The sequence below is a fragment of the Dendrobates tinctorius genome, unplaced genomic scaffold (genome assembly GCF_039654945.1).
Source record: "Dendrobates tinctorius isolate UK_male_01 unplaced genomic scaffold, ASM3965494v1 ptg000014l, whole genome shotgun sequence".
NCBI classification, from domain to species: Eukaryota; Metazoa; Chordata; class Amphibia; order Anura; family Dendrobatidae; genus Dendrobates; species Dendrobates tinctorius.
In genome coordinates this window covers 15977130-16121308 of record NW_027361682.1, presented here as the reverse complement: position 1 = coordinate 16121308, position 144179 = coordinate 15977130, and the positions used below count along the sequence as shown (strand labels likewise).

Here is a 144179-nt window from a genome sequence, read left to right as displayed (position 1 = left end):
GGAACATTAAAGGGGTTGTCCAGGTTTGTACGGAGTCTGCAGACATTCTATGTGACTGCAGACTTCTGAATTCTCACAGTGCTCACTGAACGCTGTCAGGATTCTCTCGTGCCGGTAATTTACATACATGCGGTCACATGCTGACTAGACATGTGTGGCCTCACTCAATGAAAGTGAACGGAGCGAGGCCGGGCACGTCTAGTTGGAATGTGGCCAGAAGTATATAAATCACATACTTGTGCTGTGCTGACTGTACATCGGCAAGGGAGAATCCTAAAAGTGTGCAGTGCATTCGCTGTGAGAATTCAGAAGCCTGTAATGTCAGGATTCAGCTCTGCAGGTTCCAGTAGTCATCACACGGACACTTCACTCATATGCAATTTTCATACTTGACAACGAGCTTCTCTTCCTGCTTTCAGTTTTTTAATGAACATTGAGAGCATTAGGGAGAGCAGCTTGTGGGTACATGGCTAAGTGTGGAAGTCGCATATGTACTTGGGGGGGGGGGGGGGCACCGAACCAAATTCTTGCCCTGGGTGCCAGGAAGCCTAGATACGCCTCTAGGTGGGGGCGCAGTGTCTGTGCTGATGTTAATACCAGAGGAGGTCTGGGACTCTGCAGTTATGGAGTCAGCAGAGTGTTGGTGACTTTTCTACCCTCTGCTCCTCAGCACTCATCCCCCCACTCTGTAACATTACAAGGTCTCCACTTCAGTTAGTAAGGTAAGGGAGAGATAGATAAAGTCAGCTCACCAGTCTTCATTATATTCCAAGGTCCATCCACACACGGAGCCACCCTGATCAAAGGCGTAGTCAAATTGCAAGGCAGAAAAAAGGGGGTTGTCTCCAGCGCAGAAATTCATATAATAAAACTTCACTTTTATTTAGAACACTCTTAAAAACATGGTCTCAGGATTGTACATCTTGTAGGGTCCCTGGTAATTTACCAACACGTTTCGACCTATTAGGTAAGGTGAGGTCTCTACTTCATCGTCAAATTGCTGCAGTTCCTTTCACCTCTCAATAATAGCACTCACAGGTGATGGGGGAAGATTAGGAGGAAGAAATGTCATAAATGGACTTGTTACCCCGGTGGCTCCTATTACAAGACCGCAGTGGTATTAGTGAGGGCAGATGGCAAGTCAAGAGCCATAAAATAAACAATTTATCGTGTGGTCTCCATGCTTTGTGTTTAGTACTGATGGACATTATCTGATTGCTGCAGTCAATCACTGGTGACAGTGGTCATATGTTTATACAGTCTGTTCTGTCTGGATGGAGATTGGCAGCGGACTCTGGAAAAGCTAGAAAGAGAGTAGCAGGGGTCCAGTAACCATTGCAGTGGTCATATGCCTATCCAAATGGGAAAAATAAGCACAGAGGCCACTGGGGAAGCATTGGAAGAAGTGCCACAGATGATCAATTTTGGGTGTTTATTTAAAAAAAAAGCGTATAAAGTTGGGTGCAGGAGGAGGCTAAAAACCCACAGGATGGTGACAACAGGTCTAGAAGCATCTATGTAGGTGTGGTCGGAAATTTGGGCTAAAGGAAGTTGACACAAGAATAATAATGAAAATAGTAATAGATAAATGAATCTAAAGTCTATACGTACATGCCGAGAATAATGTATATTACCATCCATAAGTGACCCACACACGATAGGTGTTTTCCCATAAACGAGAACACATCGTCTGTAGCGGTTTCTGGTATTGCTACTACTCGGCCAAAGGACAAGGATAGTAGAACTCCTTAGGCCACGTTCACATGTTAAGTATTTGGTGAGTATTTTACATCAGAATTTGTAAGCCAAAATCAGGAGGATAAGTATAATAGAAACAAGTGCGCCACTTCTGCATTTTTCACCCACTCCTGGTTTTGGCTTCCAAATACTTATTTAAAATTCTGACCAAATACTGAACATGTGAATGTGGCCTTAAAGTAAGAGTTTTCTGAAGAAGCCTTAACATGGGCGGACATACCGCCGATTCAACGGGTGCGGCCACATCGAGGCCCAGAGGCTCCAGGGGGCCCCAGCAGGGCGGCTAATAATGAGGGCAATCTGTCCGGCTTCTCCGGGCCCGAGGCTCCGGGGGTCCCTGGCCAGATTACCCTCATATGTGGTGGGCAGGAAGCGATCCCAGCAGCTCTGCTGTCTGCAAGAGAAAATAGCAGGAGCGGAGCTGCAAGGATCCGTCCTGCTTCCTGCCCATGCTTCCTGTCTCTGACACAGAGAGCAGCGCCGCTGGATGATGTCATCATTCAGTGGCCTCTGTGCCAGAGCGAGGAAGCGTGGGCGCCGGTGATGCTGCGGACAGGTGAGAGGTGCTGTGTGTATTTTGATTGTGTGTGTGTTTTGTATGTGTGTGTGCATGTGTGTGGAGATGAGTGGTGGTGTGTGTGCGTGATTACATGTGTAGCACTGCGGGAGAATATGCAGAGAGATCAGTGGTGCTTTGTATGTGTGTAGATGGAAGAGAGGGAATGATGGGGGTGATGAGGAGAAGGTAATGATGGGGGTGATGGGGAGAAGGCAATGATGGGGTGATGGAAAAGGCAATGATGGGAGTGATGGAGAAGGCAGTGATGGTGTTGATGGGAAGAAAGCAATGATGGGAGTGATGGGGAGAAGGCAATGATGGGGTGATGGAGAAGGCAATGATGGGAGTGATGGAGAAGGTAATGATGGGAGTGATGGGGAGAAGGCAATGATGGGGGTGATGTAGAAGGCAGTGATGGGAGAAGGCAATGATGGGAGTGATGGGGAGAAGGCAGTGATGGGGTGATGGAGAAGGCAATGATGGGGATGATGGGGAGAAGGCAATGATGGGAGTGATGGGGAGAAGGCAATGACGGGAGTGATGGGGAGAAGGCAGTGATGGGGAGAAGGCAATGATGGGGGTGATGGAGATGGCAATGATGGGAGTGATTGGGAGAAGGCAATGATGGAGGTGGTGGGAAGGGCAATGATGGGGTGGTGGGGGAAAAGAAATGAGGATGGGGTGGTGGGAGAGCATGCAATAATGGTGGTGGAAAGGACAATACTGGCAATAATGGGGGTGGTGGGGGAGGAGGAAATGATGGAGGTAGTGGAAAGGGCAATAATGGGAGTGGTGGGGAAGAAAGCAAAGATAGTGGTGGGGGAGAAGGCAATGATGGAGGTGGTGAAGAGGGTAATGATGGGGTAGGGGAGAGGGCAATAATGGGATGTAGGGGGAGGAGAACAATGAGGGATGTGGGGGATTGGGATGGCAGGAAGGGGGACTTATAATGGCCTTAGGAAGAGGGGGAGGTGGAGGAAGACATTATTGCTTATTATATCTAACACAGTCCCTTAGTATATAGTGTACTCACTTATTATGTCTAACACAGTCCCTTAGTATATAGTTTATTCACTATATCTAACACAGTCCTTTAGCATATAGTATACGTACTTATTATGTATAACACAGTCCCTTAGCATATAGTGTACTCACTAATTCTGTATAACACAATCCTTAGTTACATAGTTTCTTCTTTTATTATGTATAACACCGTCCCTTATTACATACCATCCTTTCTAATTATATAAGATGCCGTCCCTTATTATATAGCTTCCTCTGCTGTTATGTATAGTGCTGTCTCTTACATAGTGTATTCTTGTTAATTTTGTTATTCACAGCGCCCTCTTTTATTACATAGTCCCCTTTCTTTTTAGATAGAAAATGACTGCTGATCGAGGAGCCGGTGACCAGACTACCAGTCCATCAGCTCCTCCATTAGAAAGGAAGCTTTCCCATGCTCCATCAGCCATCATTCATTATACAGCTAACAAGACAAGACAGTATATAATAAAAAACAGGGCTCTATATAATCCAATATGTAAGGGACGGTACTGTACATAACAAGAGGGCACTATAAAAGAGATAGCAATATACATTATAAAGGAGATTATGTAACATATATACATGTATGTGTGTGTGGCTATATATATATATATATATGTATGTGTATATATATAGTACAGATCAAAAGTTTGGACACACCTTCTCATTCAAAGAGTTTTCTTTATTTTCATGACTATGAAAATTGTAGATTCACTCTGAAGGCATCAAAACTATGAATTAACACATGTGGAATTATATAATTAACAATAATGTGTAAAACAACTGAAAATGTTTTATATTCTAGGTTCTTCAAAGTAGCCACCTTTTGCTTTGATTACTGCTTTGCACACTCTTAGCATTCTCTTGATGAGCTTCAAGAGGTAGTCACCGGAAATGGTTTTCACTTCACAGGTGTGCTCTGTCAGGTTTAATAAGTGGGATTTCTTGCCTTATAAATGGGGTTGGGACCATCAGTTGTGTTGTGCAGAAGTCTGGTGGATACACAGCTGATAGTCCTACTGAATAGACTGTTAGAATTTGTATTATGGCAAGAAAAAAGCAGCTAAGTAAAGAAAAACGAGTGACCATCATTACTTTAAGAAATGAAGGTCAGTCAGTCCGAAAAATTGGGAAAGTGCAGTGGCAAAAACCATCAAGCGCTACAAAGAAACTGGCTCACATGAGGACCGCCCCAAGAAAGGAAGACCAAGAGTCACCTCTGCTGTGGAGGATAAGTTCATCCGAGTCACCAGCCTCAGAAATCGCAGGTTAACAGCAGCTCAGATTAGAGACCAGCTCAATGCCACACAGAGTTCTAGCAGCAGACACATCTCTACAACAACTGTTAAGAGGAGACTTTGTGCAGCAGGCCTTCATGGTATAATAGCTGCTAGGAAACCACTGCTAAGGACAGGCAACAAGCAGAAGAGACTTGTTTGGGCTAAAGAGCACAAGGAATGGACATTAGACCAGTGGAAATCTGTGCTTTGGTCTGATGAGTCCAAATTTGAGATCTTTGGTTCCAACCACCGTGTCTTTGTGCGACGCAGAAAAGGTGAACGGATGGACTCTACATGCCTGGTTCCCACCGTGAAGCATGGAGGAGGAGGTGTGATGGTGTGGGGGTGCTTTGCTGGTGACACTGTTGGGGATTTATTCAAATTTGAAGGCATACTGAACCAGCATGGCTACCACAGCATCTTGCAGCGGCATGCTATTCCATCCGGTTTGTGTTTAGTTGGAACATCATTTATTTTTCAGCAGGACAATGACCCCAAACAAACCTCCAGGCTGTGTAAGGGCCATTTGACCAAGAAGGAGAGTGATGGGGCGCTACGCCAGATGACCTGGCCTCCACAGTCACCAGACCTGAACCCAATCGAGATGGTTTGGGGTGAGCTGGACCGCAGAGTGAAGGCAAAAGGGCCAACAAGTGCTAAGCATCTCTGGGAACTCCTTCAAGACTGTTGGAAGACCATTTCTGGTGACTACCTCTTGAAGCTCATCAAGAGAATGCCAAGAGTGCGCAAAGCAGTAATCAAAGCAAAAGGTGGCTACTTTGAAGAACCTAGAATATAAGACATACCTTCAATTGTTTCACACTTGTTTGTTAATTATATAATTCCACATGTGTTAATTCACAGTCTTGATGCCTTCAGAGTGAATCTACAATTTTCATAGTCATGAAAATAAAGAAAACTCTTTGAATGAGAAGGTGTGTGCAAACTTTTGGTCTGTACTGTATATATATATATATACATATATATATATATGTAGCTTTGTCGCCATAAAAAGAAGGGGGCCCAGACACATTTTTTGCACAGGGGCCCCAAGCTGTCAGTGACCGCTCCCGAGCTTTAAACACTGCAAGGTAGGGAAGTGAAACACTTTTCCACCTATACGTGTTCAGTATTTATCCAGTTCTCCATTGCCTCAAAATTCATGTTTTATTCAAATGCAAATTAGGTTCTCAATGTGCACGGGTGGGCACTGGGCATTTCTGGGTACGTACAGCCCTCGTCTCCTCTCCGCTTCTTCTTGCCTGGAGAACCTTCCATTTCATAGAATGTTATAGTTGGAAGGAACCTCCTGGGTCATCTGGTCCAACCCCCTGCTCAATGCAGGATTTACTAAACCATCTCAGACAGATGTCTGTCCAGCCTCTGAAGACTTCCATTGAGGGAGAAATCACCACCTCTTCTTGATTGTGCAGCTGAGCCTCTTCTGTCTGCTGTTCAAGTCATCTCTGCTTTCTCCTGTCTCTCAAGAAGTCGAGGGAGGAGACCTTTGGATGGAGCAATCCTTTAACTCTCCACAGATATGAAGATCTCAGGACTCCAGCGCTGCAAGGCTTCAGTACTAACCACTGAGCCATCGTGCTGCACGTACATGTGGTTTCTATTTCTTGGTTAATAAACAAATTAAAAAAAAAAAAAATACTTCAATATCTTGCCAAACCAGACAAGGTGATTTTCTGGATTTGTTTTCTCATTTTGACTCTCATAGTTGTGGTCTACCTATGACTAAATACTTTTTTCTCCCACTGTATCGGTGAAGGCAGATGGCATGTCAAGGGGCTAAGGTTATACACAGTATAGGGTAGGAGTGACATTCATGATTAATGTGACTAGTAAGGATTGTCGTGGACTGTGATGGCAGCGCTGTGAGACTACAGTGATCCCTGCTCACTTCAGTAGTATCAGATCTGCATTATCCGGGAACACAATACACGAAACTGCGGTGTCCCAGCACCAGTCAGTGTTTGCTGAAGTTGGAAACAGCTTATGGGTGGGGATGCAGGGAGTTGGACCACCATGGATCTATCATTATTGATCTACCCTAAGAACAGCTCATCAATATCTTAGTAGAGAATTCCTTTTTACCTTCCATTTTTTTGCCCAGAAGAATGGATTTTATTGCTCCCTGTTATCAGCTATTTAATGCTGGTGAAAGGCTGATAGCCATGGAATAAGTAGCAGGAACAAAACCACCCGGCCCCACGATCACTTCATTGTCACGCATCTCCAGTGCGAGGAGCATTTACAACCTCCGCGACATTCAGCCTATCCACTATCACAGCAACACTCATTCAAGCCATATACTTTAGGAAGACGATATTATCGTACTTCTCCTTTATCTCTTGTAGCTAGAACCCCTGACCATAGTACAGATTTTATTTTCCCTAGTGAACATCATCACTGCTGTGAAAGAGACATTAGTTATAAGTAAATGACACACACAAACCATTCCACAATTTATTAATAAACCTTACATCTTTTTTGTACTTTTAAGACACTATCGCTCAGTAATTATGTAGTGCTCACATGCCCATCCCAATGGAAAAAGAAGCACAGAGCCCACCAGGATGTGCGAGAGCAGAGTTTTGCAAAAGCTAAAAGCCACATGTTGGGGGACCACAAATTGAAAAGCAGCACTGTATGTGCACCAGATTTTGGGCTGAGAAAGCTGGCACAAAAATAGTAATGTCTAAATAAATCTAAAAGTATTATACAAGTACATACCCAGCATAAAACCTATTATCATCCATAAATGACCTCACATAAAACTTCCAAAGGCATTGACTGATCTAGTTCTCTGTTTTAATAAAGGATTTGAACATGATTAGACAAATTAGTTTGTAATTTTACATAACCAGCGACACATCATTTATACTTAATTGTGATATTGTCAATCAGCCAACGCACAGAGATCGTAACGTATAAAGGGCAACCGTCAGTAAGACTGTGCCTAAGGAACCTCAGATACTGCAGAAAACACATTTACAATGGTAACTGTGGACGCTGTTTCTACTCTGCAGTCTCTTCAGAACTGAAGAGCATCCGAGGACCCCAATAAGCCCACCAATGCACTTAGGAGACTAAATTGCATGTGAATAAATCATGAACTTTTGCGCATCAACGCCCCGAATAACCATGGAATAGGTATCGCTAGAAATGTGTTTCTCTGCCCTCTCCTGTGGTAACTCATGTTTCTTAGGGACATTTTTACAAAGAGGTTCACTTTTTAAGGATGATAAAAAAAATACATTTGGATGGAGTGATCCTTTGACTCTCTACAGGTTTGAAGGTCCAGTACCAAGATCTTGAATCATAGAGGGTGGAGTGGCACGTAAATATATTACAGAGGCTAAGGAAAATAATGAACCAGGGACATTATACATTTAGGTTGATCTAGCCTTCCTCATATCTAGCTCTTTATTTTGACCCAAGATGACCATACCCAAATTATGACATGTAGAGGCTCCATGAAGGTGGCAGAGAAGGTGTGCAAGTGTCTTGTGGGAGAACCAATCTCATAAAATGACAGCTGCCCGGCCTCATAATCTAGATAGATCCTTAATGTATTTTGTGACGGCTGGCAAGATAACTCTGAAACAGTTTTATCATGCGACACCGAATACTCATTGTCGTACCTTCGTAGACACCAGGACTTCTTATTATCCCCAACAAGTGACTCATGTCCTAGTCTGTCAATACTGGCGTAAGCCATCCCTATCATCCAATTCCCAGTTTCACTGGTTTCCACTTCCCAGAATTGTCTCCCTTTACAAAAGCTTCTAACACTCAACACTTGATTGTATTCAAATCGCTTAAGGTTTTGGGAATAATCTTGGTTGCATCCAGACCAAGATGCCATTTTTAAATCATCGGAAACATTAACACCACTCCCTGCCGTGTTATTATTTAAGGTGATAGCTAAAGCCCCAGGCACATAGATCCCTCCAGTCACGCCATTCACAATGTCTGCTATACCAGTGTGCAAAGTCACGGAGATCAGGTCTTCATCTAGTCCACCAGAAGCTCCATAACCACCATTATACACTTCATCTGTCAAAGACAAGCCATCAAACTCCGCTTGTAAGAGTGTTAAGTGATCTGTCATGTTGCTCAGCTCCTCAAGGTACAACACTTTGCTATACCGATCATCTTTCTTCACATTGAGTTTTTGAAACATAGAGGAGGACACCTGCTCCTCCTGCTTGGAAATCTCACTGTGGATTGTCCTCTCGAGTACAGTCAATTCATCCCTGAACTCCTGAATTAAGACCGTACAACTTTCCTTTATAGTAGACGCTACTTCTTTCATTTTTCTGACATCTTCATGTACACAGTGTGCTTCCCTTTCTTCTTCATCACCTGAGACCAGATGTCCAAGAATGTTCCTCAGAGCCGCTTTCTTCTTTTCACAAGCCACATCTAAGTTAAGTATTTCGTGCCGCTGGTGTTGTACACTCTGACGGCAGACTGTACAGATCCTGGCAGAGTCTTCCCAGCAGTAGTACTCCAAGGGTCTCTTATGCAGGGAACACGTTCCGAGGCGCTCCCCCTGTTGTTGTTCGCAGCGGATCCGCTCCACTATATTAGATAGGTCTGTGTTCTTCTGCACAGCTGGCCGAACATTGAACCGAGTTCTGCACTCAGGGCATGAGTAATCTCCAGTTGTATCTTGGCTGTAGAGCAGATCCAGAAGGCAAATCTGACAAAAACTGTGCCCACAAGTCAGCGTTACAGGATCAGTATACATAGTCAGACAAATAGCGCATTTCAGATCATCCGCCAGATCCACTAATGCCATTGCGACCAAAGCTGAATCAATAATAAGTCTCCCACTGAGCAGAGTATGATGAACCTTACAGTATTTGCATATTCAGAGTTCATGTATTGAACTTTAGACAGAGAGAATTTATAAGTGTGGGCCGAAGAGTTAAGGAAAGAACAGAGAAAAAAAAACACGCATATTTCCTTTCCATTTCATCCCTGACCGGCTTTACAACTTCTCAAACCAAAGAGATTTTCACAGTGATATCAACATACTAAAATCTTAGAATGTTATGAGTTGGAGGGACCTCAAGGGTCATTGTGTTCAACCCCCTTCTCAATGCAGAGCAGGATTTACTAAACCATCTCAAGACAGTCTGTTTCACTCAATGATCACCCTCACTGTCAAAAAGTTTTTTCTAATATCTAATCTGTATCTTCTCCCTTTCAGTTTCATTCCTTTACTTCTTTTGTTTCCATGTGCAAATGAGAATGATGATCCCTCTACACTGTTACATCCCTTTAGAAATTTGTAGACAGCTAAAGTCTCCTCTTAACCTTTTATTGCAAGCTAAACATTCCCAGATCCTTTAACCATTCCTCAGACATACTTTGCAGTCCGTTCACCATCCTGGTAGCTCTTCCATGAGCTTGCTCCAATTTTTCAATGTCTTTTTTAAAATGTGGTGCCCAGAACTGGACCCAGCCTTCCAGATGAGGCCTGACCAAGGAGGAGTAGAGGGAGATAATTGCTTCACGTGATCTAGATTGTATGCTTCTGTTAATACATCCTAGAACTGTGTTTGCCTTTTTTGCTGCTTCATCACACTGTTGACTCATGTGCAGTATGTGATCTATTAGTATAACCAAGGCTTTTTCACACGTGCGGTTGCTTAATTCTATTCCTCCCATTCTGTAAGTGTAATTTTCATTTTTCTTGCCCAGATGTAGAATCTTGCATCTCTCCCTCCCTGTTAAATAGCATTCTATTATTCGCTGCCTATTGTTTAAGCTTATCTAGACCCTTCTGAATCATTTCTCTGTCTTCTCTAGTGTTAACTATCCCTCCTAGCTTTGCATCATCTGCAAATTTGATTAGTTTACCTTCAGTTTCCTTATCTAGATCATTTGTAAAAATGTTGAACACCACTGTGCTCTTGCATCTTGGTGCAAAATCCTATTGCTCCTTATAAACCTATACAACTCCTCCCTTCCATCCAGGGACTTCTCAAGGACCAAAGCTGCACAATTAAGGCTGAAAGGAGTTGTACAGTTTCAAACACCACATTATGGCTATGTGCACACGATGTGGATTGTGTTGCGCTTCCGCAGTATTTTTGTATGCGCGGAATTGCACCAAATCCGCAGTGTAGTGCACAACCAATGCCAATGGAAATTACAGAATTGGTGTGCACATGCTGCGGAAAAATCCACAAGGATTCACATTATGTCAATTCTTTTTGTGGATCTGCAGCATTTCTGCACCCATTGAGTCAAATCCGCAGCAAAACTGCAGGTATAAAAAGGTTTGTGGTTTTGCGTGCCAAAAATGCTGTAGAAAGGCAGGAGGAAGAAGTGTGTGGGTGGAGATTGTGTGAGCAGAGAAGATGTGCGTGTCTGTATCTATAATAATAAATTTTATTTTTATAGCGCCGACATATTCCGCAGCACTTTACATTTCAGAGGGGATTTGTACAGACAGTAGACATTACAGCATAACAATAATCACATACAGTAGATTATAACAAATAACAAGAGGAGTGAGGGCCCTGCTCGCAAGCTTACAGTCTATGAGGAAAGAGGTAGACACGAAAGGTGGGTGGTAACAGTTGCTCTGATTGTATGGACCAGCCATAATGTTAAGTGTGTAACAGTACAGACACAGAGGGCTAATGGATGCATAAAGCATGTGGGAACATGATGCTGGGAACCTGGTTATGATAAAACTTTTGGCTCTGCCACACAGGGATAGGTTAGGTTAATGTGTTGAGGCGATAGGCCAGTCTGAATAAATGCGTTTTCAGGACACGCTTAAAATTGTAGGGATTGGGGACTAATCGTATTGACCTGGGAAGTGCATTCCAAAGAATTGGCGCGGCACGTGTAAAGTCTTGGAGACGGGAGTGGGAGGTTCTGACTATTGAGGATACTAACCTCAGGTCATCAGCAGAACGGAGGGCGCGGGTAGGGTGGTATACTGAAACAAGGGAGGAGATGTAGGGTGGTGCTGAGCCATGGAGGGCTTTGTGGGTGAGGGTAATAAGTTTATACTGAATTCTGGAGTGGATGGGTAGCCAGTGTAATGACTGGCACAAGGTAGAGGCATCGGTGTAACGATTGGTGAGGAATATGATCCTGGCTGTAGCATTCAAGACAGATTGGAGAGGGGAGAGTTTGGTAAGAGGGAGACCGATTAGAAGAGAGTTACAATAGTCGAGACGAGAATGAATAAGAGAAACAGTAAGAGTTTTTGCAGAGTCAAAAGTAAGAAAAGGTCGAATTCTAGAAATGTTTTTGAGGTGCAGATGACAAGAGCCAGCCAGTGATCAAATGTGGGGGGCAAAGGAAAGCTCGGAATCAAGTATGACCCCAAGACAGCGGGCATGTTGCTGGGGAGTAATAGTGGAACCACACACAGAAATAGCAATGTCGGGTATAGGTACATTAGTAGAGGGAGGAAACACCAGGAGTTCAGTCTTTGACAGGTTCAGTTTCAGATATAGTGAGGACATGATATTAGACACAGCGTTTAGACAATCGCCAATGTTTTCTAGAAAGGCTGGCGTGATGTCAGGAGAAGAAGCGTATAATTGGGTGTCATCAGCATAGAGATGGTACTGGAAACCAAATCTACTGATTGTTTGACCAATAGGGGCAGTGTACAAGGAGAAGAGGAGGGGGCCTAGAACCGATCCTTGAGGAACCCCAACAGTAAGGGGAAGGTGAGAGGAGGAGGAACCGGCAAAAGAAACAGTAAAGGAGCGGTCGGAGAGATAGGAGGAGAACCAGGAGAGAACGGTGTCCTTGAGGCCAATGGAATGGAGCATAGTGAGGAGGAGCTGATGATCCACAGTGTCGAATGCTGCAGAGAGATCCAAGAGAATTAGCATGGAGTAATGACCATTTGATTTAGCTGTTAGCAGATCATTAGAGACTTTAGTGAGGGCAGTTTCGGTGGAGTGTAAAGAGCGGAAACCGGATTGGAGAGGGTCGAGAACAGAGTTTTCTGAGAGATAGCGGATAAGACGGGAGTGGACCAGGCGTTCCAGGAGTTTAGAGATGAAGGGAAGATTAGAGACAGGTCTATAGTTAGCGGCACAGTTTTGGTCGAGGGATGGTTTTTTAAGTAGTGGATGTATGATGGCATGCTTAAATGAGGAGGGAAAAATACCAGAAGAGAGAGAGAGGTTAAATATTTTAGTTAGGTGAGGGGTGACAGCAGGGGAAAGGGACTGGAGGAGATGTGACGGAAATGGGTCACTGGTGCAAGTAGTTGGGCGAGAAGATGCAAGGAGCCTGCTTACTTCTTCTTCTGTGACTGGTTCAAAATCAGAGAGTGAGTTAGATGCAGTGGGGGAGGGAGGACAGTGCATGGTATGAGGGGATTTGGAGATGATTTCCTGTCGGATCTGGTCAATTTTTTCTTTGAAGTAATTGGCCAGATCGTCAGCTCGGAGCTCCGTGGTTGGGGCCTGTACTCTTGGATTGAGTAGAGAATGAAAAGTGTCAAAGAGACGTTTCGGGTTGTTGGACAGTGAGGTGATGAGGGTGTTGAAATAGGTTTGTTTGGAGAGGTGAAGGGCAGTGTTGTATGTTCTAAGCATAAACTTAAAATGGATGAAATCTTCGTGTAGATTGGATTTTCTCCACAGACGTTCGGCGCACCTGGAGCACCGCTGCAGGAAACGTGTTTGCACCGTGTGCCAGGGTTGTCGCCGTCTGTGTTGTGGTGTTCTATTTATAGGGGGTGCAAATTCATCCAGGGCACTTTGAAGTGTTTCATTGTAATGCTTCAATGCAGAATCAGGACATGAGAGGGAGGAGATAGGGGCCAATGAAGACTGCAAGTTCTTCAGAAGTTTCTGGGTGTTAATGGCCTGTGTTAATGTATCTGTGTGTGTTCAAACAAAAAAGGAAGCACACTGCAGCGCCATAGCATGAAAACATGAAATATGAATTGCATTACTGCATAAGAAATATGAAAAATTGAGAAAGCTTAGCGCATAAATTGTGAACAGATGCTTAACCTAGAGTCACTAACTCATATACACTCAAACAAAAAAGGAAGCACTCCGTAGTGCCATAGTACTTCCTTTTTTGTTAAGAAAACGAGAAACGCCTTAACGTGGCTTCCAGGTACACATTAATAGCCCATTTTAGGCGCTAAGCTTTCTTAGTTTTCCATATTTCTAATGCAATAATGCAAATCATTTTTCATATTTCAGGTTTGCATGCTATGGCGCTACAGAGTGCTTCCTTTTTTTTGTTTGAGTGTATATGAGTTGGTGACTCTAGGCTTATCACCTGTTCACATTTAGTTTATGCTTGGATGTGACAGTCAGTTTTTTGAAGATTGTATCTGTTTGTGGGTCTGTGTAGCCAGGCATCATCTGATGGAACTACTGCTCCAATCCGGCTATGTCTGCTGTCACATATAACAGTGACAGCATTAGCCGATGATGGAGCAGTAGTCTCATCAGACAATGCCTGTGTTCAATTATAAAAAAAACAAAAAAAAAACCAAACATACAGTACATACTCACCTAACACCTAGTCCCCGACGCTCTCTTACTCCTGTAACAAAAATAATAAACCAACCTATGCTTACCTTTCCGCCGTCATCCATTTAATAACGAGTGTCCCACGACGATCTCCCGTGTAGAGCAGTCAAATCAGCAGATGTCACTGTTCTACAGGGCGTCAGGCGATGCACTGACCGGAGGTAAACCTCCGCGGTGTATACCTCCACCGTCAGGAGAGAAGTCACCCGAGTTCATGTTGTCACCGGCAACGCTGTGCGAGAAAATTCTCATGCAGCTCTGCTGTAAAGTGAGACCACGAACTCCGGTGATCTCTTCAGTGATACACTGCAGAAGCTATTACCTCCTGCCAGTGTATCACCGGAGGCCTGGTAGAGCGGTCACATCTCCCGATGTCGCTGTTCTACATGGGAGATCGTTGTGGGACACTCGTTATTAAATGGATTACATCAGAACAGGGAGTATTTGTGTTGGTTTATTTATTTTTTTTTGCAGGAGGTCAAGGGCTTCGCATGGATTATGTGTATAATAAATATGGGAAACTTGTGTTTTATTTAATTAAAATACTTTATTCTGGCTGTGTCTTTATTTAACATGTAACAACTATTGGATTAGTAATGGATCGGTGTCTTATTGACACCTCTCCATTACTAAGCCTTTGGCTTGATGTCACCTTACAATACAAAGGTGACATTAACCCCACAACTATTACACCACTTTCCACCGCTACAGGGCAAGTGGGAAGAGAAGCTAAGTGCCGGAATTGGCGCATCTTAGAGATGCGCAATTTCTGGGGCGGCTGAGAGCTGTTTGTAGCCGGTGGGGGCCCAATATCTATGGTCCATTCCTAGGCTCTGAATATCAGCCCGCAACTGTCTGCATAGCCTTTTCTGGTAATTAATTATAGGGGGATCCCACATCACTTTTTTGGGGGGCTCCCCTATTTTAATAGCAAGTAAAGGCTAAATATACAGCTGTGAGCTGATATTAATAGCCTGGGAAGATCCATGGGTATTACCCCCTTCCCAGGCTATAGACATCTGCCCCCAGTCGCTGGCTTTCCCTGTTCTGGTTTTGAAAATTGTGTGGGAGCCTGCAATTTTTTTTCCATTTTTTTAATTAAACAGATATTGCATTTAAGGCCGGGGTCACACTTGCGAGAAACTCGCACCTCAATACCCGGCACTGCCGCCGGCACTCGGGACTATAGTGTGCGGCTGCATGTATTTCTATGCAGCTGAACGCTCCGGTCCGCGTTCCAGCGGAAGTGCCGGGTACTGAGGTGCGAGACTCGTGCAAGTTTCTCGCAAGTGTGACCCCGGCCTAACGCCGATTTTGTGTGTGTGTATTTAAATCTTTATGCACCATTTTATTTTTTCTTTCGTCTCATTGGGGGACACAGGACCCGTGGGTGTGTGCTGCTGTCACTAGGAGGTTGACACTATGCATGAAAAAAATGTTAACTCCGACTCCGCAGTATACACCCCTCCGACCGGCTGTAGGACAATCAGTTTTGCTTAGTGTCAGCAGGAGATGGACAGAGGTCTCTCGAAGACCCATGCCTACCTCAATGTGCGTCGTTCCTTTTCAGGTAACCATGGAGGGATGCAGAGTAGATATGCTATATCTGTATTCCCATACCGGGATTATGAGTACGGCGTGTACTGCCACCCCGTATCCTCATGAATCCTGCGGGCTGGACCCTAACCCCTAACACAGGACTCGTGTTCAGGTGGCAGCTCCTGGTCCTGACCTTCGTCTTCCATCACTCGCCCACCAGAGCCTGATGATCGAGAGCGACGCCCTGCAGAAAAGGTTTAGGACAGCAGTCTTTTCATGCAGGTAAACCGACCCGTTATGGGGTGAACTGGAGGTAAGAAGCTGCAGCGTTGTATGATCTGCTCACCAGCCGCTCTGGCTGAATGTGACCGCTATAATCAGCACTCGGGCTTGCAGCCCATTGCTCTATACTTAGTTTAAGAGCCAACACTAACTTTCAAGCACGCGGTGCAGCACGGTTCCAGCCTCCTCCCGTGGCAGCGTTATGGCCCTGGGCTCCAGCAGGAGCCCAGCACAGCCGACGTCAGATTCTGGCTACCGGCAGGCAGGGCTGTGGAGTCGGTAAGCCAAACCTGCGACTCCGACTCCTCAATTTCCCTTACACCGACTCCACGACTCCGACTCCGACTCCCACACATATTGCTTATATTTAAGTGAAAAATTTATTGTAGTACAATGTGAACCTCAGACATTTAATCATTTTTATGATCCAATAATCAAGATATTTAGATAGAACAGAATATATATTGGTGTACTACCCGGTTTTCATTCTTTTTGGTACAGATACGATATGGATAGACAGATATGGATAAATGGATAGATAGAGCAGATTTCTAATCTGCTTTTGCTATTGAGTAACATTATCTATGAGCTCAAAAACCTTTCAGTTGATGCAGTTTTTTAAAAAGATGATCAACTTTTGCAGCTGAAAAACGTATCCTCAAAAAACACAGGAAAAACGCTGTGTGTGAATGTAGCCTTAGATCAGGAATATAACAGCCATTTATAGGACATTTCATAACTTTCCCAAACTCCTATGAAAAAATATTCAGCACATCCTGCATTGAATTACTGTACCCAATTTATTATATATTTTAGGAGTCGGAGTCGGTCCATTTTATACCGACTCCAACTCCGACTCCACCAAAATGAGCACCGACTCCGACTCCACGACTCCGACTCCACAGCCCTGCCGGCAGGCTCCGCCCCTGGCTTCTTCTTCCTGGACCAGCGCCACCTTGGTGCTCCAGGAGGCCATAGCAGGGCCCCGCCCACCACTTCCGGGCAGGGATTTCATAAGGCTTCTAGGCAGCGGCAGGGCTGTTCACCTCGCTCTCTCTCATCAGCCTTCAGGCGGCAGCTGCGGCGGGGACACAGGTCGTGGGTGAGTACTGCACTACAGGTTGCTCCCTCACTCTGCTTTCTACCCCCGATGGTCAGCACCAGGTAAAACCTGTCCGTATGCCCAAGGGAGAGCAGTCCCGCTCCTCCTCATCCGCTTCAGTGACCTTGGTCAAATATTTTTTATGTACCAAATGCAATGTCAGGCTTCCTTCAGGTCAGTCCTCGCCACTCTGCTTAGATTGCAGCAGACCTACGGTGTCACCTACGCTAGAGAGCAGGTGCAGCCCCCCTCTGCTGGTCAGAGCTCCCACATTACCCCTGGAGCAGGAGGAAGCCACTTTGCCTGCCGCCCAGGGGCCATGCATTGCCACGGGAGACATCGAGTGTCCAGGATGGGCCTCTTCCTTATCTAAGTCTGTGGCCGACCTTACCAAGGTATCACAGACCTTGGTAACGGTGCTTAACAGATTGCCACTTCAGACTCCAGTGGACACAGGAGCACCAAAGGAGCCTTCTTTTGGGCCTTCTAGAGGCTGTCAAAGGTTTAGACAGGACCACCAACCCAGGTCCCCTTCTTATTCCATCTCACCACCAGAATTCCTCTGGCCATCTGCCTCCTCCCAGTCCTCATCCCCAGAATCAGGCAAGGCATTATCAGAGACACACTCAGAGGAGGGGTCTGAGTATGGACCAGAACAGTCCCAGGTCAAGGATATGGTTCAGGGCCTCATTGCCGCAGTCAATGAGACTTTTAACATTGGGGACACCACATCAAAGCCTAATGATCAGGTTTTTTCATTTAAGCGTCATAAGTCACCCTCTAGGGTCTTTGCCTCCCACAAGGATTTTGAGGAAGTGTTGGACAGGGAAAGGGAAAACCCAACCAGGCGGTTTCAGAGAGGCAATTGTTTTGGGATTCTATATCCCTTCCCTCCAGATCTCACCGCCAACTGTACCGCCTCCCCTTCGGTGGACCCACCAGTGTCCAGACTTGCTACCAATACAGTCCTCCCACTCGCCAGTGGGGCAGCCCTAAAAGATCCCTATGATAGGATAGAATGCCTGGCAAAATCCGCCTTTGAGGCAGCAGCCGCTACATTGTGTCCAGCCTTCGCCTCAACCTGGGTAGCTAAGTCTGTTACAGAATGGGCCAAACAGCTTAGACTGGGCATATTGGCAGGGGCACCACCAGCGGAACTGGCAGAGTTCGCAGATCAAATCTCTCATGCCGGGAGGTATATGGTATCAGCAGCCCTGGATGCCGTGTCTTGTGCAGCTCAAGCATCCAGTAACATGGTAGCCGTCCGGCGGACGGTCTGGCTAAAGGCTTGGCAGGCTGATTTGTCCTCAAAGAAATCACTGACCAATCTGCCATTTCAGGGCACCCGGCTCTTTGGGTCAATGTTAGATTAAATCATTAAGGATGCAAGGGGGGGTACAAGCTCCCTTCTCCCTCAGGCCAAACTTCGTCTATATCTTTTCAAACGTAGGGTGCAGCCCTTTCGCTGTACCTCAGCGACAGGCACTTATGCTCAGGGCCCGCAGAGGTCGCAAGCACCGAGATATAGGAGGAAGGTATCATTTCGGGCCACCCCGACATGGCATTCCCGCAGTTCCAACAGCAGAGCTACCAGGTCAGGGCCAGGCAGAGCCACTTCAGCCTGACGCCAGCAGTGAGTCCAACTCCCTTCCCAGTACCTCTCCCAGACTAGGAGGCCGCCTTCTCCTCTTCAGAGATGTCTGGCAGAATTCAGTAGAGGATATCTGGGTAAAGGAGGCAGTATCAACAGGATGCAAGGTAGACTTCAACGTGCTTCCGCGAGATCGCTTCTTTCTATCTCAGCCACCAAAAGACGCTGCTATGGCTCTAGGTTTTTTTGCGGCAATCGACTCTCTCCTCAACGCAGGAGTAATCGCCCCCGTTCCCGAGCAGGAACATTTTATCGGCTTTTACGCAAACCTGTTTGTGATACCAAAAAAGGATGGCTCAGTTCGTCCCATACTAGACCTCAAAAGGCTAAACAGATGGGTCCGCTTATGCCATTTCAGGATGGAATCGATTCGGTCGGTAATTACGTCTATGGAGGATCAGGAATTCCTATGTTCCATAGATATCCGGGACGCCTAACTACGCATCCCCATTTTTCAGGGACTTCAGAGGTTTCTGCATTTTGCTGTCCAAAAGCAGCATTTCCAGTTTGTGGCCCTGCCATTTTGGGCTGGCAACAGACCCCAGAATTTTTACAAAGATTATGGCAGCGATTGTAGCTATATTAAGGGTCAGAGGCATTATATTGGTACCATATCTCGACGATATTCTCGTCAAGGCACCCTCCTTCGCTCAGGCCCAGGAAAATCTAGCGGTAGTTTTAAACACGCTATCCCGGTTTGGTTGGATCATGAACAGGGAGAAATCCCACCTAACGCCAACACAACGCCTAGAATTCTTAGGAATGGTAATCGACACCTGCCGCTCAAGGGTTTTTCTCCCAGAAAGAAAGTGGATTACCCTCCAGCAGGGAATTCGCTCTCTGTTGAAATTCAGGCTTCTATCCTTTCGCGCTGCCATGAGAGTCCTGGGAAGAATGGTGGCAGCTTCAGAGGCATTACCCTTTTGCCCTGTTCTGTTCCAGGATACTGCAGAGGAACATCCTCCTTCAGTGGGACAGGTCCATCAATTCGCTGGATCGCCCCTTCCTCCCCTCCATTCAGACCAGGGAGTCCCTCAAGTGGTGGCTGACCTCCCCCTTGTTCATCTGGGATGGCCTTTTCCCCCTGTCCACTGGCAGGTAGTAACTACAGATGCCAGTCTCCTGGGCTGGGGTGCGGTATTCCGCCACCTGACTGTCCAGGGACGATGGTCGAGGCAAGAATCCTCACTATCAATCAACATTCTAGAACTGAGGGCGGTCTTTCTAGCACTTCTACATTGGGAAAGATACCTCAACAACCAGCCAGTCCGGATTCAAACGGACGCCACGGCGGTGGCATACATCAATCACCAAGGGGGAACCAGAAGTCCCCGGGCACTGGCCGAGGTATCCAGAATCTTCAACTGGGCAGAAACCGCAATTCGGCAGTTTACATTCCCGGCGCAGACAACACGGCCACCGACTTCCTCAGTCGGGAGAGGCTCGCGGCAGGGGAATGGTCCTTACACCAGGAAGTGTTCCGTCAGATATGCCAGCTATGGGGGACTCCAGATGTGGACCTCCTGGCATCACGACAGAACAGAAGGGTCCAACATTTTGTCTCAAGTTACCGCGATCCTCTAGCAATAGGGGTCGACACGCTGGTCATTCCCTGGACACAGTTCAGACTCCCTTACCTGTTCCCTCTCCTGGCCAGGCTGCTAAAGATGATCAAGGCGGAAGGGGTGCCGGTCATATTGGTCGCCCCGTACTGGCCCAGGAGGGCCTGGTTCGCAGAAATTATCAATCTTCTCACAGGCACCCCCTGGAGACTCCCCGGCAGAACAAATCTCCTGGCTCAGGGGCCGTGTTACCACCCGAATTCTCGGTTGCTCAATTTGACGGCATGGCCGTTGAAACTACAATACTGAGAGCAGCAGGTTTTTCGGACCGAGTCATTAATACAATGATCCAGGCTAGGAAGCCTTCCTCTTCCAGGGTCTATTATCGAGTCTGGAAGGCCTATTTTGGCTGGTGTGAGTCTAATCACGTCACACTTATGCCCTGTTCCCTGCCATCTATCCTAGCTTTTCTTCAGGCAGGGTTAAATGGCGGTCTGGCCCTAAGTTCCTTGAAAGGCCAGGTATCTGCTCTATTCTTTTTCAAAAGAATTTGGCCTCCCGCTTAGAGGTTAAGACCTTTCTGCAAGGAGTGGCACATGCGGCCTCTCCTTACAGATCCCCTGTGGTTCCATGGGATCTTAACTTGGTCTTGGAAGCCTTGACAGGTTCACCCTTTGAACCCCTACAGGAAGCTCGCATGTCTTTGTTGTCCTGGAAGGTGGTATTTCTCGTAGCCATCACCTCTATTAGGCGGGTTTCAGAATTAGCGGCATTGTCCTGTCGTCCTTCATTCCTAATTATGCACCAGGACAAGGTTGTTTTGCGGCCTCCTCCCAACTTCCTTCCCAAGGTGGTATCGGCCTTCAACCTGAACGAGGATATAATCCTTCCGTCATTTTGTCCCGCTCCAACCCATCCTAGCATTCTTTGAATAAGCTAGACCTGGTCAGGGCGATAAGGGTCTATCTTGGCCAGGACCGCTCCTTTCAGGAAGGCGGACTCGCTCTTTGTTATCCCCAATGGGGTGAGAAGAGGCCTGCCGGCCTCTAAGGCAACAATTGCCTGCTGGATCAGAATGGCAATTCTGGAAGCCTACCGGGTAAAGGACTGTGTCCCCTGCTGGGGTCAAGGCCCATTCAACCCGGGCGGTGGGCGCCTCCTGGGCGGTACACAACAGGGCATCAGCCATGCAGTTGTGCAAGGCTGCCACATGATTGTCCGTGCATACCTTTTCAAGGTTCTATAAGGTCCATACCTATGCTTCAGCGGACGCCAGCCTAGGCAGAAAAATCTTGCAGGTGGCAGTGGTGAGTTCTCCGACCTGAAGGAAGTTGGTCTTTTCCCACCCCAGGGACTGCTTTTGGACATCTCACGGTTCCGGTGTCCCCCAATGAGACGAAAGAGAAAACAGGATTTTGGTTGCTTACCGTAAAATCTTTCTCAGAGTCTTCATTGGGGACAGCGCCTTCCCATGATTTTATTACGTGTAATGAATATATGATGACTTACATGATAATGTCTCCTCCTACTGCTTTTTCAGGTTGTCCTACAGCCGGTCGGAGGGGTGTAAACTGCGGAGGCAACATTTTTTTCATGCATACTGTCAACAGCACACACCCACGGTTCCTGTGTCCCCCAATGAAGACTGAGAAACAGATTTTACGGTAGGCAACCAAAACACCAAGGTTACTTACCGGTAGCCGGTTTTTCCGGAGCCCATGACGGCACACATGAGAGAGGGGATCCGCCCAGTCAGGACAGGAACCCTACTGAAGATAAAAGGGCGGTACCTCTCCCTCGCTTCAGTTGGTTTACAGAGCATGAGAGTCCCCCCGGGTTAGTACACATGGTAAAACTATCACCACATTATATCTAACTAAAAAAACACCCAAACTAAAGTGCACACCAAAGGAGTGAAAAGGGGGGGAATATACAGGTGCCGTCATGGGCTCCGGAAAAACCGGCTACCGGTAAGTAACCTTGGTGTTTTCCCGTCTCCCATGACGGCACACATGAGACTTTTGTAGAATAAGACACCTTAGGGAGGGACCACCGCTTGCAGCATCCTTCTACCAAAGGTTAGGTCAGTAGAGGAAGACAGATCAAGTCGGTAGTGTTTAAAAAAGGTGGAAGGTGAGGACCAAGTAGCGGCTTTACAAATTTGCTCAATCGATACCTCAGCCTTCTCTGCCCAGGAGGCAGCCACGGCTCTGGTGGAGTGAGCCTTGATGCCTTCTGGAACCGGAGCGCCACTTGCGGAGTAGGATAACATAATGGCCTCCCTGATCCATCTGGCAATGGTACTTTTAGCTACCCCGTGCCCCTTTCTACTACCCTGAAAGGCTACAAAAAGGGACTGATCTTTCCTCCACTGACTAGTTATTGACATATATTGTATTATGGCTCTTCTTACATCTAATGTATGGAACTTTTGCTCCCCCGGGTTTCTGGGATTGTTACAGAACGACGGCAAGGAGATCTCCTGAGTCCTATGAAACTTTTGGACTACCTTGGGGAGATAGGCCGGGTCTGGTCTTAGAACCACTCGGTCATCCAAGATCTGTGTATAAGGAGGACATATAGACAGAGCTTGTAGGTCGCTGACTCTTCGGGCTGACGTTAAGGCTACCAGTAAGACCGTTTTAAGTGTAAGTAGCTTTGGTGACAGCTCTAGTAGTGATTCGAAGGGATCTTTGGTTAAAGCCTCCAAAACTAGGTTCAGGTCCCAGGGTGGTATCTTTGGGATAATGACCGGCCTTGACCTGCCACAGGACTTAATGAACCGGGACACCCACCTATTGGCTGCTAAATTGCAGTTATATAGGGCCCCCAAAGCTGAGACTTGAACTTTGAGTGTGTTAGTGGCTAACCCCAGTTGCAGCCCCGACTGTAAGAACTCTAGGATAGGTCCCACTGGAGCTACATCCCCTAAAGGTTCCCCCAGGAAGTCTAGGAACTTTTTCCACGTTCTACCGTAGATTTGGGATGTTATTGGTTTCCTACTTTTCAATAGGGTGGAGACTAACCCTGGAGAGAATCCCTGGCGACTCAGTAGCGCCCTCTCAAATTCCAGGCTGCTAGATGGAAGCCCTTCACCTGAGAGTGAACCACTGGTCCCTGGGAAAGCAGGTCTGGAATCTCTGGTAGTATCCATGGATCTGTCACTGACATGAGCCTCAGAAGGGAGAACCAAGGCCTTCTCGGCCAAAAAGGAGCTATAAGAATTATTCTTGCCCGATCCTCCCTGATTTTCCTGACTACTACTGGGATCATTGTTATCGGGGGAAATGCATAGGCCAGGATGAACTTCCAGGGTATTTGTAGGGCATCTACTGCGAAGGGGTTTTCCCTTGGATTTAGCGAGCAGAACTTCCTGACCTTCCGGTTGTGTGCGGTAGCGAACAGGTCTATTTCTGGTCTGCCCCAGGCCTGAACTATTTGTTGGAAGACTCGGGGGTTTAGGGACCATTCCCCTTGTCTTAGATGCCTGCGACTCAGGAAGTCTGCTTGTATATTTTCTGCCCCCTTTATGTGCAATGCTGTGATGGATAACAGATGTTGTTCTGCTAGCTGGAAGAGTAGATCTGATATTTGCATGAGGCCCCGAGATCTCGTTCCCCCCTGATGATTGATGTAGGCTACTACTGCCTGATTGTCCGTCATGACCCGGGTGTGGCGGCCCTGAAGTAAGGGAAGGAAATGTTTCACGGCTTTTTCCACTGCCCATAGTTCTTTTACATTTGAATTCTGATCGCTTTCTAGTGAGGACCAGGTCCCCTGTATTGTATGGGATCTCAGGTGTGCTCCCCACCCTGTGGCACTCGCGTCTGTCGTAATGATGTCCTCGACTGGTTTTTGCCACGGGACACCAGCTGTTAGATTCTTTTCTACAGTCCACCAGAGCAGGGAATCTCTTACAGCCACTGAGAGACATAGTTTGCCTTCTAAATGCCCTTTTAATTGTTTCTGCGCTGACAGGACTTCCCACTGTAGTTGCCTTAAGTGGTACTGCGCCCATGTTACTGCGGGTATACATGATGTCAGTGAGCCTAAAAGGGACATTGCGTTCCTCAGTGTCATATTTGGTCTTTGTATTGCTGTGCGAGCTAGGCCTCTTATCTTGGTCACTTTCCTCTCTGGTAGGAGGCAGCGTTGTTGCTCGGAGTCCAATATCAACCCTAGGAAGGATTGCTCTTTTACTGGGGTTATCCTTGACTTGGGGATGTTTACTATCCATCCTAGTCCTACTAGAGTTGCTATTACTTCCTTCACTTGAAGTGTGCAGTGGGATTCAGACCTCCCTATTACCAGAAAGTCGTCTAAGTATGGGACGATCACTGTGTCCCTGGATCGCAGAAAAGACATTACTTCGGCCATCACTTTGGTGAATACCCTGGGGGCTGTAGACAGGCCAAACGGAAGGGCTGCGTATTGGTAGTGTCTCACCTGCCCCTGGATATAGAGCGCTACTCTCAAATATCTCTGATACTCCCGATGGATTGGGATGTGATAGTAGGCATCTTTTAAGTCTATCACTGCCATAGGCAATGCTGGAACGGGATCTTTGTGACCGTGTTGATTGACTCCATTTTGAAGGAGCAATTGTCTATCCACTGATTGTCAACCTGAGGAGACTCAATGGTTCTCCAAGAGCCGTCTGGTTTTTGTATTAAGAAGAGGGGGGAGTAGAACCCCCTTCCTTCTTCTTGCGCTGGGACTTCCTGTAGGACTTGTTTTTTCACTAGTCCCAAGACTTCCGTCTCCAGGGCCAGCTGTTGCTCTTGGGCTTTCCTTCTGGGTGTTATTATGAAGGTATGCCTGGGCGGACGGATGAATTTTATTTTTAAGCCGTCCTTGATTATATTTAGGACCCATGTACTGGGGGAGATATTTGCCCAGGTGGAAAGGAAGAGAGAAAGCCTTCCCCCTACCTCCGGCCCAATGTCATTGGGGAGATTTTTTGGAGGAAGTGGAGGGCCCTTTAAACATATAGCCCGATCCTCTTTTTTCTTTAAAGTCCCAGCTTTTTCTATCTCCCGGGGGACGACCCCTGTTAAATCTCCTCCTCCGAAATGGCTGCTTCTTAGGTTCTCCCGGAAATCGGGGAAAGCTTTTCTTCCTATCCCCCGCATGCTCCAAAATCTCTTCGTTTTTTCCCGAAGAGGAATTGGCCATCGCATGGAATGGAACATAACTTGTGCTTAGAGGGTAAATCTCTGGGACACCCTTTAAGCCACAGGGCTCGTCTTGCCGCATTTGACAGGCTTGCTGCTCTAGCTGTCAATCTTGCGGAGTCTGCAGAGGAATCGGCCAGGAAAGCCGCTGCTCCGTGCACCAATGTTAGATTAGCTAGAATTTCGTCTCTAGGAACTCTATCCTTGATCTGGTCCTCTATTTGTTGCAGCCAGACCATGAGGGCACGAGCGGTACAGGTACCGGCTATTGCTGGCTTCAATCCCCCTGCTGAAGCTTCCCAGATGTGCTTCAGAAACCCATCTGCTTTCTTATCAAGCGGGTCTTTCAACACGCCAGAATCTTCTAATGGTAGGGATACCTTTTTTTGAGGATCTGGCTACAGCCCCATCAATTTTTGGGACTTTTTCCCAGGTTTCTGAGTCCTTCTGGTCAAAGGGGTACCTCCTCTTTGATGTGGAAGGTAAGCCCCCTGACCGCTCTGTCTTTTTCCATTCCCTGTCAATTAGCGCTTTTATTTTATCATTTACAGGGAAGGTACGCTTTCGCTTTTCTTCCAGTCCTCCAAACATTACATCCTCTAATGATTTGGGAGTTTTTTCTTCTTTAAGGCCCATTGTAGCTCTAATGGCCTTGACCAGTTTTTCTACGTCCTCCGTTGGGAAACATGGACGGCCGCCTATATCGCTGTCCGAGGAGGATTCTGAGGACTGCATAGAGGAAGAGGAGGTGGAGGGGGACAAAGATCTATCCCGCCCCTTCTGCTTTGGCGAGGCCTCTGAATCGGAGCTCCTTCTATGGTTTCTTTTCTTTTTAAGGGCTGCCTTTAGGGAACCTTTCACCTCCTGATGTATTAACTCCTTCAGACTAGTCACCAAATCAGGGGTCTCCTCCTGTATAGTCCTGTTAATACAGTCAGCGCAGAGCTCTTTCTGCCACTGATCTGCCAGCGGGTTTTTACATAGGGCGCATTCTCTATTTTTGGTTTTGCTGCTGGCCTTCCTCGCCCCCTAGTGGTCAAACAGAAAAAATGGAACCCCATTACCGTAAGGGTGACATTCACGTAGATCACTCACCACCGCTGTCAATCAGGGGTACCGATCTCGGAGGCTCCTCAGATGCACTCGTGACGTTTCTCCTGGACGTCCCAGAGTCATGCCGATTGCGCTTATGACTGCCGCTCCCACCCCTCCGGTTACCCCCACAGCCCCTCCCCCCCGCCATACCGCCGGGATCTCTCCACCGATCGGCGTTCTTCACCATGGGCGCCTCCATCTTGGAATGTCGGCGCCGCCTCCGACGTCACGCGGGCACGCCCCTTCCCCAGCGTGCCCTGCGCGTGACATCAGAGGAGCGCGACCCGGAAGCGGCCGCTCCCTCAACGCTCCTGAGCTGCTCCAGAGTAGGGAATCACCGGCAGAGGGGGAGAGGGCGGCGCGGCAGCCACGGCAGAGCCCCAGGACCCCCGCCGTGCTGTTCCTGCGCGCCGCTCGGACGCTGATCCCCGGAGGACACGCGGACAGCGCTTCCTCCATCCCGACACCCAGCGCTCAGGAGCCCAGCCTGATCTTCTACGCCGGCACGGGAGAGGGGCAGGTAAGTGTGACCTGCTGTCTTCAGCACGGGTCCCTGTCAGGACAGGAAACCCAACTGAAGCGAGGGAGAGGTACCGCCCTTTTATCTTCAGTAGGATTCCTGTCCTGACTGGGCGGATCCCCTCTCTCGTGTGCCGTCATGGGAGACGGGAAAATCCTGTTATGTTCATTACTAAGCATCAGGCTTGGTATTATCTACAGATATATCTTTCTATAGATATTCACTTATATTTGTTTTGGGTGTGTAAACATTCTATGTGAACATGGTATGTAATGATATTATGGTATTCAATGGAGAATGTGAAATTAGAGGTTGGACAAGGAAATTAAATTTTTTTTTTAAATAAACGATCTTTAGCTTACAAAAACACATACAAATCAGCATGACAATCTGCATCAAATCAGTGCAGATTTTCAACTGCATTTTCCGCTAAGAGGAAGAATCTGCACAGAAAATTCCACAGGCAAATCCGCAACGTGCGCACATGCCAAGTGTAAGAAAACCAGCGCTCTCATTCCCAATGACTTCAGATTATTTGGAAGCACAAGACCACAGGGTTCCAACTACACACGATTAGGAAAGGTCCGGCTTTTGTGATCAAAGGTTGCAAGATAAAACCCATGTCTATCAATGCTTGTTAAAATCCATACACATTGCAACATTAAAAGTAGGGGAACCTCCAAAACCAGTGTGTGTTTAGAAAGAAAGACACATTCTTAATTCTGGTAAACCAGTTTTCTGATGAATGATAAGTACGGTAAATTGAGCGAGTCAGCAGAGTAGGGTCTGAATTTTATGATTTTTTTTTTCATATTTTAGCTGTCATTAAAAAAAACAAAAAAAAAAAACATGGCTTCTTTAAAGTCTTGAGTGAGAGGAAGCTTTCTTTCACAGCAAGCTGCCACCCATGAAGTTCTAATGGAGATGGAACAGCAAGAGGAAGCTTTCTGCCGCCGCAAGCTGACGGCCAGCAAAGAACAAGACAAAGAATAAGAAAATCTCATCATACTAGCAATTTCTGCCAACAGTGGCTCTGCAGCCCATCACCAACCACCCAATACTGCACGTGGACGGTACTTAATGTTTTCTGAAATAAGAGGCAGAGGAAGCAAATTCTATAATGAATACGTTTATTGTCATACAAAATTCTTTGTCTAGAAATATGGGATATACACGGGGGTGATGGGGAAAAGGGAGATCCCAGGGGATGGGCAGGTGATTTCGGCAGCTGTTATGTGGTAAAAAAAAAAAATAATATATTTATATATATAACAAGACAGACATTTTATGCGCACACAGAGATAACCTGTATTAACCCTCATAGGTCAAGGAAGAGACAAGACAACACCTCTCTCCTTAATCCTGTAGAGAATGAAGCTTTTAATACAAATAAAAAAAAACCATGATATTTCCAGCACATATTCTGAGTAATACTGACTTCTGAACTGGACTTCCTAGTGATATAATGCACAGTCATGTAATAATCTCATACAATCTGCTGCGAGAAGTGGATATGTATTTTAATATTCTCAATTGACTAAGTGTCTAAGGCACCGTTTATGTCATTAAATAATTTTTTTCAGGTTTTTAAAAATTGCAAGTGGGATCTGAACAAAGTGCTGATTGCTAATTGAAATGCATTTTGGATAGAATTTACCCAGAAGACCAATGTCACAGTGTTGGCATGATGTAGAATAGCTGGTGCCGGGAGCAAAAAACAGACAGTCCGTGCCCGATCCAGGAACCTTCAGTTAATGAAAAATTATAAATCTGGTAAATTCACAGTTTAGTCATGAAACTTCTGTTCTGCAGTCCACCACAGACTGGAAAAGAGAGATACCAGATACAACATGCAAAATGGGGCAGGAATCGCACATCTTCCCTTCACCCCCGTCGTCGCCCATGTGGGGATATGGACCTGTAGTGTAGGCTATTTTTTTTCTTTTTTTTTAGCCACATGATGTTATAAAGAAAAAAGAAAGCAAAAAAAGAAAAGTCTTAAAACAGACACCTTTATAGGAAATGTAGAGTCGGAATAAGTAAATCTTCTCTGATGCCTGCCTTCTGTGTATGGGAGAGAAAGTTTCATCAGTTTCGGCAAAAATAGATAACATTCTGCAGGAAACCGATTCGAAATGGATTTGTGATTTAGCAATAGAGAGACCAAAGCTGGAGAGAAGTGCGATACAGACTCCTCCAGACCGGCTGATCCCTTGGTGCAGTTTCATGTCCCTTCATTCTTGCTCCCTAGGCGGCCCAGATTCGGGCTGAGGAATGTTGGGGAGGGAAGTCACTCGGCTGGGGAAGAAGCTGATGTCTCGTTGACCTCATTGGTTTTACTCTCCGTTTCATCATCTGAAAGATCCAGGGACGCACCTTCTATCTGGAGCTGGCGGCGACCAGAACGGCTTGAAGACGTTGTTGAGGAGAAAGACATGGGACCACCCCTCCTACAAGAGAACATGGTTATGGTATTTACATTTAAAGAGGCTCTACATTTCAAGAAGTCTTGGGACCACCCCTCCTACAAGAGAACATGGTTATGGTATTTACATTTAAAGAGGCTCTACATTTCAGGAAGTCTGTCATGGCCCCCCCTCCCCCAACTCAATATATACTACTTATACTGTTACTGGGCCATATAACTACTTAAACTGTTATTGGGCCATATAAATCTCATACCTGTAAGTATAGAGTTCCCTTTTTTTCTGGAAAAACTAAAGATTTTATTTCATATGCAAGTGATGGCTACTTATGCACCTTTCTGCCCCCTCCATATCGGGCATTTCCCCTTACCCAGTATGAAGTGGTGTCTGAAATGAATCCGCTGCCTTACAGGAGGAGCCCAGTGAGCGCGCACACAGTGTCCGTGCATGTGCACCCTTCATACCTCTCATGTCTGCAGTGGCAGCTTGCTGTCTACAGGCAGGGTCGGTGTTTGGGACAGGCAGACCAGGCAGCTGCCTAGGACCTCCGCTCCTCCAGTGGCATGCCGCTAAATAGCGGCACACCACGCGGCCGTTATGGGGACAGGTGTCACCCAACCCGCATTCAACTTATCGGCATCAAAGACGCAGTTTAAAGCAGTGAATGAGAAGAGAGCGTCAAATGGAGCTTCCTCTCTTATCACTCCCCCTGTGCCTCTGACTCAGTGTGTGCCAGCAGGGGAGCTGATGAGACGCACTGGAGAAGCCAGAGCAGAGGGGGAACAAGGAGAGCCAAGGTGTGTGTGTTGCATTATACTGTTCGTGGGGGAACTGCACTATACTGTGTATGTGGGGGCTGCATTATACTGTGTATGGGGGGAGCTGCACTATACTGTGTTTGTGGGCTGCATTCTACTGTGTGTGTGTGTGTGGGGGGGGCTGCATTATCCTGTATGAGGGGACTGCATTATACTCTATGAGGGGGCTACATTATTCTGTGTGTGGGGCTGCATTATACTGTTTCAAGGAATATCTGACCCTATCATTGCTCCTCAGCCGGAGTAGAGAGGCAGGGAAACAAGCGTTGAACGACTTAAATGAGCGTGATCGACAATATTGAACGACCTGAACTCAGCACATGTAAATACAACAGAAATGTTTCTTTGTGGTGGTGCAATATGTGAGCATTTGGGGCCCTACTGTAAACTTTTGCCCAGGGCCCCACTTTGCCTAAAGCCGGCCCTGCCTACAGGAATGGCATGAGAGCGTGCCCACCACTGACAATATGTGCTCACATTCGTTGGGCTCCTGTCTAGTGCAGAAGTTCAAAGACGGGGATTTAATTCAGGCAGGACCCGTTCCAAGCAACTGGGTGCTGTTATTTAAACTAAAGGGATGCTGATTGAGAGGATGGAATGGTGCAATGAGGAGTCTCAGGCCCCACTAGGGGGTGCACCAAGGAGCCCTAAGCCCCACCAGGGGGGGTGCACAGAGGAGACCTCACTTGTATATAAACAAAAAAAAAAATTCTGAAATCTATACTGCAGGTCTGATTTTTATAAGACCAAGTTTCTTACAGGACTGTTTAGTTTAAAACTGGAGGGGGGACAGACTCCCCATAAGAACACTTATCTACTTCAACAACTGGTTTCCAACAGCCCCTTATCATATTTTTTAAAAACAAATAAGTTCCCCATGAGCCAAAAAGGCGTATTAAATGGGAGAGTTGGGTTGCTTATACTCTGTTTATGGTCACCACAGCACCTATTTTGCAGTCATGGCCTCATCAATATCATAAAGCAGGACAACCCCTTTAGTGAGCCATTTTGCCCACCTGAGCCTGTTCTTCAGGGTGGACACTTCACGGATCAGACCCTCATTGGCCTCTGATGCGTCATCCAGCTCCCGCTGCAACTTTCGCCTTGAGGCATTCGCACGAGTGGCTTCCTCTTCTGCTTCTTCCAGCTGCCTTTTCAGTTGTTTCATGCGCACGTTGGCTTTTTCCATCTATAAGAGAATTAACCAGGGATTTATTTCAGTAGTGCCCTATAGGCATTAAACCTAATAATTGATTAACATCTGGACCCGGACCTGTTCTTTGTACTGGTCTGCATGTCGCCGTTCATCTTCCACTTGCATGAACACTTCCTTTAGCTTCTTCTCTGTCCTGCGCACCAGCTTGTTAGATGCGGCTCGCTCTCTGCAGGGAGAGGCAGAACATAGGTCATATGTTATGGACAAGTAGTCTTTCTTTAGATCGACGCACAACCACATCACTCGGATACTTACTTGGCCTCCTGTTCCAGCTGCTCCTCCAGCTGTGCAATCTTTGATTCAAGGGTGGCAATAGTGGCTTTAAATTTGGACTTCACAGTTCCCTCCAGCTCCTGGAGTTTGGCTTTCAGCTCCTTGTTTTGACGCTCTAGCTGCTGCCGAGCATTTTCACTCTTTTGGGCTGAGCTGCGCTCCCCAGAAAGCTCAGCGTTGAGCGTGTCCACCTAGGAATGGAATTGTTTAGAAAAGAATGTAAAGGAAAATACATCAGCTCACTATGCATTTAATGTGGATGATTGAGGATCTAAGACAGCTGGATTGTTGAGCATTAGCCAATAATGAAGGGGGGGATGTTTATCCAGCTCGGTCCACTTTTTGGGGGAAATAAAGAAAAGTTTTGGTACTCCCTGTAATTTCTCTAATTTAAACATTATAGGTGTCAAAGAAACCATAGGTTATATGCGGACACCTGGAGACTGACACCAAGAATAGATCTCAGAAAATATTTGGCTCCTCCCAAACACTGCACCTTTGGCAGTCGACACACAGCTAATCAGTTAAGGGCAAAAGCAGTATGTTATAGACGTGATTGCAAAACGATAATAAGTTTCATAATTGACAAAGACCTTGCAATCTAACAGGCTACCTTTACATTACCCCTTTGCAGCTGACCCCCTCCTTTGGAACCAGGGTAAGGAAATTCCTAATGGCTAGCAGATGTGAGGCCAATCTTCGCTTGAATGCACAAGAATGTGGCGAAGGGCAGATTTACGACCGGTAGAGGTAAGAGCCCCAGGTAAAAAGAAAACGTAAAATCTTTTATCTAACATCTAGAAATAATGAAGTGAGGTTTTATGTACTGCGTCAATATAGTTAGCAAAGTCATATTTTTGAAAATGCGATAAAAAAAAAAGCTAACACAAAGCATGATTGCTGGGCGATGGCCGGGGTTTCACCAAATGGATATTGACAAGATGGATGACAATATCTATGCCATGTCTCCTATTTATAAACAGATAATTTGTGATAGGAAAGATGACAGTAATATCTCCCTCCAGGGGCAGAGATATTGTAAAATGTTGGTAAGACACCAAATACAGTAGTTCTCGGAAGTCCATCCCTGTTAGGAGTCACCAGATGGGAGGTATGTGGGTGTAAGTTGTGTTAATAGAAAGCCAATACCTATATTGATAGCTTAAAATGTCCCCCTTCCTTTCTCTTTCTATAACTTGATGTTTTATTTGACGTAATACTTATATATTTTTTGATATATTGATGCAGATGTTCTCCTGTTTATTCTATTTTGTATCCTTGTAATTGAAAATGATATAATCCTTCAATAAACATTTTAATTTGAAAGAAAGCCAATGCCAATTATGTTCATTGTTCACTGCCAGGAAGTTACCGTACATTGCTGTGTAGGATTTATCCATGTTTCACTGCAGTTCTTCCTATATAAATCAGACATTTCTCCCATGACCCAGGTTTAGTCATTTTCTTTTGTTGTTCCTTTCTATTTTATGTCATTTTATCTGCTGTACTGTTTTGTCGCCTTTGTGAAATCTTTTGTATATTTTTATAAACTGCCTACTTTTTGGAGTAATTATACAAAAATTTAATAGCTTGATTCCTCTTGCTCCAAAAACTGCATCCCTGAAGTCATACGCTATCTTTAATGGGTGTCCAATTGGCCTGTAAAGCGAGTGGTGGCAGCTAGCAGTTTTCTTACATATATTGAATGAGTTGGAATCGGTGGTGAATCTACTATACAGTCACTGAGTTTCCCAATAATCAGCTTAGTAGTGGACACAGCCGTAGACAAGTCCATCGATCGTTGGTCAAGTGTGTATTGTCCCGATGATTGGAGGTAGTGGAGTGCTTTCCCCAATAAATTGGTGGCAGCGGTTGGATCTGCGCAATTCCCCTCACCCGCCCCCTCAGCTGTGTACCCTTGACAAATTCGTGGCAGCGGTGGGATGCATGTGGTTGTCTGGTGTCATCTGTGACAAAGTGGCAACAGCGGTGGGATCTGCGCGACGCCCTCTGGCTGTGTATCCTTGACACAGTAGGTGAAGCAAAACAAACCACCCAAACCAGGGAAGGTGATGTATCTCCCAATGAAGGAAACGAAATTTTTTTTACAGTGAGTACCAAAAACCCTACTCAGGTGCTTTATCAGGGGGGGGTCACAGAAATTATAGCAGTCCCTGGGTTGGGAAAACTAATAACCATATTGCAGAAAGAGGAATATTAATTCCTGATGTTCCCAACCAAACAACTGACACTTGCAGATCCCTTCTTCCAAAATTTGCGTCCGCTGACGCAAAGCTAAGAGCCTGGCAAAGAGGTGGACTGAAGATGGAGTAAGTGGCCTTACTGAGCAGAAGAATAAAAGCCTGGTGGCGTATGACCCAGGAGACTCCAATCATTCGGGTAGAGTGCGCCATGCCGTGGTCCTGGCTTAGTCCGATGTTCAGGATTAGGAGATCGAATCCAGCATGAAATCGTAGCCCTAGAGGAGACACAGCTTCTTCAAGGGCCCAACAGGATGACAAAGGCAGCATCCGGACATATGAACGGAGCCGTGGGACACGGGAAAAGCTGCACACCTGACCGTGTCACTGAATAGCTGGGTGTCAGAAGGCCAAGTGTAGCCTGCTGGGGAGGGAAGAAGGGGGACGACTTTTTTCTAAGATGTATTCTTATTGTCAGCCTCCAGGTGGCAGCATATTACCCATCGTTTTTGTGTCCCCCCATGGAAGCACCCAAGAAAATGTATTTTATCAACGTGTTTCTAACTCTACACGTCTCCTTAACCCCTAGAGCTCTACTTGCACATGCATCCTTGATCCTAGTGTTGAGAATATTCGCAAGTAATGCTTTGGCCTAGTGCTCAATGAAGACAGTAAGATAAGCACAGATACTTACATGGCCTCTTATTAATTCAAATTGTCTTCTATCCAGGGCAATAAAGTATCATCAAATCATACTATCATCCCCCTGCTATGGCCATCATTTGGGGCCCAAGCTTATACTCCCACCTGGAGAGTGGTTTTGCGGAATCTATCATTTAGAAGCTCCATGTTGCTTTGTTCCTCTTCCAGCTCTTCCTCAAGTTGGGCGATCCTAGCTTCCAAACGTCTCTTCTCATCCAGGAGGGCAGACCTGTCAGTGATAGACAGTTTTATACAAACGAACACTCAGACCTGTAATCACGATCAAGCACCTTGCCATTCTGAAGGATAAACACAAAAAAAAAAAAAAAATTAACGTTAGAAGCACTCACTTTCCTGAGGTGCTGTTTGAGATCTCATCAGCCAGCTCATCCCTCTCCTGTTCAGCGTGACGTCTGGATCGCTCAGAAGCCGCGAGTTCCTGTGGATATTAGTAAGAGCGTGGTTGACCCGTTAACTAATGAAGCACATCTGTAATATGTCCACGCTGTGGTGATGAGTTACCTCTTGGAGTTGGAGAATTTCTGCCTCCAGATTCTTCAACTTCTTCTCGTTCTCCTTTGACTGAGCGAAGATGTCATCTCGAGAAGCTCTCGCCTCTTCAAGTTCCCGCTGGTAATCCTTCATTTGCGCCTAGTGAGATAGAGAAGATAATTAAGGCAACCCTTCATTTCCTAGCCGGGTGTTAGGTCCATATGACTATGCAGCATTACCTGCAGTTTACGCAGCTGTTTAATTGCGTCCTCCCGGCCCTTATTTGCCCCCTCCATTTGTGATTCCAGATCCTTCAAATCCATTTCCAACTTCTTCTTAGCGGCAACAGCAAGAGCTCGCTGCTTGCGTTCATCTTCCAACTCGGCTTCCATTTCTCTCACCTTCGAGATGTAGAAATACATTCATGTATGTCTTGTTCCTGGCAACTACACCAAGTACCAAACCGAACTGCATACCACTCACCTGCTTCACCAACATACGCTTCTTCTCTTCATTCTGCTCATCGCGCGCCTGGAGGTCTCTTTCGAATTGCGCCTTCATGGCCTGCATGTTCACTTCCAACCTGAGTTTGGCATCTTCTGTGCCCTGAAGCTCATCCTCTAGCTCTTCAAGCTGAGTCCTCATCTCCTCCACCTGCTGCTCAAGAGTGCGCTTAGACTTCTCCAGCTCATGGACCTGCAAAAGTGAGCGGTGATGAGATAACAGCTGTAACACTGCAATTAGACTACAAATGTTAAATATGGCTGCAGCCGTGCTCACGTTCTTCCCGACATCATCTTTTGAGCTCATGAGATCTTCCATCTCAGCCCTGAGCTGCTTGTTCAGCCTCTCAAACTCATCACGAGCCTCCAGTGCATCTTCAAGGGATCTTGCCAGAGAGAGGGCCTTGGTCTCTTTCTCTCGAGCATCGGCCTCCGCTCTGTCACGTTCTTCGGCACATCGAGCAGAGATGTTTTTCTCTTCAGCAAGGAGCTAGAAGCGGTGACAAAGGATAAAAACGTCATAGCCTAAAAGGTGAAGGACATCCATCTGCAGGGTTGTGACTGAAGACCCACCTGGTCAAACTTCTTCTGCTTCTTCTCCAGGTTGGACACAATCTGCCTCTGGTGATCCAGGTCCACCATCAGGTCATCCAACTCTTGCTGAAGTCTGTTTTTGGTTTTCTCCAACTTCTCGTAGGCCAGTCCTTTTTCTTCCAAGCGCTGGCCCAACAACTCCATATCTTTCAGCAACTTCTTCTTGACCTCTTCCAGACCCTCTATAGTGCCCACATCGTCTTCCACCTTTTTCTTGGAGTCTGTAAGCTAAGCAAGAGGACGACAGTCAATTACGAGAACTGCAGAAACGGTGAAACAGTGCAAGATCAGACTACAGTATGGCCCATTGATGTCTTACAAGGACTGAGGTACTACCTGCGCCTGGAGGGAGAGGATCTGCTTCTCCAGGGCTTTCCTGGCCTCCTCCTCTTCCTCCTGCTGCTCTTGCAGATTGTTCTTCTCCTCTTCCAGCTGACGGATGCGGCTGCTGAGGTTCAGCTTTTGTCGGGTCTCCTCCTGCAGCAGCTCCTACCGGGAAAAGAAAAAGGTTAAACAACCTGAAGAGCAACTGATGGACAATTAATAGTTAGATTTAACTCTTTCCTGACATATACATCCTAGCTGTCAATGTCCCCCCCTCTCCCCATATGTAAAACCCTAACTTTGTGTTGGCCTGACACTCCGAATGTGACAGTCAGCTAAGTTAAGAGTTTATGGTGTTTAGGTCGTGGAAGCCGAATCTGGGGAGCTTCCCTCCTGTATATGGGCCATTGCCATAGAAACCCACGATGTCATCGTGACATCATGGCCTTCCAAATGTGACACGGAGAGTGGCAGGGTGAGAGGACATAATCTGTGTCATCAAACAATCCTCTGCGTTCAGATCACTGCTAGTAATACTATAAATTGTTTAGATTATTGAAAAAAATATATAATGTGTCATTTTTCCTCTCTATGAAAAATAAGTTGTTTTGGTAAAAACAAAACCCACACAGCTACCTAAAAAGAAAAAAGTATGAAATAAAAAAAAAAATTCTGTCATTCTGAAAGGTGGAACTTGTCTGTGGCCATTTAAGCATCTGAAGGTCCCCGAGTCACATTGTAAATTTCCATATTCCTACCTGTGTGTCCTGCAGCTGTGACTCCAGGCCAGCAACATCCTTCACCAGCTTAATACCCTTCTTCTCAGCATCTTCCAGCAAACTAGAAACATTCTCCAACTCATTCTAAAAAAATAAGGCTAAAAGTATTACTGCTGACATTACAGCAATTATATTATTCTACATAGAGGACAGTATCTTGTACATAGGGGCAGTATTATAGTAGTTATATTCTTGTACATAGGGGCAGTATTATAGTAGCTATATTCTTGTACATAGGGGGCAGTATTATAGTAGTTCTATTCTTGTACATAGAGGGCAGTATTACAGTAGTTCTATTCTTGTACATAGGGGGCAGTATTACAGTAGTTCTATTCTTGTACATAGGGGGCAGTATTATAGTAGTTCTATTCTTGTACATAGGGGGCAGTATTATAGTAGTTCTATTCTTGTACATAGGGGGCAGTATTATAGTAGTTATATTCTTGCACATAGGGGCAGTATTATAGTAGTTATATTCTTGTACATAGGGGGCAGTATTATAGTAGTTATATTCTTGTACATAAGGGGCAGTATTATAGTAGTTATATTCTTGTACATAGGGGGCAGTATTATAGTAGTTATATTCTTGAACATAGGGGGCAGTATTATAGTAGTTATATTCTTGCACATAGGGGGCAGTATTATAGTAGTTATATTCTTGTACATAGGGGCAGTATTATAGTAGTTATATTCTTGTACATAGGGGGCAGTATTATAGTAGTTATATTCTTGTACATAAGGGGCAGTATTATAGTAGTTATATTCTTGTACATAGGGGGCAGTATTATAGTAGTTATATTCTTGAACATAGGGGGCAGTATTATAGTAGTTATATTCTTGCACATAGGGGCAGTATTATAGTAGTTATATTCTTGTACATAGGGGCAGTATTATAGTAGTTATATTCTTGTACATAGGGGGCAGTATTATAGTAGTTATATTCTTGTACATAGGGGGCAGTATTATAGTAGTTATATTCTTGTACATAGGGGGCAGTATTATAGTAGTTATATTCTTGTACATAGGGGCAGTATTATAGTAGTTATATTCTTGAACATAGGGGGCAGTATTATAGTAGTTATATTCTTGTACATAGGGACAGTATTATAGTAGATATATTCTTGTACATAGATTATAGTAGTCATTCTTGTACATAGGGGGATGTACTATAGTAGTTATATTTTTGTACATAGAAGTATTATAGTAGTTATACTCTTGTACATAGGAGCAGTATTATAGTAGTTATATTCTTGTACATAGGGGAAGTATTATAGTAGTTATATTCTTGTACATAGGGGCAGTATTATAGTACTTATATTCTTGTACATAGGGGCAGTATTATAGTACTTATATTCTTGTAAATAGGGGCAGTATTATAGTAGTTATATTCTTGTACATAGGGGCAGTATTATAGTAGTTATATTCTTGTACATAGCGGCAGTATTATAGTAGTTATATTCCTGTACATAGAAACAGTTTTATAGTAGTTATATTCCTGTACATAGAAACAGTTTTATAGTAGTTATATTCCTGTACATAGGGGCAGTATTATAGTAGTTATATTCCTGTACATAGGGGCAGTATTATAGTAGTTATATTCCTGTACATAGGGGCAGTATTATAGTAGTTATATTCTTGTACATAGGGGCAGTATTATAGTAGTTATATTCTTGTACATAGGGGCAGTATTATAGTAGTTATATTCTTATACATAGCAGCAGTATTATAGTAGTTATATTCTTGTACATAGGGGGCAGTATTATAGTAGTTATATTCCTGTACATAGGGGAAGTATAGTAGTAATATTCTTGTACATAGGGCAGTATTATAGTAGTTATTTTCTTGTACATAGGGGGCAGTATTATAGTAGTTACATTCTTGTATATAGGGGCAGTATTATAGTTTTTATATTCTTGTACATAGGAAGCAGTATTGTAGTAATTATATTCTTGTACATAGGAAGCAGTATTATAGTAGTTATATTCTTGCACATATGGGACAGTATAATATATCCTTATACATAGGTGCAGTATTACAGTTTTTTTTTATACTTTTCTCCACTGAACAGAGGCTTACATCCTATAAGCTGAAGACCGTACCTGGAGCTTACTAGTCTTTTCCCCCAGTTCTGCCCGCAGCCTATCCCCTTCTAACACTTTGGCATGCATCTCCTGCACTTGTGCCTCCAGCTTCTTTCTCTTGTGTTCGGACTCCGCTTTCTGCTGCTGCAGGACCTTCACTTCTCCGGCCATCTCCTTGTTATCAGACTCCAGGCTCTGCTTGTTCTTCTCTAGATTCACCTTAAACTGTGGCAAATTACAAGGCAAATAGAGCAATGTAGATTCTACAATCTCAAGGTACATAGAAGACGTTGCTTGGCCAGTTCGCCCGTGGTCACCTCCTCTTACCCTCTTGGCTTGCTCCAGTTGCTCAGACAGCTCCTCTAGGGCGGTGGCCTGCCGCTGCCTCATCTCTTGGATCTGGGCTTCATGATTCTTGGTCTCCTCTTCGATGTTTTTCTTCAGTTCGGCCACTTCTTGCTCACGTTTGGTCCTACAAGTGAAAACACATTTTATTTCAAGTGGCTGATCGGCTGTTGAAAAAGAAAGGAATGCGGCAATTGCATGGGCCCTTCATCTTGTTAATTGGCAGGGGTCCTAAAGGTTAGACCCCCTGCTTATCAAACATTTATGGATCCCACAGAGGTTTGTTCATCATTGTAAAAAGCTCCAGGGAAAATGTAAAGTGTTTTTTTTTTTTTTTTTACTTTTGCACAAATTAAACCTTAAGCATTTTTACAATGACGTTTTCCAAGATCTCAAACAGACTTCATATTGCTGCTCTGTCTTTTAAAGATCTCCGCTTGCTGTCGGTGAATGAAGCAGAGGAGAGACACCAGCACTGACATAAGTCCATCAAGCACAGGTGCGGGTACACTGCCGTCACAAGCCCCAAGGCCCTCTATAATACCGCTGACCCCTCAGACGATGCCTGCATGCCCAGTGATGCTACCTCAGCTCCTGCTGGGCGGCTGTGGTGTCCAGTGTGTCCTCCAGCTCGGTTTTCAGGGCTTCCAGCTCCTCACTTAGGTCTCTCTTCTGTTTCTCAGCCTTGTTTCGGGAAGCCTTTTCTGACTCCAGGTCTTCCTGCAGTTCGGCGATCTGCGCCTGCAACTCACGCACCAACTTCAGAGCGTTGTTCTTCTGAACCACTTCGTCATCACCTCTGAGCAGAGAACGAGTGAAATAAGAGAATTATGAAACATCTCCATGGAGAAGAGATCAAGACCATAGTATGACAGAGTATAGTAGGATATTCTCCTGGTTGTGCGGTATACGTAGTAGATCGCTATCACTTATATCACCTCGCTAATGCAGCCTGCAGCTCCTCCTCTTTTTTGGCCAACTGCAGCTTAAGCTCTTCAATCTGTGCCTGGAGCTCAGCTATTTGGTCCTGTAGGTCGGTGGTCTCGCCATCGAGCTTCCGTTTGGCCTTTTCCAGCTCCTGACGGGTCTTTTCTTCCTTTTTCAACCTTTCTAAAAAAAGGAACAGAGGACGGGACAGTATGGTACGGTACATAAAAATGGAGAGGGTATTCTAATACATGATGGGTCTATGAATCAGAGAAAAATGGTACCTTCCAGGTCAGTGATCATCATCTCCTGCTTGTTCTTCAGCTTGGCCAGGTTCTTGGCTTTCTCCTCCTCCTCAGCAAGCTGCGCTGTGCATTCTGCAATCCTCTCGTCCATTAACTTTTTCTCCTGGATAATAAAAAAAAAAGAAAAAAAAAAAAACCAACAACAACAACTTTCAGCAACTTCATAGTTTTCCTTTGTTTATCTATCTCTGATCTTGAGTAACATGACATTATTCTCTATTCACATCAAAAGCTGCATCCAGAACTCTGCTGACATCCATTTTCATCCCCTGTGTAGTGTCCTCCAATGTAAACTAAACAACGCAAGATTGTGACGGCAGATGCGGATATGAACTGGGTGAACTTTTTAATAACTAGCCAATTTTGGTGTCTTAACTTTTTTTTTTTTTACAGTGTAGATTTCACGTTAGTGTATTGGTAACATAAAGATTAATCTTTTTATATTCATCTTTACCATAACTAGCTTGGCCCGTGCAAAATTTTCGCACATTGGTCGTCGGGGGCACAGGCAATTTCAGAAAAAGCAAGCTGGTCAAATGTAAATGTATATTCATGAGCTGATGAACACAGACAGGTATTTATATATGTAGACTGGTAATACAATAAATTGGTTTGATAAGTAGAGGCCAAAAAATGTTTTCCATTTGAGGTGCCACCTGCAGGTCATTGTGTCTTTCTGCAGGTTTATGAAAATGAATGTTTAAACTGTATTTAGTGATAAAATCGTGAATGTGTGGTAGGTTTGGCTCTTTTCTTGCTGAAGGGAGCAAGTTTACCTTTCAAATGGTGTATCATATGTGTGTGGAGCAGCTTTGTGGTAGTGTGCTTTGGGGTATTGTGGTGCCACCTGCAGGTCATTTTTCCTTACTGCAGGTTTATGAAAATTAATGTTTCAACTGTATTTTGTGATCAAATCATGACTGTGGTTTGTTTGGCTATTTTCTTGCTGAAGGGGGCAAGTTTACCTTTCAGATTGTGTATCATTTGTGTGTGTGGGTGCAGTATGAACGGGGACACAAAGGAATCACTGAAAAACAGTGCTTAGAAATAATAGAATAGATTTAAATTTATTGCCCCTCTAAAAGCTGCAGTCTTGATTGCCTGTTCAAACACCCTAGATGCTGTGGTTACTATTACCCGCATCATCTCGGGGGTTAACATGCCAGGATCAGAGTCACGTCCAATCACTGCAGTTGCAGCAGGAGCACGGAGGTGTATTACTGCTGTGGTCCTGCTGCTAATGCCGGCGCAATAAGACAGTGTGCACACCATCGGATCTCCACAATGGTGCGGTGCTGTTCCTTAAGAGCTTAAGATCAGTATAATAAAAATAAAATAACTTTAGTTTCTCCACCGACACGAACAATTACAGGATCTGAATAATGACCCCTCCATGTAATGCCCCCACCTTTATAAACTTGGAGTTCTGATCCTCCAGCAGCAGAATATCCTCCTCCATCTTCTTTATTTTGGCTTCTGCGGTCACTTTCTCCAGTTGTAGCTTTTGTCGAGCCGCTTCCTCCTCGTCCAACTGTTCCTCTAGATCCTGTAAGAGGGAAACAAGTAGTGCCCAAGTTCCTGATGTGCCCCCAAATGCTAAGTTTGATAAACTAGTGAGCAGGAGAAACATCTCATGTGTGACTGGTTTACCAGCATGAATGACGCGGATCTTAGGGGTTCATACCTGGATGTGGGTTTGCATCTTTTTCTTCTCATTCTGCAGCACCTGGTTCCTCTCCTCTTCTTCCTCCATACGGATTTCTAGATCTCTAAGGATCTCTTCGAGTTCTTGTTTCTTTACAGCGAGACGGGCCCTCATCTCCTCGGCCTCAGCAAACAGCTCCGTCTCAGCTTGAAGCTGCTCCGCGAGAATGTTCTTCTCTTCTACCAACTGAAGAGGACTTTGAATTAACGGAAGGAGACTCCTGCTTCCTAGTGGCCCTATCATAACTGGACCATCATGGGCTTGATTGTGTAATCAGGTGACCGATCTTCACTTACCTGCTGGTGCTTCCTCTCCATCTCCACAAGTTCTCCCTCCACCTTAGATTGCTTCTCCTTGACCTTCAACAGTTCTTCATCTTTGGCCAAAAGTTCTTCCTCCTGTCTGGTCACTTGAAGTAGTGGTTTTACCTACAAGAAGTTGTCCTTGGGTGAATACAAGGTGGTCCTGGAGACCATGTCTGGGAGATCGAATGAACCTCAGTGCAGGACTCACCTTGGTGAACAGTCTCCACCATTGCCAGTGCCGCAGTTTCAGGTAGGCAGCGCAGTTTCTCTGTAGTACCTTGAGGGCGCTAAGCTGCTGCTGCTTCTTGGCAAAGGCCCTATGGCGGAAGGACCCACGTTTTATTAAGACAATATTGAGTAAACATGTGGTCCACATACAGTGGGGGCCAAATGATTTGAGACCGACAAATTCTGGTTTTCACAAAGTTTGCGTCTTAATTTTTTACAGTAGCAATTTGCATTAACTCTAGGCATGGTGATTAGGTGCATTTTAAAGTAATTCCTGGCCATAAAAATTAATTTCATGACAAAAAACATTTCCAGTGAATTTCAGCCAGAAAATGACCTGTTTCTATCACATCAGTGATCTTCTCATTAGCTCAGAAAAAAGTGTGAGCAAGGAAACTGATATCAATCTGTCCTGATGATTGAATTATAAGAGCAGACAGGTGCATTAGAAGGAGGCGAATGATTGAAATTATTGCCTTCTGTTAACCATGTTTACCACCAAGGCTTTACAGGCAAGGACATTGCTGCTTGTAATATTGCCCTTAAATCATCCATTTATTGGATTATCAAAAACTTCAAAGTGAGAGGCTCAGTTACTGAAGAAGGCTTCAGGACGCACAAGAAAGTCCAGAAAGTGCCAGCGCCATCTCCTAAATAGGATTCAGTTACACACCAGTATATAGCCTGCTCAGAGACAGCAGCAGGTGGTGTAAGTGCATCTGAACACACAGTGAATCAAAGAATTTTGGAGGTGGCTTAGTGTCAGGAAGGGCAACAAAGAAGCCACTTCTTTCCAAGAAAAAAGATCAAAGACAGACAGATTCTGTAGAAGTACAGTCACTGGATGGCAGAGGATGAGGGTAAAGTTATTTTGTCTGATGAAGCCCCCTTAAGACCGTTTTGGACATCCAGAAGGATGATTGTGCGGAAAAGAAAAGGCGAGTACTATCATGAGTCTAGCATCTGACAACAGTAAAGCATGCAGAGATCCTTTAGGAGTGGGGGCTTCATCCAACTAAGGCTAGTTTCACACTAGCGTTTATGAGCGCAGCGACGGCCTGCGCACGGCCGCCGCTAAGCCCCGCCCCCTGCCGAGCCTCCGCCGGTAGCTCCGCCCACCGGCGCATGCGCCCCCTATCTTTATCACTGGGGGGCGCAGGCCGTGCGCAGTATGCGTTTGGCGGCGCATGCGTCCTTTTGACGGTGCGCCGACCTGCGCCAAACACAACCTGCTGCAGTTTGGTTGCGTCGGCGCACCGTCAAAAAGGCGCATGCGCCACCAAACGCATACTGCGCACGGCCTGCGCCCACTGTGATAAAGATAGGGGACGCAGGGCGCATGCAGCGTCATGTGCCGGTGGCGCGGCAGGGGGCGGGGCTTAGCAGCGGCCGTGCGCAGGCCGTCGCTGCGCTCAAACGCTAGTGTGAAACTAGCCTAAAAGATCGAAAAACAATCAAGAAGCAAAATGTGAAAATCAAAATTTGTGGCTACGACTTTCAACTTTTTATAGAAGTGGATATGGTAGCTCATCCATTACCGCTTCGCCCACAGTATTAAATCCCCCCCCCCCCCCCCCGATCTTTACTCACTTTCTGGCTATGTAGCCTCTGCACACCGCTTGGAAGTAGATGATAATATCTGTTATCTTCAGGTCCCTCTCCTCCTCCAGGTGCGCCAGCACACCCGCACGGAAAAAGATCTTACTCTGGCCGATACGGAAAAGATTTGGATCCAGCTCCAGAGCCCGGATCTAATGGAAGGAGAACGATCAGGAGTATGGAAGCCTTATGGCTAAAGAGTTATGCTACGGTCACATCTTCCTTACCATCCGCTCACAAGCTTGCTTCCCGTCCATGAATCCTTTAGGGATGGCGTTAGGGGTGAGAATTTCATATCTAGAGAAGCAGAACAAAAATATACCAATTACATCATGAGCTCCCTGCAAGAACCTGGTCCAGCGACTTCACAATACGTCCACGCCGGACTAACACGCAGAGGACTTACAGCTGCAGAATTGCTGGCGGAAAACCTGCTTTGTAGCCAAGATTTTAAGATATTGTTCTGTGGACCTGACGTTTTGCTATTTCCACTAACACAAATCCACCCGATAAGCCCAGTGTGGACGAACCCTTTATAGTGACCGTTTATCCATTACCTTTGTCTGAACTCCTGGAAGACGATGCGGTTGGGGAATCCCTGGCGGCAGATTCGGATACCTTCCAAAACACCATTACATCGGAGCTGGTCGAGCACCAAGTGAGGGTCCAGCTTCCCAGCCTGTGGGAGACAGGAACGGAGTCCGTCACATGCGGCACTCTAAGTTTTCAACATTTTAAGGTCTAGAACTCTAGTGCCACCTATAGGAGGTAACTTTCCTAAAAGTCAATGTCGACCCTTTAACGAGCCTTGTCACATGACTTGGGATAAAAGCCAATCCAGAATCTCAATTTGCAGACACTGTTTCGGGGTACTGCCCCTTGTCAGTGCAAAGTGAGAGATCTGGTTTGGCTGTGTGAGGCGTCTGACCGATATCCAAGTCGTATCATTTAACCTTGTGGAGGTTGACATGCTGAGCATGCCGAGATGAGAAGACTTAAAGCCGCAATGCTCCTCTGGGAAATATGCAAATTGTCTCTTCAGAAAGGAAGAGGACTAGAACTCTAATGCCCAAGTCATGTGACAAGGCTCGGTTGACATTGACTTTTAGGATTGCTACTTCCAATAGGTGGCACTAGAGTTCTAGTCCTCTTCCTCTCTGAAGAAACAATTCGCATATTTCCCAGAGGAGCATTGCGGCTTTAAGTCTCATCTCGGCATGCTTAGCATGTCAATCTCCGCAAGGAGAAACAATACTTCTTGGACAATATTTAAAGGGACACTCTGGACATAACTGATAACACTGTGCCTAGACCTCCACCCCCACAGGCCCTGCACTATGCATAAAATGGTATCAGATCTTGTTGCATTTTCACTTTCAGGAAAGTTTGCCTCAAACTATGGAAAAAAATAAAAAACACAACCCTCAGCAAATACTCATACTCCCTAGGTCCAGTGCCGGCTCCCTGCTGCTGTTTGACGATAGGAGTAACATTAGCGCCATGTGCCACTAATCTCTGTGACCGGCTACAGCGATTACACTCGCGGTTGCTGGAGCAGCAGCAGAGAGCTGGCACTGGACCCAGGGGGATGAGTGCATAATATGGAGGGTTCTATTCCTGAACATGAACAACCGCTTTATGGTATGAAAGTGTCTCAGTTGAGGATGTAGCGCCTCGTGATTGCCCGATGCACACTCACCCGCTTCTCGTGGTTGGGGATGATACAGCGCACAAAGTTGGGGTTGGTATTACGGAGTGTCGCCATGAGTTTGGTCAATGACTCTTTGTACAGCTGCCCCACGGTCCGGAACATGCCTTTCTTGGTTTTGTATGCAGAGCCGAAGGCAGTCTCCGTCATTCCTGCCACCTGGTCAAGGCCAACGATACGATCCACTACAGAAAACAAAAAAGCTACAAATTAAAGGGGTGCCCTACAAGTTTTAAATGGGATTTTTTCACTTCCACATTGGGTAACATACTAACTGTGAACACGCCCATTGACCAATCATCAGAACGGCTCATCTCCCACGCAAAGCGGAAGTGAGAAGTGCTGCAGAACCCTTTTATCTCTTCTTGCCGTCAGTGAATGGAAGTATTCTTTATTTTTAGAAGCTGATAACCTGTTCAGATCTTTTTTGAGACTCGCTAGGAGATGACTCGGTAACTAGCTCTGCAGCTACAGGGTCTTCTCCTCTGAAGGCAAGTAAGAGGACGTCCCACCCATTCACTGACAGCAATGGAGATTGTGAAAACCTGTTAAGAAAAGCAGAGAAGGAACCAATGTCATCAATGAGACTGACACTATTTAGCGGGTTCCCAGCATGCAGCCCAGCCTAAGACTACACATTCACCTCCACATAAGTGGTCATAAAAGGAGGCTTTCAGGACAGTATGTCTAATCGAAAATCACTGAATGTACGTGGACGTGTATCAGGGGCTTATACAGCAACCGCAGGCGAAGACGTACCGTCCTTCCAAAGCTCAGCCACAAACTTGTCTGTGGACTGGTGAAGCAGCGTGGCCACGTTATCGTTCAGGGGATCCATGTTCTTCATTAGCCATTCATCTGCTTTATAATCCACCTGTGGAGTGAGAGCGCTTGGTAAATGGGAAACAGAAGGTGGATCAATGTGCACACAGGTAATAGCTGTAGGTGGGCACTGGGAAAAAAATGAGGGTCTAGTGTGCTTCATTGAAATAGATTAATGGTCACATGTATGCTGCTGCGCCAGTTAAAGCCTGTGGGTCTGACAAAGATGGCTGTATACGGCGATTATTGGGTTCCCACACACTCATTGATTATCCCGTGATTGGGAAACGGCCCCATATGCACATTTGGATTCAATGTCCGCTCCTGAGCTGGTCCACACGGTACAATCACCACAGTGCAGTAAAGGGACTCACCCTGCCAGCATAATGGATGATGCAGAAGTCGGCCTTGTCCTTCAGTTGCCGCGGCTTTTGGAATTTGGAGTGGGTGCCTTGTTCCTGGACCAGTTTGTCCACAAAAGTCTTATCTGTGGCTTTGGGGAACCAGCATTCTTCATCCAGCAGAGCCAGGACCCCAGGAGGGTTAGCCTGCGGAGAACATGCATACATGATATAAGTAGTCAGATTGAGGGTCGGCCGTGCAGGTACATGACAAATCTGGATTCAAGTGGTAGAATAACTTGGAATTTAGATTGTGAATCCTAATTGGGACAGAAAGCGATGTCAATGCATGAAATACAATTAGTGTGTGGTGCAGTTCTACATTTTGCCACCAGATGGCATCAAAGCTGTAAGCAGGACTGCTTGAGTTCACCATCAACTTCTGTGGTGCAGGATCCCTAACAAGGGTGGAGACACCATGACTGGGCGGATTATCAGGATATCTTCACCCCACAAATAGCATCAAATTATCTGATATAAACGCAATAATCCAGGCAGTAGAGCCTGCAGGACTTACCGGCCTCTCAATGAGGTCAATGCAGGGCTGCAAGTCCAGGCCAAAGTCTATGAAGTTCCACTCGATGCCCTCACGCTGGTACTCCTCCTGCTCCAGGATGAACATGGTGTGGTTGAAGAGCTGCTGCAGCTTCTCGTTGGTGTAATTGATGCAGAGCTGCTCGAAAGAGTTCAGCTGAAAAAGAAAAAAAAAAAAAAGTGAGTGGCGCCATTAACAGTACCCATGATTCTGCAGGTCACAGCCCCCCTATAAGTTCAGCCAAGATCCTATATTCCGTACCACATGGAATTCAGGTTACGTGCAGTACAGACACTGTGCCAGCAGGGGAATGTATGCGATTTTATAGTACGAGAACGCAGCTCTGGAAGTGACTAGAGCATATGTCAAGCTACTTGATAAGGAAATATCCTTGCAAATTTACATGTAAATTAAATAAGGACCTGCGTGTAATATCCAGCTCATAATGGAGCTTCATGTTCTGCAGTATATTGGATCATGGGCGATATAACGCATCGAATTATATAATAACGCAGCACTGAGGACACGCGCGTCCCACTGACATAAATTACTAACAGATAACCCACCTCAGGATCAAGATTTATTGGTGCAGATGCAAAATTAAAGGGGAACTCCTTGAACTTAGAATGTAGGATAAGATGACTGTCTGGACTGGTAAACTGGAATCTGTGGTGCTACAACTCCCAACATTTGCCCTGATTTCTATGGATTCTGGTCCCAAAAACCAAACCTCAAAGATCTCAAAACCAGCGATATCCAGGATGCCGATGAAGGAGGCTCCTTGGCGCTTGGTTCGGTCCAAGGCTTTGTTGATCCGATGGACTAGCCAACGGAAGAGTCGCTCGTAGGTCGCCTTGGCCAAAGCTTCTATGGCAAAGTCCGCCTGAAATAGAGAATAAAACAGTCAGCACTGCTATCTAGCTCCGGTCTGTATTAGCACATCCTGCCAGCTTTGATTATAATCTATGGATATCCTGGATATCGTATGGGCAGCACGGTGGCTCAGTGGTTAGCGCTGCAGCCTTGCAGCGCTGGGGTCCTGGGTTCAAATCTCACCAAGGACAACATCTGCAAGGAGTTTGTATGTTCTCCCCGTGTTTGCGTGGGTTTCCTGCGGGTACTCCGGTTTCCTCCCACATTTCAAAGACATACTGATAGGGAATTTAGATTGTGAGCCCCATCGGGGACAGTGATGAAAATGTATGCAAACTGTAAAGCGCTGCGGAATATGTTAGCGCTATATAAAAATAAAGATTTTTATTATAGAAGCATAGATAAAAAAAAAAATTATTAAAATAAATAAAATTCTCATTATCTGCAGTCGCCACCAGGGGGAGATCACTGCACACGAATCTATACAGCTTCCTTTAGGCTCCATATGCAGTAAGCTCCCCCTAGTGGTTGTTGGAGGCAGTGAGAATTCATATTACTACTATTGGTTATTTCAGATTACAATTACAGCAAACATTCCTCATCCCACAATCGTTTTTAAAACTTGTCAAATGCCCGGATCGGAACCTCAGGTACAGGATTTTCGGAGGTTACATACACAGCAGCTTCCTGTGCTGGCGTCATGTCCATGTTGGCCTAGGCTCACCTGCTCCTTGGTCTGTGCCTTCTGCACGTAGTCCCGGCCCACTTTGATGCGAGGAGTGAGGATTGCTCGTGTGAACTCCATGACGTTCATGCCCAGCAGATGGCAGAGTTTCTGCGCGGCTGGGAAGAGAAGGCAGGATGATGCACCTGGTTTATGTCAATCACGCAACTCACCTCCCCGTAACCCCCACAGTCAGAAAACGGCCGGCACTAAGGGGGGGTAAATCGCTATCAGCTGCTGAGGATCGGCCCCTCGCTTTCTGCTTACTAATCGCCTAAAAGAAAAGATCTGGCCCATGTCTCCGAAACGCTGCTCTAACAAGGGCTTGAACTTGGTTACTGCATGAATCTTTACGACACCCAAAAACTGGCTCTAAATCTCTATGAGGTTATGTTACCTACAAGTGCGTCACCAGGCTATCTTGGCTTTGCAGAATGGCCGAGATCAGGGTTCACAGGGTACAAATATCTGCAAAATGTCAGGTCTGTCCATTCTATGTACAGCCCTTTCTAAAATGTCTCAATATAACGTAACATTTTGGATTTGACCACATTGCAACGTTTTTTGGCGAAGCAGAGCCACATCGCTAAAAGGAAAGCATTAATGGTAAAGGCTTCCAGTAGTTTATATAGAGTTTATGTACAACTAGGGGGGCACCGTTATACTCATCGTCTCCCAAAAGAGTCAATAAGGAATTAGCTGATATGCTACCAATGAATCAATACTGTAAGGCATTGAGTCACCAGCCTATCTTGGCTCTGCAGAATGGTTGAGCTGAGGCTGAGAGAGGCCCATCAACGTGCATTAAAGGAAGTCACCCCATTTTTGGCCTATAAGCTGCGGCCACAGCCATCAGTGGCTTATCTACAGCATTCTGTAATGCTGTAGATAAGCCCCCCGATGTAACCTGAAAGATAAGAAGAGAGTTAGGCCCCCGTCACACATAGCGATGCACCAGCGATCCCGACAACGATATGACCTTGTCAGGATCGCTGGTGTGTCGCTACATGATCGCTGGTGAGCTGCCAAACAGGCAGATCTCACCAGCGATCGGGACCAGCTACGACACGGGTAACAAGCGCGTGCATCGCTTAGTTACCCGCTGTGTACCTTAGATACCAGGTCAGATACAGGTCACACACAGCGAGATCACTGGTGAGATCGCTGTTGCGTCAAAAAACTTGTGACTCAGCAGCAATCTCACTGTGTGTGACGGGGGCTTTAGATTATACTCACCCTGGCGTTCAGTCCGGTCCGATGGGTGTCGCCGTCTGGTCCGGCGCCTCCCATCTTCATACAACGATGTCCTCCTCCTTGCTTCTCTCGGCTCCTGCGCAGGCGCACTGCTCTGCCCTGTTGTGGGCAGAGCAGAATACTGCAGTGCGCAGGACCTCTCTGACCTTTCCCGGCGCCTGCGCAGTGCAGTACTTTACTCTGCCCTCAACAGGGCAGATAAAGTACCACTGCGCAGGAGCCAAGGGAGAAGCAAGGAGGAGGACATCATCGCTAGAAGATGGGAGGCGCCGGACCGGACTGCGGCACCTGACTCCGCCCCCCCGGTGAGTATAATCTAATGTGTTTTTCTTATCTTTCAGGTTTTATCGGGGACTTATTTGCAGCAGGGATCCCCAACTCCACTCCTCAAGGCCACCCAACAGATCATGTTTTCAGGATTTCCTAAGTATTGCTCAGGTGATAATTGCTTCACCTGTGCAATACAAAGGAAATCCTGAAAACATGATCTGTTGGTGGGGCTTGAGGAGTGGAGTTGGGGAACCCTGATCTACAGAATTACAGAATGCTGTAGATAAGCTCTTGATGGCAGTGGCTGCAGCTGATAGGGCTAAGGCTACTTTCAGACTTGCGTTATGAGGCGCAGCGCCGTCGCTAAGCTACGCCCCCTGCCGCGCCCCCTCCGGTCAGTTCCTCCTATGGGCGCATGACCCTGCATGCGACCTGCATCCCCTATATTTAGCGTTGTGTACGCAGGCCGTGTGCTGGTATGCTTTTGCGGGCACATGCGCCTTTTTGGCGCTGCTCTGAGCGCACCAAAATGCAACACGGTGCGTTAGGGGCTCGTCTGCGCAGCGCCAAAAGGGCGCATGCGCCCGCAAAAGCATACCAGCGCACAGCCTGCGTACCCAACGCTAAATATAGAGGACGCAGGTCACATGCAGCATCATGCGCCCATAGGAGGAGCTAACCGGAGGGGGCACGGCAGGGGGCGGAACTAAGCGGCAGCCCTACGATGCGCCTCATAACGCAAGTCTGAAAGTAGCCTAAAATGGGGTGACAGATTCCATTTAAGGAGTCCATTTTCATTTTATGTACAGCCACTCAAAAGTTTAAGTTAGGAGTCAGTTAACATCTTGTTACTTAAAAGTCAGTATTCAAAAGGAAGCGTGTCACAAGCCTATTTTGGCTTTGTAGAAAGAGTGCGATGAGGCTGAAAGTGGTACAGATATGTGCAGTTTGGGGCCACTTATTTTATGTGCAGCCCCTTAAAGGGTCGGTTGAAAGACTTATCTAAACGTCAATAAGGATTAAGCAGGCAGCCTATCTTGGCTCTGCAAAATAGCTAAGAGGAGTCTCAGTGGCACAAATATAAGCGTACGGTTGGCCGGAATCATTCTATGAACAACTTATAAAACTGACCCCATGTAACAATTCCTTATGTGCTGCTATTAAGGACTGGGATTGGACCCATGCAGGTTCTCCCCAAAGTTTTCACAAATTTGGGCTGATCATCTAAACGGGTAAATATTACAGGACAGGATTCCTGGGGGAGGGTACCTGCACAACTATGGGGCAGCTGCACCCACAAACCTCCCCCATAAAGTGTGTATTGAGAGGGTCAGTAGACATTCTGGTACTAATAAGTCTATAATGTAAGAAGTGTCACCAGCCTATCTTGGCTCTGCAGAATGGTTGAGATGAGGCTGAGAGGTGCACAGATATGTGGATTAAGGAGCCCATCATTTTATGTGCAGCCCCTTAACAAGGTGGAAATTACGAGTCCGTTAACACCCCCCCCCCTCCCCGTTACCTAAAAGTCAATATTAAAAGGAAATGTGTCACCGGCCTATTTTGGCTCTGCAGGAAGGGTGCGATGAGGCAGAGAGTGGTACAGTTATGTGCAGTATGGAGCCACTTATTTTATGTACAGCCCCTTAGAGGCGTTAAAGGGTCAGTGGACAAACTTATCTCTACATCATTCAGGATTGGGCAACCAGCCTATCTTGGCTCGGTGAAATGGTTCACATGAGGCTCAGAGGGGTACAAGTTATATGTTTTATGGAGCCCTCCTTAACTTATTGCACATACTGAAAAAAAATTGTCCCAGTTTAACCCTTTGTACTTGGCAAACCACACGATGTCCTAACAAAAATTTACCCTGACAGCAAACTTCTCAAAATCTCCACTTGCATCAAGAAGTATACTTTGAAGACGTCAGCTTCTTTCAGCTCTGGTCTGAGCAAGATCTGAAAGTTCTGTGACTTCCGAGTTTGCTATGTGCTTGGAAAGGAAAGTCTCTGGGGAAATCATGCATAGCGCAGGCCTGAAGTAACCGATATTAAATTACTATTTCCACCACGCCAGAAATGAAGGTGGACCTATGCAAGAGTGGAATGAGTACAAGTAGGAGGGGGGGCAGCTGCATCGGGTTGAAAGATCCAGATGGGCTACAGAACTGGACTATCAGATATTCTAGATTATCATTTTGACCCAGGATAATAAAAAAAGTGGTGATCTACAACTTCCAACATGCTGGGAGTTGTAGTTTCACCACAGTTGAACTGCGTAGAACTCATCTATGAGAAGAACTAGAAGGAAGCATTATTGATGAGGGTGGTCGCTGTCTGCAGCGGGGCGATCTGTGACATCTCAACTGCTGGACCTGAGCTTATAATAAATTCCTGTACCGGGGGAAACAATAGGTTAGAGGGTCCAGCGAGCGATTTTCTTTGGCTCACACACATCCCTTGGGGTTTGGCTGCAGATTCTTGGCCTCTGCTCTTTTCTCCACAGTCCGGACCCAATGAAAATAAACACCAAAAACACGCTACGTACGTTCAGCCTCCATCCCCACAACTTCTGGAGACTGATTAGATGCAAATTATGGTCAGGGAGGAATTATGCAAACCGTGAATAATCAACGCTGAGGTGCCGTCAGGGATAATACGAAAAAACGTGAAGTGTTGGACCTGGTGCTCCCTATGACAACACTACCTGGCAGCTGTGGGTTATCATTTAAATGTATCAGGATGCAGCTTTAACAACAATTTTCAAAGCACAGGCAGTGTTGTGATGGGCACACAGGCATGGAAGGTGTTTCTAAGAAAAAGGCGATGAGTGGGCATAGCCACTTGCACCACAGACAGTGGGGGGGGGTCTGCCCAATCAGATGTTGTCACAGACCCCATCAACCAGCGATCTGCTCCTGAATATTGCTAGTGCAGACCTCACCAACCTGTGTTCTCCGGCATTGACGCCTGATCTGTGTTCCTCTCCTTCTTGAAGACGATGTTTCCGAACTGTAGAACTGCAGAGACGACCTTGAGCATCGCTGAGCGAGGAGAGGAGACAGGAAATATGGGGTTGAGACAAGATCTACAGCCAATATATTCCATGGGCCAACAGTCTCCAACCTATGGCTCTTCAGTCGTGGAGACACTACAACTTTCGGCATGCCCTGATGGAAGAATATCAGATCTTACTTACACAGTATCTCATCATGAGAGAAACCCATGATGTGCATGGCCTCCATGGTCTCCTGAAAGTTGTCCTTGTCCTGTTGCCCGGGGATTGGGACGTAGCCATTAGAGACAAATCTGTAGTTGTTGAAGCCTTCCAGCAGCAGATCCGCTATGGACAGAGAAAAAGTCACAGGGTTGCTGATGGCCAGCCACCAAGGTCTTCTCCATCTGCGCCAGTAATGGATGAAGACTTACACTTCAAGTGTTCCCCCGATCCTGCAAGCAGCTGGTAGAAAATATGGAAGGTCCTCTCGTCCTTGGCCTGTCGGATGGCTCGAGACTTTTCCAGCAAGTCTGAAGGACTGGCGTCAAGGAGATTACCACGTGAATAGCGGAGAATCCAAAGCAGGTGTTTTCTGGGAGATCCTGACACAACCGGTAGGTTTGTCCGATGTCCCAATTGGGGCGGCATAATTTCTAATGCTGATGAAATAGACCTAAGTGGTGTTGCTTCTGGAAGAAGGCAGCCATGTTTTTTCTGATTTGGATGCTCCCGTGTAGTGACTTTCTGCAGTGCGGACGCAGCCCCCCCGTTGTGGCTGACGTGCGGACGCAGCCCCCCCGTTGTGGCTGACGTGCGGACGCAGCCCCCCCGTTGTGGCTGACGTGCGGACGCAGCCCCCCCGTTGTGGCTGACGTGCGGACGCAGCCCCCCCGTTGTGGCTGACGTGCGGACGCAGCCCCCCCGTTGTGGCTGACGTGCGGACGCAGCCCCCCCGTTGTGGCTGACGTGCGGACGCAGCCCCCCCGTTGTGGCTGACGTGCGGACGCAGCCCCCCCGTTGTGGCTGACGTGCGGACGCAGCCCCCCCGTTGTGGCTGACGTGCGGACGCAGCCCCCCCGTTGTGGCTGACGTGCGGACGCAGCCCCCCCGTTGTGGCTGACGTGCGGACGCAGCCCCCCCGTTGTGGCTGACGTGCGGACGCAGCCCCCCCGTTGTGGCTGACGTGCGGACGCAGCCCCCCCGTTGTGGCTGACGTGCGGACGCAGCCCCCCCGTTGTGGCTGACGTGCGGACGCAGCCCCCCCGTTGTGGCTGACGTGCGGACGCAGCCCCCCCGTTGTGGCTGACGTGCGGACGCAGCCCCCCCGTTGTGGCTGACGTGCGGACGCAGCCCCCCCGTTGTGGCTGACGTGCGGACGCAGCCCCCCCGTTGTGGCTGACGTGCGGACGCAGCCCCCCCGTTGTGGCTGACGTGCGGACGCAGCCCCCCCGTTGTGGCTGACGTGCGGACGCAGCCCCCCCGTTGTGGCTGACGTGCGGACGCAGCCCCCCCGTTGTGGCTGACGTGCGGACGCAGCCCCCCCGTTGTGGCTGACGTGCGGACGCAGCCCCCCCGTTGTGGCTGACGTGCGGACGCAGCCCCCCCGTTGTGGCTGACGTGCGGACGCAGCCCCCCCGTTGTGGCTGACGTGCGGACGCAGCCCCCCCGTTGTGGCTGACGTGCGGACGCAGCCCCCCCGTTGTGGCTGACGTGCGGACGCAGCCCCCCCGTTGTGGCTGACGTGCGGACGCAGCCCCCCCGTTGTGGCTGACGTGCGGACGCAGCCCCCCCGTTGTGGCTGACGTGCGGACGCAGCCCCCCCGTTGTGGCTGACGTGCGGACGCAGCCCCCCCGTTGTGGCTGACGTGCGGACGCAGCCCCCCCGTTGTGGCTGACGTGCGGACGCAGCCCCCCCGTTGTGGCTGACGTGCGGACGCAGCCCCCCCGTTGTGGCTGACGTGCGGACGCAGCCCCCCCGTTGTGGCTGACGTGCGGACGCAGCCCCCCCGTTGTGGCTGACGTGCGGACGCAGCCCCCCCGTTGTGGCTGACGTGCGGACGCAGCCCCCCCGTTGTGGCTGACGTGCGGACGCAGCCCCCCCGTTGTGGCTGACGTGCGGACGCAGCCCCCCCGTTGTGGCTGACGTGCGGACGCAGCCCCCCCGTTGTGGCTGACGTGCGGACGCAGCCCCCCCGTTGTGGCTGACGTGCGGACGCAGCCCCCCCGTTGTGGCTGACGTGCGGACGCAGCCCCCCCGTTGTGGCTGACGTGCGGACGCAGCCCCCCCGTTGTGGCTGACGTGCGGACGCAGCCCCCCCGTTGTGGCTGACGTGCGGACGCAGCCCCCCCGTTGTGGCTGACGTGCGGACGCAGCCCCCCCGTTGTGGCTGACGTGCGGACGCAGCCCCCCCGTTGTGGCTGACGTGCGGACGCAGCCCCCCCGTTGTGGCTGACGTGCGGACGCAGCCCCCCCGTTGTGGCTGACCGGCGGACGCAGCCCCACGTTGTGGCTGACCGGCGGACGCAGCCCCACGTTGTGGCTGACCGGCGGACGCAGCCCCACGTTGTGGCTGACCGGCGGACGCAGCCCCACGTTGTGGCTGACCGGCGGACGCAGCCCACGTTATGGCTGACCGGCGGACGCAGCCCACGTTATGGCTGACCGGCAGACGCAGCCCCTCGACCTCCCCAAAAGGCCGACCAGCAGACGCAGCCCCCCCCCCCCCCCCAAACTGACCAGTGGCCGCAGTCCAGAGGCAGCTTTGATTCTTTGGGCCCGAGTTAGTGCTGAATGTTACCCCAGCCCACACGGCGGCAGCTATATCCATCCATAGATCAGGTATATACCTGTCTTGCCCCTTCTCATCTCCAGCCCAGCATAGTGTTAAACCCGCACCGGAGAGAAGTGCACTGGTTTTAATTAAGAAAAGCTGAATTTCTCTTAAACTTGGCGCTACGAGGAATCCAAGGAATGGGATTTAATTTCCCTGCTGTAGATAGATTTTTTGCTGAGAAATGCCACAGGTTGGCTCGTGTTCCCACCACGGTGTCCCTACTAATAACAGCCTGTGGCATAACATATAAACACTGAATCCCGGGCGGTAACACGAGATAACGAGCACACGAGATTCCTGCTTTGCATGATCCCTTATCCGAGGACATTTGGGAAGGGGGGCAGTGCTCCTGTAAATGAGGTGAAACTCACAGGGGAAGGCATAGTAGAACAGTAGCAGTCCACTGGTTCAGTCCGATCTGCTTATTGTCTGACCGAAAACCTTATGCTTCTACCAGGAAACCATCAGCAAGCCTGCCGACAGCTCTCATGGTTAGTGTGAACACCCCAATAACATGCGACAAGATTAAACTATGACGTACAAAGGTGGAGTGGTCACCATTGGCGGCATTCTAGGGGTTTCTGTATTATAAGATGAGAACTCCCTCTCTTCGCTGCAGTCACTTCATGGGAGCGAATTTGACTATTTTAGGAAGTTCTCAGTGAAGATCCATAACTTGTGTGATAATGGACATCATAAACTCGCTGTAATGGACTCTTGGCATTTCACGGGGCAGCAAGGCCAGCTGAGAGGGCAGGGCAAGGGTGAAGGAAAAGGATACATGTCTCAATATTGGCACCTACAATGTAACCGGTCACATCAAAGTTTATCCGGATGAATTTGCCCTGGAAAAAAGGGGAGAAAGATGCAGAAATTAAAATCAAAATCCCTCCTGATGATTAAAAGGGGCAATCCAACGCCGCACACTTCCACATCGGGAGGCGAGCAGGACCACGCTCACCTTCGATTGTGGATTACCCCCTTTTAGTCTGCTGAAGACATTTCAGTAGTCAATCACAATTCCTCAGACTCATCAATGAAGCCAGGGGGCAGGAGATGAGTGGGCTCACATTTCTGCCTTCACATTAGGCTTTTATTACAGACAGGCAGCGGGGTCATGTAAGCAGGTGGCGTCAGGACAAGGGAGTCTCTGCAGGCAGGATTACCTAGAAGGAACCGGACACTGCCCGGACTAAGATTCTGCAAGGAGCTTTACAGGGCAGAATCAAGGGCCGCACTGTGTAGATTAGGCCCTTCATTAGCAAAGCAAAAACAGCAGCCCCATCAGGCCAAGTGTCAATCAGGAAGCCTCCTCGACATGAGATCTGTAAGTGCACAGCCTGCCATGACCTAAAACCCCTGCCACTTACAAAGCGGGATGAGTTGTCGTTCTTGACTGTCTTGGCGTTCCCAAAAGACTCTAGGATGGGGTTGGCTTGCAGCAGCTGGCGCTCCAATTCCCCCTAGAAAGAAAATAAAAATTGAATCTCACATTTACATATAGACACAGGTATTCATGAGAACTTGCATCATGAGATCAGGCGGCTGCAGAAAAGCAAGAAAAAGCATAAGACAGCCTTTTCTACATCAATGCTGTGATGCAGTTGTGTGAAGCTACCACTAGAGGGAGGTCTGGACCTAAATAATGAATAAGTCTTCAGTTCGCTCTGGAGTGCCCTCTGGTGGTGGTGGAGGTAGCCAGAATTTTATCATTGAACGTCAATGTTTCAGCCTTTTGATTTGGGGGTTACATTTTTTCGAGATTTACTACTTCTAATTGTTACTGCACTTTTAATTATCTGCTGATCTTTGGTGGTACACCATCTGGTAAGGCCACTACCAAATCATCCATAACCTGGCATCGAAATATACATCCTTGATTCTGTATTCCTGTTTAACTAAGTGAAATTGTAATTCAGGAGTCTGGAAAAGCTTGGTGACAATCATGGTAGTGGCATCCAGCTTTCACAGAAACAGAAATGACTAAACTGAGTAAGAATAGAAGCAAGATGAGTTATTCCCACTGCTGAATCCTGGCCCCCTCCCCCATACAAACCCTCAGTCACGATTAACAAGCCGACAACGGCAGGGCTGCAGTGCCTGTCCTCCCCCACCACAATACCTCTATGTAAGCGACACGGCGCAGAACACGGAGAAACACGACAACTGTCCTTACTGAACGAAAAATCAACCATATCGCTCCCCCTCACACCCACCCCAGCAGACCACCCGGGGCCAAAAGCCTCTGTACATAACAATAGCTGTTATCAAGCCTGCAGGTGAGCACCAGGAATTATGGGAAGAGGCCTGCAGAGCCATAGTACTGAGGGGGTGGACTGCAAAAACACCACCCTGAGAGCTAAATGGCCGAGGGGGAGGGGAGCGAAGAGGAAAAAGCTTCTATACTGTCAACTCCTTACTTTACAGGTTACATATAGTGCTAACCTACACAAAGCCATTGTATCAGTGTGTACATGTTACTGATACCTCCTGTATTATACCCCAGAGCTGCAATAACTATTCTGCTGCTGCAGTCATTGTGTACATACATTACTTATCCTGTACTGATCCTGAGTTACATCCTGTATTATACTCCAGAGCTGCACTCACTATTCTGCTGGTGCAGTCACTGTGCACATACATTACATTACTTATCCTGTACTGATCCTGAGTTACATCCTGTATTATACCCCAGAGCTGCACTCACTATTCTGCTGGTGCAGTCACTGTGCACATACATTACATTACAGATCCTGTACTGATCCTGAGTTACATCCTGTATTATACCCCAGAGCTGCACTCATTATTCTGCTGATGCTGTCACTGTGTACATACATTACTTATCCTGTACTGATCCTGAGTTACATCCTGTATTATACCCCAAAGCTGCACTCACTATTCTGCTGGTGCAGTCACTGTGTACATACATTACTTATCCTGTACTGATCCTGAGTTACATCCTGTATTATACCTCCAAAGCTGCACTCACTATTCTGCTGGTGCAGTCACTGTGTACATACATTACTTATCCTGTACTGATCCTGAGTTAAGGTACTGTCACACTTGGCGATGTACCAGCGATCCTGACCAGCGATATGACGCGGTCAGGATCGCTGGTACATCGCTAAGTGGTCGCTAGTGAGCTGCCACACAGGCAGATCTCACCAGCGACATCGCTGGGGACGGGGGTCGCTACTTACCTGTCACACTAGGCGATCCTGCGTCCTCCCGCCCGGCTCCTCGCTTGTCTCTCCACAGGAAGCGCTGCAGGAAGCTGACGACGAGAAACAGTCCTGGACGTTCTCGCACGATCAGCGATAAGCAGCGGGTCATTGGTAAGTATCAGACACAGCGATATCGCTAGCAATATCGCTATAACGTCACAAGTTATAGCGATATTGCTAGCGATATCGCTTAGTGTGACAGTACCTTTACATCCTGTATTACACCCCAGAGCTGCACTCACTATTCTGCTGGTGCAGTCACTGTGTATATTACATTACTTATCCTGTATTGATTCTGAGTTACATCCTGTATTATACTCCAGAGCTGCACTCACTATTCTGCTGGTGCAGTCACTGTGTATATTACATTACTTATCCTGTATTGATTCTGAGTTACATCCTGTATTATACTCCAGAGCTGCACTCACTATTCTGCTGGTGCAGTCACTGTGTATATTACATTACTTATCCTGTATTGATTCTGAGTTACATCCTGTATTATACTCCAGAGCTGCACTCACTATTCTGCTGGTGCAGTCACTGTGTACATACATTACTTATCCTGTATTGATCCTGAGTTATATCCTGAGTTATATCCTGTATTATACTCCAGAGCTGCACTCACTATTCTGCTGGTGGAGTCACTGTGTACATACATTACATTACTTATCCTGTGCTGATCCTGAGTTACATCCTGTATTATACCCCAGAGCTGCACTCACTATTCTGCTGGTGGAGTCACTGTGTACATATATTACATTACTTATACTGTACTGATCCTGAGTTACATCCTGTATTATACTCCAGAGCTGCACTCACTATTCTGCTGGTGCAGTCACTGTGTACATACATTACATTACTTATCCTGTACTGATCCTGAGTTACACCTGTATTATACTCCAGAGCTGCACTCACTATTCTGCTGGTGCAGTCACTGTGTACATACATTACTTATCCTGCACTGATCCTGAGTTACATCCTGTATTATACTCCAGAGCTGCACTCACTATTCTGCTGGTGCAGTCACTGTGTACATACATTACATTACTTATCCTGTACTGATCCTGAGTTACACCTGTATTATACTCCAGAGCTGCACTCACTATTCTGCTGGTGCAGTCACTGTGTACATACATTACATTACTTATCCTGTACTTACTGATCCTGAGTTACACCTGTATTATACTCCAGAGCTGCACTCACTAGTCTGCTGGTGCAGTCACTGTGTATATTACATTACTGATCCTGTACTGATCCTAAGTTATATCCTGTATTATACTCCAGAGCTGCACTCACTAGTCTGCTGGTGCAGTCACATCTACATACAATACTCATCCTGAGTATTATACTCCTGAGCAGCACTCAAATTCAGCCATTTTTTGAATTTCCATCTGTCCTGATGTAGTAGGGTTTGGGGTCACTTCTTACAGCTAGGTTGGCTTCTATTTAGCGAAGGTAGTGGCCCCCCATTATCTCAGCTTTGACGGTGCACTCTTTCCCCTTTTAGTTTAGGGGGGAAATAACAGAGCCTAAAATCACGAATCTTGGGCTTTCTTCTCACTTTATGCCTGTGGAAAGTTCACCTGCCACTTCTCCCTGGATAAACTGCTCCAGTTCGTACCCTGCAGGTACAAGTGGCCATTTTGGAATAGACCATTGTAAACAGGGGGAGCAACATTATACATTTCACAGCAATTTTTTGAGCAGGTTAGCGACAGAAGGTAAGCACAACCCTAGACCTCAGGATTTACCAACCGGTCGGGGGGAGAGAAGTTAGAAAAAATGTTGGGAAAGGTGCAGTTAGACAGGAGAAAGGCAGAGCTCGGCATGCAGAGCGAGGACGGAGGTGAAATGATAGCGGGATATGAAGTTGGGCAGGGATGCGGGTGTGAATATGGGGGAGGGGAGAAGTGAAAAGAGCGTGATAAATTAAAAATTGGGTGGCGGGTAAGGGTCAGGGAGAGCTACATGCTACTCACATACAACAAGGATCCACTCTGTAGTTTTACAAAATGACAGTGGGGGGAAAAAAAATACATTAATGGTTATGATTTATGCAGCACACCAAATTCAACACAGGGATTAGCGTAATACATCAAGGTTTTCGAGAAGAAACCCCCCCCTCCTCCCACCATGATAGAAGGGTAAGGGTGGCAGGTGCGGTCAAAAGTAAAATGCAAACTCCCCCCCATGTGACAACACCCTATAAGCACCATATGGCTTCCAGAGGGGGTTGTCACCCTGTTCTCACAGTCTATGGAGAGGTGAAACATATGGCTTCCAGAGGGGGTTGTCACCCTGTTCTCACAGTCTATGGAGAGGTGGAACATATCTGGCCAACACCTGCCCGGGCCAGAAGTGGGCACCCCAGAGTGTTAGGATGATGTGAGCACCGAGAACGGAATGGTTATGGAGCTAATGATTCTAGAAGTGAGAAATATGAAGCTGGAAACGTCCTCGTGAGTACAGAGAGAAGTGGGTGGAGATAGAGAAAATGGGGGAACATATGCCACCAGTCTCCTTAAAATGCAGGTGGCCAATTTAGAAGTGGATAACAGACTCCAACAAATTGGCCGCCTGCATGAGACAGAATGGAAGGAATAGAAAAAAAGTACGAGGAAGGGAGGAGACGGGATGAGGAGGAAATGCACTTGCCTGATGTTTGATGGGTTTAGGGGATTCCGTCTGTTACGACAAACAAATAAAACACAAGTTAGTAACGAGGCAGTTAATTATAGACAGGCCGTGCCAAGACAACCCCAAAAACATGACTCATGGAATATACACAATGGTCAATGCCAACCACTGAGCAAGGCAGGGAAAAGAACCACAAAAACTCAACCCAATCCTGAGCCCAAATGTTCTACTCACGAGTGGTCCTTCTCATTGTCACCCCCCCACCCATGGGAATCTCACAAATAAAAGCTTCCCAAATTGTGGCAGCCTGGTCAATCTAGGCCAGCCATGGAAGTACCCTGCGCCCACTTGGCTCTAGTCCCGGAAGCAGAGTAGGATCTGATGCACTTGCTTTCCATCTCCGATAGAGAAAGGTGGGTCTACGAGATATGAGATGTAGGAATGGATCTAACAGGTCTATGCCCAGCCCTAGAGGATACGGCAACTGGCACAGATTGTGGGAGCCCCGCTGGTGAGGAGCAATGCTTGAGCTGAGACTACTACAATTCTGGTCCTGGGCACTCACAGGAATCGTATGGTCCTTCTTTCCCTTATGTGAAGATGCCACATGCGCCAGGTACTGGATGACCTTCTTGGTATTTTCCGTCTTCCCGGCTCCTGATTCTCCTCTAAGAAAACAGAAATAAATCACAAATTACCCAAAGGCCAATGAACATTACACATTAACTCGGCTGCTATACCCATGCTTCACTTTCGTGGCCGTGGACAATCCACAGCCGGTGTTGGGATATTAAGAGGCCGATCTCTGGAACACAGAAGTTCGGACCAGGCGCAGGTAATGATCAAATCTTCCCACTGACGGACACTAATCAGCCTCCGCAGGAGCCCTTCCAGCCCACCTCCTTCCATACCTCACCCCTCGACGTCCATCTTCATCCTCAGGTGGGGGGGCCGAAAAAAAAGTTTAAGGATGTGCAGGCACCCTAGCTCCATCTTCCCTTACAGGGGATGAGGAGAGGGACCGTCCGCCACCTTCCATCACCGCTGTCTGGCATTGGTGATGCAGTGGGGGCCGCACAGACTGTTCGCAGGTCTCTGTACAGCTTAGAGTTTCTCTACCTCAGGGTGGTCAGGGCTCAGTCCGGCATCATGTCCCACGTAGCGGGAAAGGATACGTGGAGGCGACACTCGCACGTGCTCGCCCGTTGTTGGTTTGGGTAAATCGGACCATTTCAATAGGATCCGTTGCCCCTGTCTCATCTTCATGGAAAAAATGACAGTCTTGAAAAAAAGACCAGACGTGTGCCTCCAATGGACACTAAGCAAAAACTGATTCCGCCCGCAACCGGGCGAGGGTGTATACTGCGGAGGAGGAGCTAACCTTTTTTTTTCACTTAGTGTCAGCCTCCAGGCGGCAGAAGCATACACCCCACAGTACCTGTGTCCTCCAATGAGGCGAAGGAGAAATTTAGGATTTTAGGGTCTGATGAGCGAAGACCACCACAAGAAACTTCTCAATTACTTTTGCTGTCTTACAGTCACACCTTATACTCCAACCAAAGCTGTAATCGTAATTCTGTATGCAACACTGGATTTTCAGTAAACCGTGGAGTTATTAGGTCCTGCTTGCCAGGAGTCAACAGGAGACCGATGGAAATTCAGCTCTGGTTATGACTGAAGTGTAACGCACGTTCAGCATGTGATCTCCGCAACAAAGGTCTGATTGTAGCGGGAGGATTCCGCCGCCTGCCAGCCAATAAATTAACAATACCCTGGCATCATCAGTGGATATTGCAATAAAATACTATCAGGCGGCCTACTGGCTCACACCTCCCATGCCCGGCAGGCAGGATACCTTCCTTCTAAGGCTGGACTTGGGTGCAGAAACTTGGACTGACATCTTGGTACTTAAAAAAGGTAGAAAATGTGAGAACCAGCAGCCCATACATCAACCAGGGGGAGATTTCTGGGCAAAGAAATGCTGAAATAATGCAGTAACTGACTTTATACTGGGATGAAATTTATCCTGGGGGAAGATAATGAACTTTATCCAGGCAGCTGCTAATGTGAGAGTACAGCCAGCCTGGAATGTGGGTAACACAGGGGCAAAGCGTGGGCCACATCTGCGCCATGCTGTCAGGCCAGAGGGCTAGCTGCAGAAGACACCGGCACTCACATGATGCTGCACAGACCCCTGCACCATAAGCCCTGAGGGAAGAAACGTCCAGAAGGGTTGTAAGAGGAAGCCATACACCGATGACGAGTATTGTACTTACTGGTACAGAGAGAAGGGCATTACAACCCCTTCTGATCCGGAGCTACAGCCTGTATACTTCAGAGCTGCACTCACTATTCTGCTGGGCAGTCACTGTGTACATACATTACTAATCCTGTACTGATCCTGAGTTACATCCTGTAATTTACTCCAGAGCTGCACTCACTATTCTGCTGGTGCAGTCATACATACATTACGTACCCTGAGAGCTTAATGGCCGAGGGGGAGAGGAGCGAAGAGGAAAAAGCTTCTATACTGTCAACTCCTTACTTTACAGGTTACATATAGTGCTAACCTACACAAAGCCATTGTATCAGTGTGTACATGTTACTGATACCTCCTGTATTATACCCCAGAGCTGCAATCACTATTCTGCTGCTGCAGTCACTGTGTACATACATTACTTATCCTGTACTGATCCTGAGTTACATCCTGTATTATACCCCAAAGCTGCACTCACTATTCTGCTGGGCAGTCACTGTGTACAAACATTACTAATCCTGTACTGATCCTGAGTTACGTCCTGTATTATACTCCAGAGCTGCACACACTATTCTGCTGGTGCAGTCACTGTGTACATATATTACTTATCCTGTACTGATGCTAAGTTACGTCCTGCATTATACCCCAGAGCTGCACTCCCTATTCTGCTGATGCTGTCACTGTGTACATACATTACTTATCCTGTACTGATCCTGAGTTACATCCTGTGTTATACTCCAGAGCTGCACTCACTATTCTGCTGATGCAGTCACTGTGTACGTACATACATAACTTATCCTGTACTGATCCCGAGTTACACCCTGTATTATACTCCAGAGCTGCACTCACTAATCTGCTGGTGCAGTCGCTGTATATATACACATTACTTATCCTGTACTGATCCCGAGTTACATCCTGTATTATACTCCAGAGCTGCACTCACTAGAATCATAGAATCGTAGAGTTGGAAGGGACCTCCTGGGCCATCTATTCTGCTGTACGTTGCATTACATCCCCCCGCACTGAGCCCCACGTTGGTCAGTGTGTCCAAAGTCAGTTTCCCCCTAAAGGATGGTTTGTAGTGGATTATTCTGACTCAAGTAAAGACCCTAGAAAAAAGTTTGTTTTGCGGCTGCAGATCTACAAATCAAGGTAAAAAAAAAATGCCATAAAACCTTTGGCACTTGCTGGAAACATACAGACTATAAAAGCCTAGCAGTGAAACAAAAGGTTACTTGTAGTGATGACAGACCATGTGTCTGCGGAGGGGAGGCCGGAGCTGGTGAGGGGAACACTCCATTACTTCCAACAGCGGATGAGCGTCAGCTGACAGCAGTGCTGCCGAGTGGGGCGATGCCATACTTAAAGGGGAAATCCAGCATAACATTATCTCCCGACATGTCATCAGGGCCCACAGCAAGGAGGATTGGGGGTGTCGGAGAGTCTATACATCAATTGTGAAGGCTTCTTAAAGGGATCTCGTCAGGGGCTGCGGCAAGGCTATTGTGTCTGTTATCTGCCACTTTCCTGCATGTGTCATGTATATGGTTGTTTTCTCTTGCAAGATCCTATCCAGCTCCCCGATTTGTCACAGTACCTGCCCCCAGACAGAAACATGGGGGGAGTTAGCAGAGGAATGTACTTACGTGCAAAGTATCGACTGGTCCTCACGATCTGAAAGACAAAAAAGGTAAAAGAATTAAATTAAAATCCTGATGACTCATCCAATATGGCCTCGCTTAAGGGTCCGCCCCTTTAAATAGTAAAACTGCAATTTAACCAATGCTTCACGTCCTATATTCTGAAGGTTTTCAAGACCACTACTTGCTGTCAGTGAATGTAAATCTCCCATTCCAGACTTGGTGGAAGGCTCTGATACACTAACAACTCTGCTGCTGTGCGCATGTCAGGAAGGGGTTTTAACTTATGCATGTGAACAAGTGAAGAATGTTCTGTATAAAGAAGGCTGTGGGGTCCGCTCCTGTGATATAGGTCAGATTCTGAACCTTCCTGGTGTGGTTACAGCCCTCCGCTTACACATTGTAACAAGCCCTGAACCAAGCTGGATGGATAGAATGTTCCTATTCACTGATAGCAAGCAGACATACTGAAAAACATTACCAAATCTAGACTATGAGCCCCCAGTGAACAGCTGGGGGCAGAACATGGGGCAATAGGTGTACGGCCCCTGTGTAGAAGGGTGACGACGTGGCTTCCTCACCACTCCGTGGACGTCTGCCATTGTATGTACGAGCTAATGACCGATGATGATGATGATGAATGGCGGCCATTCTCTGCACATTACGCCAGACACCATATCCGCCGACTGTTTATCCGGCCATTAATCTCTACGGTGTGATGTCACCGCTACTGCATGTGCCCCCCCGACACTCAGCGCCAAACAGACAAGTCTTATTGTAAGCAAACGCCAAGGATAAGAGGCGGCTGCAGATTTACTGACGTCCCTCAGAGAAGCCGAGAAAACTCACTGCGAATGCAGCAACACAGCGGGCACCAGACCCCAGAACCCCCCATTACAGTCTGCAGACACAGGAGGCAGAGGGGTGCCAGAACCTACATACTGGGGAGAGTGATGTGGGCAGCCATGCCACCCCCCGATGCCCGGGCAGAGGCTGCAGATTATTAGAGGCGGACGCTACCACCAATGCCCACGTCTCATGTCAGATCTGCTCCCCATACACAAGAGATGGGCGCATATCACTGCAATGCCACACTACAAGCCACACCATCACACACCACATCAGCCACACCATCAGACACCACACTGGCCACACTACAATCCACGCTATTCGACAACACATCAGACACCACATGAGCCACACCATCAGACACCACACTGGCCACACTACAATCCACGCTATTCGACAACACATCAGACACCACATGAGCCACACCTTCAGACACCACACTGGCCACACTACAATCCACGCTATTCGACAACACATCAGACACCACATGAGCCACGCCATCAGACACCACATGAGCCACGCCATCAGACACCACATGAGCCACGCCATCAGACACCACATGAGCCACGCCATCAGACAACACATGAGCCACGCCATCAGACAACACATCAGACAACACATGAGCCACGCCATCAGACAACACATGAGCCACGCCATCAGACAACACACTGGCCACACTACAATCCACGCTATTCGACAACACATCAGACACCACATGAGCCACACCATCAGACACCACACTGGCCACACTACAATCCACGCTATTCGACAACACATCAGACACCACATGAGCCACGCCATCAGACACCACATGAGCCACGCCATCAGACACCACACTGGCCACACTACAATCCACGCTATTCGACAACACATCAGACACCACATGAGCCACGCCATCAGACACCACATGAGCCACGCCATCAGACACCACATGAGCCACGCCATCAGACACCACATGAGCCACGCCATCAGACAACACATCAGACAACACATGAGCCACGCCATCAGACACCACATGAGCCACGCCATCAGACAACACATCAGACAACACATGAGCCACGCCATCAGACACCACATGAGTCACACCATCAGACACCACACTGGCCACACTACAATCCACGCTATTCGACAACACATCAGACACCACATGAGCCACACCATCAGACACCACACTGGCCACACTACAATCCACGCTATTCGACAACACATCAGACACCACATGAGCCACACCATCAGACACCACACTGGCCACACTACAATCCACGCTATTCGACAACACATCAGACACCACATGAGCCACACATGAGCCACGCCATCAGACAACACATGAGCCACGCCATCAGACAACACATCAGCCTCACCATCAGACACCACACTGACCACACTACAAGCCACGTCAGACAACACATCAGCCTCACCATCAGACACCACATCAGCCACACCATCAGACAACACATCAGCCACACCATCAGACAACACATCAGCCACACTACAAGCCACGCCAGACAACACATCAGCCTCACCATCAAACACATCAGCCACACCATCAGACAACACATCAGCCACACCATCAGACATAACACTGGCCACACCATCAGACAACACATCAGCCACACCATCAGACAACACATCAGCCACACCATCAGACAACACATGAGCCACACCATCAGACAACACATCAGCCACACCATCAGACAACACATCAGCCACGCCATCAGACAACACATGAGCCACGCCATCAGACAACACATGAGCCACGCCATCAGACAACACATGAGCCACGCCATCAGACAACACATGAGCCACGCCATCAGACAACACATCAGCCACACCATCAGACAACACATCAGCCACACCATCAGACAACACATCAGCCACGCCATCAGACAACACATGAGCCACGCCATCAGACAACACATGAGCCACGCCATCAAACACATGAGCCACGCCATCAGACAACACATGAGCCACGCCATCAGACAACACATGAGCCACGCCATCAGACAACACATGAGTCACACCATCAAACACATCAGCCACACCATCAAACACATCAGACAACACATGAGCCACGCCATCAGACACCACATGAGTCACACCATCAGACACCACACTGGCCACACTACAATCCACGCTATTCGACAACACATCAGACACCACATGAGCCACACCATCAGACACCACACTGGCCACACTACAATCCACGCTATTCGACAACACATCAGACATCACATGAGCCACGCCATCAGACACCACATGAGCCACGCCATCAGACACCACACTGGCCACACTACAATCCACGCTATTCGACAACACATCAGACACCACATGAGCCACGCCATCAGACACCACATGAGCCACGCCATCAGACACCACATGAGCCACGCCATCAGACACCACATGAGCCACGCCATCAGACAACACATCAGACAACACATGAGCCACGCCATCAGACACCACATGAGCCACGCCATCAGACAACACATCAGACAACACATGAGCCACGCCATCAGACACCACATGAGTCACACCATCAGACACCACACTGGCCACACTACAATCCACGCTATTCGACAACACATCAGACACCACATGAGCCACACCATCAGACACCACACTGGCCACACTACAATCCACGCTATTCGACAACACATCAGACACCACATGAGCCACACATGAGCCACGCCATCAGACAACACATGAGCCACACCATCAGACAACACATCAGCCACACCATCAGACAACACATCAGCCACACCATCAGACAACACATCAGCCACACCATCAGACAACACATCAGCCACACCATCAGACAACACATCAGCCACACCATCAGACAACACATCAGCCACACCATCAGACAACACATCAGCCACACCATCAGACAACACATCAGCCACACCATCAGACAACACATCAGCCACACCATCAGACAACACATCAGCCACACCATCAGACAACACATCAGCCACACCATCAGACAACACATCAGCCACACCATCAGACAACACATCAGCCACACCATCAGACAACACATCAGCCACACCATCAGACAACACATCAGCCACACCATCAGACAACACATCAGCCACACCATCAGACAACACATCAGCCACACCATCAGACAACACATCAGCCACACCATCAGACAACACATCAGCCACACCATCAGACAACACATCAGCCACACCATCAGACAACACATCAGCCACACCATCAGACAACACATCAGCCACACTACAAGCCATGCCAGACAACACTACAAGCCACGCCAGACAACACATCAGCCTCACCATCAGACAACACATCAGCCACACCATCAGACATAACACTGGCCACACCATCAGACAACACATCAGCCACACCATCAGACAACACATCAGCCACACCATCAGACACCACATCAGCCACACTACAAGCCACGCCATCAGACACCACACTGGCCACACCATCAGACAACACATCAGCCACACCATCAGACAACACATCAGCCACACCATCAGACAACACATCAGCCACACTACAAGCCACGCCAGACAACACATCAGCCTCACCATCAAACACATGAGCCACACCATCAAACACATCAGCCACACCATCAGACATAACACTGGCCACACCATCAGACAATACATCAGCCACACCATAAGACACCACATCAGCCACACTACAAGCCACGCCATCAGACAACACATCAGCCTCACCATCAGACACCACACTGACCACACTACAAGCCACGTCAGACAACACATCAGCCTCACCATCAGACACCACATCAGCCACACCATCAGACAACACATCAGCCACACCATCAGACAACACATCAGCCACACTACAAGCCACGCCAGACAACACATCAGCCTCACCATCAAACACATCAGCCACACCATCAGACAACACATCAGCCACACCATCAGACATAACACTGGCCACACCATCAGACACCACATCAGCCACACTACAAGCCACGCCATCAGACAACACATCAGCCTCACCATCAGACACCACACTGACCACACTGGCCACACTACAAGCCACGTCAGACAACACATCAGCCTCACCATCAGACACCACACTGACCACACCATCAGACAACACATCAGCCACCATCAGACACCACATCAGCCACACTACAAGCCACGCCATCAGACAACACATCAGCCTCACCATCAGACAACACATCAGCCACACCATCAGACACCACATCAGCCACACCATCAGACACCACATCAGCCACACTACAAGCCACGCCATCAGACAACACATCAGCCTCACCATCAGACACCACACTGACCACACTACAAGCCACGTCAGACAACACATCAGCCTCACCATCAGACACCACACTGACCACACCATCAGACAACACATCAGCCACACCATCAGACACCACACTGGCCACACTACAAGCCACGCCATCAGACACCACATCAGCCACACCAGACACCACACTGGCCACACTACAAGCCACGCCATCAGACACCACATCAGCCACACCAGACACCACACTGGCCACACTACAAGCCACGCCATCAGACACCACACTGGCCACACTAAAAGCCATGCCATTACACACCACACTGGCAACACCATCACACACCACACTGGTCACACTACAACCCACACCATCAGACACCACACTGGCCACAATACAAGCCACGCCATCACATACCACACTGACAATACAAGCCACACCATCAGACACCACAATGGCCACGCTAAAAGCCATGCCATTACACACCACACTGGCCACACTACAAGCCACACCGACACCACAATGGCTACAATACAAGCCACGCCACCACACTGGCCACAATACAATCTACGCCATCTCATACCACACTGGCCACAATACAAGCCATGCCAGTCACAATACAAGCTACATCAGACACCACACTGACAGCACATCTAAATTTGCCTAGTGGTGGCCATCACCATCTACAATAGCACTGTTCAGTCTATATCTCTTAATCTGAAGGGTCCTGGTTCTCACCAATAGGCCATGGGAGTACATGCAAATTAGTTCTCCAGAAGAACTGGGTCTCTCGAGCAAGTGTCAGCAGTGGCCGTATGTAAGAATTTACCTACCCAACTAACAGGTATGTATGCACTTATTAGAGAATCTACTATAATGAACAATCCATCCCATTAACTCCTGCCAGTGATAATCATACCTGGGCTCGGAGGACCCACCAGTGACTTCTCTGCAATCCCCTTCCTATTTTATTCTTACTTAATGTAGCCAACATATCTTCCAGCAATAACACCAAGACCACATGTCTGCCGCTGCCGATTTCTCCTCTCAGGGCCGCAAGGCATGGCCCCTGGATGCGCTACAGACACAGCGACCGACTACTGCTCTGTGCTTGTGTACAACATCTGTTATCACTGCTAGGCTCGGCCGACACCGGACAGAGGCATCGGCTGGGGTCGCGTGCACTCCTGATGGCCCAAACATGGCTAAATGCTCCCAGCACCAGCCGGGAGCATCTGTAGCATCAATTACAGAAAACAAGCTGCACCCCCAGGCTGTCACTGAGCTGTCACAGCACTGACCACGTGTCAGTCTAGTTAAGGTAGCCCACAATCCATCAGCCCTGCACGTCCACACTTGTGCGACCCAGTGAAATAATCTGCCTAGTAATATAGCATCAGTCCCGATACAGTGGCCTCAGTAAGCACAAGGATCTACATAAGGGGATCCTACTACTAAAGGGCGACACCGTGGCATTGACACCACAAACGTGGCCACTAAATGGAGGAAGTCCAGCAAGGCCATTCAGCCTGTACTACGGCTGAACAGTCATACAAAAACAGGAGCGTAGGTCAACGAGACGATATTACTGATAATACTCAGGATCAGCACAGCAACACCACCAGCAGAATAGTGAGTGCAGCTCTGGAGTATAATACAGGATGTAACTCAGGATCAGTACAGGATAAGTAATGTAATGTATGTACACAGTGACTGCACCAGAAGAATAGTGAGTGCAGCTCTGGAGTATAATACAGGATGTAACTCAGGATCAGTACAGGATAAGTAATGTAATGTATGTACACAGTGACTGCACCAGCAGAATAGTGAGTGCAGCTCTGGAGTATAATACAGGATGTAACTCAGGATCAGTATAGGATAAGCAATGTATGTACACAGTGACTGCACCAGCAGAATAGTGAGTGCAGCTCTGGTGTATAATACAGGGTGTAACTCAGGATCAGTACAGGATAAGTAATGTATGTATACAGTGACTGCACCAGCAGAATAGTGAGTGCAGCTCTGGAGTATAATACAGGAGGTAACTCAGGATCAGTACAGGATCAATAATGTAATATATGTACACAGTGACTGCACCAGCAGAATAGTGAGTGCAGCTCTGCAGTATAATGTAGGATAAGTAATGTGAGCTGTAACATGGTGATAAAGATGGAGCAGCCTTTTCAGCTCTGCAGTCTGTGATTAGCCCCATTAATGCCAGATCCAAAAAAAGAGAACACGACTCCAATACAAGACATCTAACATCTGGCATATGTCACGGTCGCCATACAACCATTATACACTAACTGGGGGAAGATCTATGTTTAAACACTCCAGTAAATCACTTCTCTATTAAGAGCTCGGCACATAAAGGCAGCGGCAAGACAGTTGTCTCTAAACAATCCCGGAGAGTGTCCCACAGCTGTTCCCAGATGGGCACAGGGAATCCTGAACACAAGGGTAAAGCAGGCTGATAACTCTGTGGGTGAAATAGCTAGGAGGGCACCGAGGAACCTGGGAGATTTAAAGTGCACACGCACTTGTACGCATCCCAGCTTCTTAAACTCCACCAAGAAGGAGATAGGACAATCCTGGTTGCAAGTGATGCCTCATGGGAGCAAACAAACATTACATGCTTTCAGACACCACTATACAATAGGAGCAGAGCTGCAGTAGCAGGGAGCCGCCACTACACAATGAGTGGCGCTCTTCCCATCCGGTCACCACTGCAAACAGCTGATCGGTGGCAGTGCCGAACATCTGATATAGTTGACAATTATAGGCCATCAATATCCAATAAGTGGACAGCCCTTTTAAGTCTTAGGTGAGATCATACTGTGTGGAGTTGTCGGATACTGGGCGTCCGGACGATGTCAGTTTCCCTGTTCTTGGAATTTCTGACTCATCTGATCTCCTTGATCCAGATTGGTCACAAGGGCCCAGAATAAATCCAGACTGGGTGACGCAAACCTCATGCAATATGAATCTCCCATTTGCAGCAATTACGAGGCGCTCTGATGCACATTCACCATCATTATCTTCTCCAGCCGTGGGTGACAGGAGCACTATGGGAGTCTCTGCTCCAAGGATGGTGGCAGCCATGGAAGATGATGACTTTATTATGAGTGATGAAGCTTAATGAAAACCTGTCACCAGCTCAATAGTAGACAGTTTTTACTTTTCACTTTTTTTTTTTATATAAAATCTGCCATACTGTTCTAAAGATGTGAGCTTCTCTATTCTGTGCTAAATTTTAAAGTATTTTCCAAGTGGGCGTGGCTCACCAAGTAATTACACAAAGAATCTAAAAGCAACACCCCTGAGGAGCCTGTGAGCCTCACCCTCCTCACAAGCACTGTAAAAATTGACATTATATAAAAATGCTCATACCTCTGAAACAATGTTAGATTAAAAAACAAAAAAAAAAAAAAAACACACACCAACAAAAATTACACAGAACAAAGGAGCGGCGCTTAAGAAAAACTGGCCACTTCTGACCTGGTGATGGGTCCTCTTGAAAGCAACTTTTAAGGCCCCGTCACAGTAAGCGAGATCGCTAGCGATATCGCTACATGTGACACTTACCTCCGACCGGCTTCCCCGCTGTCTATCGCTGATGGCGCGAGAACGTCCTGGGCCATTTCTCGTCGGCGGCTTCCTGCTGGGCTTCATGTGGCGCCGACGAGCGAGCCATGGACGCGGGCGGGAGGACGTCTTCATCGCCGCGTCTGACAGGTAAGTAACGACCGCTGCTATGTCGCTGGTGAGATCTGCCTGTTTGGCAGCTCACTAGCGACCATTTAGCGATGCACCAGCGATCCTGACCAGGTCGTATCATTGTCAGGATCACTGGTGCATCGCTAAATGTGACAGGATCCTTACAGTTCAGTACATTCACATTGACCTATGTAGGAAGTAATTGAAGGTCATTATCTAAAATTGCATTAAAGAGTTTCTCCGTCGTTCGGAGTGGTTCTAACCTTCTAATCTGCGAGTGTGAGACTGGAGACCTCTGCCAAATCGAGAACAGGGCTCCGAAATGTGCTACTGGAATCAAACTTTGGTCATGGACCCACGCCACATGTTCTTTATGGAGCAGCCGGAAAAAAGCTGATCGGAATGGTACAGTCCAATGTACAAGTATAGTGACAGGCAAAAAAAAAAAAAAAAAATTGTTTATGATGGCACCATCAAAAGTCATTATCAGTACATAATCTCTCAGACTTCTAGGACAGATCAGCTGATTAGTTACCCATGAACATCTTTTTTTCTTTTATTTCTTTGGACTTGTTCTGCCAAGTAAAACCTGACGTCTTTATATTACAAGTGAGTTTTGCTTATTGCTCTGACATATGGGAACATACAGACACAAGCAGTTACGGTAATATGGTAATGAAGTAGGCATAAGTACTGTATGCATGGGATGGCAGGCGATGTTACTGTCTAATAGTAAGTTAGATATCTGGTATCCAGGAGTCCAGGAATCCTTGTTCCGCACCTGTTGTTCCATCCTGTTTGTTCCAAGTAACATCAGGCACATGTCGGTCATATGAATGCAGTTAATGTAATTGCGTTTAACGCGAACGTGGCTAAAGGCATGTCCTTCTTATTAACCACACACCAGAGAAGTCTCATCACTCACAACGAGTCAAATGGATGAGGATCCCTGGGCAATGACGTTCACGTAGAAGCTTTAGAAATACTTGTCCAACTAGATCTGGTTGAACCATCAGAAAACTCAAGGTCTTCCACATGGTTTGTAGGTGGTCACTGACATAACCACACCATCTGATAAAGGAGATGTGTTGGGTGTAATAATGCCCTCCTAAGCAGTTTTAGTAGGAATGCCTACGTGTAATTCAAGATTTTTCCAATACCTGAGTCAAGATGATGGGATCATTTTTAGTTGAAACCACTTTGGGTGCCAATCAAAAACTGCAGAATGGTCTTCTAGATGGGCGATTTTCTCAAAGAACATGGGCATTATGAATAGGAGATCTGGGAATAGGAAAACCTGTTCTCAAAAATTCTACATGAGGACTGACTGGTCTTTTGAAAAAAGGCCTCTTGGAGAGGTCAACAGTGAAGATCCAAAGATTGAAGATAAAGCTTCATGGGCAGAAGATTATAGAGTGATGTGTCAGCACGAAACCAAATCTCAGGAGATCTCCAACAGATGAGGGTTTCGCTGCAAGTCGCACTTCCCCTGAAAAGGAGGCCCCATCATAAACAGAGCTGGATGTGATTACTCAGCAATTCTTGGAGCTCCCCCAAAGAAATTAAAGGAGATCTGCACATGTGTGAACTGGTCCATCACGGCTCTGATCTGGAGATAGATGTGAGTCCCAGTTGTGAGACATGTAGGGTATATCGACAGGATACACGATTAAATGTGCTATTTATGATAACCCCTCAACTTTCTCAACTTTTCTAAAAGAATTACAACTCATGGGCATGAACACTGCAGGTGAGCAGAGAGTTCTCCATTGCAAGTGGAATAAAAAAAAAGGGGGACAACAAGGAAACCAAAGTGTGTGACGGATACAGTTTTTTTTTTTGTTTTTTTTTAAATACTGGATCCGATACAGATGGATGACAACTGGACATGTGAACAAGAGCCATAGAAATCTTTTAAGTGCTTCCAACCTAGGCTAAAGGCGTTTAATGGGTTGCCAGGTAATTAGGGGAATGGACGCATCGTTGCATTGACTGTTGATGGATGAAGGTTAATGGTCCTTCAACAGCCTGGGAACCAAAGGAAGACCGTGGCAAAAGTCTCAAGCTACACATAATCACAGGAGCTCAGAAGGAACAAATATATAAGCCATGCTCATGACCAAATTTGCCGTATGCATAGATCTAAAACACCCAATTATATGACACCCATGGCGGACAATGCTGATCGACCCATAGAGCACATACCTAGATAAAAGTTTTGCATGGTGCCCAATATGCTTGCCGTTCCAGAATGAGGTCTATGAAACTGCACGGGGGAAACGGCAAGATTACTCCCCCACCCCAAAACTTGCATTACTGTGGTTTAGAGCAGTTCACCACAAAAGGAGAACCTATACCCAACACAACTGGTCTGAGCCTGGTGGTGTCTGGTCTGTACAGCAGGAGTCATGTACCATAAAAATAAACCAACGGGCATAAAACAGAACTAAATTGACTACAGATGGGCCTTACAGATTGCTCAGCTTAAAGAGAACATTAAAATAAATAAGATGCAGATGTAGACGTTGTATCGGACACTCCAAGAGTGTCAGTCTCTGACCAGCCGTCCCGCTCGATCAGCCACTTCTGAGGTTAGAGATCCAGGCCATCCAAAAACCATACGTGTCAAAGTGAATCATCACTTTAAAATAAATTTGCAGGCAACTGCTCTTATCTATTTTAACTCTCCCCGCTAGGGGCTTGAAGTAGAAAAAAGAAAATTCAGACTGCTCCGTTGAATTCGCTGTCCACCTATGAGGGACACATTTTTAATTTTTTTTTTTACTTTAAGTGCATGTAATCAGGGGCAACATTTTTGCAATTGGATTTCATTAAAACTTTTGCACTATTTGTTGGCTATAGCCGCTCTAGTGCCTCGTCTACTGTTGGCTGGAGAAGGAATGATCTGAAAAACCATCAGTAAGCCAGCTATGATGGTCTGACATGGAGTTTATAACTCTTATTTGATTTTCTGCTCTTCTCAAAACAGATTTATAACCACAGGCCACATTAAAGGTGAATGTGCAGGGATAGAACAGATCCTGCAAAAGCCAAGTGGTGCAAGATTTTCAATGGAACCCCCATTGCAAAACATGATTTTTAGCCTCAAATACAAGCATAAAAGTTTAAAAAAAAAAAAAAAAAAAACCCCTTTAAGAAGAATTTCTTAACCAAGCCTGCCCAAAAAAAACAAACACCCAACTAAAAATTTGAAGCATGACAGACAGAAGAGGAGTAGATTTTTTCATTGGCAATCAGATTTGGAAACATGGAAACAACAAAAACTCTCACTGTCGCCCTGATCCACTCCCACCTGGACTACTGTAATGCTCTATTAATTGGCCTCCCTCTCACTCGACTCTCCAGTCTATCCTTAATGCAGCAGCCAGGGTTGTCCATCTGGCTAATCGTTACTCAGACGCGTCCGCTCTTCGACAGTCGTTACACTGGCTGCCAATTCATTACAGGGTACAATTCAAAGTACTTGTTCTCACCCACAAAGCTCTCCACAGTGCGGCACCCCCTTACATTTCCTCCCTCATTTCTGTCTATCGGCCTAACCGACCGCTGCGCTCTGCAAATGACTTTTGACTAACCTCTGTCCTAATCCGTACCTCCCACTCCCGACTCCAAGACTTCTCCCGTGCTGCGCCAATCCTCTGGAATGCTCTACCCCAAGATATTAGGACCATCCACAATTTGCATAGTTTTAGGCGCTCGCTCAAAACACATTTGTTCAGAGCGGCCTATCACATTCACTAATCAAAGTCATGTTTGTGTGTGTGCAGCCCATTCACTATCTCCATCTAACCCCCACCCCCTGAAGATGGCTGGGCCGTCATTGTAAATACAAACCTGTGCTTTGTATCTCCCCCACCTCATTGTAGATTGTAAGCTCCACGAGCAGGGTCGTCTTATTTCGCTTTAATTATTGTATTGTTAACATTGTTACTTATGACTGTTGTGTTTGAAACTGTTCAACTGTAAAGCGCTGCGGAATATGTTGGCGCTATATAAATAAAGATTATTATTATTATTATTATTATTATTATTATTATTATTATTATTATTATTATTATTATTATTATTATTATTATTAGAGATTTACCTTAACCCATCAGGGCAGACAACCTGGTCACCCCAATAGAAAATTTGTTGATAAAAGCGAAATATCACTTTAACAGTAATTTGGAAGCCACTCCCCTGATCAATTTCAACGCCACCCATGAGGAGCAAGTAAAACAAACATTCTAAACGGTTGAATGAAAATTCTAAACCAATAATAATAATTAAAAAAAAAAGGTGGAAAGGTGTAAATACTTAAGTTGAACTTGAGTTTGGTTAATTTTATTTTGCTTCATCCATCTCTTGAGACCCAGTCAGATTAGCTCAGGCTGTAGCCCCCACCATCATCATTATTGTAAGTGCCTCGATATCCCATCTCAAAGGGCATTAACAAATTTTGATATTAGTTCCTTGTTTAAAACCTATGCAAAAGAAGATCACAAGAGGAAATTCCACTCTCCGACTTGAGGAGCTCGAGTTAGTATTACTTCCTTCCTGTATTTTGCATAATGAACATTATGAAGGATATTTTTCTTTTAAAAATCTTTGGCTTCAAGTCAAAATTGGCCTTATAAAAAGCCCATAAAAAATGTAAAACAGATTTATTATATACACAAACGTGCTCCCTGTCTTTATAGCACATTGGGGGTGGGTGAGAGGTCCAAAAACGAGCCTCTATACGATTTAAAGTGTAAAAGTGGAATACCGCAAATATGGAGAAGGACCCTTGAGGAGGTTTATTTTCAGATATTGACAAGCTGATATCACCCTTCTCCATCCTGGCATTTATAGAGTTGCAAGAAAGTGGCAAACACCCAACTTTTCTGGCATAAATAGTCTTCATAAGAAGTCCTAAGCTTTGCATAGCACAGTCAAAAATAAATGGGGGACTTTGTCCACAGGTTTGACATTGGTTACTCTGTTGTGGGGTCGATTGGTTCACATCGTTCAACCTTCTGGATTGTGTCATGACCTAACTATATTAGGACTAAATTTTGGGGGAAAAATTCCAGACATGGTGCTAATAAAATGTCTAGCCTGTATGTTCCACACAACATCACAACTGACTAAGGTGGTGGGGGGAAATCAAGAATTTAAGTCTTGGCAGCCTGCAGCTAAATGAACATCTGGAATACAAAAATATCTATACAACTTAAAAATATGAACCTTAGCATTAAAAATATCCTAAAGTGCAACAGGAAACAGAACAGTCACATGATGGACATGACCCAGAGCCAGACAGGTGTTGCCCACTGTGACGATGTCCAAAGAAAAGTAATATATCAAAAAGCTGGAACATTCCTGCACCTCGGAGGAATGCTATCGCCTAATGGACTCCAAAGACTTCAAAGGACTTTGTGAAAGTCAGTGTTTAGTAAGAGAGCTGCTCAGAGTCCCATTGGACGGGTGTCAAGCAATATGGTCAGGTTTGGTTTTCATTATGCAGACATCAGTATTTTGCAGTCACCCCTATACACGACTCCCACCCCCCATTCACAGCAAATGTGTTCACATGCTGAGAACATGTGAAATTCTTCTTCAGGATTACCTCCCCACATTGCCATCTTAAAGGGAATCTGTCACCTATATTTAGTGATATCATGTAAAGATATCATTAAATTGTGCGTCCCATAAGGATTCTAGTCGGGCCTTTGACTCCCCCCCCCCCCCCCCCACCCACCCCGCACCTTTGAGGCATAAATACCTTTAGCTTGTTGTGGATGCATGCAAATCGCCGCGGTGCGGTCCGATGGGCGTGGCTTAGGAGTCTTCTCCCCCCCACCTCCTCGGCTTGCTTCACATAATCTTTGTCTGTGAATACCACAGACACCGTTGGTTTCCGCGCTTGCGCAATGTAAAGGCCCCCGGCGCCTGCGCAGTATGCTTTGCCCGACTGTGGGCGAAGCATATAAATCGCTACAGCGCAAGCGCCGGTATTTTTCAGTGCGGTCTATTCCCCGGAAGTCTTCACATGCAGGACACTTCCGGGGCATAGACCGCGCTGGATATCACTAAATATAGGTGACAGATTCCCTTTAAGTGCTTCATTTACCCTGATGACATGGACCAACACCAATGACAAATCTGCCCTAGACTGATGCCTCTTTTTGGCTCGCAGTGGCAAATTTTTAAATATGGTTTCCACTTATTAGTCTCATTTGTATTTGTAGAAAGTAGTCAAACTTCAAACTTATATACGCCTAGTTCTTTAGGACGCTATCCGAACGACCACCTTGTAAGGACTTGCAACCAGGTAAGTGGGTAAAAAACAGTCAGTAGCTCAATGACACCCTGTTAGCATCATCAAGCTTCAGCTAAATTACAGTTAGGTCCATATATATTTGGACAGAGACAACATTTTTCTAATTTTGGTTCTAAACATTACCACAATGAATTTTAAACAAAACAATTCAGATGCAGTTGAAGTTCAGACTTTCAGCTTTCATTTGAGGGTATCCACATTAAAATTGGAGTTTCAGCTCCTTAACATGTGCCACCCTGTTTTTAAAGGGACCAAAAGTAATTGGACAATTGACTCCAAGGCTATTTCATGGACAGGTGTGGGCAATCCCTTCATTATGTCATTCTCAATTAAGCAGATTAAAGGCCTGGAGTTGATTGAGGTGTGGTGCTTGCATTTAGAAGGTTTTGCTGTGAAGGAAAAGCGGTCAAAGGAGCTCTCCATGCAGGTGAAACAAGCCATCCTTAAGCTGCAAAAACAGAAAAAAAAAAACATCCGAGAAATTGCTACATTAGGAGTGGCAAAATCTACAGTTTGGTACATCCTGAGAACGAAAGAAAGCACTGGTGAACTCATCAATGCAAAAAGACCTGGGCGCCCACGGAAGACAACAGTGGTGGATGATCGCAGAATAATCTCCATGGTGAAGAGAAACCCCTTCACAACAGCCAACCAAGTGAACAACACTCTCCAGGAGGTAGGTGTATCAATATCCAAATCTACCATAAAGTGAAGACTGCATGAAAGTAAATACAGAGGGTTCACTGCACAGTGCAAGCCACTCATAAGCATCAAGAATCAAAAGGCTAGACTGGACTTTGCTAAAAAACATCTAAAAAAGCCAGCACAGTTCTGGAAGAACATTCTTTGGACAGATGAAACGAAGATCAACCTCTACCAGAATGATGGAAAGAGAAAAGTATGGAGAAGGCGTGGTACAGCTCATGATCCAAAGCATACCACATCATCTGTAGAACACAGCGGAGGCAGTGTGATGGCTTGGGCATGCATGGCTGCCAGTGGCACTGGGCCACTAGTGTTTATTGATGATGTGACACAGGACAGAAGCAGCCGAATGAATTCTGAGGTATTCAGAGCCATACTGTGTGCTCAGATCCAGCCAAATGCAGCCAAACCGATTGGTCGTCGTTTCATACTACAGATGGACAATGACCCAAAACAAAGCCAAAGCAACCCAGGAGTTTATTAAAGCAAAGAAGTGGCATATTCTTGAACGGCCAAGTAAGTCACCTGATCTCAACCCAGTTGAGCATGCATTTCACTTGTTTAAGACTTAAACTTCAGACAGAAAGGCCCACAAACAAACAGCAACTGAAAACCACCACAGTGAAGGCCTGGCAGAGCATCAAAAAGGAGGAAACACAGCGTCTGGTGATGTCCATGAGTTCAAGACTTCAGGCAGTCATTGCCAACAAAGTGTTTTCAACCAAGTACTAGAAATGAACATTTTATTTACAATTATTTAATCTGTCCAATTACTTTTGGTCCCTTTAAAAACAGGGTGGCACATGTTTAAGGAGCTGAAACTCCTAAACCCTTCATCCAATTTTAATGTGGATACCCTCAAATGAAAGCTGAAAGTCTGAACTTCAACTGCATCTGAATTGTTTTGTTTAAAATTCATTGTGGTAATGTCTACAACCAAAATTAGAAAAATGTTGTCTGTCCAAATATATATGGCCCTAACTGTATTTTCCCCACCTATTGGTCATTTACAGTATGGTGTGAATTGTCACCCATCACACTTGCAGGCTGTCCACGACACAGCACATCTGCACATGGAGAGCACTCTGTAGGTGTAAGCTTCTTTCTCGGCAGAAGACTGGAAAGAGACAAGGCCATAAGCAGGAATTACTGAGACTAAGTACCAAAAGTCAGTCTTGAGGTGGCCTTAAAAGAGGATTAAGATCATGCATCCACCTTATATAACAGTGTCCTGGGAGATAGACACCGGCACCGCCTTACCTACTACCTACTATAACACTGTCAATGTACAAGAATATAACTACCACAATACAGCCCTATGTACAAGAATATAAGTACTATAATTCTGCTGCTATGTACATAACTACTAGGTCTCCCCGTGTTTGTGTGGGTTTCCTCCGGGTACTCCGGTTTCCTCCCACATTCCAAAGACATACCGATAGGGAATTTAGATTGTGAGCCCCATCGGGGAACAATACTGCCCCCTATGTATAAGAATATAACTACTATAATACTGCCCTCTATGTACAAGAATATAACTACTATAATACTAGCTTCTATGTACAAGAATATAACTACTCAAAATAAGATTAATTTTATTTCTATAGCGCCAACATATTCCACAGCACTTTACATTATAAAGGCAACTTGTACAGACAATAGACATTACAGCATACCAATAAACACATAGATCAAAACAGATACCAAGAGGAATGAGGGCCCTGCTTGCAAGCTTACAATCTATGAGGAAAAGGTGAAACCCGAAAGATGGATGGTAATTACTTTTATTTTTCAGACCAGCCATAGTGTAAGAATAGGGTGTTCATGTAATGCTGCATGAACCAGTTGACAGTCTAAATATGTAACAGTACAGACACAGAGGGCTATTAAATGCATAAAGCATGTGAGAACATGATGCGAGGAACCTGGTTATGGTAAAAAAAATTTTGAATGATCCACACAGGTATATTTAGGTTAATGAGTTGAGGCGATAGGCCAGTCTGAACAAATGCATTTTTAGGGCACGCTTAAAACTGTGGGGATTGGGGATTAATCGTATTAACCTGGGTAGTGCATTTCAAAGAATTGGTGCGGCACGTGAAAAGTTTGAGACGGGAGTGGCAGGTTCTGATTATTGAGGATGTTAACCTCAGGTCATTAGCAGAACGGAGGGCACGGGTAGGGTGGTAGGCTGAGACGAGGGAGGAGATGTAGGTGGTGCTGAGCCATGGAGTGCTTTGTGGGGGAGGGTAATAAGTTTATACCGAATTCTGGAGTGGATGGGTAACCAGTGTAAGGGTATCGGTATAACGATTGGTGAGGAATATGATCCTAGCTGCAGCATTCAGGACAGATTGGAGAGGGGAGAGTTTGGTAAGCGGGAGACTGATTAGTAGAGAGTTACAATAGTCCAGACGAGAATGAAGAGAACCAGTAAGTTTATACAGAGTCGAAAGTAAGAAAGAGTCGAAGTCTGGAAATGTTTTTGAGGTGCAGATAAGAGCGAGCCAGTGCCCCTATACTGCCACTATGTACAAGAATATAACTACTATAATACTGCTCCCTATGAACAATATAAATACTAAATACTGCCCCCTATGTACAAGAATATAACTATTATAATACTGCCATCTATGTAAAAGAATATAACTACTATAATACTGCCCCTATGTACAAGAATATAACTACTATAATACTGCTGCTATGTACAAGAATATAACTAATATAATACGGATTCTATTTACAAGAATATTTCTACTATAATACAGCCTTCTATGTACAAGAATATCATTACTATAATACTGGTCCTATGTACATAACTACTACGTCTCCCCATATTTGCGTGGGTTTCCTACAGGTACTCCGGTTTCCTCCCACATGCCAAAGACATACCAACAGGGAATTTAGAATGTGAGCCCCATAGGGGAACAGTGCCAATAATGTCTGTAAAGCGCTGTGGAATTAATGGCGCTATATAAATGTGTAAAATAAATACTGCTCCTATGTACAAGACTATAACAATAACACTGTACAAGAATATAACTGCCATAATACAGCCCCATGAACAAGAATATAACTACTATAATCCTGCTCCCTATGTACAAGAATATAACTACTATAATACTGCTGCCTATGTACAAGAATATAACTACTATAATACTGCTCCCTATGTGCAAGAATATAACTACTGTTATACTGCCCCTTACGTACAAGAATATAGCTACTATAACACTGCCCCTTATATACAAGAATATAACTACTATAATACTACCTATATGTACAATATAACTACTATAATACTGCCCCCTATGTACAAGAATATAACTACTATAATACTGCTGCCTATGTACAAGAATATAACTACTATAATACTGCTGCCTATGTACAAGAATATAACTACTATAATACTGCTGCCTATGTACAAGAATATAACTACTATAATACTGCTGCCTATGTACAAGAATATAACTACTATAATACTACCCATAAGTACAAGACTAACTACTATAATACTGCCCCTGGATCTAGATGGGAGAACTAGTTACTAGTGATGAGTCAACGTGCTCGGCCAACATGATGGGGTGTTATCCGAGTATCTCGGGTGTGCTCGGATAATATTTTCTACTCACTGTGGCTGCTTGTTTTGCAACTGTCAAAACAGCCACAACACATGCAGGGATTCCCTAACAGGCAATCCCCTCATGTGTTGCGGTTCTCTAACAGCTGCAAAGCATGCAGCTGCAGGGATTTGAACATATTATCCGAGCACACCCGAGATACTATCACGTTGTCCGAGCACGTTCACTCATCACTACTAGCTACCCTTTTAATAACACTTAGGCAGTTTAATATATATATATATAAAACATTTAATTTTAGCTATAGTAAGTTATTCCCCTAATAGGGTTACCATGAAACTCATGATTGTGTGGCACCAGATGAATCTGTTACAAGCACATGGGTGTCGCGAACAGCGTGCCCCCCCAGCCCATACTCTGCAGACAGCGTGCCCCCCCCGGCTCATACGCCGCAAACAGCGTGCCCCCCCCGGCCCATACGCCACGAACAGCGTGCCCCCCCCCGGCCCATACGCTCATATTCATAACAAGGCACTCATCACTGGGCACTGTTGCCAGCTACACCATGTCCTGCCAGTCCAAGCACACAGCGAGCATTGTTACAGGGGAAAGCACCAGCTTGGGTCGACCAGCTGGCAATTGGCCAGAGCATGCAGACACCAGGACAGGATGCCCGAGCAGAGTCATCCATGTGCCAAGCCTTGGAATGCTGTGGAGAAGAATGGCTGCCGGAAGGAAATCCTGAATGTCAAGCGTCTTTATTACCAGCATTGTGACAGATGCTACGACAGCCAGCATAGGTGGATGAGAATTCTGGGCTGCAGAACGTTTCAGTGTAATTGCACACAAATGATATGCATCTCCTCTTTGAGACCACTGAGTCCCACCACCGGAAATCGGCGGCGGCGCAAACCCACTGTTTAATATTCTCAAATATATTTGGCAGCACTAACCCTTTAAAAAGACAGTGACAACCTTGTTAGCCTAATTTGGGACCTCCGAAGGACTCATTAAGTCCTTTCAATCAGCTGCTTTCAATAATTAGCATGTAATACTCTAATTTTCTTGCAGCTCCCCCACAGGAAAAATGAACACACATTACTTGGTTCCCAGCTGATCAGTAGGGTTCCCAGAGAAGAAACATATGCATTCTCCACTAAATGGCGCTTTTGGGACGAGAGCGACCACTATTTATTTTTTTATAATGTATGTGGTGATTGTGCTAGTACTTTATTATTTGATGCTAAGGGGAAAAAGTTTTTTCCCAAACCAGAATTTCATGTCAGTCGAGGGGTTAACCGTGTCCACATTCTCAAGACAATGACTCCCAAGACTTGCCAGACATTACAAACACTGGGGGAGTCTGGAAGGAAATGGAGGGAGGTACAGCTCAGGGTCTGGCCCCGTGACCTCAAGAGTGCCCGGATCACAGTCTGCTGCGGTTACTGCAGGGTTTATGAGGGAGGAAACAGTCAGCGGCAAAAGCTGTTGGCTTCATGATGAAGCGATGCTGGAGTCGTGCCAAGGGTCGGCTGGACTAATCTTGTTATACGGAAACGGGCAATTTACTCACTGTCACCTGGGGCACTGGCCTGGCACCAGAGGTGGCAATTCTACAGTCACGCTCCCACTGAGGGAAGAAGCCTCTATTAGAGGCAGATGGGGAAAGTTATGGCCCTGGAAAGACCATTAAGGACCTGCCGGCTCAGACATTGCCACCATAAGATCTTTGGATCCTGTCCCTGCTCTTGGTTCCGGAGGACTGTGTTGTGTAATTTAAAGAGATGGGTAAAACAAATACAGACCCTGCAATTCACATAACACTAAGAGAGGTGGAGCATGAGAAAACACACCAAGGAGGGACTGTGGTGCAGTGCTTCGCCCCTGCCATGGACAAAACACTGTCTGCCCCTGGACATAACATTGTACATGCTTAGCTAGCTCCGCCCCTGCCCTGGACACAGCATTGTAGGTGGTTAGCTAGCTTTGCCCCTGCCCTGGACACAGCATTAAATGTGCTTAGCTAGCTCCGCCCCTTCCCTGGACACAGCATTGTATGTGCTTAGCTAGCTTTGCCCCTGCCCTTGACACAGCATTGTATGTGGTTAGCTAGCTTCGCCCCTGCCCTGGACACAGCATTAAATGTGCTTAGCTAGCTCTGCCCCTGCCCTGGACACAGCATTGTATGTGCTTAGCTAGCTCTGCCCTTGACACAGCATTGTATGTGCTTAGCTAGCTCTGCCCCTGCCCTTGACACAGCATTGTATGTGCTTAGCAAGCTTCGCCCCTGCCCTGGACACAGCATTGTATGTGGTTAGCTAGCTTCGCCCCTTCCCTGGACACAGCATTGTATGTGGTTAGGTAGCTTCGCCCCTTCCCTGGACACAGCATTGTATGTGGTTAGCTAGCTTCGCCCCTGCCCTGGACACAGCATTAAATGTGCTTAGCTAGCTCCGCCCCTTCCCTGGACACCGCATTGCATGTGCTTAGCTAGCTAGCTCTGCCCCTGCCCTGGACACAGCATTGTATGTGCTTAGCTAGCTCCGCCCCTGCCCTGGACACAGCATTGTACGTGATTAGCGAGCTTTGCCCATGCACTGGACACAGCATTGTATGTAAAAATAGAAAAATGCAGCCCTCACCGATAAGCTATAATAAAATGAAGTCCTTTATTCAACCATAGAAGGTATTTGGACACAACTGGACCCGTAGAAGCGTCTCCTGATGCGAAACAGCCGTCGTCCGTCTCCTTCCCCGTTATCCTCCTGCACCTGTTTGTCCCATGAATGGTGTCCAAATATCTTGTATGGTTGAATAAACGTCTTCATTTTATTATAACTTATGGGTATGATGCCGTTGTTTTATTGTGGCAAGTTTGAAGGCTGGATCTTAGTAACAAAATACTACAAAAAGTCCAAAGGCGCATGAAAGCCAATTTCAATATCTTGCTATAGCATAGAAACATACAAAAGCACTAACTGTAAGCCTATTGTGCGACGCACTTTAAACAAGCTTTAGAGCTTTTGTGTGTTTCTATGCGATAATTTCAATATCTTATTGCCTTTCAAGTGCCATTGGAATTTTTGTAGTATTTTGACCATTATCATTTTGTGACAATAGGTGGTTATTGTCTTCCTATTTAGGCTGCTGAAAGCCAATACTTCACATATTGAGTATAGCGCCAGTGGATCATTTTTTCTTTCAACAGCATTGTATGTGCTTCGCTAGCTCTGCCCATGCACTGGACATAACATTGTGTCAGTTTAGCTAACTCCGCCCATGCTGCAGACACAACATTGCGTGTTTGGAATGCTCCGCCCTTCCATAGATAACATTACATGTACTTACCGTGGGTGCGGAAAGTATTTAGACCTATACATTTTTCACAACTTTTTTGAATTTACCAAATGGCTGCAATGAAACCGAGTGAAAAATTTAAAGGGGTCAGAATACTTTCCATACCCACTGTAGCTTGCTCCGCCCCTTCTGTACCGATATTTGCCTTGCTCCGCCTCTAGATATAACATTTGTACGTTTAGCTTGTTCCGCTCCTCTCAGATATAACATCTATTTAGCTTGGGAGTGTGCGTTTCAGGGGGTTGTCTCAAACAATTATCACATATCCACAAGTCAGATTAACGCTGGGGGTCTTGCTGTTTAGCCCCCCATCGATCCTGAGGGATTGGGAGGGGGGAGGGAGGCTTACGTACCACAGCATGAGTAACAGTACTGAGCATGTGCAACCTCTGCTCCTTTAACAGGCTACAGGAATGGTGATCAGTAATGCTCACTAGTAGCTCCAAATCATATAGTGGACTTTGGGAACCCCGGTTCTTGCAACCAGTGGGGGTCTCAGCAGTCAGGCCCGCTGTGGGGAGGTGAAATGTTGTTTAGGGTACAACCCCTTTAAGAAACATTTTATGATGTAAAATATCTTCACTGCAGTAATGAGAGGCAACTGATGATGTAGCACAACAACTGGTGCCAAATATACGTCCATTCACAAGCAGCAATCATTAAGTCCCAGAACTTTTCCATATTCACAGCAGCACAAGAGGGGGATGGGCTGTCGATCACTGATTATTTTTTTCCTGATCACTGACATGTTAACACGGGCAATGATGCCCACGATCCTATGAGCTTGATCACCTACTCACCGCTCCATGAAAAGGGCCTTTAACGTATCGCTTCACCAGCAGACTAAAATGGTGCTCAAATACTCTGTGCTGCAGTTAGACAGATCGAGCCTAGTAAAAATGCTACCGATCGCTTTTCCTTCTCTTGACATGTAACATATGACAAGATGACGTGACGCCAACTACACTCACAGACGCTCGCTGTTTATACAGAACGATATACATTAAAATCCCACAAATGTATACACATGTGGTGTGCGAGCGCCAATATATTCCTCCGTGACGGTAAACAGACGTTGGAAAGTTATGTATGTCGGCCTGGACGGGAAACAGATTAATAGATAAATATCTAAAGCCGCTGAGATAAAACGATAGCCTAACAAGACGCATTGATCATGTTCTCCAACAGAGTTGTGCAGAAAGCTTCACGGTATGCAACCTGAGAGCTAACTGGAGGGCAGCAATGCATGAACTAGGGTATAAGGGAAGGTAAAACACTATACCTTTGCTTTGAATAGCAGATTTTAGACCGCGCATCCACATTTAAAGGGCTACGGCTAGTTAAACATCCTTTTAAAGCAATAGGAAGGATGACTCTAAAAACATGGCTGCTTTTGACTGAAAGCAGCACCAACCTTGTTCATGGGTTGTGTCTGGTATTGCAGTTCAGTTATGTTCACGTCAATGGAGCAGATCTGCAATACCACTAACAACCTTTAGACAGGAGTGGCGCTGTTTCTTAATCTCTTTCTACATCTTAGGTACTTTCGATCCTTCGACTAACCTTGTAGCATGCAGCGATAGGCAGACTCTGATATGGCGTAGATGTGCGGCGGCATCTCGTGGCGCTTCTTCCCCCGGTACATCTCAATGATATTTTCTGAATAGATAGGGAGGTTCTTGTAGGGGTTGATCACCACACAGAATAACCCGGAGTAAGTCTAGACGGAGACAGAAAATAACCATAATTAAAAACTCACTTATAGTAAATGACTAATACCCGCGTGTGCGGCATTGACAACACGCCATTAACTCTGTTCAAGTGTATTTAAGATTTCAAACCAGGGAAAAAATATTCTACTGCATTGGAGGAACCATTACGTTCAGGTAATACCCAAAGTGTCCACCAGGTGGCAGAAAACAGATTTGCCCCTCCTCTCTATGCATGTTCTCAGCCATTCAGCAAAGCTGTCAGGAGTCAGGTGATTCCCACAGCCCTAAGAAACAGGAAGGGGAATGAGGGTGGGGCAATTATTTTACACTTTTGAGGATGTGGGTATTCTGCTTTGTCTAAATGCCCTCATCTAGAAAGGGGAGAAGGAACTTTACAAAATAGTCTTGATTAAAGATGTGACTGTTTAGCGTATGCAGCTCCACTGCAAACTTGTGTGACTCTATGGTTGCAGAGTACAAAGTTTCACTAACCTTGTGCAGTCTGATCCCACACACTTTAGTGTATACAGCTCCTAAGCAGACCTGTTATTCATGGCTAGACTCTAATCATCTGTAAGCTCCTCCTCATTGCAGTGTGGGTGGCCCACTGACACTAAGCTCCTCCTCATTGCTGTGTGGTAGCCCAATGAAATTGTAAGCTCCTCCTCAATGCAGTGTGGGTGACCCACTGACACCAAGCTCCTCCCCATTACAGTGTGGGTGGCCCACTGACACTAAGCTCCTCCTCATGGCAGTGTGGGTGGCCCACTGACACTAAGCTCCTCCCCATGGCAGTGTGGGTGGCCCACTGACACTAAGCTCCTCCCCATGGCAGTGTGGTGGCCCACTGACACTAAGCTCCTCCCCATGGCAGTGTGGTGGCCCACTGACACTAAGCTCCTCCCCATGGCAGTGTGGGTGGCCCACTGAGTGTAAGCTCCTCCTCATTGCAATGTGGGTGGCCCACTGACACTGTAAGCTCCTTCATTGCAGGGAGTGGAGGCAAGAGTCTGGGTAGGATTTTTTTTTTCTTTTTTTAAGAAAACGTGCACTTGGTTTAGTAATGAGAAGAGTTTTCATGAAAAAACAAAAGAGCTTGCTTCAACTACTCACACCTCCTTTGTTACTGTACATTGGGGGGGGGGGGGGAGCTGATAAATCCTTCGGCCTCCTCCACGGCATGTGAAGCTCCCACTTCTCCCTTAGCGTTCTTTCACAAGACCAGCACAGTCACTTAAAGGGAAACTTAAAGGGAAAGGTCACCCACAATAAAAAAAAAAAAAAAAAACAGGCCTCTCCCCCTGGTGCATTCTAGGAGAGGAGACCAAGTGACCACAGGTTCGGGATAGCACATTTAGTGCCATTTTATACCAAGTAAAACCACAAATAGTCATGCTTGATTCTGTAAAAATCCTATAACATTATGTCAGTGCCCCCCTCCCACCCCAATAAAGGAATGATGGGGTGTATTCAGCCTCGAATGAAACGACCCCGCAGCTCTGCTGGGAAAACTTGCTGTGATTCCTACGTCTGTTTACTCTGAGAATTCCTTCTCCATCACGACAGGCCCAGCGATGTGTGGGAACGGGCGGCTCGTACCGGGTGACAGCCGGGATGTAACACAGCTGAAGCCATGAGGAACGGCTGTATGGTGCCCAGTCACGCGATCAATGGCCAAATAAAATTCTGCACAGGGGGCAACGGCTCGGTGAATGTGGTACAGGGGTCGTAATCATCTGAAATGGGCATTTATGGCTCCATTAGAGGGGTAACTGTGCGTGGGCATCCGGCAAGGCCTAAGATAGCAGGGCACCACTCTATGCCAGTATAATACTGGTTACTACGGTACTAACTAGGCCTGCTCAATAACCAGTGACAACTTCAGACTCAATTACCATGATAACTACACATCACAATATACGGCTCTGCCACCATGGTGATAATTACCTTCCATCAATAACACCTCATGTACCATACCATGGCAACAATAACCAGAAAAGGCTCATTTACCACGGTGATAACTAGCCACCACTTCGTTACCATGGATATAGCTACCAGCAACTAGTAATGGCTCAGTTACCATGGAGATAACTAACATTACGCAGCAAAATCTCAGTGACCAACCAGCTACTTATGGCTGCATAGCTACCAGGCTGATAACTACAAGCCACCAGCTAGGCCTCAGTTTCCATGGTGATAACTACCAGTGACCAAAGACTCAGTTACCACGGTGATGGCTGTAAGTGACGAGGCAGTTGCCATGGTGATAACGATCAGTGACCAGTAACGGTTTTAATTACCATGTCGATAACTACCAGCGACCAGAAATGACTCAGTTACCACGGTGATGCCTACCCATCACAGGCCCTAATCCTCAATCTCCCGTAAGGCCTTGTTCACACAACTGCAATAAGTGCAATATTAGAAATCCATTGTTTATAACGGAGCAGAAGGATGGATTTTACACTCACGCCATGACAACCACAGAACCCAACTATTGTTTCTTAGCTCAGGTCTCCATTTTCTTTTTAATGCATGCACTGTCTGCAGGGATTTATAGCAGAGTGGCTTCCCCCCGCAGTGGCCGGCCGCCTTGCCATAATTTCCAGGAACGTGGAATGGCGCTGTTTTACAGCAGATTTAATTTGTCCCTCGTTAGTGCCTCGAGTAATGAGTCCTCTTCAGGAGCCCGGGCATCAGGAGGGGATAATTACAGAGGAATTCCTGCTCTATAAACCACGTGTCACCAAAAGTGAAAACATGTGTACGTCTACGATGTAGCAGAGCCCGATGTAGCAGAGCCTGCTGCCCCATCATGGGCCATCTGACAATGGGGGAGGATGTATGGCCAGGTGTGCAGGAAGGGCCATTGTATATGGGCGCACGTGCGGAAGAGACGGAAGAGGGGACAGAACAGAGGGTGGGGGGCACGGCCAGGTGCGCAGTGACTAATTATAGTCTCTGAAATGTGGGGAGGGGGATGGAGAGGATCACGAGACGCAGCAGGACACCAAGCCTATAAAGATCCACAGCAGATGCTTAAAGGGATCCTCTTTACCAATCAATACCATTTCTAGGTCTCCACTTGCTGTCACTGAATGCAAAATTTAAATCAGAACTGAATTATCCCTAGTCTGTACAGTCCTCTACCAGCTAACCGGCAGGAATGTAAGGGAGACAGATCCCATTCACTTACTGCAAGCAGAAGTCTTGAAAAACTGGAAAGAAGTCTAATGAAAAGTTAAAAAACTACATTATACTTCAATGGTCAAGCTTTAATATTGTACTGTCCATGCATGTGACACTGGATTGAGATCCCACCAAAGTAGGTTTGGCCCCCATGATTGCAGCAGGAGGAGGATTACATGGCTCCTTACCGCCATAAGGCGACATACACACAGCACCAAGTAAGAACCGTCAACTTGTCAGGCACAGATTTGGGTTTGACAACTTTTCACACAAATGTGGCTTTAAATGTTCATTCTACTGACCCCCTTTAGGGGTGGTAGCAGCCGCCGAGTGGGCTCCACATCTTCTGCACCCGCCGCCGAGTGGGCTCCACATCTTCTGCACCCGCCGCCCCGCAGTCTTTGTGTTTCCTGACATTCCAGCACAGAAGCATTGAGCTGCAGAGATTATATTCAGGAAGCCCTCTGAAGACTGTCAGCCCTGCTGTTTAACATACCGGCCCCCCGAACACCCTATATTGCAAGACTTGTTGGTTTTGGCACAAAACAGAGTGCTGTGAAATACAGAGAGAGGGGAACTCTTTTTGGAAAAATGTCAATAACCAATCAAGGGACCGAGTCTGATCATTGAAGATGAAAGTCCGAAACTGCCCGTTTAAAGGAGGCCAGGACCTGACAGGACCAGTAATGAGGCCTGTACGGCCATTTATACCCATCCGCTGGGAGATCTGATACAAGACTGTTCCCGTTTGTGGACAGCAGAGATCCCAGTGACTGAGCGGCTGCACGTGTTGCCCTTGCTCTGGAGTAGTTGCGGTGCTGCGGTCACTACATGTTGCCCTAGCCCCGCAGGGAACACCACCGCTGATCACACCGATTCTTAAAGGACAGGAGGCATTATTTGAAGTCACTATTCAGGATGTCTGTGCTTCACAAAAGGAAGTTTACCTGTGGGGGTCTCAGAGGCAGACATTTGGGATCAGAGGAAAGGAAGTAAACGACAAAAAAAAAACCCACTACATTTAAAGGAAACCTACCAGAATAGTAACACCAAATAGAGGAATCTGTAATGCATATCACAAATGTGAAAATAAGATATGACATCAGCTCTAATATGTGAAGTAACAGGAAACGTATATAGATGCAGATCAACAGCCACGTCAATATCTACACCCAGGTGGCAATTAAAGAGGTTGTCCAATTTGTAATTAATATATATAATATATATTTGTGTGTTAAAATAAGCATGACTTCATTTGATCACCCACCACTCCGGTGGTTCCTGCCTGTCCTGCTCCAGCAATGACATCACACCCTATCGGTTACGAGACCACCCCAGCCGATATCCTGGGGTTTTTTTTTTTGTTTTTTTTTTTAAGGAAAATCCTAAACTATCCCATTAAAGTGTTTGTATATTTGTGGATCTTGATGCAGATGGCGATACTTTATGGAGCATGTTTACACGTGGCTGGCCGTTATAGGACGCTATACGTTGGGAGGGGACTGGTCCTTTAAATGGGAATCAATCATCGGAACGTACCCGATCCACAGTGATGAATGGTTTCTGCAGTAAGGGAAATAAACACATATTGAATCAGGAATGTGCAGAGCGAGTGAAGGGAAGCCGTATATCAGCGAGGAATGCTGGAATGTGTCGTACCCTGGCCCCGCGCCAACGACACACTCACATACCACATGGCTCTCGCCCACCGAAGCCCACCACCAGATTGGGAATACTGGATTGATACTTCAACCCGTCTGCCAGTACTGAGCTATGGAAGATTTACTATGTACTTCAGAGCTGGAATCACGCCTGGAACAAAGACGATCATTGGGATTAGACCAATGACACAGACCTGGGATATTAATGGAGGCAGCGCAACTATGGCAGACGGCAAAATGATGGAGCCGAGAATCCGCTATAAATATCCGGCCTTTTATGGTCTATGATGAGAATATGACCCAAAAATCAGACCCCAGGGAGCGATTCACGATGAGGAGATAAGGTTGTCTATGGACTTCTGGAGAAAAAAAAACATCTGCAATTTTCTAATTTACAAAATGTTTTAATACTTCCCATTTTTAACATCACTGATTGCTTTGCATCCCAAGACTTTAAGTTAGGGATTCACCCTTTGCAATTTTTTTTTTTTTTTTTAAACTTTAATTATCTCACACTCCAGTCACATCAAAAGCTGCAGCAAGGGTCCTGGAAGTATCCTGGATTCTGTAAGACAAGTTGAGTGGACAGCTCAGAACTGTGTCAATGGTACCACAACAGGAAAATAAAGGGCCATTGTGAATGCAGCCCTGGATGTGACTAGAGTAGAGACTGACTAAGCAAGATTCATTGTGAGAAGGCCTAAATCGCCGCACATTTGCAGCTTCTAGATAGGACACGAAAGTCTCCCTTCACTGACTGCAATTAGAGCGGTCCAAAATTTTGACAATCACAAGGATTAGATTTGGGGGCTCCTAAGCCAGTCAAAAATCGCGTTCAACAGTGAAACCACCTCCCAGCAATCCACTGGTTGGAGACCACTGTGATAAGATAACTGAAGTGTAAGCTCGCTGGCCGACCTCACAAACGAGAAAATTACAGAAAAAGGCAACTACTCCAGCCCTTTCCCATTATCTGCCCCACAATGTTCAAATCCGTCCCGTGCAGACATAGAAACCAGATCCTGCCGCCACGACAGGGCACCCTGGGGGTGTTCCACAGACTCGTGTCTTAGGAGGAGCCTCTACGCCTTGGTGCCTTTGGAAGGCTGAGGCTCTTTATATGCCCAGATACCAGGACCTCCTCAGACGTTATGTCCAAGGCAGCTTAAAGGAGGTTTGGCCAACGAATCCTCGAAGTCACGGTGACCGTGGGTCCTCTATAAAGTGGTCCTCAGCCAGCGTCACATTTATAAGTGGTGAAAAACATAAATCAGGGCAGAAATGGAGGGATATAGGTGGTTGTGTTAAAGGGGGTTGTGGGAGACCCCCTATTGTGCTGCAGCTGGTGACTGATACACAAGTGTGGATTCCCTCCTTGACAAGAGTCATTCTGTGCCGTCTTCTTGTGACACAGTGATAGGCGTGCAATTCTCAAATCTCTGCAATCAGGAAGTGCCGAACCTCACCCTGACATATCTGTGGCTAAAAAGGGAAGGACTGTGGTTGTGTGCGGAGGACGTCCAGCCGTGCCCCGCAGTATAAGTATAGGGATGGACTACGGTCACTGTGGGCTGAGGCAAGATTCTGCAATTCTCTACTTACTCATTTGGGTAGAGGGGTTAGGAAATTGCATAAAAAGCACTTACAAATATTTTATACTCCAGTTACATCCAAAGTTGCTTTAAGAATCCTGGGGAATCAGACTGTGACCACCCCAAACAATTCCAAATAGCTGACAAAGTTATAAAACCAGATCTGGATGTGACAAAAGCTAACCTGTATCTGGAAAAATTTTTATCAACTAAATGCAAAAAATAAAAAAATAATCCCTTTAAAAAGTGTGTAATACAGCGTCGGAGCATTAGATCATACGTCAACGGCCGCTCTATTAATTTTCTATAGGGCTGTCAAAAAAAAAGCGGAGTGCAGCACTCAGCAGCCCCATAAGGAATGAATGGAGCCATTATGCCTTCAAAAAGATTCCCAAGAGTCGAGACCCCAAAGATCCTAAGGATAGGTGATCATTTATTTTCACCTGAGGACAAGCCCTTTAAGTTACTTTGTTTTTGTTTTATCAGGCTGCATATTTAAGTATTGCAAAATTTTTTCCTTTTTGAAGAAGCAGCTTGTCTACAGTCCAACTTTATGTGATTAGAAGAGCCAAATGCAAATTGCCAAAATTGCAAAACGTAATACAAATAACCGGCGAGGGGGTGCTGCTGTCATATTTAAAACTGCATGCTGGTATATTAATAACATGCCTTTAAGAGAAACAGGATGTAAACCCTTTCTATATGCTGTCAGGATTTGCTAATTAATGCCCTCAGTTGAGATTCACTTGGAACTGGAGGTCTTGACGTTGTGATACTTTTAATGCCCAGCGGGAGTGCTAAAGGAAAACCAAATATTTACACTGTGGTTCCCCACTAAGCAGAAGGGTTCAACATGACAAACCTTTTCTCTGTGTGGGATGTTGCTACCTACTCATGCTGATCAGTTTTTCTAAACTAGATAACTTAATAGCAAAAAAGGGGGCTAAATAGTCTTAATAGAGATATAAAAATGGCTAACATGAAAAAAATCTGAAAGACAAAAAACAAAGCGCCTTTTCTCCAGACCTACAGGAAAGAGTGCTTCCTCACACACCAGATCCTTGATTTCAAGACGAACAACCTGGGAGGATGTTTTTGGTTCCCCCGGAATCTAAAGAAAAAAAAGCCTTCAAAACAAAAAATGTCGAAGGAAGTCAGAAGAACAAACAAAAGAAGCCTTACAAAATCAGGTATTCTAGGTATTCTATTCAGTGCTGCAGTCACAGCCAAGAAATTTCTACAATGTGGACAAAAATTTTTTTTTGCCAAAACATTAGAGTGGCTGTCTTAAAAGATGACGCCTTTGACAATATGGACATCAGCTGCACACAAACCCCTTCTATTGTGGATCTAGCTTGCCAGTGTATTTCAATAGCAGGATGCAATGCTAAATGTCCTCCAGTAGTGGCCACTGTAGCTTTTCCATGATAGCTGGAATGACTGAAGCCACATCCTCAGTGATCAATTGATCAATTTGGATATTAGTTAATTTGATTATAGTAACCCTTTATGAGATCATCTGGGATTTGACTAGACACTAGTTAGTCCCTTCACAAAAAAAAAAAAAAAAAAAAACACTCCACCAGGCCTATGAAGTAACTCAAGGCAGCCCCAGCTACAAAGCATCAAGGTTCTCAGAAACAGAACCCCACAAAAAGGACATTAAACCCAATTTCCTTTACAAACCATGTATGCTAAATACATCCATGTATATAAAAAAAAAAAAAACTAAATGGGGATGCCCTCGAAATGAGACCAAAAGGTGATCCATAAATGAGAACGACCAACTTCATCTGTCCGCCTTCCCGTCAGGTTTATTAGGTCACAGTAAAAAAAATGTTATTTTCAAGGTTGATGCTGCCCCTCCACACGCTGCCACTTATCTTACTGCTGCAGATAAGCGCTCTCCATGGATTCCTCCAGACACAGTCTGAAATAGAAAAGTGACAGACGTCTGCTTTCTATAGCGTTCAGCGTCTCCGCCGGGCGGCTTATCTCCTGGCAAACGCTCGCCATTCCTATGCCCCGATGATTGCTTCCATTCCTTACCTCTGACACAGTGCATTCTCAGGCAGACCACGACCATTCCTTGGCCGAGTCCTTGCTATGTCTTGCCCACAGAAAGCTTGCCATACATCCATAAAAAGGATATGGGGACGGAGGCGCAATGGAGGAAGAGATGGAAGAGACGTATCAATTAGAAGTACATGGAAAAAGAGGAAACCAGATCAATAATGCATGGAGCATTACTACAAATCCACAGAAGGGAGGAGTGGATATCTTAAAGGGTTAGTTAAGTTTAGTAAAAAAAAAAACAAAAAAAAAAAAAAAAAAAAACTTTGTATATCCCAAGCAGTGAATCTGGGGTGATCGGGTAAGGATCCCATCTATTGTCTATAGAGCCTACCTGTCTCTGGAGGAACTGTCATGTGTGTACCTATTGATTTGAATGAGTAGTGTAATACTTTATTTTCCCTGTGGGGGCACTGTAGGGAAACGGAACACTTATTGCCATGTTTAAACACAATTGATCGTTGGCAGTTCCAACAAGGAGACATTTATTAGCGTGGTCTGTGCTTACTAGCCGATTATAAAGATTTCTTTATACAAAGCAGAGAACCTCTTAAAACCATATAAAAGGCTCTCTCATGTAAAGAGGATGGGTCACTTACAAAGGTTGTCCTCTGTATGGTGCCCACAGCTTAAGCTTGTCCCACTAAAACGTCCTTTGAAATCATTCTCATTAAAAGCACCGCTCATCATGTCTAGAGTAAGATGTAAAGTTGTGTAATCTCTCCCTGCTAAAAGTCATGTGACCTCTCCCTGCTAAAAGTCATGTGCTCGCTCCCTGCCTGAAATCATAATGATGACTGTGTTACCAGCCCCATGTGCTCTTTAGTAAACCATTTAATTGGTACACTTATGGGTTTTTAGGTCACATTATGAAGACTAATGTAGTGCACTTCGGAAATAAAAGTCCCATTTCTTTTTGAAGACACGCGATGTCCCTATTTAACTGCATCAAAAGATCACGAAAAGGATGTCACAGCCTGCCCCTTTAAGACACGCATCCTCCAACATATAAATATGCATGTGTGTCATTACCTAATGTGTGGGTATTGATTACAAAGTGCCCTGTTGGGCCCTGCAGATGACGACGGCAAACTCCACTAAGGAATAATGACTAATCTATATGGAAACCGCTCTCGATGCTGACAGTCGCTCGAAATCCGGGGCCGGACGGATGACAAGATTGTTTATGCGGCTGCAGATGAGAACTTGGCTCTGATAGCAACTGGAGAACCCATCAGATCCAAGTGACCCTGGAAATAAGGCAGTCCAGTGGACAAAGTCTGCAGTTCCACAGCTGCCAGTATCTGACAGCCCCCAGACGTGACCCGGATGGTAAATTTTTGGTTTAATTTGAGGCAAGAAATGAAAAGACAACATTTCTGAAAATTCTCGGAAGTGGCGGCTGCAGAGGGATTTAGCTAATATTTGTTGTTATCACCTATGCATATTATAAGACCCCAAGGACCCCCACCGAGAACGAACTTGGAAAAAGAGTGGTGGCTCATCTGGTCATTCCCAAATGGATTACTCGGCTACCTCTAGGAATCCCATAAAAGATAAATGGAGGGGCTGTCGTTCCACTCCAACGGGGTACTTCATTGTCTCGATCTAAGAATCAGTGGGGGGTCCCACTGGAAGGACCCCCACTAATCCAAAAATGACTATCCTTTGGATGGGAGTTACCCTTTAACTAGGATTACTTCAGGCACCAAGATTTCACACCCATATTTTGAACGAGTGTCCCAGCCTGAGTACCACTACAATGCCCCGATATCGAGATAGGAATAGCACCAGACACTTATGGCACAGCCTAACCCTTTAAATTCATGGTGAGGCAAGGACTATTGTGATTAATTTACATAAAAAAAACCAACCATATCCTAAACTCAGAAGAAAGTATTATCAGTTACAAAAAGAGAAAGTTCTGACTTACATAGATGAGTCCCGAGTAATATCTGTCCTTTAGGTTGTGCAGGACGGAGGCCTCGTTGAGGCACGTCAGCTCCGCCATGTCTTCCACCTTGGAAAACTTCGGTGGGTTCATCTTCTGGATGTCATCTTTGTTCACCATGGCCTTCTTGCCATTCTCCGCTAGCTCCACCACCACCTCATCACCCTTCTCCTCCTTGATGCTGGCTGCCTCGAACCCGTGTCGTTCTGACGGAACCCACACCAGCTTCTTGGCCGTCCAGTCAGCCTGTGTGGCTGGATTGTAGACCACATCGCGGTCCACGAAAAGGTATCGCTCGGGGTCATCCTGCCCCACTCTCTGAGACATCATGACTAGGAGTCTCTAGGAATCACCTACGGAGAGAAGACATAAAGCAGAATGTTATCAGTTAAGACGAGCTTAGATACATGGGATCAGCAGAAAGTATCACGCATGATAGGCTTAGATTTACCAAGTCATGCAGACTAGTCGTTCACCAACAGTAAGTATAATGTTTGAGTCCAGAAAACAAAAAAGTAATCACAAAATAATGTATCTAACAATACGCGGTCACCGAAAATTCACCAGACTGAAATGTGACTATTTTCCACCAAATTATTCTGGTAGCAAAATAATCGGAAGATACCCTACTATATGTAGATAAAACCTTTCTATTATCTTGTATACAGAGGCAGTATTATAGTAGTCATTCTTGTACATAGGGGCAGTATTATAGTAGTTATATTCTTGTACATAGGAGCAGTATTATAGTAGTTATATTCTTGTACATAGGGGGCAGTATTATAGTAGTTATATTCTTGTACATAGGGGCAGTATTATAGTAGCTATATTCTTGTACATAGGGAGCAGTATTATAGTTGTTATATTCTTGTACATAGGGGCAGTATTATAGTAGTTATATTCTTGTACATAGGGGCAGTATTATAGTAGTTATATTCTTGTACATAGGGGCAGTATTATAGTAGTTATATTCTTGTACATAGGAGCAGTATTATAGTAGTTATATTCTTGTACATAGGAGCAGCATTATAGTAGTTATATTCTTGTACATAAGGGCAGTATTATAGCAACTATATTCTTGTACATAGGCATAGTATCATAGTAGCTATATTCTTGTACATAGGGGGCAGTATTATAGTAGTTATATTCTTGTATATAGGGAGCAGTATTATAGCAGTTATATTCTTGTATATAGGGAGCAGTATTATAGCAGTTATATTCTTGTACATAGGGACAGTATTATAGTAGTTGTATTCTTCTGTGTGTGTGCGAGGGAAAAACAAAACAGAAGACCAATATTCAGTATGTGATTTAGGAATGAGGACACTACTATCGACTGTGATAGGGATTGCATACAAATTAGCACTTCCCAATCAATACATGCCACGTTTTACCACTTCCCAGGAGACATCCTACTAGTGTCCGGATTTTGCTGTCTCACAGTAGGGGATGTACTTGGTAATCAGACTGGATATAGCCTTCCCATTATTACAGAGCTGGGTGACTAATGACTTCACCTGTTGCTTCTTTCCTGGCACAGCTCGACCCTTGTTAAACTCCAGGAAGCCTATCAGTGTGTGTCATCCAATCCACTACAGAACCATAACGTCATCTCATTGAGCTCCGCAGATCGCTTCTTCGCATCCTCCCTCCCCAGACGCTTCTCCGCATGAATATACCCACTCAAAATTTAGCATTGTCAACCACTGAGCCCACACTTGCCTACTGAAACTCCAAAACATGGCAACTAGTCAACTCTTTGCCTCAAGTTTTTAGAAAAAAGAATTACCAAAAAGTTGAGTCTTAAACAAGTAGTCAAGTTTAAAAACAGACAGTGGTGTTCCGCTGTACCGGAACCTCAGATATTGGAGAGAGTGAAGATCAATTATAGAGAGCATCTCTCTCTCTGGAGGACCCAGTAATACACAGACAACCCATTATTATGAATAAGCGCCATGTAATGCCTTATTTCTCCTGTGGTGGCACTGCAGGGAAACCGTACATGTACTTCCAGGATTCCCCACAGATCACAGCTGATCACTCAGGTCTTGAGCTCAGAATTTTTTTTTTTTTTTAGTAAAGCTAATCAAAAACAGAGCAGCCCATCTAAAAGGGGAGGTTAACTATCTGGCACTGCATTTCCTAGCATGTGAAGTTGGCAGTCTTCCTCAAAATCTCAACACATTAGCATTTTTCTGGACCAGAACTATCCTGACCTCTTATGGCATGCTCTACAACTGTACTGCATAAATTGTGGATAAAGATGAGCAAGACGCTTGAGAAAGTCCTTTCCTTCGAGTTCCAGTGAAAAACGTCCAGTTGGACTGCAAGTAGAGATTTCACATTATGTGCTCTAAAAGCGACAAATGTCAATATTGTTGCAAAAAGAAAAACGTCAGAATCAGGAAGCACAGATATTTTACGAGCTACATGTATTTGATTTTTTTGTTCAAGTGACAGTTTTTAAATTACAGCAGCAGGGTGCCACAAACCACACAGTGAGCCAACAAATATCACCTACGGGATAGGTGATAACATGCTCAAACCGGGATATCCCTAATACTGCCAACTTAAACCTGCTAACACAGTGGGCCATGTTTCATCATTTGAGGTGGTTTTTTAAAGTCACTTTTTAGTTATGTTATGCATTTATTTGCGCAAAATTATTCGAAACATAAGTTTATGAATTTTGCGCAAAATAAAAAAAAAAATGCTCTTTATTTTCGCCTTTAACCTTGCAATAAAAGTGTCAAGTTCTGCTAAAATGAAGCAAAATTTTAGAAAAAAAAAAAGTTAGGCATACATAAAAATCACTCTGCGGGAGAGGGGGTACTGTAGTACATTGGTGCAAAAGTTTCACAACTTTTCTTAAAGTCACAATTGATTAATCGGCCGCAAATGTCTGAAAAGCAAAAACCACCCCTGCATTAAAGAAAAGCCACAAAGATATGAGACTTAAAAAAGAAGCAAATTAAAAGAAAATCTGGTGCAAAATAAAATACAGGCTAAAGGCTCACATCGTATGTAGGGAGGCTTATGTGGGGGAATCATACTGTATATAGGGGAATATGGCGTGGCTTATACTGTATATCGGGAGGCTGTGCATAGGTTTATACTGCATATGGGGAATCTTTACTGTATATAGGGGAGGCAGTGTGTGGGGCCTCGCGCCACATATAGATGGGCTTTGTGGGTGTTCATGCTGCATATAGGGAGGGCGTCAGCATACTTAATTCTGCTCTAAATTAAGAGATACAATATTAATAAAAATTATTTCATTTGTTAATATTTAGCATAATTCATTTCAGTCTATTGGTTCAGCCCTCCACAATAGCCATGGTTTCTCATGAGGCCCATCAGGAAAATTAACTAGCCACCCCTGCTCTGGATCTATTGCTTTATGTGTTGGTTATACCATGCCATCCCCAGATAACTGCCCTTCTCAGGACTGGGCCAGGTTGCGGTCTAAAAATGTGCAGGTGGTGTGTAACGTGCATGTGGCACATCCAGTATGAGGATATGGTAGTTCTGAATCGTGGGGCACCAAAAGGAGTGTTCCTAGGTCCAACTTCTGGGACCCCCCCCTGATCCTCAGAATGAAGGGCAGAACTGGAGTCGTTTTCCAGACACTCACTAAGCAGTGGTACTACAACACGGCCCGTTCATCTCGCGCACCAGTGCCCCGGCCATAAAATGTGGACCACCAGCTCTTGGTCCCCTTTATCAGAATTGTGGGTGGAGGAACCAAAGTGATTGCATATACTAGAGATGGGGAAGACTACAAGCCAGTAGCGCCATATTCAGGGCTGTGGAGTAGGGTGACCGGATCTCATATGGGGGGGAAAAAATGTCAGAATCTTGTTCGTCTGGACCCCACAAAACGATTCCCCTTTCCAGATATTGAGAGAGCCAAAATTTGAGCTCGATCAAACGACGTTAACCCGTGCCGCTCGTCGCTCAAAGTTTGAAAAAAACCAAATTGAGGTATTTTAAGATTTAGGTATTTTGCATAGTCTGTTAGACTATAAAGAATGTGACAACAACATTGCAGAAATAGCCCTGACCAAATTTTCGAACCATTTGTGGTATTTGAATGCAGAGTTGGTGGGATTATCGTTTTTTGATCCCACCATTACAGACAATGAAAAGTTGTTAATGGCTAATAAATTGCTCAGTAGCACAGATGAACCATCAGAGCACGCTAACCTACATGAGTTGATAATTTTACATAGTTATCTAATCTATTCTAGAGCTTTTGTTAAAGTAGTTTTTGAAACGTCAGAATATAATGCTCGGCATTTGCTTACAACTTGCAGGACATATTGCTTTTGTTCTTCATCTTTTGTCAGAAGGTCGTTAAAGTCGGTTACTTCCTACCTCTTAATTTTTCTTTCCTAACTTTTGGATTTACAACCCTAGCGTGCTCTGATGGTTCATCTGTGCTACTGAGCAATTTATTAGCCATTAACAACTTTTCATTGTCTGTAATGGTGGGATCAAAAAACGATAATCCCACCAACTCTGCATTCAAATACCACAAATGGTTCGAAACTTTGGTCATGGCTATTTCTGCAATGTTGTTGTCACATTCTTTATAGTCTAACAGACTATGCAAAATACCTAAATCTTAAAATACCTCAATTTGGATTTTTTCAAACTTTGAGCCACGAGCGGCACGGGTTAACGTCGTTTGATCGAGCTCAAATTTTGGCTCTCTCAATATCTGGAAAGGGGAATCGTTTTGTGGGGTCCAGACGGACAAAATTCCGACATCGATTTTTTGCGGTCACCCTACTGTGGAGTCAGTAAGCCACAACTCCTACTCCTCAATTTCCATGACACCGACTCCACCAAAATGGGCTCCAACGCAGACTCGACAGCCCTGGCCATATACTCAATTATCACCTTCCCACCTTTTCAAAAATGTCAATGTACAAATGCACTACACCTTGTCAACATTGGCACCTCAAACACCCCTCCGCCAGTAATACCACCACCTTATGCCCTGCCAATACCCCCAGTAAAATGCAGCTTAAAAAAAAAGTCAAGAGCGCTGGCATCTCCTGGTGGGTATGAGAAATATGAGACTAATCAGCCCTCGGCCCCCAGCCTTGAAATATGAGAAGAATTTAAAGAGAAAAAAAACTTATTTGAAGAATTCAATCCTTGATTGGAAAATTTGCATAATGACGATTACAAGGTTGGGAAGATTACACGCAGGGCGACGTTACAATAACGCGGGCGTAATACCCGCTACCTAATAATCCGGATACAGATATAGGCGGGTTAATGCGCCTAAGAACGGCCCCCCAGACCCGAAGGTGAACGGGAAGAGTACGGCTGCAGGGGGTGACAGCTGGAGACAGATTTTTGGGGCATAACGGGTAAACGAGGGGCTGGAGAGATGGCTGTATGTTCCTGTAGGAGGTGGGCACAGAGGAGGGGGCTAGACAGAGCAGAGGAGGACTGAGCGCATGGAAGCTGCAAGTCATGATGTAGACAGGCTCTTTGTTCCCCTTGAGCTGCTGCAATAAGAGATCTGAGCAGCCGCCCACCCAGCGCAGGGTAACTGGTCTCCACACTTGATCTTCCAACTTAACCCCTTTCTTGCCATCCCCTCCCCCCCCACCTAAACAAGGTCAAGCTGAAAACAGCTCAAAAGCAAGACCTGGGTGGTGCCCCTGATGTGGAGCGAGATGTTCTGCAGCAGGACAGGCAGCCAGAAGGAGATGGCACCCTCTGCCCAACAGTGTGTGCCACAAGGATACGAAGCAGGACTGAGACACATGGGCACCAGACTGTGGGAGGGGGGGAAGAAAGATCAAGCTGCCCTTGAAGGCAGCCAGAAAGGCAGGAGTAACCCATGTGGCCAATTGGTTAACCCTTCCTCTGCTGCAGCGAGGAAAAACATGGCCGCCTCCACGATCCCTGAATGAATGAATGGGGGGGAGGGGCGGAGGACAGCAGGCAGCACCTTGTCCCTCCAGACAGCCAACTCATCTACCAAAAAACCTTTATTTAGTGATCAAATCAAGGTGGAGACCATTGTCATTCAAAAATGGGGAGGGGAGCGCCTAAAGGAATAATTCAGGGTACAAGGAAGAAGGGGATCAAGTACTAGACCCCACAGTTATCCAAGAGGAATACTTGGGGATTGGTGAAGGGCACACATTCTGGCACTGGCAGAGAAATGCAGCAACCTGGAAACAATCATTTTATTACAGATTGGTATCAAATACTTACTGTTTTTTTTATTGGGAAGGTGCGGCATCATATTAAAAATGGATGTGTATTTGAGTGCTATTGCCCACACCCTGGAATTAGGGAATCCTAGAGGTTGGGGCAGACTCTTAACAAGTGGCTGATCCAGAGCTCAGGGCATGTGTGATGTCTAGGCACAGAGCATGCATGCAAAGAGGGCACTTCAGGGGGCAAAGTAGGAATTGGAGGTTCAGTGGTTAAGACGGGCAAAAAGTTCAGGGCAGAATGTGATGGAGGGAACAATAGCTGGGAAGAGTGTATTAGAGAAGAGCCATAACCTGGCACCGCCTGGGTATGGGATAGTAGAAAAAGGGGCACCGCCTGGGTATGGGAGAGTAGAAAAAGGGGCACCGCCTGGGTATGGGAGAGTAGAAAAAGGGGCACCGCCTGGGTATGGGATAGTAGAAAAAGGGGCACCGCCTGGGTATGGGATAGTAGAAAAAGGGGCACCGCCTGGGTATGGGATAGTAGAAAAAGGGGCACCGCCTGGGTATGGGATAGTAGAAAAAGGGGCACCGCCTGGGTATGGGATAGTAGAAAAAGGGGCACCGCCTGGGTATGGGATAGTAGAAAAAGGGGCACCGCCTGGGTATGGGATAGTAGAAAAAGGGGCACCGCCTGGGTATGGGATAGTAGAAAAAGGGGCACCGCCTGGGTATGGGATAGTAGAAAAAGGGGCACCGCCTGGGTATGGGATAGTAGAAAAAGGGGAACCGCCTGGGTATGGGATAGTAGAAAAAGGGGAACCGCCTGGGTATGGGATAGTAGAAAAAGGGGAACCGCCTGGGTATGGGATAGTAGAAAAAGGGGAACCGCCTGGGTATGGGATAGTAGAAAAAGGGGCACCGCCTGGGTATGGGATAGTAGAAAATGGGGCACCGCCTGGGTATGGGATAGTCAGAGGTTGCGCTACATATTTTTCAGAGGAGTAAAAATACTCCTCCCAATATTTTTGAGGAGTATTTTTCACCACGGAGGAGTACGCACGGCGGGGCCAATCATTTATATACACCTTCCCACCTGCTTGTTTTCCCTCAATCTCCACCCCCTCTTTTTGATTGACAGCTCTGGCTTCACAGAGCCAGAGAAGGGTGGAGATAGATGGAAACCAAGCAGGTGTATATAAATGATTGGCCCCACCGTGATACACCGGGCAGCGTGACTTGGTTTGCACAGTCATTTGCGATGACGTCAGTCGCGCGGGTCACGTGTCCGTACGGCCGCTGCTGCACGCTACCACCCGCTGAGAGACAAGCACAGAGGGCGCGCCGCGATGACGTGAGTCGCTCCGCAACATATGATACTGCCCTTTCCCCAGCTCCGTCCAACTCGCTGCCACTGTAGCTTAGAACGATGTGTCCCGTGGACGATTCGTACTAATCTGAAGGCATTTTTTCGCCTGCCTGGGCGTCATAGACGCCCAGACAGGCGTTAATGCGATCTCTGGGGATAATAGAAAAGGGGGCACCGCCCGGGTATGAGATAATAGAAAAGGGGGCACCGCCCGGGTATGAGATAATAGAAAAGGGGGCACCGCCCGGGTATGAGATAATAGAAAAGGGGGCACCGCCCGGGTATGAGATAATAGAAAAGGGGGCACCGCCCGGGTATGAGATAATAGAAAAGGGGGCACCGCCCGGGTATGAGATAATAGAAAAGGGGGCACCGCCTGGGTATGAGATAATAGAAAAGGGGGCACAGCATGGGTATGAGATAATAGAAAAGGGGCACAGCATTAGTGGGGGGCATCACCCACTGGGGGCACAATGGAGCAGTATTAGTGGGGGCATCACCCACACATGGGGCACAGTGGAGCAGCATTAGTAGGGGCAATACCCACAGAGGGGGCACAATGGAGCAGTATTAGTGGGGGCATCCCCCACACATGGGGCACAGTGGAGCAGCATTAGTAGGGGCAATACCCACAGAGGAGGCACATGGAGCAGTATTAGTGGGGGCATCCCCCACACATGGGGCACAATGGAGCAGTATTAGTGGGGGGCATCACCCATACATGGGGCACAGTGGAGTAGCATTAGTGGGGGGCATCACCCACAGAGTGGGCACAATGGAGCAGTATTAGTGGGGGGCATCAACCACACATGGGGCACAGTGGAGCAGCATTAGTGGGGGGCATCACCCACACATGGGGCATAATGGAGCAGTATTAGGGGGGCATCATCCACACATGGGGCACAGTGGAGCAGTATTAGTGGGGGGCATCACCCACACATGGGGCACAATGGAGCAGTATTAGTGGGGGGCATCCCCCACACATTGGGCACAGTGGAGCAGCATTAGTAGGGGCAATACCCACAGAGGAGGCACATGGAGCAGTATTAGTGGGGGCATCCCCCACACATGGGGCACAATGGAGCAGTATTAGTGGGGGGCATCATCCACACATGGGGCACAGTGGAGTAGCATTAGTGGGGGGCATCACCCACAGAGGGGGCACAATGGAGCAGTATTAGTGGGGGGCATCACCCACACATGGGGCACAGTGGAGCAGTATTAGTGGGGGCATCACCCACACATGGGGCACAGTGGAGCAGTATTAGTGGGGGCATCACCCACACATGGGGCACAGTGGAGCAGTATTAGGGGGGGGCATCACCCACACATGGGGCACAGTGGAGCAGCATTAGTGGGGGGCATCACCCACACATGGGGCACAGCGGAGCAGCATTAGTGGGGGCATCACCCACACATGGGGCACAATGGAGCAGTATTAGTGGGGGCATCACCCACACATGGGGCACAGCGGAGCAGTATTAGTGGGGGCATCACCCACACATGGGGCACAGTGGAGCAGTATTAGTGGGGGCATCACCCACACATGGGGCACAGTGGAGCAGTATTAGTGGGGGCATCACCCACACATGGGGCACAATGGAGCAGTATTAGTGGGGGCATCACCCACACATGGGGCACAATGGAGCAATATTAGTGGGGGCATCACCCACACATGGGGCACAATGGAGCAGTATTAGTGGGGGCATTACCCACAGAGGGGGCACAGTGGAGCAGCATTAGTGGGGGGCATCACCCACACATGGGGCACAGTGGAGCAGCATTAGTGGGGGGCATCACCCACACATGGGGCACAGTGGAGCAGCATTAGTGGGGGGGCATCACCCACATATGGGGCACAGTGGAGCAGCATTAGTGGGGGGCATCACCCACACATGGGGCACAGCGGAGCAGCATTAGTGGGGGGCATCACCCACACATGGGGCACAATGGAGCAGTATTAGTGGGGGCATCATCCACACATGGGGCACAGTGGAGCAGTATTAGTGGGGGCATCACCCACACATGGGGCACAGTGGAGCAGTATTAGTGGGGGCATCACCCACACATGGGGCACAATGGAGCAGTATTAGTGGGGGCATCACCCACACATGGGGCACAATGGAGCAGTATTAGTGGGGGCATCACCCGCACATGGGGCACAGTGGAGCAGCATTAGTGGGGGCATCACCCACACATGGGGCACAATGGAGCAGTATTAGTGGGGGCATTACCCACAGAGGGGGCACAGTGGAGCAGCATTAGTGGGGGGCATCACCCACACATGGGGCACCGTTGAGCAGCATTAGTGGGGGCATCACCCACACATGGGGCATAATGGAGCAATATTAGTGGGGGCATCACCCACACATGGGGCACAATGGAGCAGCTTTAGTGGGGGCATTACCCACAGAGGGGGCACAGTGGAGCAGCATTTGCGTGGGCACCCCCCACCCTTGGGTCATTAGGGGGCTGCACTGATGTGGTATGAGGGGCATCGCCTGGGCACTGGGTTGTCACCAGTGACAGAATCTCCACTCAGGACAATCACTAGGAATTCCCCGTACAGTGCAGCCGGCTGCACTCTGGGGGTTACATACTGCTGAGTATGGGGGGCGGCTCACTAATCCCCCCGGTGGGGTAATAACATTATAATAATCCAATATTACCATTATCACGGAAATCTCCAGTCATGAACCCGCCCCGGCCACCATCCCCCTCTTACCGGCGGCTCCTGGGCTCCCTCTCTGTCTCTGCGCCTCCCGGTAACCACCAGCCCGTCACCTCACCAGGAACGCCCACAGCCACTAGGAGGAGCCTTTCAAACCTTACCACCTACTCTATTGGCCAGCTCGGTCTCTCCTCCGCCACATATATCCGCTGTGATTGGCTATTAGCGCCGTCAATCATTTAGAAACCGTTACTTCGCTCCCACTCCATCATTTTTTTCCCTCAGTTATCCCGCCTTCTCCTGCAGAACATAGGCTGGAGATAGCTTTCAATCATTAATGCTGCATTCCTATTGGGTAATATGGTTTCCATGGAATCAGGCAGTGTAGGCGGCTCTCTTTTGGACCGGATTGTACAAGTTTGATTGACAGCTGAGTGAGCCCCACGTGGGTGTAATGCTGATTAGCAGAGGCCCAGGTAACGATGTGTCTATTATCCCCCAATCTGTCGCGCACCAGTGCCTGGTGATCTGTGGCATAAATTATGAGTTATTTGTCAGGCCACGCCCCTCATGGCTAGCCACACCCATTTTTTTATTTTATTTATTTTTTTCAAAAACTTGCTAGAGAAGCTTTTTTTTTTTGCATCTATTGTGCACCAGAATTCTGCAATTGGTTAACCCCTTAGGGACTGATTATGATTCTGTAGGCCTTTACGATTCTGGGGATGCCAAATGTACAGTTTTTTACTTAACCCCTTCACGACATCGCTCCGTGCATGTCGAAAGCAGGTGTATAAAAGGGGGCTTCCGCAGAGAGCCCACCCCATGCCCGGCAGGCAATGGCTGAGTATTACAGCCAGGACCTGCCGCTAATAATCGCAGGAGGAACGCCTCGATTGTTAACCTGTTAAATGACGCTGGCAATCTCTGACAGCTGCATTTAACACGCGCCGGCATGCCCGTACGCCATTCTCTCCGTCCACTGGCGCACCCGTGACGTGGCTTGCCGATGGGTTGTCATGTCAGCCAGGAGGTCATTAACCCACCGCCGATACGCCTTTTAACGGCGGTATTTAAGTGTACTGAAACCACAGCACCGCTAATTCACGACACTGGAGAAAGTAGCCGGGGGTAGCTGAGACCCCAGAGAACATGAATCGGTCGGTTTTTACCGACCCCGCTTTTGCGATCGCTGTTATTAACCCTATAACGGCGACCGCAAAAAAAAGCCGCGATTGTGCAATAAATTTCTCTTTCCTCTGATGTGATTGCACATCAGAGGAGAGAGAAATAGGGTCCCCGATCCCCCCCCGATACCTCTCCGTGGTCCAGGGTCCCCTCCCGGTGGTCCCGCGTCCCGCCGGCGTCCTCCGGTGGGCGCCACCATCTTGGATCCGGAGAAAATGGCGGGCGCATGCGCAGTGCGCCCGCCGGGAATCTGCAGGCTCCGGCTGGCAGATTCCATTCATTCATTTTGATCACGATGATAAACTATCATCGTGATCAAAATAAACAAAATAGTACATAATCCCCCCGTTTATCACCCCCTTAGTTAGGCCAACATAACGAAATAAAGAAAATATTTTTTTTTTCAGTTTTGCATTAGGGCTAGGGTTAGGGTTGGACTAGAGCTAGGGTTAGGGCTCGGGTTAGAATTAGGGTTAGGGCGAACTAGGATTAGGGTTAGGATTAGGATTAGGGTTGGGGTTAGGGGTGTGTTAGGGTTGGAGCAAGAATTTACCAACTTTGGGGGTCTAAAAATTGGGTCTAAAAAAATCACTTTTGTGGAAATAAAAAAGACTTTATTTTCACAGCTCTGCGTTTATAAACTTCTGTGAAGCGCTTGGGGGTTCAAAGTGCTCACCACACATCTAGATAAGTTCCTTAGGGGGTCTAATTTCCAAAATGGGGTCACTTGTGGGTTTCCACTGTTTAGGCCCATCAGGGACTCTGCAAACGCAACATGACGCCCGCAGTCCATTCCATCAAAGTCTGCATTCCAAAATGGCGCTCCTTCCCTTCCGAGCCCCGACGTGTGCCCAAACAGTGGTTCCCCCCCACATATCGGGTATCGGCGTACTCAGGACAAATCGCACAACAACTGTGGGAGTATGATTTCTCCTGTTACCCTTGTAAAAATAAAAATTTTGGGGCGAAAAGATCATTTTTGTGGAAAAAAAAAGGATTTTTTATTTTCACGGCTCTACGTTATAAACTTCTGTGAAGCACTTGAAGGTTCAAAGTGCTCACCACACATCTTGATAAGTTCCTTAAGGGGTCTAGTTTCCAAAATGGGGTCACTTGTTGGGGGTTTCCACTGTTTAGGCACATTAAGGGCTCTCCGAACGCAACATCGCATCCAATCTCAATTCCAGCCAATTCTGCGTTGAAAACGTGAAACGGCGCTCCATCCCTTGCGAGCTCTGCCGTGTGCTGAAAAAGTGGTTTACCCCCACATATGGGGTATCGGCGTATTCAGGAGAAATTGTACAACAAATTATGTGGTTCATTTTCTCTTTTAACACTTGCGAAAATAAAAAAATTGGTTCTGAAGTAAATTTTTTGCAAAAAAAAGGTAAATGTTAATTTTTTCCTTCCACGTTGCTTTAGTTCCTGTGAAGCACTTAAAGGGTTAAAAAACTTCTTGAATGTGGTTTTGAGCACCTTGAGGGGTCTAGTTTTTAGAATGGTGCCACTTTTGGGTATTTTCTGTCATGTACACCCCTCAAAATGACTTTAAATATGATGTGGTCCCTAAAAAAAATGGTTTTGTAAATTTTGTTGTAAAAATGAGAAATCGCTGGTCAACTTTTAACTCTTATAACTTCCTAAGAAAAAAAAATTTTGCTTCCAAAATTGTGGTGATGTAAAGTAGACATGTGGGACATGTTGTTTATTAAGAAATTTGTGTGACACATCTCTCTGATTTAAGGGCATAAAAATTTAAAGTTTTAAAATCGCAAAATTTTCGCCTTATTTCCATTTTTTTCATAAATAAACACAAGACATATCGAAGAAATTTTACCACTAACATGAAGTACAATATGTCACGAAAAAACATTCTCAGAATCAGCGGGATCCATTAAAGTGTTCCAGAGTTATAACCTCATAAAGGGACAGTGGTCAGAATTGTAAAAATTGGCCCGGTCATTAAGCTGCAAACTGGCTCTGTCACTAAGGGGTTAAATGTTCCCTGTGCCTGGGCTGCAAAGGAGGCTGTGCATTTTGCTATATACAGCGATGCTGTGGCATCTCGCTATATAGCACAAGCAATCGGACAATCGCATCTTCAAGTCCTCTAAGGATTCAACAACATTCTCAGGTCAAAGGGTGCATATTCAAAAGGAAAACTAATAAAACCTTGTTGAAGCACAAATGGACAATGGTAAGAAAAGGGACAACTCAGGTATCAAACCATAACACAACGAGAAAAACCGAAGAAAACGTCCAATGTTAACTATAATTATTTATTGAAAAAGAGTTTTCAAACAATAAATGCAGGGGTGGGAATAAATTACCAAAAGAGGCGACACAGGAGATAGTTTGCACAAATAGAATGCACTCACATATAACACCACTTCATGAAATATTGTACAAATACAAAAAGAATAAATAAATCATTCCATAAATATGAAAAAGTGCAATTAGATAGTTCACAGATAGGCTCAGGTAGATGCAGTATAATTCATATATAAAGTGCAATGTGCAATATAAATATCATGGGCTTAGGCATACAACCGTATAATGAAAAAAAATTTTTTTGAGAGAGTAATTATGGATAATCATATGGACAAAAATGGACAAAAGTCCCAATAGGTAAAAAAGCACAATGGCAGATATAAACAATGTCCAGTATTGACTGATCCTATAAAAGTATATTATATACTGTATGTGCGGCTCCAAATGAAAGTATATTCCTAAAGGATAGTGAATGTTAGGAACGGCGGCGGGTCCACCGTGCAGTAGGTGGTATAACTGCTGCTAAGTGGTGGCAGACGAGCAATATGGCGGTAAGATGCACATGGGTTAAACTCCACCCGGAGTGCGCAAGGCGGGCTCTGTTCACACACAGAGGTGCCGCAACAAAAACATGCAAAAAGGCTGAGGCTGTTAGTGACACAGGCTTCAGGTAGATGCACACACGGTATCTGGTCACTGGAGCAGGACCCAAGACAGAGGAGCTGCGTCCCTCTAGACGTGCCGTGTGTGCGGCGTCGCTTCTGTGGACGCAAGGAGGGCTGCAACTGCAGCGCGGCGTAGGACACTGCCGCTCGACAAAGCAGAAAGCAAGCGCGGTGTCGGACGCTAGCGTAGCGGTGCGGTGAGCACAGTGGCTTAAAGGGAATCTGTCACCCCTTTTTTGAGATATCATATAATGATATCATTCAATTGTGTGTCACATAAGGATTCTCTTCGTACTTTTGCTTCCCCCTGACCCCGCACCTTTCATGCATAAATACCTTGTTTATATCGGTTCAGATGTATGTAAACTGCCATGGTCCGGTCCGCTGGGCGGGGCTTATTCACCGTCCCCCCTCCCTGTCTTGCTCTACGCATTTCTTCTTGTGTAGAGCAAGACAGGGAGGGAGGAGCAGGTGAACAGTGTATATATCCCCCCTGACGAAGGCAGACGCCGAAACGCGCGTCGGGGACGGGTGCATCCAGGAGAGCTGTCTGCACATTGGCATAAGGTATTGTTTGGGCACTCTTATTTGGCACAGCCACTATATTTTTATGAGCGGCATGGATTAATACACTATCCTTTAGGAATATACTCTCACTTGGAGCTGCACATATATAATATACCTTTATAGGATCAGTCAATACTGGACATTGTTTATATCTGCTATTGTGCTTTTTTACCTATTGGGACTTTTGTCCATTTTTGTCCACATGTTTATCCATAATTACTCTCTCAAAAAATCTTTTTTTCATTATATGGTTGTATGCCTAAGCCCATGATATTTATATTGCACATTGCACTTTACATAGGAATTATACTGCATCTACCTGAGCCTATCTATGAACTATCTAATTGCACTTTTTCATATTTATGGAATGATTTATTTATTCTTTTTGTATTTGTACAATATTTCATGAAGTGGTGTTATATTTGAGTGCATTCTGTTTGTGCAAACTATGTCCTGTGTCGCCTCTTTTGGTAATCTTTTCCCACCCCTGCATTTATTATTTGAAAACTCTTTTTCAATAAATATTTATAATTAACATTGGACGTTTTCTTCGGAAGTCCTCTAAGGAAAAGTAAAAAATAAAAAGTTTTTTAAAAAAAATGAAAAAATAAAAAAAGTTCAAATCACCCTCTCCCCCCACATTGAAAATAAAGATATTAAAAAAGTTAAAATATATATATATATTTGGTATCCTAGCATTCAGAAAAGCCTGATCTGTCAAAATAGAAAAATAATTAACCAGATGGGTAAACACCATAAACATAAAACCAAGAACACCAATATTACATTTTTTTGGTCACTGCAATTCCACAAAAAATGTAATATTATTGTAAAATTTTATCAAAACTTCACATCTACCCCCCAAATGGTACTAATAAAAATGTCTCGCCCCGCAAAAAAATAAGTCATCACTACACAGCCCCATCTGATGAAAAATAAACATTTTACGGGTTTCAGAAAATAGCAACATGACCCCCAAAAATTTTGGGGGTAAAATTATGATTTTTTTTTTCAACATTATAATAATAAGAAAACTGGACATGTTTGGTATCGCAGTAATCATATTGTTGAGGAGAATCATATTTCCAGGTCATTTATACAACAAAATCTAAACCGTAAAAAAAATAAATAAAATAAACAATGTCAGAATTGGGATTTTTCAGGTTCATTGCACTTGGAATTGTTTTCCCATTTTCTAGTACACCATGTGGTAAAATGAATGCTGTCATTCAAGTACAACTCGTTCCGCAAAAAACAAGTCCTCATATGTCTGTGTGGACAGAAAAATAAGAGTTATGGCTCTGGGATTGCGGTATATAGTGGAAATCGCAGCATCCCATGAAGCTCAGCCGGTGACTGAGCTTCACAGGAGAACCAAGATGGCGGCGACGGGAGCCTTTAGCACGCCCTCGACTGTAATAGTGATCTATAGGCGCCCTGCGCTCTTGATATAGGGGGCCGATGGGAACAATGACAGAAGTGAAATACTGGTGTGGGAGATTGAAAGCAGCAAGTAAATAGTTAACAGCAGCGATCAGAACTCAAGGCTTTGGCCGTCACTTATGGAAACAGATGCCGACTATGTAATATAACTGGCATCTACTGGGTGTGGAGAGAGATCAGCTTCTGAGCCCCCTCCACATGCTGTCACCCCAGCGCAGGGTGTACAGTTAGGCCCATATGCTTGAAGAGGTTAAAAATTCTCTAAAAATTGTGTAATGTTTTGATAATTCGCTGACGGTAAATCACCTGGATAATGAGAGCCATAATGCTGCACAGAAAAAGAACTTCCCATAAAAAGAGCAAATAAATTATAAATAAGGCGCAAAAAGAAAATCACCATTAGAACCATGTTTGCTCCTGAAAAAAGGTGAAAATATAATAGTGAATCAGCCCCTTGGTGTCTAATGAGTGTCACAAGTCTTAAAGGGGATGTCTAACCGCGCAACCTTTCAAATTCGAGATTATGTCAGGCCTCCATATATTTGCCAGGACACATGGAGGATCGGCAGGCATCATATACGTGTCATCAGAGCTTGTTACCTGCCAGTGGGGAAGTGAGGATCACTGGACAAGCCCTATTCACAGGCGGCTCACTGCCAAATCACAGCATAAAATTACAGCTCACCACATCTGTCATCAAAAATTCTAACCTACAGGATTTTTATCGTCCGGTCATACAAATCTTTGCTGTAATGTAAGTCACATGTGACTTGTTTGCGGCGCAAATCATTGACTATGTGACATTATGATCTTTGTGTTGTGAAGATATCTGTAGGAGGACAGAGGAGTCTGGAGGGGCATGGAGAAGGACAGAGGTGTCTGGAGCAGGACAGAGGAGTCTGGAGGAGGACAATGGGGTCTGAAGGGGGAAGCAGGGGTCTGGAGGAGGACAGATGTGTCTGGAGAAAGACAGAGGAGTCTAATAGAGAACAGAGCAGTCTGGTGGAGGACAGAGGAGCCTGGTGGAGGACAGCGGGGTCTGGAGGGTACAGACGTATCTGGAGGGGGAAGTAGAGACTGAAAGATTATAGAGGTGTGTGGGGTAGGGCAGAGGAGTCTGGTGGACGGCAGAGGAGTCTGGAGGAGGACAGAGGGGTCTGCAGTAGGACAATGGAATCTGGAGGGGAAGACAGGGTCTGGAGGAGGACAGAGGAGTCTGGAGTAGGACAGAGGGGTCTGCAAGAGGACAGAGAGGGGGTTGGAGGAGGATTTAGAAGTCTGTAGTAGAACAATGGGATCTGGAGAGCGAAGGAGAGATCTGGAGGAGGACAGAGGTTTAGAGAAGAACACAGGAGTTTAGTGAAGGCCAGAGGGGTCTGGAGGAGTACAAGTGGGATCTGGAGGACAGTGGGCTCTGAAGGAAGATAGTGGGGTCTTAAAGGAAAAAGAGTGGTCTGGAGGAGAACATAGGGGCTGTGTAGTGGTTTGGAAAGGGGTTACAGTGGAGAATAGAGAGGTTTTGAGGGCAGGAAAAGAGGTGTCTGCAGGAGGACAGAATCGTTTGAAGGGGGGTGGTAGTGGGATGTGTAGGAGGACAAAGGGTTCCGAAGAGGGAAATAGAAGAGGGATCTGGAGGGGCTCTGATGGGGACAAAGAGGTGGAGGACAGCCGGCGTCCAAAGTGCCTAATTTGTCACAAAAAGTCCATTGCAGACAGAATGCTGGTCACACACAATTTTTCTGCAATTTGACTATTTTTTACAATGAAATTGCAACTGTAAAATAGTCACAGAACAGTAGCTTGCTCTCATGTTTGTGGTCACGCGCATTGTCTGAGAAGGGCTCTTGCATGACCATCTCGTACTTCACAAGTCGCATGCGACTTTCCCCCATAGACCATGTTGTAGCCCCCAGTCTTATGTGATTTGCGCAGTTTAGCTCACCTTCCCCCATCCCAGTAATGTAATGCCATCATGGCCTGGCCATTCCTCTACATATCGCCTGACATCTTATTTAGTACAGGACTGAGTGACCGCTCGCTCACTAGGCCAGATGTAACAATTGTGGTCACGCTTTCCACATGTCACAGCAGCTTCCACATCGACTCCCTGAAGCGTAGTGACGTCACTGTCTGGCTGGAAGTTCATGGACAGGGTATGGCGGTGACAGAGCCGCGGCGGCGATGGTTGTGGAGTGTCGCGCTGTCACATTGATGAGCTTGTTCTGCAGGTCGCCCCTGTTATTCCTGACACATGACCTAATTTCCACTGTCGCTTTCTCTTATGACGGTTTACAACCCCTGTCTGTGGGAATCTATCCGACAAGAAGAAGGGGAAATGTCGCGCCGGACAGCAGCCATTTTATTACACCATTCAGTGTAGAATAATATCTTTTGGAAATGAGTCAATAAATTGTGGCTTCACTTCCAAAAGTAAATAATTCCAGCGTTATAGCAACAGTGGTACAAGCGTCATAGCAACAGTGATATAACCTTCATAGCAACAGTGGTGCAAGCGTCATAGCAACAGTGATATAACCTTCATAGCAACAGTGGTACAAGCGTCATAGCAACAGTGATATAACCTTCATAGCAACAGTGGTGCAAGCGTCATAGCAACAGTGATATAACCTTCATAGCAACAGTGGTGCAAGCGTCATAGCAACAGTGATATAACCTTCATAGCAACAGTGGTACAAGCGTCATAGCAACAGTGATATAACCTTCATAGCAACAGTGGTGCAAGCGGCAAAGCAACAGTGGTACACGTCTCAGCAACAGTGGTACAAGCTTCATAGCAAAAGTGGTACAAGCTTCACAGTATCATTGGTACAAGCGTCATAGGATCAGTGGTACAAGATTCATAGCAACAGTGTTATAAGCTTCATAGCAACAGTGGTAGAAATGTCATAGCAATATTGTGTAAGATGGCCACCGGACAGGTCCTTGAGGGGAGATATGTGTCATTGCTAGTGTTGAGCATTCCGATACTGCAAATATCGGGTATCGGCCGATATTCGCTGTATCGGAATTCCGATACCGAGTACCGATATTTTTTCAATATCGGAAGTTCCCATAATGCAAAGAGCCACTGCTGTGGCTCTGATTGGCTGCCGAAATGACGTCATCATGATACGCGGTCTGTGCACATCATGATGCGCCGTCAGTTCGGGCCTTCCGGGGGGTCTGTACCGGCCTGCCCGGGTGTCTGTACCGGCCTGCCCGGGTGTCTGTACCGGCCTGCCCGGGTGTCTGTGCCGGCCTGCCCGGGTGTCTGTGCCGGCCTGCCCGGGTGTCTGTGCCGGCCTGCCCAGGGGTCTGTACCAGCCTGCCCGGGGGGCTGTGCCGACTGCCCGGGGGTCTGTGCCGACTGCCCAGGGGTCTGTGCGGACTGCCGGGGGTCTGTGCCGGCCTGCCGGTGGTCTGTGCCGACTGTCCGGGGGTCTGTGCAGGCTGCGGGAGTCTGTGCAGGCATCGTCCGATGGGACTACAAGTCCCATCGGGCGATGCCTGCTACCATGACGGTGATTGACACATTAGCCAATGATGGGACAGTAGTAGTCCCATCATCCGGCTAATGTGTTGAATGTAAAAAAAAAAAAAATACATACTACATGCTACATACATACTACATACATGCTACATACATACTACATGCATGCAACATGCATACTACATATATACCACATATATACTACATGCATGCAACATGCATACTACATGCATGCAACATACATATATAGGACATGCAACATGCATACTACATATATACTACATGCAACATGCATACTACATGCATGCAACATACATACATACTACATATATACCACATATATACTACATGCATACTACATATATACCACATGCATGCAACATACATATATACAACATATATACTACATGCAACATACATACTACTAGTGTTGAGCATTCCGATACTGCAAATATCGGGTATCGGCCGATATTCGCTGTATCGGAATTCCGATACCGAGTACCGATATTTTTTCGATATCAGAATCGGAAGTTCCCATAATGCAAAGAGCCACTGCTGTGGCTCTGATTGGCTGCCGAAATGACGTCATCATGATACGCGGTCTGTGCACATCATGATGCGCCGTCAGTTCGGGCCTTCCGGGGGGTCTGTACCGGCCTGCCCGGGTGTCTGTACCGGCCTGCCCGGGTGTCTGTACCGGCCTGCCCGGGTGTCTGTGCCGGCCTGCCCGGGTGTCTGTGCCGGCCTGCCCGGGTGTCTGTGCCGGCCTGCCCAGGGGTCTGTACCAGCCTGCCCGGGGGGCTGTGCCGACTGCCCGGGGGTCTGTGCCGACTGCCCAGGGGTCTGTGCGGACTGCCGGGGGTCTGTGCCGGCCTGCCGGTGGTCTGTGCCGACTGTCCGGGGGTCTGTGCAGGCTGCGGGAGTCTGTGCAGGCATCGTCCGATGGGACTACAAGTCCCATCGGGCGATGCCTGCTACCATGACGGTGATTGACACATTAGCCAATGATGGGACAGTAGTAGTCCCATCATCCGGCTAATGTGTTGAATGTAAAAAAAAAAAAAATACATACTACATGCTACATACATACTACATACATGCTACATACATACTACATGCATGCAACATGCATACTACATATATACCACATATATACTACATGCATGCAACATGCATACTACATGCATGCAACATACATATATAGGACATGCAACATGCATACTACATATATACTACATGCAACATGCATACTACATGCATGCAACATACATACATACTACATATATACCACATATATACTACATGCATACTACATATATACCACATGCATGCAACATACATATATACAACATATATACTACATGCAACATACATACTACTAGTGTTGAGCATTCCGATACTGCAAATATCGGGTATCGGCCGATATTCGCTGTATCGGAATTCCGATACCGAGTACCGATATTTTTTCGATATCAGAATCGGAAGTTCCCATAATGCAAAGAGCCACTGCTGTGGCTCTGATTGGCTGCCGAAATGACGTCATCATGATGCGCGGTCTTTGCGCATCATGATGCGCTGTCAGTTTGGGCCTTCCGGGGGGTCTGTACCGACCTGCCCGGGTGTCTGCCGGCCTGCCCGGGTGTGTGTGCTGGCCTGCCCGGGTGTCTGTGCCGGTCTGCCCGGGAGTCTGTACCGGCCCATCGGGCGATGCCTGCTACCATGACGGTGATTGACACATTAGCCAATGATGGGACAGTAGTAGTCCCATCATCCGGCCTATGTGTTGAATGTAAAAAAAAAAAAAAATACATACTACATTGCTGTGTGAGAAATTTCCCACGCAGCTTTTGCCATAAAATGAGACTAGGGACTTTTTTTTTTTTTTTTGTTTACAGTAGTGGAGGAATACAGGGCGGAAGGATACCTACCTCCCGACACTGGTTTCCTGGAGCCCGTAGAGAACGGTAGCATCAGCTGATGCTGCTGTTCTCCACGCAAGATCGTCGTGGGACACTCGTGGACTTCTGCGGATCAGGGGTAAGTATATTGGTGGTTTGTTATTTTAATATTTATTCCACATATGACAATGGTTTCGGGGATCAAAGTGACAAGTGATGGTGAGTATGTACTCTATGTTATATGTACTGTATGTCTTTATGTATGTATTGTATGAATGTATTGTATGTAGTATATATGTATGTTGCATGCATGTAGTATATATGTGGTATATATGTAGTATGCATGTTGCATGCATGTGGTATATATGTTGTATGTATGTTGCATGTAGTATATGTATGTTGCATGCATGTAGTATATATGTAGTATGTATGTTGCATGTAGTATATATGTTGTATATATGTATGTTGCATGCATGTAGTATATATGTTGTGTATATGTAGTATGCATGTTGCATGCATGTAGTATATATGTTGTATGTTGCATGCATGTAGTATATATGTGGTATATATGTAGTATGCATGTTGCATGCATGTGGTATATATGTATGTATGTTGCATGCATGTAGTATGTATGTTGCATCTAGTATATATGTTGTATATATGTATGTTGCATGCATGTGGTATATATGTAGTATGCATGTAGTATATATGTGGTATATATGTAGTTTGCATGTTGCATGCATGTGGTATATATGTAGTATATATGTTGCATGCATGTAGTATATATGTAGTATGCATGTTGCATGTAGTATATATGTATGTTGCATGCATGTAGTATATATGTAGTATGCATGTTGCATGCATGTAGTATATATATGTTGTATGTTGCATGCATGTAGTATGTATGTTGCATGTAGTATATATGTTGTATATATGTATGTTGCATGCATGTGGTATATATGTAGTATGCATGTAGTATATATGTGGTATATATGTAGTTTGCATGTTGCATGCATGTGGTATATATGTAGTATGTATGTTGCATGCATGTAGTATATATGTAGTATGTATGTTGCATGCATGTAGTATATATGTAGTATGCATGCATGTAGTATATATGTTGTATGTATGTTGCATGCATGTAGTATATATGTGGTATATATGTAGTATGCATGTTGCAAGCATGTGGTATATATGTAGTATGTATGTATGTTGCATGCATGCACTATGTATGTAGTATGTATGTAGCATGTAGTATGTATTTATTTTTTTTTACATTCAACACATAGGCCGGATGATGGGACTACTACTGTCCCATCAATGGCTAATGTGTCAATCACCGTCATGGTAGCAGGCATCGCCGATGGGACTTGTAGTCCCATCGGACGATGCCTGCACAGACCCCCGCAGCCTGCACAGACCCCCGGACAGTCAGCACAGACCACCGGCAGGCCGGCACAGCCCCCCGGCAGGCCGGTACAGACCCCCGGCAGTCCGCTCAGACCCCCGGACAGTCGGCACAGACCACCGGCAGGCCGGCACAGACCCCCGGCAGTCCGCTCAGACCTCCGGACAGTCGGCACAGCCCCCCGGCAGGCCGGCACAGACCCCCCGACAGGCCGGTTCAGACCCCCGGACGGTCGGCACAGACCACCGGCAGGCCGGCACAGACCCCCGGCAGTCTGCTCAGACCCCCGGACAGTCGGCACAGACCACCGGCAGACCGGCACAGCCCCCCCGACAGGCCGGTACAGACCCCCGGCAGTCCGCTCAGACCCCTAGACAGTCGGCACAGACCACCGGCAGGCCGGCACAGCCCCCCGGCAGCAGGGCTGTGGAGTCGGAGTCGTGGAGTCGGAGTTAGTTTTGGTTGGAGTCGGAGTCGGAGTCGGTAGAAATGTACCGACTCCGACTCCAGCTTTAAAAAAAATGTATTAATATTTCATAATTGAACTTTCATATGAATTTTATAAATGTTACTCAAATATATATGTTCTATCAAACTATGAACAACAGTGATAAGCAGTTCTGCTGGAGATAGAGACATTTCTTACTTCTTGTGTGTCACTGTTCTCCACTGCCCTTATCTAATCTTATACTTGGTTAACCTCATGCTGCCCCAACCCCCCTACTTAAAATGTATGAAACTGAAAGTGAAAATGTGTTGCAAATTCTTAGTAGTAAAGCTCCTCCTCTAGACTAGATCATACTAGGTGTGCGTCTTCCAAGCATCTCACAGCTGCCTGCTACTCAGAAGAGGAAGACTGTAAGAAGTATTATCCTTTCAACAAACTTTGCATCAGTTAACTGTGAGTACATGAGGAATAATAACAGTATTACTGACCACTATATCAGTTGTACGACCTGGCAATGATTTTGTACAATTGTTTTTAGGAAAAACACTTGTCATTTGGATTGTGAATGCAGAATTAAAAACCTGAGAATGTCAAAGAAGCATCACATTAAATCAGCTGTATTTGAACATTTCACCATCACTCAAGATAGAAAACATTATGTCTGTCAGTGTATGACAAATGATCCAGACGAAAACAAATGCTGTGAAGCCAAGATGAGCGCATATTCAGGCAAAGATAAAAATGCTCCTACCAGAGCTTCTAATCTAAAGAGACATTTACAGCACTTTCATCCAGAAGTACTGAAAGCAGTGGATGAGAAAGACTGCATCCAAACCAATGAACCAGTGCCCAGCTCTTCCAGCCAAACAAAGGAGCAGAGAACTTTGCAGCCATCAGTTGCAAGATATTTTGTCAGTGACAAAGTTACTGTGACAATGACTGTAGATACATTTAAAAAACAGATCATAGAGCTTGTTGTAAAGGATAGTGTACCTATTTCATTATTTTTACGACCAGCTTTTATGTGTCTGAATGGGGAAATGGCCCGCAAGCTTGGTGTTTCTCTGGAGAGAGAGAGTATTAGAAAATTAGTAATCGAAGAAGCTTTTAAACAAAAGGAAGAACTTAAAAAAACTCTCAAGGGACGCTTTCTGTTTCTTAAAATGGATGCCTGCACACATCACAGAGTGAACTATTTTGCCATCAATGTCCGATTTGTTTGTGACAAAAATGAAATAGTTACCAAGACATTGGCAGTAAAAGACACCAAAGCTCATCACACCAGTGAGTTTCTCCAGGTCTTGGTGGAAAAGGTTCTGCAAGACTATGAACTTAAAAAAGAGCAAGTTCTTTCTGTCGTAACTGACAATGCTTCAAATATGATAAGTACTATTAAGCTAATGAATGAGAGTAATGATGGTGACCAGCAGCTAGAAGAACATTCTGGGTCCACAGACACAGAAATGTTTGAAATAGAGGAACACAGTATTGTAACTGAGGAGCAAACTGAAGTTGCTTCAGATGAACAGCAACATGATAGTTTAGATGATCTGTGTCAATATGTTCTTTCATTCATCACATGCGCTGTGTTGTGCATACGCTACAGCTGGCTATAAGAGACAGTCTGCAAGAAGGACATGCTGCTGCACTGATTGGCAAGGTGAGAAAATTGGCTACTGTTGCCAGAACCCCTAAAGTTGACTCAATTTTGAAGAGACGTGCTGGAAAAGGGGCAATTATTGATCAAGCCACACGATGGGGCAGTACTTACTTAATGATTCAGCGCTTGGTTGAACTGAAAACCTTTCTTGTAGACATGGCTAACCCTCAACTGACGCTAAATGAAAGTCAGTGGAATCAGGTGACTGAGCTGAAAAAATTGCTAGAGCACCCATTTACAGTGACTAAAAAATTACAAGCAGAGGACTTAACTCCAGGTATTTTCTTAAAGGAGTGGAAGAACCTGATGTTTCGCCTGTCCCAAAGAGGAGGGTTAATTGCAAGTGGCATTGCTACATCAATGAAACGGAGAGAGGAGCTACTATTACAAAATAACATTCTTTTGGCAGCTGTTTATGTAGACCCAATGCATCGGATTCTTCTAGATGATCAACAGCTAAGTAAAGGAAAAGAATCTCTGTTTGAAATAGCAGTAAGAATGAAAGCTTTGCAGAACAGTCAGGAGGAACAAGAAGAATTTGGTCGTCCTGCCACATTTTCACCCTCATCATCAACTGATGAAGAATTTAATTTAGAAAAATATTTGGATCACAAGGACCGTGCAAAGCGTTCCCACATAGAAGAAGAGTCATCCCCATCAAGGAACACAGCCAGTACATTTCAGCAGAATTTTTCATGTGCACTAAAAGAAATTGAGAAATTTGACCGTTCATCAAAAATAACAGTGCAACAAGCGATTCCTCTGTATCCTGACATTGTCAGAGATGTTGCCCGAGTGGTTACTGCTTTGCCACCAACACAAGTTAGTGTAGAGAGGATGTTCTCTGCTCTCAAAATAATTAGATCAGATTTGAGGGCATCCATGAAGGAGGATCTGACAGAAGCAATACTTTTTCTGAGGACAAATTTATAGATTTCTTCTTATTAGCTGCATAAAAGTGTTTATTGCATATTTACTTACAGTTTAGAAAAGTTTATAAAAGTTATTTGCTATATTCTAATTGTATTCTAATAAATGTAGTTTTTGCTCTAAGTGGTCTGATTACTTATATGATGGTGAGAAACTGAATAAGCATGATGTTTAATATTTTACAACAGTAAATTTGTTGTTATGAATTGGCCATTTATGAAGGAGTCGGAGTCGGAGCCTGATAAAATCAAGGAGTCGGAGTCGCAACTGTGGCTTACCGACTCCACAGCCCTGCCCGGCAGGCCGGTACAGACGCCCGGCAGGCCGGTAGAGACCCCCGGCAGTCCGCTCAGATCCCCGGACAGATGGCACAGACCACCGGAAGGCCGGCACAGCCTCCCGGCAGGCTGGTACAGACCCCCGTCAGTCCGCTCAGACCCCCGGACAGTCGGCACAGACCACCGGCAGGCCGGCACAGCCCCCCGGCAGGCCGGTACAGACCCCCGGCAGTCCGCTCAGACCCCCAGACAGACGGCACAGACCACCGGCAGGCCGGTACAGACCCCCGGCAGTCGGCACAGACCACCGGCAGGCCGGCACAGCCACCCGGCAGGCTGGTACAGACCCCCCCGGCAGTCCGCTCAGACCCCCGGACAGTCGGCACAGACCACCGGCAGGCCGGCACAGCCCCCCCGACAGGCCGGTACAGACCCCCGGCAGTCCGCTCAGACCCCTGGACAGTCGGCACAGACCACCGGCAGGCCGGCACAGCTCCCCCGGGCAGGCCGGTACAGAACCCCGGCAGTCCGCTCAGACCCCCGGACAGTCGGCACAGACCACCGGCAGGCCGGCACAGCCCCCCGGCAGGCCAGTACAGACCCCCGGCAGTCCGCTAAGACCCCCGGACAGTCGGCACAGCCCCCCGGCAGGCCGGTACAGACCCCCGGCAGTCGGCACAGACCACCGGCAGGCCGGCACAGCCCCCCGGCAGGGCGGTACAGACCCCCCCCGGCAGTCCGCTCAGACCCCCGGACAGTCGGCACAGACCACCGGCAGGCCGGCACAGCCCCCCCGACAGGCCGGTACAGACCCCCGGCAGTCCGCTCAGACCCCTGGACAGTCGGCACAGACCACCGGCAGGCCGGCACAGCCCCCCCGGGCAGGCCGGTACAGACCCCCGGCAGTCCGCTCAGACCCCCGGACAGTCGGCACAGACCACCGGCAGGCCGGCACAGCCCCCCGGCGGGCCAGTACAGACACCCGGCAGTCCGCTCAGACCCCCGGACAGTCGGCACAGACCACCGGCAGGCCGGCACAGCCCCCGGCAGGCCGATACAGACCCCCTGCAGTCGGCACAGACCACCGGCAGGCCGGCACATCCCCCCGGCAGGCCGGTACAGACCCCCGGCAGTCCGCTCAGACCCCCGGACAGTCGGCACAGACCACCGGCAGGCCGGCACAGCCCCCCGGCAGGCCGGTACAGACCCCCCGGCAGTCCGCTCAGACCCCCGGACAGTTGGCACAGACCACCGGCAGGCCGGCACAGCCCCCCGGCAGGCCGGTACAGACCCCCGGACAGTCGACACAGACCACCGGCAGGCCGGCACAGCCCCCCGGCAGGCCGGTACAGACCCCCGGCAGTCCGCTCAGACCCCCGGACAGTCGGCACAGACCACCGGCAGGCCGGCACAGCCCCCCGGCAGGCCGGTACAGACCCCCGAACAGTCGGCACAGACCACAGGCAGGCCGGCACAGCCCCCCGGCAGGCCGGTACAGACCCCCGGCAGTCCGCTCAGACCCCCGGACAGTCGGCACAGACCACCGGCAGGCCGGCACAGCCCCCCGGCAGGCCGGTACAGACCCCCGGCAGTCCGCTCAGACCCCCGGACAGTCGGCACAGACCACCGGCAGGCCGGCACAGCCCCCCGGCAGGCCGGTACAGACCCCCGGCAGTCCACTCAGATCCCCGGACAGTCGGCACAGATCACCGGCAGGCCGGCACAGCCCCCCCGGCAGGCCGGTACAGACCCCCGGCAGTCCGCTCAGACCCCCGGACAGTCGGCACAGACCACCGGCAGGCCGGCACAGCCCCCCGGCAGGCCGGTACAGACCCCCGGCAGTCGGCACAGACCCCCGGCAGGCCGGTACAGACCCCCGGGCAGTCGGCATAGACCCCCCGGAAGGCCCGAACTGACGGCGCATCATGATGCGCACAGACCGCGCATCATGATGACGTCATTTCGGCAGCCAATCAGAGCCACAGCAGTGGCTCTTTGCATTATGGGAACTTCCGATTCCGGTATCCGATATTGAAAAAATATCGGTACTCGGTATTGGAATTCCGATACAGCGAATATCGGCCGATACCCGATATTTGTAGTATCGGAATGCTCAACACTAAGTATATATGTAGTATATATGTATGTTACATGCATGTAGTATATATGTAGTATGTATGTTGCATGTAGTATATATGTTGTATATATGCATGTTGCATGCATGTAGTATATATCTAGTATGCATGTTGCATGTAGTATATATGTAGTATGTATGTTGCATGTAGTATATATGTTGTATATATGCATGTTGCATGCATGTAGTATATATGTTGTATGTATGTATGTTGCATGCATGTAGTATATATGTAGTATGCATGTTGTATATATGTATTTTGCATGCATGTAGTATATATGTTGTGTATATGTAGTATGCATGTTGCATGCATGTAGTATATATGTTGTATGTATGTAGCATGTTGCATGCATGTGGTATATATGTAGTATGTATGTAGTATGTATGTAGCATGTAGTATGTATGTAGTATGTATTTTTTTTTTGTACATTCAACACATTAGCCGGATGATGGGACTACTACTGTCCCATCATTGGCTAATGTGTCAATCACCGTCATGGTAGCAGGCATTGCCCGATGGGACCTCATTATGGGTTGCAGCTTCATCTATCTGCCTTAGTAGTAAACTTTCCATGATTTCTGTTATATTTGAGGGTTTGTAACAGACCCCAAAGAGAATTTTGTTACTATTTTGCCCTCCATGTATTTCGACCCATGTGGACTCGACATCCTCATTCCCTTCGCTAATATCTTCCCTTAAAGTGGACTTTAGACAAGACAAACCCCTCCTCCACTCCGATTTTTACGATCCTTTCTAAACAGACAGTAACCCTGTAAGTTATCTTCCCAGTCATAGCTTTCATCTAACCATGTCTCGGTTATTCCCACTATGTCATAGTTACCTCTAGATATTTCTGCTTCTAGTTCTTCATCTTGTATGTCAGGCTTCTGGCGTTTGCGAGCATGCATTTTAGAGAATTTTGCTTTGTTCCAATCTCCTCCCTGTTGATTGTTTTAGAAATGTTCTTACCTCCCTTCTGAGTATGTTGTCTTGGATCTTCTTTGCCACACCTCATATCATTCATCAGTATAATATCTGGTTTCATGTTCGTGTCTAACTTTTTTCTTCCCATCCCCTCTTCTTCTAGTTTAACGCTCTCCTGATGAGTGTAGCGAGTCTTCTGGCGAATGTGTGTTTCCCAGGTTTGTTGAGGTGTAGTCCGTCTCTGGCTACGAGTCCTTCATACAGGTAATTCACACCGTGGTCCAGGAATCCAAATCCTTGTTGTCTGCACCATCGTCTTAGCCAGTTGTTCGCATCAAGGATCCTCCCATCAAGGATCCTCGTTGACTCCAGTTTTCTCCCATTCATTCCTCATTTGTTTAGTTGTGCATTTCCTGTTTTGGAGACACATTGCTTCAAGTTTCCGGTCTTGACACTTTGATGTCTTCTTTGGTCTACCAGTATATTTGCCTTTAACAACCTTCCCATGTTGTTTGTATTTGGTCTAGATTTTAGACACAGCTGACTGTGAACAACCAACATCTTTTGCAACATTGCGTGATGATTTACCCTCTTTTAAGAGCTTGATAATCCTTTTGTCATGATCCCAGTGCAGGTTTTGACCTGCACGTCAGGGGTTAATGTCTTGAGCCCAGTGCAGGCTTCGACCTGCACGCTCGGGGTTAATTATTGTGGCCTCTCTTTGGTTCAGGGAGAGCTTCTTATAGCCCTGGGAAACTCCAATCCCCGTCAGTTATCCTTTTGCCTTTGGCCGAGTGTGTTGACCCCTGTGTGCCTGTGCCTGTTCATTGTCTTCTAGCTTGCTTATATGGTTCTGACCCGGTTCTGTCCCCCGCTGTGAGTTTGCCTGTTGATTCTGTACTGCGCTACCCTCTCTGTGTATGACTCCTTGCCTGTGACCTGACTATTCTTTGCTCGCCTCTCTTGTACTTTGCAGCTATTGCCGTGTATGACTTATTGACTACGTCCTGACTCCCCGTTCTGTCTATCCTCTGGTTTTGTCGTGCTATCTTGTGCTTTGACCCCAGCCTGTCTATGCCCCTTGGTAACTTTGTCCCGTAGTTACCCTGCTAGGAGTTTTCCTGCAGCTCCTAGCTCTCTGAGGTTTAGGCCATGCCCCCAGCAGTCACGTACTTTAGGTCCTGCTGGTCTGAAGCATGCACCTTCTCTGCTGCTGCCCGCTCCATAGGTATTGCTGAGCACAGTTTGTCTTAGGGTCCCGTCACACACAGCGATCTCGCTAGCGAGATTGCTGATTTTGTGACACATCAGTGATCTCGCCAGTGTTTCTAATGTAAACGTCGGGTATCCAGGAGCCGCGGCTCCTGAATACCCGCCGTTTACCTTGGAAACCGGCGTACACACTGGTTTCCAAGGTAAACAGCGGGTATCCAGGAGTCGCGCGGCTCCTAGATACCCGATGTTTACTACTTTGGAAACCAGCGTGTACGTCGGGTTCCAAGGTAAACAGCGGGTATCCAGGAGCCGCGGCTCCTGGATACCCGACGTTTACATTAGAAACCAGCATCCATGTCGGATTGTCGGTGGGATCGCTGGGACATCGTTATGTGTGACGGGGGCTTTACTCAGGACACGCGCACTGGTTCAGTGAGCAAGTGCAGTGCAGTGTTCCTGACATTATAACTGACCGTGAACTTTTTTTTTCTCTACTCACTTCTGCAGCATGGACCCAATGCATACTTTATCTGAGCAGGTGAAATTCTTGACTCAGTCGCTGCAGAAGCTAAGTTTGGAATACCAAGCTCTGGCCCAGTCCCAACGGCAGGTTGCTGACTCGGTTCAGGGGGTGCTTTCTGCAGGCTTTCAGCAGGTGGGGAATAGAGATGTCATTTTAGTCCCACCCAAATCTCCGGTTAAATTGCCAGATACGTTTGCTGGTAACAAAAATGAATTTAGAGCGTTTAAGGAGGGCTGCAAGCTCTTTTTCTCCTTGAGACCCCGCTCCTCTGGGGATGAGAAACAGAGGGTGGGGGTGGTTATGTCCCTGCTTAGGGGGGCCCCACAAGCCTGGGCATTTTCTCTTTCCTCTTCTGCCCCGGAGAGAATGACGGTGGATGCGTTTTTTGAGGGCTTATTTACGATGAGCCCGATAGAGTGCGTTTGGCTGAGGACAAGGTGATGAGTGTCTGTCAGGGAGAGCACTCGGCCGAGTGGTTCTGCTCTGAATTTAGATGTTGGGCAGCCGAGATTTCTTGGATGCCGCCCTTCGGGGACTGTTCCGTAGAGGCCTGTTTGAACGTCTGAAGGATGCCCTGGCACTCCATCCTCCACCTGACTCCCTGGAGGATGCCATGACCCAAGCAGTTTGCATGGATCGCAGACTGCGGGCAAGAGGTGTTATGCAACTTGAAACACCATTATTCTCCAGTGGAGGTGAGACCCGGACTCTTCCTGTGGCTATGGAGGTGAGCGCTGTCACCTGTGAGGAGAAGGAAAGAAGACGCCGCTAGGAGAAGCAGTTGTGCTTCTATTGTGGGAAAGCTGGACACTGGAAGAAAGACTGCCCCTCCTGTCCGTCATCCTCCAAGATGGCGGGAAACGACTAGGTCTGGGTAGTAGTCGAGGAGGCTACCCAGAACTTCAGGTACAATTTTCCTCACGTGCAAAAATGGTGCTTCAGGTGGAACTGGAACTTGGTAATGGTCCGGTTCAGACTACTGCTTTTGTTGACTGTGGTTCTGCTGTGAACCTGATTGATACCCGAATTATGACTCTTAATAAGATAGGGACAGTCAGGTTTCAGGATCCTGTTAAACTTGTGGCAATTGACTCGTCCCCTCTTACCCAGGACGCTATCTGTTTCAGGTCTGAACTTTTTTCTCTAAAAGTGGGTTCCACTCATGTGGAAAAATTAAGCTGCCTTGTGTTAGATAACTTGCCTGCAGGACTGGTACTGGGGATGCCTTGGCTTCAACGCCATAATTCCACCATTGATTGGGTGACAGGGGAGATCACTCAATGGGGATGCAAGGATAAATGTTGTAACCTAGGACCTCTTGTTAACTCTGCTAAATCCGTATCTGTGTCGTCTGTCGGTCTGGAAGGTATTCCGGAGTACCTGAAGGATTTCAAAGACGTTTTTTCCGAAAGGGAGGCTGAGGCGGTGCCACCACATAGACCCTACGGTTGTGCCATTGAGTTAGTACCCGGAGCCAAGTTACCTAAGGCTCGATTGTTCAATTTGTCCGGGCCTGAGCGCCAAGCCATGAAGGAGTACATAGCTGAGAGTCTCCACAAAGGGCATATCAGGCCTTCTGTGTCACCCGTGGCAGCAGGATTCTTCCTTGTGAAGAAGAAAGATGGTGGTTTGCGGCCGTGCCTCGACTTTCGGAACTTAACAAAATTACGGTTAGGAACACTTACCCGCTGCCCCTCATCACAGACTTATGTAACCAGCTAACTGGAGCCCAATGGTTCTCCAAGTTAGATCTCCGGGGGGCCTACAATCTGATAAGGGTTCGGGAAGGGGACGAGTGGAAAACTGCGTTCCTCACATCTGAAGGACTCTTTGAAAACCTGGTAATGCCGTTTGGGTTAACTAATGCACCCGCTGTCTTCCAGAACTTCATCAGTGTTGTGTTTTCTGACCTGATAGGCCGTTTTGTTATCATTTATTTGGATGACATTTTGGTGTATTCCCCGGACAGTCAGTCTCACTTGCAACACCTACAGACAGTTCTCCAGAGACTCAGGGAGAACCAATTGTTTGTTAAGTTGGAAAAGTGTTTGTTTTTCGTACAGGAACTGTCTTTTTTGGGGCTGTTTGTGTCTTGTGAAGGGTTTCGTATGGATCCTAAGAAGGTGCTGGCGATCGCTGACTGGGTTCAGCCTCGAGATCTCAAGGGGCTCCAGCGCTTCTTAGAATTTGAGAACTATTACCGGAGATTCATTAAAGGTTTCTCACAAGTGGTTAAACCACTCACGGATCTTACCCAGAAGGGGGCTGATGTAAAAAATTGGTCTGTACTCGCTAAGGAGTCCTTCTCAGCTCTTAAGAGATGTTTCATGTCCGCCCCGGTGTTGGTCCAAACAGACTCGTCCAAACCATTCATTGTAGAGGTGGATGCTTCTGAAGTGGGGGTGGGGGCGATGCTGTCCCAGGGTCCGGCCACCCTTACTAATCTCAAACCCTGTGCCTTCTCCAAGAAGTTCTCTTCAGCCGAGAGAAACTATGATGTAGGCAATAGAGAACTTCTTGCAGTCAAGTTGGCATTCGAAGAATGGAGGCACTTTTTCGAAGGGGCGGCTCACCCTATCACTGTTATCACGGATCACAAAAATTTGGCATACCTTAAATCTGCTAAGAAGCTTACTCCTAGACAAGCCGGTTGGTCACTTTTTTATCCACGATTTCAGTTCTCCATTACTTTTCGACCGGGGTCCAAAAATGTTAAAGCTGATGCCCTGTCCAGAAGTTTTGACCCGGTGTCTCCCCCCGAGCCGCCATCCTCCATTCTTCCCCAGGGATGGTAGTGGCGGGGGTCTCATCGGAATTGGAACAAGAAATTTTAAGGTCTCAGTTCCTAGCTCCGGCAACCAGGCCAGGGGCTAAATTGTTTGTTCCAGATTTATTGCAGCCTAGACTTCTGCAGGAGTTTCATGAGTCTAGGCTGAGTGCTCATCCCTGTATCACGGCCACTCGAGAGGCAGTAGCCAGGGCTTTTTGGTGGCCTTCACTGAGGTCCGATGTCGAGAAATTCATTTCTGCTTGTGGTGTGTGTGCTCGTTCCAAAAGCTCGCATAACCGGCCGGCTGGGGAACTCATACCTTTACTGGTTCCTGATAGGCCATGGACTCATCTCTCCATGGACTTCAATACCAGCCTTCCACCTTCCAGGGGCAATACCGTGATCTGGGTGGTGGTGGATAGATTTTCAAAACAGGCCCATTTCATTCCCTTGGCAGCATTACCCTCAGCAGACACATTGTCAAGGTTGTTTGTGCAGCATGTGGTCCGATTGCATGGGGTACCCCTGAATGTGGTGTCTGACAGAAGTGTGCAGTTTGTGGCCAAATTTTGGAGGGCATTCTGTATGAAATTGGGCATCTCACTCTCCTTCTCGTCGGCATATCACCCGGAGAGTAATGGTCAAACGGAACGCACCAATCAATCCCTGGAACAAATTCTCAGGTGTCTGACCTCCGCTAGACAGGATGATTGGTGTGATGCGTTACCATTGGCGGAATTCGCTTTTAACAACCGGGTGAGTCAGTCCACCAACATGTCCCCATTCCTGATTAATTATGGGTTTAATCCTCATTTTGGGGAGTTTTCACGGGTGGATTCCAGTTGTCCAGGGGCAGAGGGGTCCGTTCAACGGTTAAAAGACCTCTGGGCGGAAGTCCAGCTTAATATCTCTCGGACCCAGGAGAGGTACAAATATTTTGCTGACAAAAAGAGAGCCCCGGGACACATGTTTCAGGTGGGGGAGAAGGTTTGGCATTCCACGCGTAACATCAACTTGAAGGTACCATCAGCTAAATTGGGACCAAAGTTTATTGGTCCGTACGAGATTATGGAGATTGTTGTGAGTTCATTTTCCCCTTCGTCACTGAGGTCTGGTGAACTCCCTATTCTGGTAAAGGAAGGTAATGAGCCTGATTATCAGGCACCTGAGCCTAATGAGGATGACTGGCTGAGTGGAGTCACGGACTGGATATAAGGCTGCCGACGCCCTTCTGCCCTGCGGGTGATTTCTCTGTGGACTTCTAGGACACCAGTCTGATTCCTGCTCCTCTAAAGCTAAGTTTTCTGCTTTGCCTGTTAGCATTTGTTTTTTGTTTTTGTTTTCCTTGCTTTTCTGGATTCTGCCATTCCCTGCTGGGGTGAGCTGAATCTCCTTTTGCCTGTTGCTCTGTCTTCAGAATATTCCTGAGTACTGACATAGTTTTTTTGAAGCCTAGCTTCTTCAGGGCCTTGTTCACTGTCAGTCTGTTGGCTCTTATTTTTATAGGGTTTTTCACGGATTGCAGACAGCAGCCTTCCTGTCCTTTCCTATCTAGTTAGCTTGGGCCCCTTCTTTGCTCAGTCTATCTTTCTGTCTGTGTTAGTGTTTTCATCTTGCTTCACCGTCATTATATGTTGGGGGCTGCCTATTGCTTTGGGGTCTGCTCTGGGGCAGTTTAGATTTCCCCTTTCTTTCTTTAGGCCTATTTAATTCTCCGGCTGTGATCGAGGGGTCTAGGGCATCGTAGGAACCCCCCACGGCTACTGTTAGTTGTTGTGGATAGGATCAGGGGTCTGCAATCCGATAGCTGCCAACCTCTCTGGTTTTCTGGACTTAGCTAGCATTTCTGTTTTTGCCTCCTACGGTGACTCAATCATAACAGAATCACCCGCCATACCGCAGATCCTAGGGTACTCAATAGCAGGAAAGAATTGTGTTTAAAAAAAAAAAAAAAAAAAAGGTGTGTGTATATTCTTTCCTCTATATCTCTGAGGCCGTAGGGGGAATTTTTTTTTTCTCTCAATGGAGATAAAGCAATTGTCTGATCGTGTGGAGCAGCTGGCTGCGGAAGTGCGGGGAATTTCCGCCTACCTTGCTCGTTCGCATGCTGTTGAACCAAAGATCCCTACACCTGATGTATTTTTTGGGGATCGATCTAAATTTTTGAGTTTCAAAAATAATTGTAAATTATTTTTTGCCTTGAAGCCTAACTCGTCAGGGAGCTCCGCGCAGCAGGTTAAAATTGTCATCTCTTTGCTGCGTGGCGATCCCCAGGATTGGGCGTTTTCTTTGAAACCAGATGATCCTATTCTGATTAATGTGAACGCATTCTTTCAAGCTTTGGAGTTGTTGTATGACGAACCTAATGCTATTGATCAAGCTGAAAAGACCCTGTTGGCATTGAACCAGGGTCGAGATTCTGCAGAGTTGTACTGTCAAAAGTTCCGAAAGTGGGCGGTCCTTACTACCTGGAATGATAATGCCTTGGCTGCTCTCTTTCGGAAGGGTTTGTCAGAAGCCGTAAAAGATACTATGGTGGGATTTCCTGTTCCCTCTGGTCTGGACGATTCTATGTCATTAGCCATTCAGGTTGATCGGCGTTTACGTGAACGCAGGATTGCACGAGAGGTGTCGCCACCGGTTGAACAGACGTCTGAACCTATGCAATGTGATAGAGTTTTGTCTAAGGCGCAACGTCAGGAGTTCAGAAGGCGTAATAAGCTGTGTTTTTTCTGTGGAGATGCCTCGCATATTATTTCTGTTTGTCCTAAACGAGAGAAACGCTTTGCACACACGTTTTCTGTTGGTGGTGTTCAATTTAAGTTTCTTCTGGCAATTACTCTGATCTGCTCCCTGTCCACATTTTCCGCCAAGGCTTTTGTGGATTCGGGAGCAGCGCTAAACCTAATGGACTTGGATTTTGCTAAACGTTGTGGATTTCCGATGACACCTCTGCAGACGCCTATCCCTTTGAGGGGGATTGATGCTACTCCTTTGGCTAAAAATAAACCTCAGTTTTGGACCCAGGTGGTCATGCGGGTCGCCCCAGACCATCAAGAAAATTGCAGATTTTTGGTGTTGCATGGTCTGCATGATGCCGTTGTTCTGGGGTTTCCCTGGTTGCAAATTCATAATCCAGTTTTGGATTGGAAATCTGTGTCTGTGGTGAGTTGGGGTTGTCGGTGTGCTTTTAGTGAGGCTCCGGTTTTTTCCACCTCTCCTCAGTCGCATGATGTTCCTGACTATTTGGCGGACTTTTATATTGTATTTAGTGAGAATGAGTCTGCGTCCTTGCCTCCTCATAGGAGTTATGACTGTGCAATTGAACTAAGCCCGGGGTGTAAATTTCCCAAGGGTCGGCTCTTCAATTTATCTGTACCCGAGCACGAGGCTATGCGGTCCTATATTAAGGAGGCGTTGGAGAAGGGTCATATTAGACCATCCTCTTCACCCTTAGGTGCCGGTTTTTTTTTTGTGGCCAAAAAGGATGGTTCTTTAAGGCCTTGTATTGATTATCGTGCCCTCAATAAGATTACTATTAAATATCAGTATCCGTTACCCCAGATTTCGGATCTAATCTCTAGAGTTAGAGGTGCTTGCTGGTTTACCAAGCTTGACCTCAGGGGGGCGTATAATCTTATCCGCATTAAGCAGGGGGATGAATGGAAGACGGCGTTTAATACTCCGGAGGGACATTTTGAGTACCTGGTGATGCCTTTTGGGCTCACTAATGCCCCTTCCGTCTTCCAGTGCTTCATGAACGATATTTTCCGAGACTTTGTTGATAAATTTTTGATTATCTATCTGGATGATAATTTGATCTTCTCCAAGGATTGGGATTCTCATGTGGAACATATTCGGACTGTGTTCCGGATCTTGAGGGAGAATTCCCTGTATGTCAAAGGATCGAAATGCCTTTTTGGAGTACAGAGGATTTCATTTTTGGGATTTATTTTGTCTCCGTCAACTATTGAAATGGACCCGGCCAAGGTACAGGCCATTTATGATTGGGTTCAGCCCACTTCTTTGAAGGCCCTCCAGAAGTTTTTGGGTTTTGCTAATTTTTATCAGAAATTTATAGCAAAACTTTCTAGTATTGCCAAGCCATTGACTGATCTGACTAAGAAGGGTGCTGATGTGTTAAATTGGTCTCCGGAGGCTGTTGCTTCCTTTCAGGAGCTGAAGCGAAGATTTACCTCCACCCCGGTTTTGCGGCAACCTGATGTCTCACTCCCGTTCCAGGTAGAGGTGGATGCTTCTGAGATTGGTGCAGGAGCTGTTTTGTCCCAAAAGGATCCTGTAACATCTAAAATGAATCCCTGTGCTTTCTTTTCCCGAAAGTTCTCTCCATCTGAACGTAACTATGATGTGGGGAATCGGGAACTGTTGGCCATGAAATGGGCATTTGAGGAGTGGAGACATTGGTTGGAGGGAGCTAAACATCAAGTTGTGGTCCTCACTGACCACAAGAATTTGATTTACCTAGAGTCGGCTAAACGCTTGAACCCTAGACAGGCTAGGTGGGCCTTGTTTTTTACACGTTTTGATTTTGTGGTCTCTTTTCTTCCTGGAACCAAGAATGTCAAGGCAGACGCCCTCTCTAGGAGTTTCTTTGCTGATTCTCCTGTGGTGACCAAGCCTGCTACCATCTTAGGCGAAGGGGTAGTTCTTTCTGCCATCTCGCCCGATTTGAGACGTGCTCTGGAAGAGTTCCAGGAGGACAAACCTGAGCGTTGTCCCAGTGGAAAGTTGTATGTTCCTGACCAGTGGAAGAAGAGAGTGATGTCTGAAGTTCATTGCTCTGCTTTGGCTGGTCATCCAGGTATTTTTGGTACTAGAGATCTGGTGAGTCGGTTTTTTTGGTGGCCCGCCTTGTCTCGTGATGTCAGGAAATTTGTGCAGTCCTGTGGGACGTGCTCCCGGTCTAAATCGTGTTCTCGCTCTAGTGGGTTGTTGATGCCTTTGCCTGTCCACAAGAGGCCATGGACCAATATTTCAATGGATTTCATCTCTGATATGCCTGTCTCTCAAAGGATGACTGTTATTTGGGTGATTTGTGATAGGTTCTCTAAGATGGTTCATCTTGTACCACTCCCTAAGTTGCCGTCTTCCTCTGAGTTGGTGCCCCTGTTTTTACAACAGGTGGTTCGTTTGCACGGGATTCCTGAGAACATTGTATCTGACAGAGGAGTCCAGTTTGTGTCTAGATTTTGGAGAACTTTCTGTTCCAGGCTGGGAATTCAATTGTCCTTCTCCTCTGCTTTTCACCCTCAGACCAATGGGCAGACAGAGAGAACAAACCAGACCTTAGAGTCGTATTTGAGATGTTTTATTTCCGCTGATCAGGATGATTGGGTTTCATTTTTGCCCTTGGCCGAATTTGCTTTAAATAATAGAGCTAGTTCTGCCACTTTGATGTCACCTTTTTTTTGTAACTTTGGGTTTCATCCTCGATTTTCTTCAGGGCAGGTGGAGCCTTCTGCCTGCCCAGGTGTTGACACTGTGGTGAAGAGAATGCACCAGATCTGGGACCAAGTGGTGGATAAGTTGTCTCTCTCCCAGGAAAAGGCCCAGCGGTTTTCCAATCGACATAGGACCATTGGTCCCCAGTTTAAGATTGGTGATATGGTGTGGTTATCATCAAAAAATATTGCTATGAAGGTGGCTTCTCCTAAGTTTAAGCCTAGATTTATTGGACCTTACAAGATTGTGGAGATTATTAATCCGGTCTCTTTTCGTTTGGCTCTTCCTGTCACATTTAAAATCCATAATGTGTTCCATAAGTCCTTGTTGAAGAGGTTTGTTGAACCAGTTGTTCCTGGGGTGGCACCTCCGGACCCTGTATTGGTTGAAGGTAACATGGAATATGAGGTAGAGAAAATACTGGATTCCCGTCTGGCTAGACGGAGACTCCAGTATTTAGTTAAGTGGAAGGGTTATGGTCAGGAGGATAATTCCTGGGTCTCTGCCTCTGATATTCATGCCAAAAGATTGTTGCGTGCCTTTCATCGGGCTCACCTTGATCGCCCTGGTGGCGTGGTTGAGGGTTCGGTGACCCCTCCTCAAGGGGGAGGTACTGTTGTGAGTTCATTTTCCCCTTCACTACTGAGGTCCGAGGAACTCCCTCTTCTGGTAAAGAAAGGTAGTGAGCCTGATTATCAAACACCTGAGGCTGATGATGATGACTGACTGAGTGGAGTTACTGACTGGATATAAGGCTGCCGACGCCCTTCTGCCCTGCGGGTGATTTCTCTGTGGGATCCTTGGAGACCAGTCTGAATTCCTGCTCCTCTAAAGCTAAGTTTGCTGCTCGGCTTTTTGCATTTGTGCTTTGACTTTGTTTTGCTTTGTTTTTCTGGATTTCTGCCATTCCCTGCTGGGGTGTGCTGAATTCCTTTAGCTCTGTCTTCTGAAAATACCTGAGTGCTGATTTAGTTTTTGAAGCCTAGCTGCTTCAGGGTCTTTTTCATATCAGCTTGTTGGCTTATGTCTTTGAAAGGGTTTTTGCAGATTGCAGACAGCAGCCTTCCTGTCCTTTCCTATCTAGGTAGTTTTGGGCCCCGTCTTTGCTCAGTCTATCTTTCTGTCTGTGTTTGTGTTTTCATCTTGCTTCTGTCACGGGGGCTTAGTTCAACTAAGGCTGAAATACCCGGGGCCCCTGTGGTGTCCCTTTACTAGGGGAAACCCTGCCTGACCCTCAACCCAGGGTTTTTGCTGAAGGTGCAAATGCCTGAGCCTCCGACCTTTCCTTATCTCCTGCTCAGCCCTGCACTTAACCCTCCACCCTCCACCCAGTGAGAAGTCACCACCAAAGCTCCCACACAAATAATGACAGACAGGGAGAACTTAAACTGCACTGCGCCGCACACACACAGGAATAAACAGTAATGTGAACAGGGCACAACTAAACACAAATATGGGAAGGAGAAAGGATAACAACGGATCATACGACACCAGATATGAATCTCTCTCTCTTGAACACCTCCACTCCAGACCGGAACCACTTGGTATGAAACACAAGCTATAATCGGCGACGCCCATAGGCCAGCATGACTATTTAAAGACCGTGGGCGTGACTAACCATCCAACCTGGTCTCCAGCAGGATTAACCCCCGAGAGCCTGAAGATCAGGCCGGCGCCACTGAGGCTATAGTGGCTGGAGGTGGAACTACCTCTGCCTGCCGGATGCTGTGGTGTGAACAGCGTCCGACATGACAGTACCCCGTCTTCTACGAGGGACCCCAGGGCCCTCAAGACTCATAGGACCCGGCTTGTCCGGATGACGACGGTGAAAAGAACTGACCAGCCGATCCGCATGTATGTCTGAGGCTGGAACCCAAGACCTCTCCTCTGGACTATACCCCCGCCAGTGCACCAAATACTGAAGAGTACGGCGTACTACTCGAGAGTCCACTACCTTGGCGACCTCGAACTCTAACTCGCCATCCACCATGACTGGAGGTGGCATCGGCGTCGTGTCCACCAAGCCTACCACCTTTTTCAATAAAGCCCTGTGAAACACGTTGTGTATCTTGTACACCGCGGGAAGTTCCAACCGATAAGCTACTGGGTTAATGATGGCAGAAATCCTAAAAGGCCCAATAAACCTTGGACCCAGTTTTAAAGAAGGGATTTTGAGTTTTATGTTCTTCGTAGCTAACCACACCCATTCACCCACACACAGGTCCGGACCTGGCACGCGTCTACTGTCAGCCACCCGTTTGTACCTGGCACTCATGCTCAACAAACGCTGTTTCACCCGCCTCCAGACTGATGACAATTGGGCTCCTAGCTGATCCTCCTCCGGGACACCCCCGGAGTCACCCTGACGTAAGGTACAAAACTGAGGATGTTGACCGTACACACAAAAGAATGGAGACTCTCCTGATGACTCTTGGCGGTGATTATTTAATGCGAATTCGGCCAGAGGAAGGAAAGTAGACCACTCCTCCTGGTTGTCGGACACAAAGCATCGTAAATACTGTTCTAGATTTTGGTTCATGCGCTCAGTTTGTCCATTAGACTGTGGATGAAACGCCGATGAATGTG

The 144179-nt window shown here is 46.6% G+C and overlaps 2 protein-coding genes across 3 annotated transcripts; both read right to left on the bottom strand.

Moving 5' to 3' along the window:
- Nucleotides 1-8068: 8068 nt before the first annotated feature.
- Nucleotides 8069-9457, bottom strand: LOC141070757 (E3 ubiquitin-protein ligase TRIM21-like). Its single transcript, XM_073559575.1, has one exon. The coding sequence runs from the start codon at nt 9455-9457 to the stop codon at nt 8069-8071; it is 1389 nt and encodes a 462-aa protein (XP_073415676.1).
- Nucleotides 9458-28239: 18782 nt separating this feature from the next.
- On the bottom strand, nt 28240-112518 carry MYH10 (myosin heavy chain 10). 2 transcript variants are annotated; one of them, XM_073559680.1, is made up of 43 exons: nt 112372-112518; nt 102075-102445; nt 91478-91634; nt 67132-67159; nt 63794-63896; nt 63247-63276; nt 62571-62588; nt 58738-58830; nt 58149-58212; nt 54965-55063; nt 54735-54878; nt 54484-54579; nt 50013-50131; nt 49146-49298; nt 48398-48571; nt 47854-48027; nt 47417-47531; nt 46649-46842; nt 45507-45628; nt 45177-45246; nt 44941-45101; nt 43331-43439; nt 43114-43245; nt 42797-43003; nt 42521-42658; nt 41092-41215; nt 40819-40990; nt 40467-40679; nt 39863-40007; nt 39554-39760; nt 37434-37538; nt 36688-36840; nt 36331-36579; nt 36035-36247; nt 35738-35950; nt 35494-35655; nt 35285-35413; nt 35113-35201; nt 34868-34991; nt 31842-32050; nt 31644-31752; nt 31387-31559; nt 28240-29576 (listed from the first exon to the last, which is right to left on the bottom strand). In XM_073559680.1, exons 2-43 carry the CDS (start codon nt 102420-102422, stop codon nt 29417-29419), a joined length of 5997 nt encoding a protein of 1998 aa, XP_073415781.1. In that variant the 5' UTR covers nt 102423-102445; nt 112372-112518; the 3' UTR covers nt 28240-29416. The 2 variants fall into 2 exon arrangements, with proteins under 2 accessions (XP_073415781.1, XP_073415782.1); XM_073559681.1 differs by lacking the exon at nt 62571-62588.
- Nucleotides 112519-144179: the final 31661 nt, after the last annotated feature.

What these genes read in the sequence shown, in the direction of transcription:
- LOC141070757 (XM_073559575.1), bottom strand. Translation starts at nt 9,457, where the DNA reads ATGGCATTAGTGGATCTGGCGGATGATCTGAAATGCGCTATTTGTCTG.
- MYH10 (XM_073559680.1), bottom strand. Translation starts at nt 102,422, where the DNA reads ATGATGTCTCAGAGAGTGGGGCAGGATGACCCCGAGCGATACCTTTTC. An exon ending in AACAGCTGCGTAAACTGCAG is followed by an intron (nt 35,414 to 35,493) that starts GTAATGCTGCAT and finishes CTATCTCACTAG; the next exon opens with GCGCAAATGAAGGATTACCA. An exon ending in ACCCTGAAGAACAGGCTCAG is followed by an intron (nt 29,577 to 31,386) that starts GTGGGCAAAATG and finishes GTTCTCTTGTAG; the next exon opens with GAGGGGTGGTCCCATGTCTT.